The sequence below is a fragment of the Lytechinus variegatus genome, chromosome 14 (assembly GCF_018143015.1).
Source record: "Lytechinus variegatus isolate NC3 chromosome 14, Lvar_3.0, whole genome shotgun sequence".
NCBI classification, from domain to species: Eukaryota; Metazoa; Echinodermata; class Echinoidea; order Temnopleuroida; family Toxopneustidae; genus Lytechinus; species Lytechinus variegatus.
In genome coordinates this window covers 8,650,218-8,776,144 of record NC_054753.1, presented here as the reverse complement: position 1 = coordinate 8,776,144, position 125,927 = coordinate 8,650,218, and the positions used below count along the sequence as shown (strand labels likewise).

At 37.1% G+C, this 125,927-nt stretch overlaps 3 protein-coding genes across 3 annotated transcripts; 2 read left to right on the top strand and 1 right to left on the bottom strand.

Moving 5' to 3' along the window:
- The first annotated feature begins 6,040 nt into the window (after positions 1-6,040).
- Positions 6,041-17,039, top strand: LOC121427431. Its single transcript, XM_041623823.1, has 6 exons — positions 6,041-6,177; positions 8,657-8,944; positions 9,789-9,974; positions 11,008-11,220; positions 11,927-12,022; positions 12,819-17,039. The coding sequence occupies exons 2-6, from the start codon at positions 8,767-8,769 to the stop codon at positions 15,089-15,091; spliced, it is 2,946 nt and encodes a 981-aa protein (XP_041479757.1). The 5' UTR covers positions 6,041-6,177; positions 8,657-8,766; the 3' UTR covers positions 15,092-17,039.
- Positions 17,040-21,933: 4,894 nt separating this feature from the next.
- Positions 21,934-37,454, top strand: LOC121427378 (NADH dehydrogenase [ubiquinone] 1 beta subcomplex subunit 5, mitochondrial-like). Its single transcript, XM_041623740.1, has 6 exons — positions 21,934-22,070; positions 29,684-29,781; positions 31,257-31,323; positions 32,838-32,899; positions 34,091-34,197; positions 35,696-37,454. The coding sequence occupies exons 1-6, from the start codon at positions 21,959-21,961 to the stop codon at positions 35,808-35,810; spliced, it is 561 nt and encodes a 186-aa protein (XP_041479674.1). The 5' UTR covers positions 21,934-21,958; the 3' UTR covers positions 35,811-37,454.
- Positions 37,455-49,080: 11,626 nt separating this feature from the next.
- Positions 49,081-121,244, bottom strand: LOC121427257 (retinal rod rhodopsin-sensitive cGMP 3',5'-cyclic phosphodiesterase subunit delta-like). The gene is made up of 5 exons (XM_041623582.1): positions 120,668-121,244; positions 91,096-91,158; positions 90,568-90,719; positions 75,321-75,426; positions 49,081-49,516 (listed from the first exon to the last, which is right to left on the bottom strand). Exons 1-5 carry the CDS (start codon positions 120,706-120,708, stop codon positions 49,435-49,437), a joined length of 444 nt encoding a protein of 147 aa, XP_041479516.1. The 5' UTR covers positions 120,709-121,244; the 3' UTR covers positions 49,081-49,434.
- Between the last annotated feature and the right edge of the window lie 4,683 nt (positions 121,245-125,927).

The window sequence follows — 125,927 nt, the reverse complement described above, 5'->3', positions numbered from 1 at the left end:
GTTGGTTTTTTTTTCTCTAATAGTCAAGAAGTTATATTTATATCATTTGTTTTGGGGGTGTAACTATTTAAGGTGGGAGTGATCTAAACTTGATCTGATTGGTCTACAGTTCACTGTCTATCGAACTTTCTCTGGTATAAGGGGTGTGGTGATGCTCTGTGCAAGTGACTGGGGCTGGAGTGTGAGTCATACTTCTTCCATGAAGTTAGCTGACGTCACTGAGGGTTGGTCTTTTTATGGTCAAGGCTTAGCAGTTAAATGGTATTGGGGGTTTTGGGATTCTAAGATGACATTGGGGGAGTTTGTAAACAAGTGAGGGTGAATGACTGAAAGGATAACAGGAAGTTAAATTCATACTACATAACATCCCCTTTCTTTGGAAAATGAGGCTCCTCTCCTCATTTGGGAAAATGTATACAAATACATTACAAAGGATATTTTGAAAAGTGAGTGAAACCAAAGTAGTGTATCTCAATTGTCCACTGTACTTTCACTCTCTCTCTCACATGTACTATTTATACTAAGAGGATTAAACTTATTCTACATGTACTTAACTAATTCCAACTTAAACTATAATATAAATAACACATCGAATGTATTCACTAAATATATTGAAATAAAGTAACACACAAGTAAATCAATCAACTGATCAACCAATAATGATACTATATACATTAACTCGTGCAGACTTATGCACTTTGAAACAACTGAAATTGAAAACTAAACTAGTTCAAGTAATAACAGTAATAACAAGAAAAAATTGTATGCGATATAAATCTTAGCATCTGATCAACATGTTAATTAGTGGAAAGTTAACAGGTGCGCTCTAGAATTGACAGTTCTCTATGTTAGGAAGGCCAGTATGTACTTCATTCAAATGAAGCAATCAACATAGAATTCAATCATTACCATCATTCCTATCCTGTTGGAGAATATCTTTCCTTATTCATGTTATAAAAGAACAAAATAAACAAGTACTTTCAAACTTGATAGATATCATCATATGACAAGTATAAATTCAAACTTATCTTGGTAATCAACCTTGCGATGATAAATATTTGTTCAATGAAATATATACTGTTCTAAACTTAATTAAACACATTGTCAACAATTACTACTAAGTTCTAATTCAATCACATACATATCATACATTTAGCAAAACATTAAACATTAAGCAATTACTTATACATTATACATCAAATACAATTGTCTGAAAAGTTGGTCAGTAGGTCACAGTAAACTTTAGTGGTCTCGATGGAATTTAAAGGTCATAGGGCAATTCTCAGTAATGGTCATTTATGTCATTAATGTCATTGTACCTGTCAGCTAGTCTGAATATTATAATAGAACAGGTGGATTGGGGTACAGCTTGCCTTGTGTTGAGAATAAGGGCATATTCACACTTGTAAGATTCCAGAAAATAGTGATGTCACCAAAGTAGTTTCTATACACTCCGCAACAATATTATATAAATCAATCAATTTGTGAGCGGTGGGCGTCCTCATCATAGGGAAATGTGCTTCTATTTTCACTTCAAATTCCGAAGTATATTTATGTCATAGGATTACGCACCAAATCTTCTATATGAGTTTCACTCCTAATTTGCTCTGATGTCTTATAGGTCATTTTCAAGTACATTCAAACTTGACAAGTTTCATGTTATACACAAAGCGGCGAAATACTAAAAGAAAATAATAAAAACCAAAATAAAATTGTATTTTTTGACACATTAGGCCTTTGTGTAATCCAGTATCATTCATCACTGGAAAATGCTTTGCTTTACATGTTAATGTTAACCAAATACAACATCATCATGATTTTGATTGAAATATAAAACATTCTCGCCTCGTAATATCATCTTCCTTGATCACATCACATCCAAATGTTGTTTGAGAAATAATGAAATATCACATGTTACATAAACTTAGTTAATCCTTATCTAGTTCGGTATTCTTTGGAATTGTCAATGTCAATAACTTCGTCTTAAGTCATAAATGGGGTTTAATTTTCATCATGGTCAATTTTAAATCAGAATTAAGAATCTGGTTAGAGTCAGTGTTTGTCAAATATTGCTATTTCCAATGTCAAATCAAAAGGATAAAGATAATATTATTATACATATTAATGAAACTGTGTACACTGAAAATACAATTATGTGCATGTAATGGACATTAAATTAAATAAAGCCTCTCGCACTCTCTCATATGCCAGTGGAACAATAAAGAAAATGGTTTCACTTACCGATTAGAGATAAAGAAGATAACTCAAAAGAATGATTAAAATGTAGTCTTAGCACAATTAAAGTAATGTCCGGTGTTTGATATATTCGGGGGAAGAGTCAAAGTCATTCATTCTATAGTTCAAGATTTATGTTGTTGTAGTGGTGATCTGCGTCTTTGGCGTTGACGATGGCGTCTTGTCATGTTTCCAGTTAGATTCATTGTTATCTGTGTTGTCATCGATGTCCTTGTCCTACTGTTCCTCCGTCTGCTCTTCCGTCTGTATCTTCCGTCTGTTCATCCGTCTTTGTCTTCCGTCTGTGTGTTTCTGTAGTGTGGTAATTGTAGTCGTTGATTTTTGTCATCCAGTGTAGCTCAGGTTCTAACATTGGATCATGCTGGTGCTAACACTCGTAGGATGAATGATATCTTAACTGTCTTTTTATGAGAGCAATTCTCAGTCTTTTCTCGAAGCACATATCCATGATGAAAATTGAGTGTTTCTCGATTAGAAAACCGGGTTCTCCGCCATGTCGTGTTGGGATCGGTAATTAGGGAAGCGTAATGAAGAAACTTTGCAGAAAGTTGTACAGTTCAAATCACAAAGTATTTAATCGTCAGTTGCAGTTGACAGTTCACAATTTGAAGTACATGAAGATTCAGATATACCAGGAGACGATGAATATAATAGTTTCGAAGTATAAGATTCGGAGTGAAGTTAATATAATATTCGATGGACGTCTAAGTCTTGAAGTCAGTCAGTCTATCTGGATGAGTGTGGGTCTAGTATTCTATCGTTGGTTTTTTTTTCTCTAATAGTCAAGAAGTTATATTTATATCATTTGTTTTGGGGGTGTAACTATTTAAGGTGGGAGTGATCTAAACTTGATCTGATTGGTCTACAGTTAACTGTCTATCGAACTTTCTCTGGTATATGGGGTGTGGTGATGCTCTGTGCAAGTGACTGGGGCTGGAGTGTGAGTCATACTTCTTCCATGAAGTTAGCTGACGTCACTGAGGGTTGGTCTTTTTATGGTCAAGGCTTAGCAGTTAAATGGCATTGGGGGTTTTGGGATTCTAAGATGACATTGGGGGAGTTTGTAAACAAGTAAGGGTGAATGACTGAAAGGATAACAGGAAGTTAAATTCATACTACATAACAGTAGATGCATTTTTAAGCCGGGAGGGGGGTGCAAAATCCTGAACGTTGCGGCGCTCGATCGAACAAAATATATATATAATACAACTATTAAAGCAGTTTATCTTTTCAAAATCCATATAATTATGTGGCATCTCTTACACCAATTCCAGAATGGGTTTATGTTGAGCTTGATCAGTTGACTTTTACTTTTTTGTGGGGTGGCAGAAATAAGATTAACAAGAGAACGATTTAGATTACCATCAAGGTGGCTTGAAAATTTTCAATGAAGTTAATCAAAGGCACATAGAGTTATCAAAAGACTAAAAGAAAATAATGCTATGAAATGGATACAATTTCAATTATGCCACAAAACATCTGGGAGGAATATATTTTCATGTGATTACTTGCTTGGATTGTTGGAGATAGCATTGCCGCAATTTTATATAGATTTGTTAGAAGAATGGATAGAGACGAAGGATTTTCGTTTAAAATCTGAAACATTTAAAGGAAATGAGATATTTTTTAACAATAAATTTGTACGAATTGAAGGGAAATGCATATTTAACCAAAAAATATATGAAAAAAATATTTACAGATTGAAACATATTATGGATTATGATGGAAATTTAAGGCCATTTTCGTACTTCCAAAGACAGGGTTTAAACATAAATGATTTTCATTTGATAGAGTCAATTTATAAAACTTTTCCAGTCAGCTGGAAACGAAATATGAAAATAGATAGCAAAGAGGCTTCTCTTAGGGAAGAAATATCATTTATATCTGGAAAAAGAATCATCTGTCAATAGAGGAGTTAGTATCTAAAAACGTTTATGCAAATTTTATGAAATGCAACTTCTCAATATATGTTTTCGAAAGGTTAAAAAACAAATATAGAGCTCTTATGAAAAGATTGAACAGATTTTTATGAGACCAAGACAATGTACTCTGAACAGTAGATTAAGAGAATTTCAGTTTAAAATGTTGCACGGCATTGCTTATACAAATCATCACTTGTTCCGTTTTAAAATCTCACAAAATAACCTTTGTCATGTTTGTTGTTAGTGTAAAAAAGAGGAAGAAACATATCGCCATCTTTTTTCGGAATGTGAATGCTTGTCTGGTTTGGGATAATTATAAGGAGATGTCTGGTTTTATTTCTACGGGTAATTTAAGCTGGGAGGAAATTCTGGTAGGGGTAGAATTAAAGGACGAAGGAAAAGAACGCTTAATCAATCACTTTTTAATTGTTAAATTTTTAATCTTCAAAGGGAGGGAAAAGGGTGCACTTATAACTATGGATGAAATTAAAAGGAAATTCAAAAAAGAGGAATGGGAAGAAAGAAGGCTGGCGCTAGGTATAGAGGCAAGATGTCTCTTCATTTAAGGAAATGGGAAAATCTTAATTAAAAGAATAAATAGGGAGAGTGAGGCAAAGGTATACATATACGAGAGACAAAGCCACAAAACAAAATAAATAAAAACACAGAAAAAAACAATACGGAGAATTGGAGTCCCTTCCATGTAGAGTATATAGGCATAAAGGGGAGAATGCTCCTAACCTGGAGACGGATGGGAGGGGGGGGGGGGGTGGGAGGTGGAACAACATTTTTTATCTTTTTTTATCTCTTATCATGTCATATATTTTGTTAATATTTTATTTTGTAATTGCTGAAACGCATTAGTATTAATTTCTATATTTGATGTATAATTAGTATAATTACATTGTAATGGATTTATTGTATAATTTATAATTATGTTTCAAATGGTTTGTACAAATTGTTTATAGAATCTGATTGTGTATTTTGACTTGAGAGAATAATTAAATAAATAATTAAAGGGTATATAGCTCTGGGGAACCTTGATTTAAGCTACTACCTTGATTTAAGCTAAGAACAAAAGTGGTATAGGCGTAGCTTAAGTTCCCCAGAGCTATCTATACCCTTTGGAAAAATTGGTGATGCCGAAAAAATGAATGTCTCTGCCGGGAATCGAACCCGGGCCCCCAGCTTTGAACGCCGGTGCCTTTAACTTACACTAGACCACAGAGACGGGTTAATGGCTAGGGCGAACCCAATCCGATTGACCGTCAGATAGACAGATTTTCGACACTTATACCAATTATAATTTCCTTTGGCGGGTGAAGGTGCGCCTTCAGTAGAACATGACAAGCCGCCGTGCCTCAGCTGGATCAAAGCTATTGCTTCGATACAGTACATAATTATATGGGAGAAGAAATACAACTGCGTATAGTTGGCAAGTATTATATAGCTCTAGGGAACCTTGATTTAACACACGCCTACTATTGTTCTCTTCATCCATTTCTTTACAATATGTGTGTATATATATATATATATATATGCCTCTTTGTGTGTGTGGGCGGGGTGTTTTGTACGATCGAGCGGGTATAAAATACCGAACCATGGGGGGGGGGGCGGGGGACGGGGGCCGGGCGTTTAATGATGAGAAGTGATGACGCCCGAGTCCGAGACCATGAATCTCAAGGCCGGCAGTGGACGATTTCAAAGGCTGGAAGGGAACTTTGTAATGTTTTATCAAACAATTTTTGACAACTCAAAATTAAAGGTCCGCGTTAAGGATGACGTGCATATAGGCCTAAAATTGTGGACCCAAGAAAACATTGCCAAGTAATAATCGGCGAGACCACTGTCACAACAGGTCGAATTGTATAGAGGCGAAAATAATCATCACGAGATGTCTCGTTTCCTAACCTTTGAACCCATTCCCATCATGCAACGATATCTGCGATGGCGTTATGTTGCCACGGAAGTCAATCCGAAAATTATCCCAGTATCACAGGTAAAATGTTCATGCTTTCGATACTAACCTCCTATTTGTTATGATTATACGTCTATTCAAATAATGAAAAAAAGTGATTTACACGATATATTTATGTGAGTGTTAAAATCAGAGTTAAAATAAGCCATGTTTAATTATGATAACTGTAGTTTTACCGCGAGAGTCACTCAGAGTAGCAACGGCAACCACAGGAGGAGCTGCCCCGAAAGATCCGGCTTAGCTCACTCGAGAGGCTCCGCAGTGAAGACGCGTACGCCGCCGGGCCGAGACGACGCGATGCTTGGTGCCGGTGGCGATTAGCCAGGAGGCGTTCTGGGGTAAAAATCATAGTACTATTCGTACCTTTTACCCCCTAACGCCAGGCGCTTGCAGGTATAGGGCCGCACGTCGGAAAGGAAAATGCAACTATACAAATGCACCAAACAGCGCCTTATAATTTGAATCTGACGTTAACACTTCTGTACATGGGTATAAATATCGGTTAGGAAAGTTTGGTATGTTTGGTAATGAAAGGGAACAAAAATCGCAGAAATGGGATGAAGAAATAAAAGTAGAAGAGAGTTTCCTACTCACATTTGTTGTCTTCGCCATCTTGGATCCATTGTTAATGCAACCTAGTTACGTGACGCTTATAGAGGGCGGCAAAATCAAGTGCTAAAATGTCCCGCTTCAACCACTGAACCAGGGGGGTGTTTCATCAATATTGTCGCGCGACAACTATCAGCGCTGACAGTTGTCGCGTGACAATATTGATGAAACACCCCCCTGGTTCAGTGGTTGAAGCGGGACATTTTAGCACTTGATTTTGCCGCCCTCTATAAGCGTCACGTAACTAGGTTGCATTAACAATGGATCCAAGATGGCGAAGACAACAAATGTGAGTAGGAAACTCTCTTCTACTTTTATTTCTTCATCCCATTTCTGCGATTTTTGTTCCCTTTCATTACCAAACATACCAAACTTTCCTAACCGATATTTATACCCATGTACAGAAGTGTTAACGTCAGATTCAAATTATAAGGCGCTGTTTGGTGCATTTGTATAGTTGCATTTTCCTTTCCGACGTGCGGCCCTATACCTGCAAGCGCCTGGCGTTAGGGGGTAAAAGGTACGAATAGTACTATGATTTTTACCCCAGAACGCCTCCTGGCTAGTGGCGATCGAGTTCGGCTTGCCTTTATTTTGTATTAATGGCACCTGGAAATCTGCACTTCTGTTGGGAACAAAAAAAAAATAGGCCTAGGCCTACCGTCTAAAGTTTTGATGAAACTTGGAAGAAAGAAAGAGGAGAGGAAAAAATAAGAAAATTGAATTTGAAACATGTGCTGAAGTGAAAGAGCGAAAATGGAATAAACAATTTCAAATTCACCCTTTTCTGAACATTTTGGAAAGGAAAATGTATAAATGTCTGAGAGTGAGACTGAGCTGAGTGAGGCTGAGCATGCGTGGCTTCCGCATTATGCATTTACGCTCGCAAATTCAATCCAGCTGAGTTGGTTTTTTATTTGTCGTTTGAGATCGATACAGTCCTAAATTACTTGCGAGTAAGTTTGCAAACTCAGAAACCAAAATGTAGATTTCCTCATTTCAGTCACTGACTAATTGATGGCAAATAAAAGCTTGCTTTTTCATATTATGGCACCGTACTTTAAATAAAAATGTTTGAAACATGAAATATTGCAGTCTTGAATATCTGGACAAAAACTTTTCCAGAAAACAATTATGTATCCTTTTAAGATAGATGTAATCTAGTTTAAGAAAAAGAACAAGAATAACCAAGTGAATTGTTCATGTACCCTAAGATAATCGACAGGAGCATATAATATATTTGACAGTTCTTTAACTTGGCACTTGAACCTGCAACACCAAGTGTTTACTGAGGAAACGTCTTGGGCAGGTGTAAACATAAAGAAATTACAAAATTTCTCACAAAATCAGTGTTTACTGCAACTTCTTTCATTTATTCAATATCAACACAACCTGCAAAGAGTCTTATACTTTGGATTGTTTGGAATTTGAATATATTAATTAAAATAATATGATTATGTTGGCAAATTGCTTAAAAATCCATTTCCCAGTGATTTGTGAATTTTTAGTCCCTTTGTTGTAACCCTAATGGCTTGCAATATCATGGAAAGCGCTTAGAAAAAAAATCAAGTTCTATTTGATTGTAACCATGCAGTTAAACTCTTCTCTGCCATAAAACGGTTTGCTGTAGCAGCGGCCAAGACTTGGAATGCTATCCCTCTTTCAATAAGAAATGCTTCCAGTGTTCTTGGCTTCAAATCTTCCCTTGAGACATACCTTTTTCTTCAATAATAAATATTTCCCTTTTTATCTTGAATATTGTAGTTATTATTGCAAATGTTAAATTGTTATGCCTACTTTGTACGTGCTATGGTACTTTTTGTTTTTAGTGCCTCTATACCCATTATTATTATTATTATGCTGTTTCAAACCCTTCAATTGTGTTTTCTAGGACCTTGGTAGTATGAGAGACATTAAGACATGATCCACCATCACAACAAAGCAGAACATGCGGTAGCTTGGTATATGTAGCATGACGTGATCGCCGAGTATCTTCCAGCAATGGAGGCAGACACCAAACTGCACGAGGCTGTCCACTTTGGGGATACTAACCTAGTGGAGAGCGCACTGGAAGATGGCGCCAATCCCAACTCCATCGGTCTCTACGGCTGGAGTCCAATGCACGAGGCTGCTTCCAATGGAGATACCGAAGTCCTGGATCTTCTCATTCAGTTCAAAGGTTAGTTTGACATTTATTTTATTTTTATTCCAAAAGAAATATTTGATCCTTTGGGCCTGATGTTGGCATTATAATATTAAAAGTGACCCATATTTTCCGAATCACAAACCATAATTAAAATAAATGAATAAAAATGACTTACAACAAACTTTTTGAATTAATATGAATTAACACTCTATTAAATATGTTCATGTTGGGAACTAAAGGAAATGTGTTAGCAGGAAGTGAGTTCCACAGCCTAGTTGTCTGTTATTATTATTATTTTATTCGGCATTTCAACAAAAAAAGTTTACAATCAATTTACAGGAGAATATACAATTACAAAGTGAAAAGGGATGTTTGCAGAACAAGTCCAGGTTGCCTGGAAAAGGAAAAAGTTAAATAAATAACTGTAGCCCGCAGGCTATCCTTCCCGACCTGGACTTGTATGTAAACACCCCAAGAATAAAAACATGTATATAGATTATTATATTAATACAAACAATAATTCATATAGAAAAAGCATATTGAAATTGATATGTATGATATGTATAAGAACATAGGAAGGTACATAGTACGAAGATAGACACCTGGCAGCCGTCTGCTTTGAGGAGTTATTAAACATAAAAAATATTTCTCCTTGTACAAAGAGGGCTCATGAACATGCACCTGCCATTAGGGGGTTTGCATTGCCAAACCCCCCTCCCCCGATGGGGATCTTTGATTTTTCACTTTATTCTAAATAATTACATTAAAAGAACTAGATCCCTGTAAAGTATTTTCCGTCTTGACCTCAAAAGCACAAAAACAGGAAAAATAAGTTGATTAAATGTTCCTGACCAATCTTTGTCCTTGCTCTTGTCAGGTGATCCCAACTGCAGTGATGATCTCGAAGGCTGTACACCTGTCCACTATGCTGCCAGAGAGGGCCACACCGACTGTCTCAGGGCTCTGCTCAAAGCTGGAGGACACCATGACACAGAAAACAATGGGGGGAAGTCACCGCTGGATGAGGCTTCAGAAGAATGCCGGCCAATTTTGGATAAAGAAAGTAAGTTTTCTAGTCGGTGTATTGTAAAGTAAAGTAGGGATTGATTGCGATTTCCTGACTCTATACCATGTAAAAAAATGAGAAATTCATGAAATATAGCTACAGGATCACTTTTCTGGAAACAGTACTATATTTGTACCAATATCTTGAAGCTCTTGGTCAGGACTCCTGTTACCTGTAATTTAGTCACTAGTCTTTAATATGAATATAAAAATTTGCTTAAAGGGGAATCCAACCCAAATAAAAACTTGTTCTTAGGGGAATAAGAAAAATCAGACAAGTTGATAGGTGAAAGTTTGAACACTATCTGACAAATAATAAGAAAGTTATGATTTTTTTAAAGTTGTGAATATTGGTAATCCCTAGATACATTGAGACTGCAAATTGGCCACATATGTGATGTCACAGTGATGTAAGGCAAGGACTACTCTTCCATGTACTCCAATACATAAAATGGCTAATATGTCATTTTTTTTTCAAATTTTTTACTTCAAATTTTATTTTGCTTTCATGAGGACATAAAACAATATACTACCAGGGTTATATTTAGATTACTGCCCCAGGGGAATGGGCAGTTAGGAGAAAACCACAAATCCCTGATAATTAAGTACATGGCCTATGGGAAAGTTGTCCTTGCCTCTTGTCATAATTTACTTACCCAGTTGCCAATTTGAAATCTACATAATCATAGGGATTTCAATTTTAAAGCAGCCATAACTTTCTTATTGCTGGTCCGATTTCTTTCAAACTTTCACCATTCTGTTTTATCTATTTTTCTCCTTTCTAACACTACATTTTATGACCAAGGCTGGATTCCCCTTTAAGGCAACCTCCTCTCTCAAAATAATTGTTGAAGCAATTTCTGAACCATATTTTGCAAAGCTTGTGTTATTTACTGCTTCTTAATCAAGTTTTGGCTAAACCAAACAGATTCCTTAGAGACTTGACTATACTAGGTATAATTTAGTAGTTTCTTGTGGATTGGTGTGCTGAGGAATTAATGGGAATCTCTTTTGTGTGTGTGCTTCATTAGGGACAAAGAGCCTTCTGAACATGACACTTGACGCAGCTCGAATCACTGTCTCCAAGTCGAAACCAGTTGGATCAGAAGGTCAAAGGTCAGAGGTCGTGACCTCTAAGGTTGCAGGTAGCACACAGGATGATAGTGGGAGGATCAAATCACCAAGAGCTTGGGATTCCATCAAGGTCTCAGAGACGAAGAAGAAATCACCTGGAAAAACATCAAGTGAGTTACACAGAGCTGCCAAGTAGTACGGATTTTCAATATTTAGTACTGAAAAATAAGAAGAATACTGATGGTTTCATGCAAAATACTGATTTTTAAAGTTTCCGTTTTATGTGTTGTCTTATGGTATTTCATTGAAAATACTGATGTCATCATCAGAATACTGATTTTCAGCTTTGAAAATACTGAAATGTTCTTTTCAGGTTGGCAGCTCTGGTTACATGTTCTGATGATTGTGAAAATGAAATTAATTATAAAAAAAATCTAAGTCCAAATTAGAAAATCAAATTCAAAACAGTGATGACAATGATGATGATAAACACAGTAATGATAATGACTATGAAAAGTGACGAATATTAAAAATTCATTTACAATGATGCCTACAATTACAAGGAGTAATTACTTGGAATAAATTTTTGGGGTTTCTGATATTTTTGTACAGTGATCTTTCTAGATGTTATGAATTGAGGGCAATGCAATTACTTGTGTAGAGAAACCTTTTTTTTATTTAAAATTTTAATCCATTATTTTTATTTCACTTTTTATTTTCATATTCATCACTCATGTGATAATTGTCTAGCATAGTTGTATCTCATCAATTATTATTTTTTTTTAATCAGTGCTGAAATACAAAGTGGCCTCAATACTAGAATTTACCATGACATGAATACAGCAAGTAATGTTTACTATTTGCATTTATTTCCAGTGACGGGATCTTTGCAGCTGTCCTTTGAATACAACTCTAAGACCAAGACGTTCAAGATTAGAGTGTGGGCTCTACAGGACATTCTACTACCTCCAGGTAGGAGAGTGTTTCGTGAAATGTCTTTTCAGTGATCGATCTCTGATAAATTTGCTCTGAGCCAATCAGATGCAAGGATTTCAGTAGCTTATAACAAGAAGCCAGTGAAAGTCACTGGCCATTTGTTATATGAAACTGTTCATGACATTTTCTAACTCTAGGTAAACAATGAGAGTGTTACACAAAACTTCTCCCTAGTGATTTTCACTGACAAACTCTCTCCGAGCCAGTTAGATGATTTCAGTAGTTCATTACAAATAGACAGTGAAAAATCACAAAATATTTGTTTTATGAAATATTCCCTTTAAGTTTGATCTGAGAGGTTTGAAATTGAGTCTCTTAATTACAATTACTCAGTATTCGTTGTATTATTCCTTGTTAACTGTTTAAATCCTTTGTCTAATCTTGGTAAATCTGAAAATGATTCATTTTCAAAATGTGAATTCATAGGCAGTTAAAAAGAAAGATTGTGTCATGAAAACACATTTTCTGTACAAGATGCTATCCAAAATATGGAAAACAGATTAAATCAAAGTGTCTAATTTAAAGTTGGATCCACAGGTTTTTACTCCTTTGTCAGGATGCAATCATTGTATATAATATTCTGATAGACAATAACAAAGTCTTTCAAGATAGAGTTTTTGAAGGTCTGCCGACTGAGGTATCACGACTCTTAAATACAGGAGATTGAGGAGAGTGGTTGGTTGAAAGGGTCTTTCTATCCAATTGTTTAATTGGAAATCCTGATTTTATGATTTTTTTTAAACAGAATTTTTTTCTGTTTACTATCATGCAGCTGAGTTTTCCAACCTCTCTCGGATCTACATCCGAGGTCATCTCCTACCGGACAAAAAGGGTGAATCCAAACGCAAGACGGATGAGATCAGAATCGACGATCCGGCCAAAATGATGAACAGTTTGGTGACCCTCAAACGCAAGGGTAGCCGGGACAGCTTCAAAGCCGTGTTCCTTCCTTCGACATTCAAGTTCAGCAAGGCTCTTGAGTACCAGAACGTCTCCCAGGAAATGGTAGACTCTAAGACAGTTCACGTGGCTGTCTGTGTCAGGCAGCGATACAGTACCAAGACCATCCCGGTGGCAATCATCCAATTGCCGATGAAGGAAGCGGTTCGGAAACTCCTGAAGGAGAAATACCAGCTCCATTCCTGCATCAACTATTCCATGCCAACTAACATCCATGCATACAATCCTCATGACATTGTGGTGATCTCAGAAGGCATGTATAACAACATGACAACGAGCCATCCAACCCTGAGGACTAAGTCCAGGCAGAGCCTTGATGTTGATGAGAACAATGCTCGTGCTAGCAGTGACATCAATCTTCAAGCAGTTCGTTGCCACTCGGTCGAAAGTGTGCCATCCGCAACGGTTGATATTGACTCTGTGCAGAAGGAGACTGCTTTGGATGATCTCCTGGAGGTTTCCATCAGACGCGATGATCCTGGAGACACTAAAGCAAATAAAAAGGTGACTGTTGTGGACGTTCATGAGCTACCCAGCAGCCCACCAGCAACACCCTTACCAGGTAACATAGAGGATGGGGAGCTGACGGATGTCAGCGTTGTTTCGTCGTCACGGCAAAGTCCTGATAGCGCCACCATCGACATGGAAGGTCTGGAGACCATAAATCTTGACAGGGAACCAATGCAAGCATCGTCAACACCGATGAAGAGTCGGCATGCTAAAATCAAACATGGCTTTGATAATCCTCACGTAACAATCGTGGATGATGGGGAAGATGAAGATTTTGAAGTGTCCATTGATAAAAAGAGCCATAGAAAATGGACAAGAGACAAAGATGCAATAATCGATATAGGAGTAGGGGATCATGGTGATGATAAAAAGAAGGGGATTAAGGGACACCTCTTTAAGAAAAGAGGCAAACACAAGAAGAACTCGAAAGGGGATGGAATAGATAATCCAGGGTATGTCGTTGATATGAGAACAGGGAAGAGAAGTTTGTTAGGGGATTTCAGCCACAGTGATGGTCAGTATAGGCCGGGAGAACTGGAAATGCTTGAAATTTTATCTGATGAGGAAGCAGATTTGAGGTTTTCCAGTAAGAACAGCAATCAATATTCCGGAAGAACTTCAGGACATGCCAACCATCTGCAGGAGACGGTAATAGATGTTGGGTTGCCATCAGTTACTGGTATGCCAGGGAGAAAATCTAAGGCATATGATGTGAGAGGTGCAATGAAAAAGGAGGACCTTGAAGTTACCAACACACGGAGGAAGCATCCCGAGAATACACCTACTAGGAAAGATGTTGGAAAGACTGAAGAACTGATAGGTGACACAGTACCTTCTAGAGAATTGAACAGTCCTATACCTGTTATTCACGTCGAATGCGTGGATGAGGTGGAAAGATCAACGTCTCCCGGAAGTAAATCACCACGATCACCACGTTCACCCCGCCAAGCACGGAGAGTCAGTCCCGTTGGCAATGTTTCTGCTTCCGGACACTTGTCCACCCAGCAAGAGTTTCCTCCACCTGTTACCAAAGGATTGCCTCACACAGACTTAACCAATGTGCGAAATGAACATGGTGTTGATTCCAAGCACAAGGGCACCTCGGAAAACATTCAAAAGCCAAAGCTTCCTTTGGACTTCCAGTTCATCTCCGAAATCGATAAAGTTGTGGATAATTCTACACTTGCGAAGACACCAGCTCGAGAAAAGGAAAGAAAAACCAGGAGCAAGTCACCAGGGCATAGACACAAAAAGAGTCCACAGCAAGAGGAGGGAGAGTTTGAGATGCTGACGCTCTGGAAAGATGAGGAGTGGCGTAAAAAACTTGGCACGCCCAATTTCAAACTTCAGATGTTCCAGCGCACCAGCGATGATCCTCACCCATCCTCTCCCCTTCTCAAGAAGTATCACACTGCTGATCCATCACGAGGGGTTATCCACAATCCTGCTTATGTCCCTGAAACCCCTCCAAACCAGACAGACATGGACACACCAACTCGAGAAATGAATGGAGCCAAGGTGAAGCGTAAACTGCATAACAGTGTTGCAGAATCTACACGGAACTCAGAACTCTGAGGGTGATTTGATATTAGGAATAGTATGCACTCCAAGTATAACAAGATAGCCAAAGTTGGCTAAGAGAAACTTTATCTCAGGTATTTTGGTACTAGTTTCATTGTAGTACTTATGTGTGTGCGTTAGTTTTTTAGAATCTTTTATCATCATTCTAGGACATCATTTTAGAACTCTGTTTATGTTTTCCCCTAATATTTTATCTATTCCTGACTTTATTATAATCTCATGCTGGAGTTTAAACAATCTTTTTTATACGCAAGTAGAGTAGTCCCGTAAGAACACTATTTGTTATCAGGTTCCTCAAAATAATTCTGTTAAGAATCATTTTGAAATCAAATATTCTTATATTTAATGATGTATAAACAAAGACATTTAATGTTCCTAATCCACTTCACGAAGAGCATGATGTCCAATGAAATGATACCTTGATCTAAGAAAGGAGGTCTTAGTCCAACCTTGGTATTAAAGAAAATGATTTGTGTGCAACTGCAAGTAGAAAAATGAAAGCAGAATAGTGGAAGTTTCTCAACACTCAACAATGAATAGTAAAAATAGTAAAATTATTATTGTTTGAGAATGTAATCACTGAGACAATTTAAATACCAAGTTGGCATTTATTGAGTAGATTGTGACAAGCAGAAGGGATAACTCTCCTCGTTATGTTTTTTAATCATCAGGATTGTGTTTCTTTGCTGAGCACCTTTTCCTTTTGGGGCAAAGCCGCAGTAATCAAATTATAACATATGTAAATTGAAGGAAAAAATATAACATATTTTCATGTTTTAACAATACAATAATGTTTTGAGTAAAACTATCGAAGAGGACATTTTAAATAACTTCTGACCAATGCACAACTGGACACAGAAGCTATGTGGTATACCATCATGTTTGGTCCTGAAAATGACCACCCAGACTTGATGTTCGGAAGATATTTTTTGGGGGAGTCATTTTATATATTGGAACATGTGGAGAAAGTTTTCCTACCCCACATACCTAAACCATTAAGTTTGCAACCAACTTGAACTTTTATTAAAAAATATGGTGATTACAACGTTGTTGAATCTTCCACCTATCTTATGCTTAATTTTCTCTCAATACAACTTGCTGTTGGGGTGGGGTTCCCCATTTAAATTTTGCAGTCCATACAAGCTCTCTGTGTAATGAAGAAAAGGAGACAAAAGGTGGATTAGAATACATTCTATGAAGGTATTATCCAATTGTTCTTAAATTTGGTACGCCTATTGGACACATCCTGTTCTTTCATGATATCATCCAAGAACTAATATGTGTTTTGAATTTATGGAGGATTAAAGTGAGCAAGAGTTCAAATTTGGGCAATTCCTTAACATATGCACGTCCAACCCCCTATATGTGGGACCTTCACGTCATTTTCTGTCTTTGATTTCTTGTTCTTTTGACAGTCTGTATATGTTCTTAAAGGACCGTGACTTGGTCATTGTATGAAGTGAGGTAAGACTTGGGAAAAATGGGGGTCAGACATACTAAAAGGTTGATCATTTTATGGAATTGCCCATTTATAAAATGTCAACAAAGATTGAGATAGAATCACACTTAGAAAGATATGTACTCCCTTTCAGAAAATATACATTTGTACATCTATATAAACTTTGAATATGAGCTCTGACAGAAAATCCCACTGGATTTTTTTATTGTTTTGGTTTGTAACTGTTGCATTCTAGATTGATTCTTTGTTAGTTTAGGCTTTGAATTGCTGGAGATACCATCATAAGAGGTCTGGGGGCTAATGACATGTTGACTTGACCTTGTTTTTAGGTATTCATGTCAACAAACTCTGAAGGAGAAGAAAGAGTGATTGTTGATCAATTGGGTGTCCAATTAAAAAGTATGTTTCTCCAGTATGTTCTAAGATTTTAATTTCTTTATAAATTCATATATTTTAAAAATTGTAGTCAAACTACGGTTACTTTCCTCTGACCTGTCAGTGAATTTATTTGTATATATTATTTAATGACTTATTATCCATTCAATATTTTCAATAAGACATTGATATTTTTATTTTACTTTACCTTTTTTTTACCTTTGGTGTGGTCTAGTACCATCTGCCTTTGTGATACTGACATTCAATTCAATATTTATTTGTTGAGTAATACAAATATCTTTTATCTCTCACAAAAAGCATTTGAATGATATTACAAAGTGTAAAAGATTCAACATCATCAGAAAAATTGACATTTTCTTCAAATACCTCATTTGGCAATTTTATTTGGTTGAGAGACATCATTCTTCAATATCCATGCGACTCAGGCAAGGTTATTTTACCAATATCTAGCAATAAAATGTGAGTTTTTTTCTTTAGGAATGTTGAAACAATCTTACCAAACAATGATTAATCTTCTCTAACAGTCAAAGGAGAATTATTGATCTTGATTTATGGTAGTCACATTAAACAACGAGTATTTGTTTAGTGTTAGATCAGAGTTTGGTGTCGCTTGTGCATGACATGTTACGTTTAGACTTTTTATCAATACTTTTATTGTGTTTGAATTAGCTCTGTATATTTTGTGATACATTTCAGGCTCAGAATCTTTTGAAAGTGATTGCAGTTGTAGTAAGTTACACCAGGGCCCCATCTCACTAAGAGTTGCGATTGATCTGATCAATTGCAACTATGGAAGGCCAGCAAAGTCAACATATAAAGTGCATGTTTGTTAAAAAAAATGTCTCGATATGAGTGTATGTATCCATAAATTCATTGATTTCTTAACAATTTGGTGTGTTCTCCTTTGTATACAAAGGGCATTTCACAAATTTCCTGTATAAAATATATGACACTGATGAATTTCCATAGAGTTACGATTGATTGGATCAGTCGTAACTCTTTGTAAGACAGGGCCCTGGTGTGTGTATTTCCTTCAATATCATGCTCTATTCAGCACCCCCCCCAAAAAAAAAATGGCTGTTTTCACTTCATGGATATAGAAAGTTTCTCATATTCTGCCATTTTATTAGATTTTTCATTGCTATTGTTTGGCATATCAAAAACTTGCCTCACTCTGGCTAATGTCTTTTCTTACCATCTTTTTGATGTTTTAGCATAAAATTCATTTTTTTGTTTATTGTTTTAATTCAGATATTTTTGAAATAATGTTTTATATATTCGGACAAGTGCCCTTAAAAGGTATTAATGATGACTATCATCTGTTGGTGGTAAGTTTGTTGCACAGTGTCTTGCGTTTTTCGACTTGTTCCTCCTGTTTTCATTTCTTTCAAATAATATTTTCTATCCTATTTATTATCAAGTAAACATTCTGTCATCATGTCATGATGCTTTATGTGGTTAAAAATGTCATTTATGGAAGTAGTTGATAACATTTGTTTTAAATATATAATATATTGCAACGGTATTATCTCACATTCCAACTCATATTTTGCAAATTTTTATATAAAAGTGTATTCATATGTACACATGAAACTATAAGTAGTAAATTTATGGAATACTAGGCTAAGATATTTATTTATTTCTGTATTCTTAATTGTACATAAGACAAATGTATCAATTATTTAAAAATGGGCAATTTCTAGTTTGGTGTTAAGAGTTGGTGTTGGGCTGATTCTGACACCTGTCCCAGCACCAAACATGATATGATTCTGGTGCTATGCCTGGCCTCATAAGTTGAGCTATCACAATGAAATCATGCTGCAACTTTTTAAGTGTTAGTGTCTACTCTGCAGAGTGCTCAAGGTGTTAAGCCTATATTTGGTGTTAAGTTGTAAGTAGGTCACTCTTATTCTTCATATCAACACCAACAGAAACACTGAACTTTAAGATACCCAATGTACCGTAAGTGGACTTTAAAACAAATGAATAGAGTAGATAGATATTCCTGTATATATTTATAGAGCCGTACATAGTAGATACATGCTTTTCTGTGTTTCTGCTGCGACAACAATTCTTGCTTTAATTCTTTTTTTCTCTAAAAAGGGAATAGTTTTATACATAATATTATGTAATTGTAATTCATAAGAATTTTCTTGAGGTTTGCATCTTCTTCATATGTAAATTTTATTATCTTCATTTTAAGCAACTTTTTTTTTTACATTTGACTTGTGAAATTAAGATTTTCATTGAGCCTTTAATTTGATATTCTATTGTGCCTTTTATTTTCAAGATATTATTCTTGAACTATGGTAAATGCATTTCAGAAATTCAGTTTCAGTGTGTCCAGAGGTATTTCCAATTTGTGCCTTTTGCAAACAATGATAATTTCTATGTGTTTCCTTTGGCATTTTTTTATACTGTCAATTATGAGTATTTGTTATGTATGAGCAAAGTGATACATATACTTGGTATATGAAATGAGCAAATGTATACATCCACCTGGAATTCGTAAAACAAGCAAATTGTTTACGGTAAATGCCCACTAAAAATGCTAGGCGTCCCATCTTATTCTTCCTATATGTACTCACCAATCTATTTGGAATGCACAATGTAAAGATATATATACATATTATAAATATATTATATGCATACATCCTACGTAAGGGCGAAGTCTATGAATGATTTCTTCTGTTATAATACACATTTAGACGTTAAGATGCATTGCGAACATTCAATGACTTATCTTTCTACATCTGCATTTAAGGCGAATTTTTTTTGTCTTCTTTCAATGTTCGAAATGCACCTTAACGTATTCTACCTTCGTCTTAACATCTAAATGTGTATTATAACGGAATCCTTACGTAGGATGTATGCATATATATGTATATATGTAATGCATTCAACTTTATTTAATGTATCGTTAAATGATCTTTGAAGGTTTTCATGGTGGAGAGTATTATGGAAGTTTGTGGTAAGCACCATGTATTCAGATCAACCTGAAAAGGACTATTTGTTTATGTGGCTGTTTGATAGTTCTCACAAGAACTTTTTGTCTAATGATCGTTGCTGAAATCTTATTCCCTCCACTTTTATGTGCCATCCATTTTCTTGTGTATTATTCATGTATATTGCAATCTTCCGTCTGTGAACAGTTATACAGAGATGCAATACGATCTATATTTTTAGGTATATATATTATGTATTTTTATTGTTCTTAGATAACTTATATTTTTAGAATGTATTATTGCTTAATATATATTGCAAAATGATGTCAATTTTAGGGGGACAACATCAAGTAATTTTTTAAAAGAGAGTGAGAAAAACTTACATTAATAATTTTGCAGCTGGAAAGAAAAATCATTTTGGTATCAGTCTGTTGACGGTTGATTCAAGAGATGATTTGTACAACTGTGGTATTCCAGGCCCAGTATTAACGTGTAATGTTTGATTGTAGCCTGATTTTTATGATCGATTACATTGGTCATTATGTGCCATCAATCTTTCAAATCATATGTACGATCGATCGTGTCACAGCCCTCAGGTTTCAACATCTCCAATACACAGCTTCTTCATCAAGTAGATTTTCATCCTTTTCTAATTTTGATATAAAAACCATGTTTGTCTTTATTTTAATCAACATTTAGTTGTTTTAAGATATTAAAAATAGTATAGTAATACACTGTACTACTATGCATACTTTTTTGTTTTTTTCCCCTTCGATTATAGTATTTCTTGTTCAGTTGCTCTTACAGACGACTAGATCTCAGACATTATTTTTGGAGAGGTTGTTCTCACAAAACAGTGTTTTGTACTGTGCAAACTTATGAATCCATTCTCCTGTGATGCCTGTAATAGTAACTGTAAAAAATACTGAAAGGTTTTAATTTAATAGCTATTGACACTTATGTTCATTTGAAAAAATACAAAATATGTAAAATGTTGCAAAATCAATGACTATGATTTACACTTGGTGATTATGATGTAATCCTACGGCTTCTTCACTGAAAGCTTTGACCCGTGCTAAAATCTTCCAAATGTTTTTACCCCCCCCCCTTTTAACAATGTTAATAATCTTCATATAAAACAGTAAAAACCAGGCACCCCAACTTCATGGGCTTTAGAATTTGAATTCATAGTGTTACAGGTTTCATGGTTGCTCTTCAGGTACTTCATTTTTACTGTTTCTGTTATTTTTTTATATCATGTGACCAATCCAAATTTGCTGTATTATATTTCAAATTATTTAATCAGAATAATGAAAGAATAAGTTATAAATGAATGACAATCTTCTGAAAGTTGAGTTTTGGTGTAGTTTATTATGCATTTCGTGTATGGCTTTATGGTCATTTTGACTGGTTTTTCAGTTAGAGATGAAATAAGAAAGATGAATAGTGAGAAAGAGAGAGAGAGTGAGAGCTAGGAGCTCGAGGGGGGGGGGGTCGAGCAAGCAAGAAAGAAAGGGGGATGGAGAGAGAAAGAATAAAGGGGTATGGGTAAATCGATAGAAGGAAAAAGCAATGAGCTAGAGGGAGGCAAGTAGTAGTAAGGGGTGGGGCCCGCGGGGAGGGGGATGGGGATGTTTCCACAAAGTTCTTGAATTGAAATACTTGAGAGTTTTTAGGAAAGTTCTACTTTTTTCTGAGAAAGTTTTGAAATGATTGATGCAGGGGAATTTCAGGAAATAACCTAATATAAATAATACCAAATGAATATGCCCTAGATAATTGGGGTTACATGATGTAATTGATCCTTGCATTTATAACGTTTAAAGTCATAATTTCTAACAAAATTTAAAATCACTTTTTTCATTTCGATTGTTTTCACTGCTTGATTATTCCAAAATGAATCCGTCAGATTTTTAGTCCCATGTACACCTGGAAGAGGAAGACAGATGAGAATTTTCTTGCATAGGCCTAGATGGAAAAATAATATAATCACTCGAGGCGGGGGGGGGGGGGGGGGGGGGGACTTTGATGAACGGCGCCTGTCCTGTTGGACTCGGCAAAATGGCGTTCGTCGGATCCAGAGTGCTCTGCAGGAGTTTGCAGGTTGTGCGGCTTAATTCACCACTGTTAAGAGGGGCAGTGCGGGCAGAATGTGTCCAAAAACACAATCAAGGTAAAATGTGATGTTATGCTTCTTTTCGTGTTTTGAAGTAATGAATTAGAGCTATATTTTGATTGCAACTTCATTTAATTCTAGTAAGATTTCGATTTATGGTGGTGTGCGTGTCCCATACATTGGTATTCGTGTTTGCTTTTGTCGTGATGTTGCTGACTTGCTGTGAGCTGCGCTGCGTAGCCTACCTAAAATTAGGCCTACGGCAATAACGACATATTATCCCCCACATAGCAAGTTCCTCAATCACAGTTCAACTTACCCACTGCTTTTCAGAATATTGCGATCGGGAACGGCTGTATTTTGGCTTCGAATTTGACAACATCGTTTGAATCCGACCGACCGAAGTGAGGATTTGAACAATTACAATGTCAATGACGTCGATCAGTGATGAGATCGAAGCCGAAATAAAGCCGTGGCGGTTCCCGATCATGATATTTGGAAAAGAAGTGGTGAGCATATTGTTTATTGACCTCAGATTTGACTTAGAGACTTTTCATGACATTTGTGAACGATTTGTGGTGGGGAAACTTACTCAATGTCACCCAGTTTGAAAGTGCATTTGGAATGAAAAAAAAATCAGTTCATTCTCTTTCTTACATTCTTGGGATCAAGAGTACATTTGCCAAAAATCTTGTTAAATTCTCAACCGTGGCCTGCCTTTTTCTGTTGAAAAAATAGTGATGCCCCCAATCATTTAATTTATTTTCCATGCTCATGGCTGTATGCAGTGGGGGGGGGGCAGTTGCCCCTCAAGAAATTTTGAAAACGTAAATTTTTTTAAAAACTTTTCATGAAATTCGTGGCTTTTGCTCTTTTTCAATTTACAAAATGTAAAAGTGTCCCATACCCTTTTTAGACAGGCTAAAATTTCCTTAACCCCGTACTATTGGTGGGGCTAAATGGCAATTTAGCCCCACCTATAGTACGGGGTTAAGCTTAGCCCACTTTCGTTTTACACAGCGTTTTTGCAAAGTGGGCTAACCCCACCTATAGTACGGGATTATTTGGCCCTGCAAAAAAGCAGGGTTATCCCACCAATTGCGGTGCTAAGAGCAATAGTACGGGGTTAAGATCGCATGTGTAAAACGAAAGTGGGCTAAGCTTAAATAGTACGGGGTTAAGGAAATTGCGAGTGAAGCACTTGTACTACGAATGATCGACAAAAACCACTAGTCCGGTGTTAGCGAGTTTCGTGTGTAAAAAGCAAGCATTCCTTATCCGGGGTTAGCAATAACAATTTGGCATGTGTGAAAAGGAAAAAAAAATAGTACGGGGTTAAGGATAGTACGGGGTTAGCGATAGTCCGGGGTTAAGAAAATCCTGTGTAAAAAGGGCACTAATGACAAGCTCAGTCACTTTGTGCCCTTGCTTTTGATTTTTTCAAAAAATTATATGCATCCCGCCCCCAGCAAAAAAAGATTCGGCGTACGGCCATGGCTTTGTTCACAGTGGGATTGTGATGAGGGACACTGCATTTTAATAGAATGTTGCATTAAAATGTTGAAAAATTAAATGACTTAAAGGCAATTTTTTGTCTCACCTGGATAGCAGAATATATACAGAAAAGCGGCGCCTTTAGTCTCATGAGACTAAAGTCGCCGCTTTTCTCCCGGGGGGGGGGGGCACTTCCATTCACGAGTGGATACCATGCGCGACCATGGGGTCTCGAAAAGCACACTAAACACGTAATTTCGATATTCTGAAAATGCACCCCTTAACCACTCCTAGTACCAATGAGGTCCAAACATTACATGTATGGACCTCATAGGCGACATCAGTGCTAAAATTGGGTTAGAGATTTATGTGGATCTAAATTTATTGTAATTTCAACAAAAGTACTAGCTAAATTTGAGGCTTTTGTTGAAATTTTGCTTTAATGAAACATTTATGCTTGAATAAGTAACAAAAAACTGAAAGAAATGAAGGGGAACTTACATTTTGACGACTTTTTCCTGATTTTCTTGGCAGTTGTCCTTCACTTCTGACTCGCGATCGGACCTGATATGCAGATCACGTATACGCGTTCTCGTCAGGTGATCGGTCGGTTATTCTTTTCGCCAGATGTTGATAATTATATATTTCATAACGCAGCGTTCATCGCAAATTTAGCTGAAAGAGATTGGAGTTGAACAGCGCAAGCTTTAATTTATTCAGAAATAACGTTTGATTGCACAAGTTTCGCCTCGGACATTTAGGATCATTTGGTCCCATATTGGCGTAACTACGGGGGGGGGGGGGGGGTGTCCCTACCACCGTCCACACCGGGCGTCCACAAGCCAGCAATTATCTTTTTTCTCTCTTTTTTTAACCAAAATGCTTCCCCCCAGAAAAAAAAGAACCAGGGTTAAAGAGAAAGACAATTATGATAGAGGAACACAAAATACTTTATTTTTTCAGCTTTTAATGCATCGACTTATAATCAAATATTAAATGGGGCTTAGAACATTTTTTTAAAAAGTCAATTAATAAAAATATTCCGCTCTTCGGGATTTGAGCTTTCATGAAATATCAATCTTTTTCATGATTACCGAAAATACTTCAAATGTCCAAAAAAAATTATCGGTGTATTAGCTGATACCTTGCGCCCGCCTTAATTATTTTAATGTTGAGATACTTTGCTTTAATTTAATGAATTCCTAAAAGCATTAATTCTCAGATCATTTGTCGCAATCGAATGATTCGATTGGTAAGCTAGTTGTATAATTATTATGATTCATGAATTGTTTAAAATGTGTCTCTCTATCAGTTTTGAATATTTAAAAAAATGTCAGCTCGTGCTTTTTGCTCGCAATATTTTGATTAGTAAGAAATTCTTGTGTATGCGAGTTTGATACATAAATAACTAGAGAGAGAGAGGGGGGGGGGGGGTGTCCCTCAGCTACTTGTCCTTGCTTATTCCATATTTTTTTATTATGCTCGTGTTGTGAGTATTTCAAAGTCTTTTCTTTTTCTCACCCTTTTTATTGTCTCGGAGCTTCCCTCTATTTCTTTGCTACGATGTATAGCCCATCTTACTTGTTTCATTTTTTTATGTTCTCATTTCATTGAAAACATAATTATTAAACTGACGTAGAAGACTTTACAACAAAATTTTGATATTGTTTTTTCTTGTTTGTTTGGCTTTCTTTTTTCTTCTCCTCAGTCCTTTTTCTAATTAGTTTCCCTTTCCTTATTTTATATTATTTCATTTCATGAGGCATCCGCCAACTTATATACAACAACAAACGTTAGAGGCGGATATCCAGTAAGGGGGCGTGGTGGTGTGCCCTCTAAAAAGAGGAAAATAGGAAGGAAAAAAAGCAGGAAGGAGAAAAAATAAGAAAAAAAGACGATGATGGCAATGATGATAATGATGATGAAAATTATCTTGGTGAAGATGATAGTGGTGGTGATGGTGGCGGTGATGATGATGATGATGATGATAATAATGATGGTGGTAGTGGTGATAAAGATGAGAATGAAGTTGGTGACGATGATATGATGATGATGTAATTTTGTCTTTAAAAAAATAATAGTGCAAAGGCGAAATCATTTAAAGTTTATTATGAAAATAGCAGAAAAAAATAATTTGAAAAATTGTACGTATGCGTATGGAAAATCCATCCCCCACCAAAAAAGAAAAAAAGTGAGATTTTGTTTTGTTATTTGTGACGGCGTAGGCCTATGCGAGCAGCTGTGTGATATAATTATGGTAAAAAAAGTAAATGAAATGCCAAGAAATACATGATAATGCCTTTTATTGTACATTCAGTATATCAGTAGATAAATTCATACTCGTTCCAAAAAAGAAGAAAGTGGGTATATTATGGACCATTAAAAATGGGCAGTTGCTCTATATATTATATTACATAGAATATATAGAGCAACTGCTCGTGTGTAGCGGTAAATTATTCACCTGATCTACATAATTCATGCGGCGCACGGCGCGTGCGCAATGTTTAATAATATTATTATTGCTGTGAATACAATGAATGTCATCAAAAACATAATCTCACAGATCAAATAGTGCCAGCTCGACGCGCAAAATGAGAAAAAAATATATATTTTCTGCCCTGATAATTTGATAACCCTAACCTAACCCAATTTCTAAGTATTTTTATCATAAACAGGATAACTATATACAATGATTGAAATTAAATTTATATTCTTTTGCGAACAAAATGAATATGAAAGACAGCTTTTTGATAAAAAACACAGTTTTAGAGCGTTAGAGCGCGATTTATACCTACAACCGCTAACATAGGCGGATCCAGGGGGGCCGAGGGGCCCGGGCCCCCCTATTGGCGGAGCAAAAAAAGAAAAAAAAAGAAAGGAAAAAAGAAAAGGAAGGGAAAAGAGAGGAAAAAAGAAGAAAGGCAAACATAAGAGGAGGAACATGATTAAATGAAATAACATTAGGGGAAGACTCTGAAAATAATTTTTTTTTTAAATCTATTTGTTAGGATAAAAAATTTTCGCTCGCGCTTCGCGCCTTATTGTCTTTTAGGGTATTTGCATATCTTGCTCAATATGGAGCTTGAAAAATCAAACTTTGAAGTCATTATACAAAACATATTTCAGCTGGGAAATTGAACTTTCATTATTTTGTTTCATTTACAAATTGATTTTTAAAAAGTGCTCTGTAAAAATGTCTGTGTTATCGTCTGAACATTATCATTTTCTGCTTGCGCTGCGCGCTCGCAAAATTTGAATTTTCAGGTACGTATTATTTTCCTGTATTCCATAAAGTTCTCAAAAAGTTCCCTATTCAGGTCAGATTGTTAAAACGTATCAGCTAGCGCCGCACGCTATAGCATTTGGATTAGTCGGTTATGTATATCCCAATATTAATTCTAAATCAAACTAATTTGATGACAGTTTATCAAAAAATTCGACTCGCGATTTCTGCTCGCATTGATAGATATATAATGCCTCTTATGCATAATTACAAAGTGCTTTAAATGTCCAGTTTTCAGGCCATAATATTAACACATTTCGCGCTCCCATGCGAGAGAAATAGGAAGATGGTCATCATTTTCATATGATGACATAATGCCCTCATAGCATGTTCCGGTCCTATGTAAAAACTCAAAGTAATAAAAATAAAATACATCAGCTCTTTTTTAACTGTGATCCATCACAATTCACAATTTTCCCACAAAGTGTTTGCATTACAGAGCTTAAATTCACCCTTTGTTATATCATATATTTTTAGCTCGCGCTTTGCGCTCTCTTTATTGATTTTCATGATAAGAAAGTTACTTAGAATACCCAAATTCTAGGTCGAAATCTAAAACACACGTTAATTCAGATACGCAGATTGTTCTCTATTTAAATCATTATCCAGTTTCAGATCACAATATCAAAAAGTGTCTGCTCGCGGATAAATAACTTATCCTTTTCATGATAAAACATGAATAGTGCGTCCAGAATTTATCCCCATAATTTTGTTTACCCATCACATTTCTCCCTATTTTCTCCTCCCTTTTATTTTCCATTAATTTTTCTTTCGTTCACTTTTTTTCTGTCCTCTTTTCCCATAATTTATTTTACCCATCACATTTCTCCCTATTTTCTCTTCCCTTTTATTTTCCATTAATTTTTCTTTCGTTCACTTTTTTTCTGTCGCCTTTTCCCTTCTAAGTTCAATTTTTTTTCTCGTCTCACCGCTTTTCCTCATCCCCAGCCCTCGATCGACGCCCGTGCAGATTCGCAAACAATATCAAGAGTATGTCTACTTGCAAGGGCGGAAATCTCTCCCCAAAGGTAGGGGGACCAGGGGCTGGAAAATTTGACAAGCAAAAAACAAACAAAAAAAGAAGGTTTATCACCCTCTAAAGAAGGTCATCTTGACCAAAAGAAATTTGACAAGCAAACAAGCAAAAAAAAGGGGGCATGCCAAAAGTAAGATCGTCTCTTCCAAAATACATTTCGATTTTGAACGAAATGACCAAAAATAGTAGGGGGACATTTCATAATGTGCCCATGTGCCCCCTACTATTTTAGGTGAGGGGACATGTCCCCCGGCCTTGGGGTTTGCGCCCATGTGGGTGGGGGTGTTGCGCCTCCCTATCGGGATCATATCACAGCGAGTATACACTCTTCCATATGGAAGAGTGTTTACTCGCTGAGATTTCGATCTCACACATAATTTTATAAAAAAATAGAACAGCTACGCCTTGAACACAGGCCAAAATGCCTAACGATTTCTCCGCGGCATTAACAACTCTCGTAAAGGGCGCTCCATTTATAAATAAAGTTGCATGAACAGCTCTCTATGGCGACAAAATTTAACGCGGAATTGTAGCCAGCAGCGTGGGAAATTGGCAGAAAATTCAAGAAGAGAACCGGTGAGTACCGATTTAACAGTATTCATGTATTAATTAATATTTATTTAATCATAAGAATAATTTTTTTTACGGAAAGAAAGCTTAGTTCTAAGCTAGGGCGGCCCAAATGCGCGTGAGTGGAGTCCCAGTTTCTTAACACGGGTAAGTATTGCGGTGTCGCCTAGAGTGCCCCTTAACAAGTATTGGCTTGTGAAACCCTACCCTTAACAATTATTGGAAACCAAACCATACTCTTTGCAAATATTCCCTGAAATGAACCCCTAAACAAGTACAGGAACGTTTTATTGTTACGGGTCTTTCGGTCGTCGGTTTTACCTTATTTGGTTTAGTACGACCCCACCTTCTACACCTCTCGCAAATCGGACTCTAAACACAAAGTGTTGGGGTAAAAAGGACATCCTTTATAAAACATTTTTTGTTTTATCATCCCCGCAAATTCGACCCTAAACACGGAATTTTCCTAGTGAAATAGATACTCTTTTTTCATTATTTTTGTGTTTTTGACACCCTTATCACGTTACGTAGGTAACGTGCCCTATCGTGAAAAGGACATCCTTTTTAGATATTTTTTTGGTTGCGCATGGTATCCACTCGTCAATGTAAGTGGCCCCCCCCCGGGGCATTTCTGTACAAAAAATCAATTCCAATTGTAACACTGGAAATCTTAAAAATGAAGTATAATGAACCAAAGTAGTTCATCAAATGGGATTAAGCCAGAGCAGCCCGACCAGTATCATTTTAGAAAAAAAAACTCAGTCTGAGGCTTACATGATTTTAGTCATTATTTGCTGGGGCCTCTTGCATAAAAGTTACTATTATGGTATCTTTGCCATCCAACAGTTACTTCTATAAAATTCAGGATTTCGATTATGCAACGGGCCCAGGTCCTTTTTTTTCTAGCAAAGAATAGCATTGATTGCGAGTTAATCCCATAGAATGCAAAGTTTGTATTCAATTTAAGACTAGTTATATTTTGATTGATGTGTACAAGGAGCATCAAGCAACATGACGCCTTGCTGGAGGGCTTCGCGAGGCTGCTCACAACAGATGAAATATCCATTGGTGTTAACAAACATAATTAAATGCCCTCTCTTTCTTTATTCCTCCCCCCTCCCCCTTCTCCCTTTCTTTCTTACCCTCGTCTCCATCCTCTATCTCTGTTTCTCTGTCTCATTCTATTCACCTCTCTCTTGTTATCCCTCTCCCTCACCTCGTCACTCTTTCTCTCCCGCCCTCCTTCACCCCTCTTTCTCCATCTCTTTCCCCTCTCTCTCCGTACAGCTGGAGCCCTGATAGCTCGAGGGATGGCCGGTGGAGGCGGAGGAAAGATGTTTATCAAAGCTTCCAGGTACACGGATCTTAGGTTTCTCCGAGCTCTGGTGAGTCTTGGTCAAGATTATTTCCTTTTGTATCCAGTGTTAGGCAACTTGTCAAAAGTCTGCAGTTTCTTTTAGCAGGAATTCTTCTAAGAAAGCACTATGTATTCCTTTGTTATTTTGTTTGCTCCCCAATCACGTGTGTGTCTTGAGCATCTCTAATGAGATGGACATGGTGCCTTATAAGATGAATTTATTATTATTATTATTAGAAAAAAGTTACATGACATGTATCTGTGAATATAATAATGTGTATGTACATGCATAGGAGGTGACACAACGTTTGCTCTTGCGACAATTGCGCCAGGCTTAATTTCGTCTAAGATTTAGGGTTAAGATTGCAATAGCAGAGCTGCCAAGTAGTACTGATTTTCCATATTTATTACTGGAAATAGAGAAGAATACTGATGGTTTCATGCAAAATACTGATTTCTAAAGTTTCAGTTTATGTGTTGTCCTATGGTTTTCCTGTGAAAATACTAATTTCATCACCAAAATACTGATTTACAGCCTTGAAAATACTTGTGCAATAGGGTTTTATGTTTTATGTTACGTTTAGAGTAGGGTATAGTTGGGTTCAACCCAGGGTTGAAGTAGGTCATTCGATTAGTGTGTGGAATTTTGAGTGGAGCAATTGTTGCTGTGGAGCAAACGTCAAGGAACCGCATATGAAACTTCAATATTACATCTTGATCGGTTACACTTCGTAATTCCGAAGGTTTGTAATTCTGAAACACGTAAATTGCCTATACCTCGATGTTCGTTAATCCGAAAACGTAAAAGGTTTGTTAATTCGAACATTTGTGGCGTTATTCCGAAGGTTCGATAATTACGTTTTCGGACTAATGAACCTTCGGAATTACGAACCTCATTTCGTTTTTGGGATTAACAAACCTTCGTTATTACGAACCTCATTTTATTTTCGGACTAACGAACCATCGAAAATACGAACCTTCGGAATATCCGAACCTTACGAATGTATTACGAATTGGCAGTTACGAATGTATGCGATCTTGATCTACCCTCACATGCCATATTATATTATTATTATTATTTTATTTGGCATTCAAAAGACAAAGAATACAAACAGATCAAAGACAAGATCAATCAAACTTGTACATGATAGAGAAAATAAGACCTGGATGAGAGTTGGAGAGCCTTTTTTAATTTTTATGTTGCCTTTTTTAAAAAGTATCGGTGAGTTAATAAACATCCATTGTTGCATTTTATTCTGAATCATTCATATGTGGCCATAATTTTGGTATAAGAGGCAGGTGGAAACGGTCCACTATCTCAAATGATCCACCATGAAGTCAACAAAAACTAACTTCTTTCCATGTCATAAAAATGGTGTTCATGGATATGGCATGTCAAGTGAGGGAATTTTTTTTCTATCTCTGCCATCATCCTCTCTCTTGCTTCCTATGTGTGAACCAACTCTTATCATTTAATATTTTACTTTATTATTTTTATTTCAGAGATACTACTTCTTACTCACTGGTGTACCTTTAGCCATTGTTGTTACCTTTGTCAATGTATTTATAGGTAAGTATTCTGATGATGGTTTATGAAAGCTATAATTCATTCAGATACATAATTTGAAACTTATTTTTAGCAGTAATAATTATACTTGCTTATATAGCGCTTAATACTTATTTGTCAGAAGTCTCTAAGCGCTCTACAGTATATGCAGCATAATTACCCTTGCTTTAGCAGTGCAGCTGTTACGCGCGCTGCGTTTCAAGGAATTAGTTCCTGCCAGGTACCCATTTACCTCACCTGGGTTGAGTGCAGCACATTGTGGATCAATTTCTTGCTGAAGGAAGTTACGCCATGGTTGGGATTCTAACCCACGACCCTCTAGCAGTAGTTCCATATACGGTATATATTGAATCTTAGAACAGAAGATGAAATTGATTTTTCACTAAATATAATCATAATTTTAAGAAAATTTTGGGGATCAATTCTTAAATAATTTATTTGAAGCTTGAATTTTCTGTTGGCAATGAATATTCTGTCAAAAGAAATCTGAGAAAAGGTTAAATTTTGCTGTTTAAAATGTCTCTGCTGATACCAGTTGGCACCTCATTAAAGTGCTATTGCCCGAGGTATTTAAGGAGAATCCTACCTTGTTCATTTATATGTGAAATGATTAAATGAAGTGTGAGAGATGAGAAAAAAAGCAAAACAGAAAAGTGAAAATTTGAAAGAAAGTGATAAGCAATAAGGAAGTATTGTTATTTTAAAACTGAGATCCCTATGACTATGTAAAATTTTCATTGATAACCAGGTAAGTTATGGAAAGTGGAATTGACAACTTTCCCATATGCTATGCATTTAATTATAAGTGGTTTTATTTGTGGTTTTCTCCTAAGTACCTATTCCCCTGGAGCAGTAATAAAAAATTAACCTAGGTAGCATGTATTGTTTTATGTCCTCTTGAAAGGAAAATATAATTTAAATTTAAACTAAATTTTTTGAATAAAGTGACATTTTAGCCATCTTATGTCTTGGAGTACATGTAAGTGGAGAAGACATTAGTCATTCCATTTACATCACTATGACATCACCTATGTGTTCAATGGATATAGTGATTACAGTACCAAGTTTTACAACTTTTGAAAATTCATAACTTTCTCATTGTTTGTCCTTTATTTTCAAACTTTCACCTAACTACATGTCTATTTTTTTCTTTTTTCCTTTATATACAATGTTTTGTTTGGGTAGGATTCTCCTTTGAATTCATAACCAGAACTTTGATACGAGTGTCTAGCTTTAAGACAGAATGTTCCATTCATTTTTATATGACCTAATATAGCTTGGCATGAGTTTGAACCTGTGCCCTTTCATCAATTAGTGGATATTCTAATTGACTGAACCAACGTACCCAATTATCAAATACCAAAGTCACAATCAGTATATTCAAATGCAAATGAAGCCTACTGCAACATATGTTTATCATTGTCTTTGCCAATCATGCTGACATTCTCTATTGTTTCCTTCTCTGATTTGATCTCATTCTCCTTATTCCATCATTCTTTGTATGTTTTTTTTTGTAGGAGAGGCAGAGTATGCAGAGATTCCTGAGGATTATGTACCAAAACATTGGGAATATTACAAGGTGTTTGTTATTTTTTGTGCCTTTGAGCTTATTTCTTTAGATTTTCAATGCATATGATTTGAAAGGGCAACTCCAGGCTGAAAATAATGTGATTTGAGCAGATCAGAGGAACAAAACACTGGATTTTTTTTATCAAAATCGGACAAGGAATAGACATTTTAAAGATTTGCATTATACTGGTGAAACAGTTCTGTGCATGTCATGAATATTCAATGGGCAAACTGATGATGTCATTTCCCCACTCGTTTTGTATTTTGTTACGTGAAATGACTTTTATTCATTTTTTTCCCCAACGAACAAAAAAAAGGTGGATGGACAACTGATTAGATTAGTTGTATTAGATATTCATTGCTGCAACTTATTTTATCATAAGGGGGACACACATCATTCACACTTAAAAAAAAATGAAATAATTGTGATTCATGAAGTACCGTACCATAAGAAAAAGGAAAGTGGGGATGTGACATCATCAGCCCACCTAATGAATATTTATGACAACGTATGTATAACTGTTTTCATAAAATATGGCTAAACTTTAAAATTCAATAACTTTGTTATTTGCTATCCTTTTTTAGTGAAATTTTTAGTATTTTGCTCAGTGAATTTTACTTTATTTAATTAAATATAAATGTTTTCATCCTGGAGTACCCCTTTATGTCCAATACAAACATGACTTCATCTTCCCCTACAGCTCCTGCTTAGGATTATTATCATTATCTCATATTCCATTTATCTTTTATGTTGATTATTCATATTGAATTTAATTGAAGGAAAGCATATTATTCTCATTATGTATGTCAATATCCCTATATAATACAAATAAAAACATACGAATGAAAATATGCAAATAACAATACACTTGCACATCTAGCATCGATGCAAGACATTGAAAATCATTTTATAGAATGACAAAATAGATTCAAAGAATTCAAATAAAAAGTTGCCACAAAAAGCCTCAAAGATTTGAATAAGGGAACCACTAAATATGTTTCACAGTCTTGATAGTGATATCAATTTTCTTCAGAGTTGTTTAGGTATAACCTTGAAAATCCATTGATTTTGATAAGAATTTGCTCAAAATTCCAGTGGCTTAGGTCCTATTAGATAGTTCATGAGTCATATTATTAAGCACTCATTCTATCACTGTGACCTTGACAATTTGCAATGACCTTGTATTTGTCCTTCACACAGCATCCAATCACAAGATGGCTTTCAAGAAACTTCATAGCCAGTCCACAGCAGGAGTATGAGAAGATGGCCCACTACATGGAGATTGAAGGAGAGAAGATCAAGGCCAGGTAAACCTTAGGCAAACCCATAGGCGGCGGAAGCGGGGGGGGGGGGGGACAGGTACCCCCTAAACTTGAGGTGGGGGATGGTCCCCCCTTAAATTCTTTGTTGATAACCTTTTTTTTCCTTGTCAAATTTGTTACCCGTGTCCATCACGAAATTTCAGGTGGACCCCCTAAATTTTTTTGGCTTTTGCCGCCAGTGGCAAACCTCACTATTTATACATAAGTATGAGATTGGATTTTCTGAAGTACAAGAACAAATACCAAAGTATAACAATGCTCAGAAAATGCAATTTTGAACCTCTGTTCACTATATGTGGTTGCCTTAGGCATTGGGTGATATTCTGGTAGCCATGGTTTATCAAATCCTGGATTAACTAGACCACACTTTTATGAAATGCCAGTTGTCAAATAATTCACCAATTAAATATTCTTATCCTGCTTCAAGAAGTTGTAAAAAGTACAAAAATAGATAATGGAGTCATGAAATGGGAAAGATATGAAAATACAAACGTAATATGATTCTTTTATGACTTGATACATTATAATTGCTTCGATTATGGAATAAATATGAAGTCCAGCATTCCGTAGAAGTGTGGTTTAAAATCCTAGTTTAAACCAGGGTTAATCTCAGGTTTAATTATGAGAGTACCACCCATTGGCCCTAATTCACAAAGGTGCTTTTGAACACCCATGGTTGAGTCCATGTCATATGCAAATTTCTTTTATAAATTACGCTCATTAAAAAATATTAAATGCTGATGCGCACTTTTGTCACAATGCGCCAAATTGACGCCTGTTGCTGTGGTTATCCACGCTATTTTATTCATGAGTCCCTGTTTTGAATTAATGAGTCCACTCTTCAAACAGTGGACTCATGAATAGAATAACATATCTAACGATGGTAATAGGTTTCAATTTGGCGCACTGTGACAAAAGCGCACATTAGCATTGGAAATTTTTATACACGAGCTAAATTAAGCACAATTTGTACAGGAAATCTGCATAAACCATGGGTTTTCAAAAGCACCTATGTGAATTTAAGCGAATTATGTTTTGACGTTCATTAGTTGGTCTGTCCATCCTATGAGTTTTCCTGATCTGGGGGTGTTTCACAAAGATTTAAGTATGACTTAGAGTCCCTCTAAAATGCCTAGGTGCTTGCAGTAGAAAAGACATAACCACATTGGTCAGATCATGCAAAGAGGATGCGCACTACTGCATATTGATCAATTAGATGCGCGTTACATTTCAGATATGCGTCGGCATTTAAGTGCGATTTAAGTCATACTTAAATCTTTGTGAAACAACCCCCTGAATAGTTTGGGGGTATCAAGTGAGTGTAATTTTCCCTCCTCAGACCCTACATAGAGCAGTAGGCCTTGACAACAGGCTGAGATTATCGCTGTCGAAAATCACTGAAGTAATTAGCCATTGATTGTTTACATACAAAGCCATCGTACTGAACTTTCTCTTTTGTATATCTCTTTTATCTTTCATGTAGGAGCGAAGAAAAAGAGGTCAGACGTCTGATGAGGTCAAGGGGCGAAGGTCACTGGTATTACTACCCCGTAGCGACCCCACCCAACTGGAAATCACAAGAAGAGATGAAGGAATAGAGCTTGCAATTATTTCACAACATGGGCAATTCCATAGAATGTGTTCATCTTGCCTTATTTGTGGATGCTCCTATGTCTTTATTTTCTAGGTCTACAAAATCTCTTATGTGCTCTAATAACTTGGCTTGATCGGTTCCTGGTGGGTGTTTTCAAAAGCTGTTTTTAAGTTACAAGTGACTTTACAAATGATGACTGGTGATCCTTTCTTGAGGTAAACTATGTCACCAATTTTCATTGATGTTGATTTGGCTCCCAAAGGATCACCAGTTTGTAAAGTGGCTCGTATCTTATGAATTGCTTTATGAAACACCCGCCTGAAAGGATGTGAGAGTTGCAAAAAAATGTGGGTCGGATGTACAAAAAGGTTTATTACCTAATGGAATTGCCCATGTCTTAAATTGAAAGTCAATAAATTGTAAATAGGATGTTTTATGAGTGAGGAGGGGTTATATTCATGACTTCAAAGCATGGTCAGAAGAAAAGTTGTGAAATGCATAGATGCTTAGGAAGGGGGTTCATAGGTCGAATCAAGGATCCCCTATGAGTTGGACCTCCTGTGGCACAACTTTTTCTCTCAACTAGCTATGGTACTCTGTATCTGGTACAAGTATTTGGTTTCTGTTCAAAGAAAGTGACCAAAGACATAGGCAACTTGTCCAAAGTCTATGCTTCGTCTTTTAGCGGAATCCCACTATGAGAATGCTACAGTGTATGTATCTTTCGATTGCAGCTGTTGTGCAGTCCAAGTTGTTTTGTATGTTGACTGATATTCTAGAAAGAGTTTTGGAAACTCATGATGGACAGTTTATATTATTATGGTCAGAATATTAGGTTGTGGGGAAGAAAATGGACTTGTGGTCTAGAAAAAAAATCAAAATTCATATAACTGAAAACTTTCCTTGAGGGTAATGATATTTTCTGCAGGGACTTGCTATTCAAATTAGGTTACTTGGATACAGTGTGAAATCTGAAACAGCTCTGACTAGTAGAACATGTTGAATTAATGTGCTTTAGAAAACAGGAAATGCATGTATGAGAAATTGAAACACAAGTCAAACCTGGATTGTAATTGCAATGTTTTAGTATGAAAGCCAATTTTGCAGCATTGCACAACACTAGATTGGAAATATGATGTTTGCACTCTGTCACGTTTAATTTATGCAAATTTATAATCACATGGTTTATAAGTACTTTGGTGGGTACTTATCCAGATGACAGATATTGTTATATTGTGTTCTCTAATTCAACAACAGAGACTACCAAATAGCAGCCCCACCCACATTGTTTCTTGCTGTTTTCTCCATAGATGACCATTCCAATAGTTTCATTAAAACCAGTGCTGAGAGACTGGTCTTTCCATTCTAGTTCTTGGTTTACAAAAAAAAACACGACAATTAATTGGTTTTGAAAGGACAGATCAAAGGAGCATTTGTCATGTCGTATCCTAACTGTACCAAGTTGGATATCATCTCTGAACTCATGGTGCTGAGTAAAAGAGTACCCTCTATTGGTGAAAGTTTGTCATGTTTATCTGTTGTCAGTCAGCAGTGTACTCTTTGAAGATGGTGGTTCAGATTTTGGAGTGAGACTGGTCATGAATATTATCCTTTATAACTATTGATAATAAACTTTGATGAAAATGCCTATTGAAATGTCAAAATGTCTTTGTTCATCTTTGTATCTTCTGCCTCCGAATCCTTAATACCCCATTACTTTAGTATATATTTCATATATATTTTCTCTTTATGTAATCTATCATAAGATCAAGCATTCATTTCTTTATGAGAGACTGTAAAACACGTTTTGCAACATTATATCATGGATGAATTTTTTGACATATTAGAATGAACAAAAAGATGTTTTGGGGTATATTTTCAGTGTCAAAAAGGGGAGAGTTGTACATGTGTGACATCACACTTCTTGTTCACATTGCCAATAGGAGGATCCCCATAGCACTAGTGTTCTCAACATTCAAATGTTTAGAATTTTTTTGTTCATCCTATTCTACTCAACTTTTGTTGATATTCTTTAATATTTCTGCTCTCACACAATAATAATAATAAACGTTTTATTTACCCAGGGTAGCCACTTCAGTTAGGAAACTGCTCTACCAGCGGGCCCTGCATAACATAACATGTTATGCAGGCTTACTTGTTCACCAGGTTTCAAATAAGAACTGTAATGTGCTGTCCAAATTTCAACTCTTGTATTTAGAAAAAAAAACACTTTGCCATGTCAAAATGGGGTTTGTTCATATTAGACATGGTCCATATTCTGAACTTGATGTTAATTTAAAGTTATAAACCATGGAGAGCCAGATATCACACAAATTTAAAGTGACCTTCCATTGACAAATCATGGGGAAATCAAGGCTAATCTCAGAACAGAAAAGGGATTCAAGTCTTTCACTCGGCTGCATGCCTGGTGGTGTTGTGTAACAGATGCCGGCATTTCTGGGAGGTCTGTTACATGAGAGCAATAGTTAGTAGACTAACCAACCAGAAGTAAACTGTGTGTTTTCACTTTGAAACATGTAACTTTACAGAGGTTATTTATTTTGGTTTAGCAATCAGGAGACCTGCTATGAGTCTAGGAATCGGTTATGTTGGAAACTAGAACTGCGACGACCTGAAATAAATAACCATGAGTTTGGTTAAATTTGTTCTGTCCGAACAGGCCGAACTTTTATCGCATTAGTCAGACAGGCACTCGTGACGAACAGATTATTTTATGCATGTCAATTAGCCTTTTGCAATTTGATTCAATTTTCCCCATGATTTGTCCATTGCAGGGTACTTAAACATTGCAGGCTAAATTAATCAGCCCATGTAACACTCAAATTAGACATAACTGTCCAACACCAACACCAGCATCAAACTTTATATCACCCGCACAATGTCATAGCAGACTTGTATTTTCAATTTTGGCTCTCCAGAGCATTCAATATTCTTGAGATAATGTGTTTGTCACCCAACCAGCGATAAATCACACAAGACATGGAGAAACAGAACAAAGACATTCATAAATTATGGAATTTAAAGCAATTTATTTGAATCATTCATAATCATGGCCGTATAAGTAGTCCTACCTGTACATATGTAGCTTAATACAGGCCTACATATAAATGCCATTCTCGGTTCACATCCTTCATTACAGGAATTTGAGAAAAAAAAAGAAACAACAGATGTATTTTAATCTAAGTTACAAGGAAACTAGACCACGGAGGATAGAAAAGATGCTGCTTAGATATGGAACCATATTAATGGGGCAGGTTTCACAAAGACAATGGCTGAATGAAATTGCATTTAACTATGACAAGCCATCTAAGCCACCGTGTGCTTTTAACTGTCCTTCTGTGAAAGGCTGTGCGTCACAGAAATATGGAAATGTACATTTCATGTTTTCTACAACAATCAACGGGAGAATAAACTCAATGCTATTTCATCCTTGATCTATAAATACATGACAAACATATAACCCAGGAAATAAAGAATCTGTACAAGGGCTATTTCGTACAATTAGTGGACGAACTGTTCCTACAGCCCCATTTCGGTTCCATGCTGATACATTCCTTGAGGTGGCAACTGAGAAAAAAACTGGCGTCAATGGCCTACCATAGAAACATGCTATTTGTGTCATCTTTTAAAGCATTTGTGAAACACTGCAAAGTTACAGGATCACAGCTTGGCTATTGGTATTCAAGACCTTGTAACACAAAGTCTAGTAATTAATCGCTAATTTGAAAGAACAATTTTGATTGGCACTAAGTCTACTGAGCAAAGTTCACATGCAACAATGATATCGATGGGCCATTTCATTTAGCAATTGACAGCTAACTTTTGTGTTAAGGGCCCAGAACTTGTATCTCAAATTTTAGGAAAGAAATCACTGTTTTGGTTTAATTATGGGAGAAAAAAAACAAGTGATGTCCTGTATTCCAATCCCAGCTTTCAAACCTTAAGACATCACATATTGTCCAAGGGGAAGGAATTTTCATTCTAGAAATTGCCATGGCCGCCATGTTTTGTTGTTCCCCTGAACATTCAACTAATTTGAGATGCAATGTTCTGTCGCCGCCTCCATAGCACATCACAAAAGCTTTACAAGACAGTTTTATGATATCCGGAGGTGGGCGCACTATTTCAACACACTGCGTCGATGCCCCTACAGCTAAGAAAAACAAATGATTCATTTTACGATCACTTGGTAAAGGATCAAATGATTACCAGGTTATGAAAGTGACATTCATTTTCAAAATAACTATCAATTACACCTTACAGCAATCAGATGCTTCAGTAATAGTATACAAGGATTTTTCACACAATTTTCATTTATACATACATGTATTGTATAGAAATGAAGGCATACACTATTAACAAAGTTACCTTGCTTTGTTTCGAATGCAGAAATATGTAAGATGAAAATAAGAACATTATCTTCTACTCTCGCACATATATAAAAAATAAAAATAATAATTTTGGCAGCAAAAATCACCCCGTACTTAAGATCGTCATACTGCAAACATGACATTAGCTTTTCTATACATACACCCAACATGTTCAATGCAGTGTCTGGTCAAATTACTGCAAGATAAATTCAATTCATGTCTATATTGGGGCATGGAAACTCTAAACTTTCTGAATTCATGCATGTTTTACAGCATTTTATCCTATACTGTTTTAACGATAATCCTGTACATGGTATAAAGGATTAGATACTTAATTCAATAATTCGTTAACAATTTTTCCATTTTTGTAAAATTCACACTCTAAACCTCTATTTAATACATCCGTATACAAAATGGTAGTATACTATGTATCCCAAACAAATTAGTACTTTGGAATGACAATGAACACACAACACTAGCATCTCAATACTTTGATAATAATGCATTTCTAAAGATAACACGCTTCACATAAATGATACTTAATACCAAAAGTTAAATGACTGATGTTAAACAACAAGTTCCTTTATCAATTTCTTTACAAAATATAATAGAAAAAATGGATTAACAGAGAAAATAAGACGGTTATTCATTAAAGAAAATAGATGATAATTCTGGACTTCACACACAAATGACTAAAACATTTACAAACAATGATCAAGGGAATAAAATAATATACAATTAATGCACATTTATGAGTGTGTTATGACGATGCAGCACACTCGAGGGTATTTACAATTATGCGAAAGCAAGAGGCGCTTGCGCCGAGTGCTTTTGCATAATATTGTGAATGCCCGAGAGTTGCTCGCATCGTCACTAACATCACGAATCTTAAAATGTGCATTAATTGTTTTATAAAACGGGTCGGCAAAATGATTTTTTTCATGGAAATCTTGTTCAAATCCCTCCAACTTGTGTACGATCGCACAGACGAAGAGATCACAAGACTGTCAATTATGACATCACAGGCGTATCTACTATGCGCGCCTAAGTAAGCGCATCAAAATCCTAGCCAGCCTCTTTTACTGAACGCGTATCAGTTTTTACGCGCTACTGGAACTAATGCTGCACAAAAATTGCACGGTGTTGCACAAAAAATGCACAGTGCTGCACGAAAAATGCACGACTGGAAGGTTGCGCATAATTAAAGCATGAACACGTGACTTGAATACGCACTCACCATTGGCTACATCCTTGAACCCGTTTTATAATCTGGATTAATGTACATGTTAGTTGTCCCTTCAGCTACATGTATACATATATGTGCAGTTCCTGTGTATGGTAACGCTTATAGAAAGGTTTCTAATTTTAACAGAACGTTTACACTTTTAGAAATTTTAATCAAAATTATTAGAAAATTAATGAAATGTACACAAATTGAAAGTTTTTACAGTACATTTCATTAATAATTAACAAAAAAAAAACCTTTTGGGCACATCTACCCTTGCTTTCTGCACAAAGCCTGAATTCACAAAAAGGAGCAAACTTACAGCGATCGAGGCTGGTGTTAAGAGACTTTCCAAACAGTGCTACAGTATAAATTCTAGCAAAAAAATACTCGGCCAGAGTGTCAGTGAGGTATTTTTCTAATTCTGCTTTTAATTCTAAAATCAGCAAGAGTAAAGCAATCTTGCAAAAAGTCACATGACCTTGAATATGTAATTTAATTATGATCATACAATTTACAGATTCAAAGAGGGCAGCCTACAGAATTACATGTGTAGTGACTATCAAAAAGCTTTTTGCACACATTAATTCTCTAATGATAAAGAATGGGACAAAATGAACCATGGAAATTCCATCACAGATGAAAAAAGTTAACAAACTAAAATGCAGAGTAAGCACGTATAAATGTGCCTAATATGACGTGTATGTACTCAAAAGATAAACAATGCCTAAACCGTCACTATGGTTAGAGGAACAAAGTCAGGCAAACAAACATGTGGATGTGTGGCTCAGGCATTTACTACACTGTTGGCCAATGGCATGGGAATTCTATTCATTTTCATTACTCATTCTCTACTTGTTTTCAGAATTCGAACTTGATAGTACCATTACATGAATTCTGAATATACAAAGATTAAAGTGAATTTCCTAACTATGAAAGAATATAAACAAATGAAGAGATCTATATATGAGCACAAACTAACAGATTGGTTGAATTACAAACTGACAAGACTATCTCGGATGTATTTTAGAATAAACATGTAATTAACACGCCTGTATACAAACTGATTTCATATTCATATATATATTTCATTGAAATCCTTCTTGAAAATCTATAAGGTGTACCTGACATAGCAATCATCAATGTACAATTACATTTAATGCAGATTGATTTCAAACAATTGCAAATCATGAATTATTCATAATAATAATATCAATATTTATTGTATCATATTGAATGTAAATACATCTTGGGGGTGGGGGACATCAGTTTTAATGGCTTTGATATTAAAACCGGTCTTATTCTTATCATTTATAGTATTTGCAAAAGGAAAAAAATACACCTAAAACACCCAAAGCCATAAGATTAAAGGTCTTTACAGCTACATGTAGTAGAACATGGATTGCAAGCTTACATACATTAAGCAGAGTAATACAGGCAGATTTCATCGACATGAAGTGTTTGATAATTTCAACTCCTCTGTTTAAAAAGCACGTGATTACTTCAAATGAAATATTTGCTAGCATATTCACAAAACGTGCCATCGCCGCACACTGCTGATTAAGAAACCGCTTTTGCTTTATTACCCACGCACAGCTGCACACAGCAACACACGCAAGAGAAATTAAACACTCATCTGACACATATTTCTACATCACATCAACTAGCTAACTAACCATGATTAATACAACTGATAATGAGCATTCAGTGTGAATGTGAACACATTTCTGTTCACACACACACACACACAAAATCACAATATACATATACAGGCACTTATAGAATCTGATTTGATATATTTACAAAGTTAACACATACAACCTCTACTTTACATATGGAATAGAAAAAAGAGGAGAAAATTTAAACTGGACAGCGTAAAATGTCAGCGCAACAAAATGGAATCTGCATTTTTACTGCCTAATTTGTGTAAGATCATCACTTTTCAGATGAATGCTGCACTTGTATAAAGGAAACACACAATACAAGAAAACAGTTTACAACACTGCAGAGTTATGTCGATCGTCTATCAACTGTCACTTTGAGACTTCACCGCTCATCTTTTTTTTTCAGAAAAAAAATCTATAAATTTGCTTTTTAAATTCAACAAGCAACTAATAGTGTGTTAATATCGTTTACACTTTTTAAAACTGACATCCACTGGGTTTGAGCAATTGAGACGGGGAATCAACACTTTCAATTATCATTGCTTGTGAGCAAATAAGATGATATATGGCAGCATTTTTATAAGTTAATTGATGGATGTAAAGTACATGTAAATCTTTATGAGACCAACAATAACACATGTATACCTTTCTATCACCATCAGAACTTATACCCTTTTCATAAACCTATCCTCCAATTAGCCACCTAAGAGTAATGCGGATAATTCAATAAAAATTGCGTTCACAAACTCCGAAAATAAGCCGCATTATTTTACGAGCGCCCGTCCTGAAAAAGGCGGATAATCATCATGACAACTGGACACGCCCTCTCCGATGCGGTTGTGTTGGAAAAGGGTGACCTTGTGACCGCACCATGGCAATTATCCGCATTATTTGGAAATGCGTTCATAAACTCAAAATCTTGTCCCAATGCTGCTATTATGCGGATAATAGCAGCATCAAAATAATGCGGATAACTCTTGTCCTCCTCCAATTTTACGACCAAATTATGCTGCTATTAGCCGCATAACTGGGTTTATGAAAGGGATATTAAACTCTTGAGAGTCTTTCATTTCACATGAATGAGAAAACTTGTACTTCAAACACAAAAGAATCCATTAGATTTTCTCCTTTCATTAAACAAAGATATCAAACAGAAAAGTTGTGCCTGGTGTTTTAGTCTCTAGCTGTCAACAAACAATTATACATAAAATATCACATTTATTGAAATCAAAACAATGTAGGACCAATTATAAAGACAATCGCTTTGGGGTTTAGTTCTCAGCAAATATGAGAAAGCGAAAACAAATTTTTTTTTCTAATGCTTCATAAGGAGGCTGTGCATGTACATTTAACAAAAGTAGCCAGTCATCGGGAGAACGCATGGAATGAGAAAAATGGTAAGCAGAGATCAAAAGCACACCACTATATCATCATAAATGAGGGAGGACGTGAAACGGGGGAAAACAGCCCGAGAGATAGGGCAATAAACTAGTAGCCGATAATGGGAGACCTTTTGCAGATGCAACCCTTTGAACGTAAATAACCTTTTCAACGCTTTGCTAAGGTAACTACATGTACCTTGGTCATGTGACCAACATGGGGCGGGTGGTGTTGGATGGTATAGATTTTTGGTTTAGGTTAATTACATAATTCTTGTTTTCAGCTAAAAGCTTGAAATACCTATGAGTGTTGTACCAATATATCAAAAGCTGGATGTACATGGAGAGAAAATTAGGTCAGTTATACACAAATAAAGGTAAAATAACTCAAACAAGGAATTTGTCCTAATATCCTTTATACATGTAGCTCTAATGCTATTCTTGTTAAGTCTGTAATAACAGGTCATGTCTTTTGTAGAGCAATTTTTACATATCTTTTCTGTAATTAACTATATCATAACAGTAAAAGGTGAGATACATGTACTTTAACATGAGAGAGTAGATCGGGTATATCGTTGCGTCATGTACCTTCTCTCCCAATTCCCAAGCTATTAAAGTATGCCACATAAACCAATACCTGAGCCATGGATCTTAAATGCAAATCCCAACATGAGCGAACCGATGACGTCATATTTCACCCCGTGCTTACCATGGATTCCATTTACTCATTAATGCAGCCTCTATCCCTCATGACATTTTAGAAACAAACAAACGTGTAGGAATGAGCTCTGGAAAGCAGATTAAAGCGGATCTTGAGGTAAAAATATACCTTGTGCAATCACTGGGGGAGCTTTTCATGAAACAAATGATTTTCACTGTCTTTGTTACAAGCTACTGAAATCCTTGCATATGATTGGCTGAGAGATAACTAGTCAATGAAAATCCCTGATAAATCATTTCACGAAACCGTACCAGGAGAGCATTATATGAAACGTGAAATCAGTGATTTTTCACCGACAATTTTGATCTGAGTCAATCAGATGCAAGGATTTCAGTAGCTTGTAACAGTCAGTGAAAGCCCTGGCTATTTAAATGATGAAAAGCTCCCCAGGTTTATGAGATGAGACCCAATCGGGCATAAATGCCTTGGCAAACAACTGGCTTCCGAGATAACAATATGATAGACGTGACTAACTCTTCCAATCGCTTTCAAACAGGATGAAAAGCAACATCGAAAAGAGTGTACAGGTAATTTTCAACTCCTCTGCACTCGGCAATATTAAAACGACAAATACATGTAGCAGTCATTTTGATCGAAGAAAGTGTGAAATTTGGACAAGTTTTCTTGTGTAAGATTTGTATTTCTCCATCTTAATTTACTTTACCACTATGCAGTTGTAGTTTCTGCTTAAAAAGGCCATGTGAATCATTAGGGTTTGACTTGTTACTGTTCAATAAACTTGAAAGGAAACTGTTGAGGAATTACATATTGTGTATGGGGGGTAATTTCTCCACTCTTGTCCAAGTTGAAATAACATTTTGCACTGAATCTAAAAGAAATTTATGAGGCTTTCCTTCAAAATTTCTAAGAAAATGTTTAAATATTATGGGAATATGGGAAGGGGGGATATCAATCTCCCCCCCCCCCCTTTAAAGGAGGTGGGACTGATCTGTTGGTTCAAAGTTCATTGAGTGTGTGTGAAGGCATATTTGCATTATTATGTTAATAATTCTACAATATATATTGGATATGCATGTTTTCTTTCCATCAAATTGGACAGGGGGGACGGGGGGGGGGGGGATTAGTAAGGCATAGAGAAGGAATGGGTGTACTTTCACTTAATACCCAGTATGCAAAGTTCCTCTTGTGGGCCTATTTTCACTCAAAATCTAAAATAAGAAAAAATAGTGAAGATGACTGTTATGTCACAATGCTATCTCATGGGCCCAAGGACTCCATTTAACCTGAATTTGGATCAAATGTTCTTTTGAATACTTCTGAATGTTGGCCATGTTCAAGAATGCAGTCATGATCCATGCATGCACATGAATCCTGCTGATGATAATGGGCAAGTAATAAAATCCCACCAGAGAATGAGTGATCTGTATAATACACACCCAAAACACGCCGCCACTTTAGATAATTGAAGCTAGAAAGGTCAGGTCATGTGACTAGTTTTTTCACAATGCCAGGCATGATATAGGATCCCTCCAAATATGATGAAAAATGATACGGTCTTGTAATATCGACGAGCATAAATAATTGAATAACCAATTACTGTTATGAAACGATTTAAGAGTACGCCATTTTATTACATGAATCATAATTTACACTCAAATTTATTTCGTTGAGCCTTTCGGTAGAAGTAGGTCCCATTTGTATTCATAATATACAAGTAAATATGGTAGAAAATGATTATCTGATATTATATTAAACTGATATCAAATTGACAATAAAAAAATAATTATGTAATTGATTTATAAGGCAGCACATAATTTCTCAACACAAAATATGTCTTACTTTCCTTTTTGTTAATATATTTTTGATAAACTAGCAAAACACCCTTTAACTTTAAGTTTTGACAAATATTTATGATGAGCAACAAGAAAACATGGTATGGATTCATCACATAGCATTGCCCACACACAAGGCAATAAAATGTGGAAGCCGGAAGTTCTGTTGAGATTAATGTTCCAAACACACTATAGGTGGTTTCAAACTGCCTCGATCACAAGAATCCCTGTTCAATTACAAGAACTTTTTTTAGGCTGAAAAATCCCCATTAATTATTCCTGCATTCACACCACCCTGAAAAATACCCCTTCGGGATAAGTTCCTGAAGTTACGAACATGCGCAGTATGGTCTGATAAGCAGGCAAGGCTCGAGATTCAAAATCACTAGCCCAGCAACCACCCACGGCGCCACACCCAACGACACGCTGGGCTAAAAGTTCCCGTAATTTGCTTTCACATCGCCAAAATACCGGCGACCTTGGAAAAATCCCGCGAAAGTTCTCGTAATTTCTCCAAGTATCTACTATTTAGCGGGTATTTTCTTTCGGGGATATTACACGTAGTTTGCTTTCACATTACCAAAATACCGGCGACTATACCTGGTATTTTCTGATCAGGGTAAATTTCCCGATCAGAGAATACCTGGAACTGACGAACTTTGAGGCGGTCTGAAACCACCTACTGATTTTCATCACATTATATCATACTGATATAATAATCATACTATGTGCACCTAGTGAATAATATATGGCTTGCTTCATCATGTTTATGTCATGTTGAGGTACAGTATGGGGAAGAAGACAAAATGTTTGAATGTTATTTTTATCTTTTTATCTGTGACAGGGAGACTATCCCATGCCTGCCAGAGTAAAAGTGATCAAGATATACTACATGTATGTCTCAATCAAATTTCAATTATCAGAATTAAAAATTACACATACATCTGATGAATGCTTTATGTCCAAAACCTGTTTGCTCCGGCGGATTTTCACCAGCAATTTCCTATTCAAAGTACAATTGAGAATTAAAAAGAAATTCATTTTGCAATACCCTTGTTTGACACAGACCCACATGTACAGTTTAGGCTAAACTCTTTCTCAAAATTGCAATTAGGATATAAGGGAAGCAATGCTTTTGTTATAATGCCCCTTTGATTTATAAATAATTTATGCAAATAGAGGTATACTGTAAAGATCTTTCCACATACATCACATAATAACTATTTTTAATTAGTGGGTATTCTCTAAACTCTCATACCATAATGAATGAAAACCAACATCTCATCTAACAGTGAATTATTGCAGATTAGATTCATGTAAATGAAGATTGATGTTGATAAATCAAACTAAATGTTGCATTGCAAAGACATTTTTTTTTCAATGGCAGTTTGTGTCAGCAAAGGTAAGGTACCCTAGTTGTCGATAGGAGACTGTTTTCCACATTCACACTTCATTGTGCATCACAGAACTTCTTACTTGTTTGGATGATATACACAGCACATGTACAAGACAAGTTAGAAACAATGAAAATATAAAAGGCCAGAAACACAGGCTTTTAAAGGTAAAGTCCACCCCAGAAAAATGTTGATTTGAATAAATAGAGAAAAATCAAACTAGCATAACGCTGAAAATTTCATCAAATTCCGATGTAAAATAAGTTATGGCATTTTAAAGTTTCGCTTATTTTTCACAAAAAAAAAATTATATGCACAACTCAGTGACATACAAATGAAGACAGTCGATGATGCCCATCACTCACTATTTCTTTTGTTTTTTATTGTTTGATTTATACAATATTTCATCTTTTACAGATTTGACAACTTGACTGCCCCATATAGTATTAAACAGTGCTAATTCCACATCTTCAGGGAGGAATTACTATTTGTTTCACTTGACAATGAGGAAAAAATTAGAATATTTCAAATTTCATTCAATAAGATACAAAAGAAATAGCGAGTGGATGACGTCATCAGTCTCCTCGTTTAGATATCGAACAGGATGTGCATATAACTATTTTGTGAAAATCAAGCGAAACTTTTGTCATAACTTTCTGATTTTATGTATGATTTTGATGATATTTTCAGTGTTATGTTTGTCAGTGTTATGTTTGTGGGATTTTTCTATTTTTATTCAAATCAACTTTTAATTGGGGTGTACTTGTCCTTTAAACCAAAGCACATATCTCATTTCCTACTGTCATATGTCTCTTTCATTTAACATGTAATCAACAAAGCCACATTTAATACAAAAAGGACAAACAGAAAAAAATATTCATACATCATAACGAAGAGAGAATGTAAAAGCATTACTCTTGTCAATAGTTATTTTTTTCAAGGTATTAATATATATATTTACAATCAAATGTGAAAATATTTAATTACATAGGTTTGATAATGTCATGTCTCTTCGTTCGCGGTGTTGATGATGCGGCGAGCGTCTGAGCTTGGACAAAATGTCAGACGTAGTATAGCCTTACTCTGGATGTACTTACGAGGAGTTCTTCGTCGTAGAATTTTGTTTCGATTACAACGTTGCCACTGTATGCATGAAGAAAGAAATAAAAGGGAGAAAATGTACAAAAACATCAATGTTTGAATTATCATTCAAACTACATGCTTGGGTGTTTTACTTTCAAAGAGACTCCTGGGGGGAAGAAAATGTATAACATGACTAAGGGTGTGTTTATGCTTTCATTGCGAGGACAGAATTGGCGTTTTCAAACGTAGATTCAAAACGATGATTGTAAATGTGGTTCTGGAAATGCTGTTTATGCTTAACTTTTCAGAGGCGAAATCACGATCTCCAGCTGGCTTCGCATCATAATTTTCATTGAACAGGAAAGCGAGGTCGAATTGGGTGCGCCTTTTTTTCAAAAGTTTTTTTTACGAGTGTTATTATGTGGAGATAACATGGAGCAATGTGACTGTATTTGCCCGCGGATTTTCATCTCACCGAAAGCATGTACCAAATGACGTAATTTAAACACGTTTACGATCATGGTTCTCTTTATGCTTCCCCAGTATGCCTGATTCTGGTCAAACGAAGTTTACAAACGCACCTTTTTGTGAGCTTACGATCTGCGTTTTGAAACAGCGTTTAAATGAAAGTAAGAATAGACGCAACCATGTTTTGGACTAATCACATATGGAAACGCTGATTCTGGCCTGAAAAATGGAAGCATAAACATGGCCTTAAAGGGGAATCCAGCCTTGGCCATAAAATGTTGTGTTGGGAAGGAGAAAAATAAATTAAACAGAATGGTGAAAGATTGAAAGAAATTGGACAAGCAATAAGAAAGTTATAGCTGCTTTAAAATTGAGATCACTAATACTATGTAGATTTCAAATTGGCAACTGGGTAAGTAAATTATGACAAGGGGCAAGGACAACTTTCCCATAGGCCATGTACTTTATTATCAGGGATTTGTGGTTTTCTCCTAAGTACCCATTCCCCTGGGGCAGTAATCTAAATATAACCCATGTAGTATATTGTTTTATGTCCTCATGAAAGAAAAATATAATTTGAAATATAACTTTTGGGAAAAATTACATTTTAGCCATAATATGTATTGGAGTACATGGAAGAGTAGTCCTTGCCTTACATCACTATGACATCCCATATGCGGCCAATTTGAAATCTCCATGGGTATAGTGATTACCAATATTTACAACTTTTAAAAATTCATATCTTTCTTTTTGTTTGTCCAATATTGTTCAAACTTCACCTATCAACTTGTCTGATTTTTCTTTTTCTTATAAAAACAAGTTTTTATTTGGGTTGGATTCCCCTTTAAGCATTGTGGTCCAATGAATGAGCCTCTGCATGTGTAATTCATAGGGTGCCATTAAAACATAGGGTGCCTCCAGTTCTATGATATTTGCTTCGGTGACAACTGCTCCACTCTGAATTTCACACACTAATGGAATGGTCAACCTCAACCCTGGGTTTAGAATTATATCTTACCTTAATCCTCACATAAAACTCTATTGCAACCCTAAACCTAATCCTACATCTCAGACGAAATTAAGCCCAGAGCAATTGTCGGTCACCCCTACGTCACACTCATCAATCAATGATCCCACTGTTTTGTAAATTAATTCACATAGACAGCGGACTCATTAATTTTAAACGGCGGGCTGATAAGTGTGGAAACCATGGTAACAAGTATGAATTTCACGTTCGGTGAAAAAACGACACATTCATCTCTTGAGGCATGAAATCTGCATAAACTGAGGTTTCAGACTCCAGATTAAAAGCCATCTTTTTCATCCGGGCTCTCTTCAGACTATCTCTAACCAGTGGCGTACCTAGGATTTTCCACAGGGGGGGGGGGGCAAAACCGTCCACTGAAAAATTTGACAAGCAAAAAAAAGGGTCTTCAATCATAAATAAAGGATTTCGTACCAGAAAAAAATTCACAAGCAAAAAATAAAAGAAAAGAAAAAAAGGTCTTCAAGCTATGTCATGGGGCAGGGGGGGGGGGCAAAATAGGTATTCAAGCTCGTCAGGAGGGGGGGGGGCAAAATAGGTTTTCAAGCTCGTCAGGGGGGGGGAAGGGATACGTCCTTTGCATGGGTTGTGACTCGTCAGGGAGGGTGGAAGTTATGCTAGTGTCTCTAACGCAACTCCAAAGATTATGTCTGCAATTCCCCAGTTCCACTCTTTTTTATACCCATCGATTGCTACTACATGTAGCTCTTCCTTCATCTGTGATTTTATTTCCTAACTGCCTCACTCTATCTTCTCTATTCACTCCTCTTTTTAACAATCTATCCTTTATCCTTCCTTATCTTTCTCCTCTCCCTCCCTCCATCTCCCTATTAATCTCTATTCACTACTTGCTCTTAAACATATCAATTTCCCATTTTTTAAATTGATAACACACCCATGCGGTAAATTCATCCTAAAGATTCCATATTAATAATCTACCTTTTTGTACAGCCAAATCCCCATTTTCCCCCCAACCTTACTTCACTTCATGAGCTGCTGAAGCCGTGATGATGATTTGAGAGTATTGCAACCTTTCATAATTATGAACTAATGATCTACACGAAACAGGGAAATCCACTTGCAGAAAGTCCCACTCATGAGGGGCCGCACGTATGTACTTAAAGGTAAAAAATAGTAGTTGCAGCAAACAATTATTTAATAGAAAAACTCTTCAAAATCAAGGTTAATTTCCACAATACTATCATAGATCTAGATCTGGTACATTGTAATACATTATCAACTTATCTTTGTGAAATCATTAAATTTTAGCCGAAAACCGATAATTCTGATGATCACAACACTGGAAAACATATGTGCATTAATATTGCTCGAAAAAATACCCGACATTTGACGGAATTCCATGCTTATTTCTCAGCAATCACGCATTTTCTTCCAGAATTACTTGGCACATATTTTCATTCATACGTACAAACACTTTTGGTGGTAAATTCACTGAATTCTGTTCAAACTCATTTTGAGATTGTTACCAAAACTGGTATTTATCTTAAATGGAATTGCCCAAGATTCTTTCTCCATCTCTGCCTTCTCCAATTTTCCAATTGGCATTAAAGGGGAATGAGACCTTTGGAACAAATAGCCTTGTGTCGGAACAGAAAATTCAAAGAATGAGAACAAAGAAAGTTTGAGAAAATTCTGAAAAATGATGAGTTTTGAGCATTTGAATATTGCAAGCACTAATGCTATCGAGATCTCTGCCTTCTCCAATTTTCCAATTGGCATTAAAGGGGAATGAGACCTTTGGAACAAATAGCCTTGTGTCGGAACAGAAAATTCAAAGAATGAGAACAAAGAAAGTTTGAGAAAATTCTGAAAAATGATGAGTTTTGAGCATTTGAATATTGCAATCACTAATGCTATGGAGATCCTCCTATTGGCAATGCGACAAGGATGTGTGATGTCACATGTGAACAACTTTCCCTTTGATGGACTATAAAATACCTTCAACATGTCTCTTTTTGCTTTTCCTTATGGTGATACAAACTCTTTATCTATGATGTATTCTTTAAAAATCTGTATTAAATGCCTTCCTATATTAGAAAGAACACATGATCTATTGATAGATGTGATAAGAGGCAATTTAAGTGATAGAGTTGTTCACAAGTGACATCACAAATCTTTATCGCATTGCCAATTGGAGGATCTCCATAGCATTAGTGATCGCAATATTCAAATGCTCATAACTTTCACATTATATGTCCGATTTTTCTCAAACTTTTGTTGATCTGTTTCGTTGATTTTTTCGTTTTCACACAAGCTATCTTGTTCCAAATGTTTCATTCTCTTTAAGGACAGAATGTGATCGAATCATTCCAAAGTATCGATGATTGCTTCCCTTCACCTCCATCCTCACCTGCCCTTCTTTCTACCCTCTCCACCCCCCTTTCTTGCTTCCTTCAGCCCCCCCCCCCTCCCTGGGTTGAACCTTCCAAACTTGTGTATCCTTTCATATTCTCCATCATGCACAGAGGCAATGTGATGACATTCATCCCCCAGACGTGACTTGGATTTGTCTCAGACTCGCGTTTGATAATTACCAAAGGTAAAAATCCTCCACTTCTCTTGACATTCACACCTCCTCTCACCCTATAACACTCCTTCGCTTCATTGGTAAGTCATTCATCCCTGTTTACCACTCTCTACCCAGGTTTGAATCCTTGGGGTGGGCTTTGCACAGGGAGGGGAGGAGGGGTAAGGAGGAGGGGGTGCAGATGATGGAAAGGAGGAAAGGAATGGTGAATAGGTGAGCGGTGATGGACAGACAGAATCTTCTTATATTATTAAAAAGACAAAAATCAATGAAAAAATGTAATTCAATATTATGAGCTACACGGTTGAATATCTATAAAAAAATAGGCCCTATAACATCACAAAATGCAATGGTCCCACTCCATATTGGATATTGTACTATTTATTCACATGGCATCAAATGCTTCATTCCATCACATACATTATCTAAAAATTTGTTTCCATCTGCTGAAAGGTAGAGTTTGTGAAAAAGATCCCAACATTTTGTTTCCACATGATTATTTGCAACTAAATGAAAAGAGAAAGAGGGAGGCGAATAGATACTTCATACAATCTGAATAGTCTCGTAACACCTCTATGTCGACATTTGGCTCAAGAAATAAAATACCATTGTTCAGCAGAATGTATGATAGGAGGAAAATTCCTCATCAGGTAGAGGTTGTCCAGTCTAAAATACCAATTTAGAGGAAGAAAAAGAAATAAGAAAAAAAACTACAATGATGTCACACAGACATTCAATGAGTATTTGTCAATGAATAAGAACATAAAAGAAAAGTCAAAGTCACAATTTTCAAACGGATTTGTTGATATCCTTCTAGCCTATTAATACTTTATCACCCCAACCTATGCATTGAATTAATGGGGGGGGGGGGGTCAAATTAAGTGTTAAACTTTCGGATTCAAATCAGAACCACTCTAAGCCATATATTTTAAGGAGTCGTATTATCCCAGTTTCAGGAAAGGTCAGTATCATTTTATTTCAAATACACTGAATAATATATATAAAAATAATTGAAAATGGAGTATCATATTGCTTTACCAAACTCTATCATCATTATACACTGATAGACAGGTATTGTGTCTCTGTCAGTAATGAATAAATAATGCAATAATGAGATTCATTACAAAACACTAATGTAAAAAACATGAATGACAGTCCTAGGTATTAATAAAGAACAGTATTAGAAACTGATCAGGAAGGAAAATGCCTTAAATTCACTGTAAATAATGAGAAATGTCATTATACCAAATACTGTACATAAGAACATGGAGGACATGTTGATATGACTGCCATGGAAACACAGTCACAATACAGTGATTACCCTCTGATGAAACTAGTCTGCAGTTAGAGGCATTTTTCTATCAGAGTAGAGGAGGAAGAAGGGAAAAGACAGGAAAGGGGGGGGGGAGGGGGCAGAGAGGGGGAGAGGAGGGGAAGAGGAGGGGAAGCAGGGAATAAGAGAGATGAGAAGGGATGAGAAGAGTGGGAGGGGAGAGAGAGGGAGTCGGAGGGGAAGAGATAGGAGGGGGGAGGGCAGAAGGGGAGGGAGGGGAAAGGAGGGGGAGAGGAAGGGAACCCAGGTAGAGAAAAGGAACGGTCAGATTTTTATTTAAAAATTAGATTCATTTTGCAAAGTTTTTTTACTAATATTGCACTTTTAAAATTAATATTAATTTTACTAATATTTCGTCTTCCATGAGGTATCTCCAGGATTTAAATAAAGTGGCTGGTAAAACCATCTATGGTCAAATAAAGAAAAGCCAACTACCAACTGATCTTATCAGTGGAAAGTATGAAAAAAGCCTGCACTTTCATTCTAGAGAAGTAGTAGATGCGGATCCTTGGCCCCATCTTGAAACCCAAGACTAAATCTGCATACATGACATGATTGGACAGATATGGATTTGGGAGTCTCAGGTTTCACAGGTTTAAAATGGAACAGCTGGGCAATGGAAGGTACAGAGTAACTCCAAGTGGCGCAAAGGTGGGCAAAGGAGCATGGATAGATCAAAAGAACATGACATGTGTCATACGACACGCCATTACAAACCACTTTTCATCACATTTGAAATTGTCAGGGGAACACGAGCCAAAATCGGGCTTAATCAATGCGTTTCCATGGAGGAAGATTTGTGAAAGGCAGGTACGACCACGTACTCCTGCTTTAAGTTTCATATCCTTGGACAAGTGCAAAATTTCACCAAGACTGGTGAATATATCTGAGCAAAAACAATCTTATTTATAAAATCTACATAATCATTATCTTGGACAAATTAGCTCACCAATGAAACCTGTGATTTTGAGAATGTCAAGCATGGATAGGTCAGACATGTATCTTTATTATTTGAGAGATTCGTAAAAATTTTTAGACCATATTACTTTTGCTATGTACTAATATTGTATGTATTTCAAAATGTCGATTCTATTTGCTGCATTTCTTTAAATAACTGAACTGAATCAACTATTGAATTGAATTAAATGGAATGTATCTTAAGTTAAAATTGTTATTTTCTACAAAATGGAAATGAGGTTAGCATTATTACATAAGGAGGGTGTTCAAATATGAAACAGTTTAATTCACAAAGTAGTATTCATAACCATGGAGACAGGGCTCAGCAGCCAATCACATTCAAGATTTCCAATACATATTTTTGTAACAGGTCCCAGGTCCCTCTGCAATATTACTGTCCATGTGCTTCTTGCATTATTTGTGAAACCAGGGCGAATCATATGAAAATGTTACAAGTGTGAATGGACGCTCAGAACACCCCAGGTCTAACTAAACCCCCTCCCAAAGGGTGGAATGACGGATCATTCGATACTTTAGCTTTTATCCCTGATGACAGATAAACATAGGGACTAAAATTTGACATCCAGCAAATCCTCCTTCCAAAGAAACAAGTGGAAAAAAATGTTGCTCTTTGGAGTTGCATGCTCAGGGGGGAGATTTAGCCAAGCATGAAGGTAAAATCATTGCCATGGTTACATGTACAGCTATTAAAGTTACATGTTTCTTGCATTATATGTGAGAATAAACTCCCATACAGATTAGTCTGCAGACACAGACCTTCGCTTTTTGCATAGTGCATAATGCAGAGTCTGAGTAGTGAGACTAGATTCACAGAGAACTTATACCCCTTTCATACTTGCTTCTTCCTTTTTACCCGCGAACTTCTCCGGCACACTTTCCTTGCTTCCACGGCAAAGAGAACATGTGCCCTTTCGCACTGTTATCTCTTCCTTCCCCAGCGAAGTCAATGGGCAATTTGCTCGGGCAAAATTAAGTACAGACCGGGGTCAGTTAAGCTTTTTTTCAAATTTTCCAATATTGCCTCATGATATGTTCACCGTTTAATAGCCCTAGCTGAACAAGCTAGGAATGTGCAAATCGTAAACATTATTTATTCTCCATTACAGAAGGTGTCAAAAAGTTTAAATAACGTATTTTAGAAAGATTATAAGCAACAAGTGGAATGCCTCTGGCCGTCTCACCTGCATCACGCGGTTCAATATAGCAGCAGTGCTGACTTTGAATACTACTCTAACTTACACAAGATGTTCAGTGATACATGGTTACTCTTATGTCCACTTTTTATGAACTAGACCAATAAACTTACAGAGATATGACGGTTATTCAACAAAAAACCCAAACATGGCCGAATTTCATTGACCCTACATGACCTTTGACCTTGATCATGTGACCTGAAACTCGAACGGGATGTTCAGTGATACTTGATTACTCTTATGTACAAGTTTCATGAATCAGATCCATAAACTTTCAAAGTTAGGATGGTAATTCAACAGATACACCCAATTCGGCCAAAGTTCATTGACCTTTGACCTTGGTATGTGACCTGAAACGCGCACAGGATGTTCAGTGATACTTGATTACTCTAATGTCCAAGTTTAATGAACTAGACCAATAAACTTTCAAAGTTATGATGGTAATTCAACAGATACCCCCGATTCGGCCAAAGTTCATTGACCCTAAATGACCTTTGACCTTAATCATGAGACCTGAAACTTGCACAAAATGTTCAGTGATGCTTGATTACTATTATGTCCAAGTTTCATGAATCAGATCCATAAACTTTCAAAGTTATGATGGGAATTCAACAGATATCCCCAATTCGGCCAAAGTTCATTGACCCTAAATGACCTTTGACCTTGGTCATGTGACGTGAAACTCATGCAGGATGTTCAGTGATACTTGATTAACCTTATGTCCAAGTTTCATGAACTAGGTCCATATGTTTTCTAAGTTATGATGACATTTCAAAAACTTAACCTCAGGTTAAGATTTTGATGTTGATTCCTCCAACATGGTCTAAGTTCATTGACCCTAAATGACCTTTGACCTTGGTCATGTGACATGAAACTCTAATAGGATGTTCAGTAATACTTGATTAACCTTATGGCCAAGTTTTATTAACTAGGTCCATATACTTTCTAAGTTATGACGTCATTTCAAAAACTTAACCTCAGGTTAAGATTTGATGTTGACGCCGCCGCCGCCGCCGCCGTCGGAAAAGCGGCGCCTATAGTCTCACTTTGCTTCGCAGGTGAGACAAAAACAAAACAATCAGAGTATTTCAATATTTTCATTGCATTTTTAGCATTCAAAGGGCACTTTCAAGCTTTATAATAAATACATTGGTAAACAAAAACTGAATGTTCGATGGTATTTAACTCTATGGATTGATCGGCCATCTGCTTTATTCAGCGCGCGGAATCTCGGTTCAAGGGATTTCGGGGATATGAAATTTGACCTCTGATGTCATAAAAGCAGAGAAATTCTCCGGCAAGGTTTCATATTGGCCTTTTCACCAATGAACTTTGCCAGGGAAACTTTTTTGTGGGTAAGTTCTCCACCTTTCAGGTGGAGATGTTCGCCATGGAAATTTTCCTGTATACCTTTCATACTGGACAGTTTCCCCTACGCTGGTGAATGTCACCGGTGAAGTTCAGCAAAGAAAAGCGCAGTATGAAAGGGGTATTAGTCTACACTCTGGACATGGTATAATTTGTTAGTCAAATTTGAGCTATACTTGCCGGCTAGGTCACTAGGGCCTACTAGATGTTGCGATACCTGTAAAAAGGGGATTATTTTCATTCAAACTGGAAAATTCAAAAGGGGGATGGGGTGATGATATCAGTGCTAAGAAATGAAATATTTCACAAATTCTAATAATTCAAAACTAAATCATCATCCTCTCTGTTCCTTTATAGATGTTAATGAGCCATGCTGAAAGCAGAATAGAATAAAACTTTGAATAATGTGTCGTCATCGGAAACTCCCATGGCAACAAAGAACTTTAATGGCTATTAAGCAAATTGCGCCTTAATACATTTCCAAAAACATATATATATGATTGTTTAGCAGGAAAAATTATTTAAACGATCAAACTCCATAAAAAAAATGCTGAAAGAGGAAATGAACACTTCTATCATAGTAATTACCATTTGTGACTGACACCTTCAATAGTGAGCAGTGTATTGTTGGAATATTTTGCTCACGTCACAAAAGAATAACTTAGCAACAACTTGCCTTGCTGCCAATTTATCTTTTGTAATTCTATGTTTCCATCTCTTTAATTTAGGTAAGATTAACTCTAAATTAAAGTACACCATGCAAAGAATTTCAAAACACTGTCATACAAAAAAAAATCATGTATACAGGGAACTAGATCCAGTTTAATAGCTCAGTCACAAAGCCATGCAAGAGCTGATTTATTGATGGGAGCCTAAATTAATGCGTTCAGACATCATGTCATGAAATATTCATCAATCACCTCATCAGCGACCTATTACAAAAATTATGGACCTGGGGAGTATTAGAGAACTCCATATATTTTGATTGAATTTTACATCACATCAGATTCTAGATTAATCCCTAAAAGCTTTCCAGCCCCTACTATCTCATCCTCTACTATCATTACTAAAGGCGCTTAAATGTTAGAGACAAAATGTCGCTTCTTTTCACGCTCAAGTTGACTTGCAAAATGTCAGCATCTTTGTGGAATTTCTCTCTTACATTTTCCGAGGCTCCAAAAGTAGGTCTTTTCCCCATCGCTCTACATCTTTTTGCACAATGAGCAAATTGCTGTTGACGTCAAATCTCAGAGATCACCGCGTCTAGTCCCGGCCATAATTTGTTTTCGCGGCCAATGGTCTCTGAAGATCGGTAATCCAATAGCCCAATTCTATACTTTCATTAATCATTGATCACCCTATTCCCAGAGGATGTAATTAATATAAATTCTTGATTTTTTGTTCCATCCACCAGACTCATCCAATGTGCTTTGAGTTAAGATCCTCGTAAAAAAAGTTCTTTTTAAAAAGAATCTTATCAAATCAGAAGGATTGGTAATCTAATAGTTTGCACTTAGTTGTTGGATGGATACGTCAGTAAACAATGAGGTAAGTAAGAACGACATTTGGATGAAAAAACAACTAAAAAAAGTTGGCCCTGTTGTTCTGTTCTGACATCTTGAATTGAAGGTCTGCAATTGCAAAATTAATATTAAAGGTCAAGTCCACCTCAGAAAAATGTTGATTTAAATCAATAGAGAAAAATCAGACAAGCACAATGCTGAAAATTTCATCAAAATCGGATGTAAAATAAGAAAGTTATGACATTTTAAAGTTTTGCTTATTTTCAATAAAATAGTTAGATGAACAAGCCAGTTACATCCAAATGAGAGAGTCGATGATGTCACTCACTCACAATTTTTGTTTTTTATTGTTTGAATTATACAATATTTCAATTTTTACGAATTTGATGATTAGGACCTCATTGCCTGAAGCACAAAATGTTGAAATAATGGAATTTCGTGTGTTCAGGGAGGAATGAAACTTCATTTCACATGATAATGACGAGAAAATAAGAATATTTCATATTTTATATGATAAAATACAAAAGAAATAGTGAGTGAGTGATGTCATCAACTCTCTCATTTGGATGTAACTGGCTCGTTCATATAACTATTTTGTTGAAAATAAGCAAAACTTTAAAATGCCAGAACTTTTTTTATTTTACATCTGATTTTGATGAAATTTTCAGTGTTATGCTTATTGAATTTTTCTCTTTTCATTCAAATCAAGTTTTTGTTGGGGTGGACTTGTCCTTTAATCACACTACATGAGAAATCATATGGTCACTTCTATTGCTGTCCATAAAGTTTGTGAATGACTCCAAATTAATCGACTATCAACTCGTTGTTGCTGTTGTCTTCAATATTACCTCTTTTCTGGGGACAACTTCCAGTTTTCCATAACAAGCTGTTTTGACATCGAGTGGTTTAAAAGTGACTCAGCATGCCAATCCTAAAGTAAACCCCACTTCAAAATATTTTGCTGGAAATCGATATTTTCCAAGACGTCAATAGAATCGCCTCCAAGAATCTCGAAGACCCACTGGGATACATTCAATACTGATTTCAACCAAAAAGCCTTTAATGCTATACCTGCGACCCCACAAATCAAATTTAACTGTTGTTTGATGGTATTGTGAGGGCTCAGAGATAAAATTGTGAATGGGAATTACACAAGGGCTCAAATTCCTCGTCTCCTGGGCCCCAGTCTTACAAAGAGTTCCAAACATCTCAACTATATGAAAATCCTTCCATACCACATTTTTTTTTTCTGCAGAAAACTTGCACAATCTCCTCAGTTAACACTGAGAATCGCACCAAATCTTCAAGAGAACGATGAATGTATAAAAAATATACATCATATCTGGAAAATATTTTGAACAAACATGCATTTTAGATGTTGGCATTACTGGCTGTCCATGAAGTGATTGATCAGATCTATTACAACTCTTCGTAAGACGGGACCCAGGATTAATATCATTCACAACTTTCCAAACAGCATCCATTATCATGGCACAAACGCTCAGGCGGAAAGCCATAATAGATAGTCCACAGGGGGAGTGGAGTTGTGCTGGACGCTGAAAGCACGATAAAACCCCATGAAATACGAGCAGAGAACAGATTTCACCAACTCCCAAAGGCACGTGGAACTGGTGTCTTGACTTTGATGGAAGGTGGACAGCAATATCCAATCCTAGGAAAAACTCCTAAATGAAACTCGCAGTGGACATTGCAATCCAATGGGGGAGGGATTTTTGAAAAGGAAACAAAAGTGAGAATCAGGCCTAATCATCATCCATTGATCAGGTGACTAATACAAGAATTAGGCATTCAGTTTGCAGTAGAAATCAATGGAATTTTCTTTTTTACTATCCATCTTGAGCCACGGGGTAGCCAAAAACCTCTCTGCAGTAGCTGGTGTAAAGTTTGGTAAAAATTCAAAGACATGAAATATTCTTGAGTACATCTAACTTTCAAATCTTCTTGCAAAGTGACAATAAGTTTCAGGGAGGGTATCTAACAAAGTTTTCTTTTTCCATTGTTGTTTTTCATAATTTTTGTTTATGTCAAATATCTTGCTTGGAATTAGCAATACTATTTTCTTTTTGCCATGTACAGTTATATTTTGTTATGTATGCTCTAGACCCCAGAGAAGAACAGCATTGTTATATTAACAAAGCTGAGTGGGCTTATCTAGCCATTTCACTATACCTTTCATTTTTATTATGGACATACATTTACCTTGTACTGTATTTTAAATGTTGTGATATGGAAATTGAATACCAATATATCATTGATTTTTCACCAGATGAAATAATTCAAAATTTTGACCATTCAATCATATCTATCACTTCCTCATTGGAGTTAATATTCCCCTAAGACACATGTAGGCATTTTAAACATTATCTTTTTATGAGGTAAAAATTGATTTTTAATTTTTTGGGGCTACTTTTCACAACTGATCGCCTAAATCTGAAACATCACGTAACCTTTGACCTTGTAGTGAATGGAAATAGGGGGGGGGCTTTTGTTATTTTTCCAGGGCTCTTTTAGTTTTAAGCATTATGTGGGTGCGATCGCCCGAGTCCCTATAATTTTTTCCTGCTTTTGATACACATCTCTATTTAAAGGCAGCAATACAGTCGTATCTGACGATCCATTCATCACTTGGTAATATACACACTTCTGGGAGTTACAGCATCTCGGGAGAAGCAGCCTTTGTCTCCGATTGCTTTCAAATAAATGAATCACCATGAAGAATTGTGATTTCTAATGCAAACTTTCATGTAAAGGATACTACTCAGGAGGGCTGGTGACGTGAAGTTATTGACCTACTTCAGCCATTATGGATGTAGGTTGATTTCAAGCAATGTTTTATGTCGGCCCAGAATCGGGGTCTTGGAAGATGCTTTAATTGCATTCATGTAATAATTATGATAATCAGCATTCGCAGGATGTAGGAATGCTAAAATATGAAGGAACTCCCTTAATTTAAAAGTAAAAATATTTTGCATAAAGTATACCCCTTCATATTCCTGTAATTCATAAATTCAGTCACAACTAACTTTTCTAATAGCCTCTGATGGTTTATTTTCACATCCATGGACAACTTGGCATCTTTTATAAAGGAAAGTACAAGCCAAAATATTGTAAATTCTCACATTTACACTTTCGCACCTTATGCTCTACCAATTTGCCAAATTGAGGTATTTGGAAGGTGCCAATTTTTAAATCGGTGGATGTCGAGGAAATAATTTCAAATTTCTTGTCAACATTTTTCCATATCCCGGGAAGAAATGATGATGCTTTCCAATAGGAGCTGGATTTCCAGGTCAAAAGAAAATGTTGATTTTTACCATTTCAAGTATTTTTGACATTTGCATTATTTCTCATTAACTCTCTTCTACAGGGGGAGGGGAGGACTTAACCCAATGCCTTATTTTAGTCTGGCAAGGTCAATCGATTCATGGCTTAGTAGCTGCTCTGCTTGCATTTGACTTCCTGTACACTTTCTTCTTTGGTATCCAAAATAAATGAATAACTAACCAACTGTGGTATTGCATTAAGCACATCTGAGAGCATCCTCATATTTGAGATACTTGGGGTGCGTTTATTCGACACTTTTTTACCCTAGAATCATGATTAGAATCATGATTCAAATCACGATTCAGCAGAATCACGATTGCGTTTAGTCGAAAGTGGAAATAAACGTCTTTCAAATCACAAACATGAAACACGGAAAAAGGGGCGTTTTGAAAGACGTTTCTGTAGAATCATGAACGAAAAGGTCGTATGAATGATATCGTGATTTGAATCATGATTCTATGACGTCATTGTGTCGTGCTTCTTCTGGGTTCGACTCAAAGGCGCGCGCTGTGTTTCGTGCAGGTTAATTTTCGTGGAGCAGTATTGCCAGTGTAGTACCGGTATATGCCAATTGTCACGTGCATTTAGGAATTATCATTCTGTGTATTGTACCCCCGGGGTTGTACTGTAGCATCATTTGTATATTTCATTGTTTTCATCAATCTTGTCTTCAAGTGGCTCTTCAAGTTCCAAAGGCAACTATACTTCCTGTGTCAAACTGCGCACTGTGATGCGCACTGGATCGGCCCGAATTCAGGGAGAAACAGCGTTAGAAAGATGGTCGTATAAATGCTGATTCTGTCGGATCGTGATTCATGTTGCTGTTTTGAATCATGATTCAAATCATGATTCTGGGTTGAGGTGGCCTAAACGCAGCCTTGGAAGAAGGAGAAAAAAGGAGAGATAGATACCAGGGGATTAAGTTGACATGTTAAACCACAGATTGTGGGTTCAAGTCCACCACAAGCAGATGAGGAAAGCGTACATGGTTTGTTAAAGGGGTACTCCAGGTTGAAAACAATTAATAAGAGTTAATACACCTATCAATTGTAAGACGCACCCCTTGACCCCCGGGGATGGTGCGTCACTTGTCAGATGTGAGTCGGATTTTCATGTACCATGACGCACCTGTGTGTCTCGACTGTGACGGACCTTTTCTTACGATGACTGTGCCTGGACGAAAAAATATGACGCACCAGTGCTGGATTTTGACTGACCATCGACTGTCTCTATGACGCACTCCGTCAAGTAAATCTCCGCGGGCGCGGCACGAACGTGCCGCTGTACTGTACGTACATCTCTCGCGAAGGAACCTTGCAAAGTACTATGGAATAATACCCATTCAGGGGGCGAATGCACGAGAGGGTCTTTGAAAGGACTGTCTTTGGTATCGCATTTTAATCATGAACTACCGTATTTGCCGGCGTCTATAGTATAGGCAGCACTATTTTTTGATGAGAAAAAGAAGCAAAGTCGGGGTGCGGCCTATACGTGACGATAGTCAAAAGCCGTGTCCCGCGAACGCTGAATACCGTGATGTTGCCAGTACTAGGTCCGAGCTGAATAAAATCCCCAAATGGCACTCGAAAAATCCCCAAATTGGAACCTAAATCCCCAAATTATTTAAATCACAATAATTTATGAAAAAGTGAGGATATTTATCATGGTTGTTGCCCCAAATTAGTTGATGTGTTCATACAACACACAGCAGATTTTTTTTCTTTTTTTTAGGTTTCGATTCAAAGTAGATTGGCAACCCCACCATTTACCGCATATTTTCAACCAATGAAGTTCAATGTAAAATGAATTCATCGGTTGAATTGCGGATGATCTACATATTTTAGCATAAGAGTGATATATCTCATGTATTTTAGCATCATATTACTGAAAAATAACGAATCGGTGCTTTTCATCAAAACCTTCAAAAATACCCTAAATTGCATGAAAAATCACCAAATTTCTTTTAATCCCAAATAATTTTTTTTCATCCCCAAAGGCTTCTCAAAATCCCCAAATATTGAAAATTTGGGGATGGAGATTGATGGCAACACTGAATACGTGGTCAAAACAGCACGTATGCGTACGTTTGGGACTACAGTGACGCTTCCATTGTAATGGTAGTTAAAACAGCGCGTTTATAGGATGAAATAGTAAAAAGCATGACTTAACTAAGAAAACATTTCAGTACCGGTACGTGATAACTTACTTTTCAAATTAAATTCTATTTAGGTCTAAATTTGTTTCCATATAACGTAGCAGAGCTCAGAGACCGTGCAACTCAAGCGATCTGACTCTGTCTGGGGGTCTGGGGCCGGCATTCCCCGGCAATAGCATGTGTAATAGTACGTTTGCAATATGTATTGGTAGACTTATGACAACAACCCATCTAATTGAAATGAATGTCATTACTATTTATGAAATTATGTGGAACATTGATTTAACATGTTATCATTTTTATCTTCCTTGCAGGAGCCAGGAAGATTAGCAGCACCTCGTTCTACATTTTTAAATTTATTTTTACATCGTCATCGATCGTAATGGAAAATAAAATGAAAATATTTACCTTTTGATCTTTTCTTTTGTTTTGCATCTCCAAGTCTCATCGGCCAATAAATAATAATAAAAACCTACCTTGCGATGTGTGCTGTGGTCTGCTGCGGGAAATGGCGGTAGTGGTGATGATTGGCTGGTTGGTTGTGAATACAAATATTTTGGATGAATTATGTGATGATAATGCAAATGGTGACAATGATATTGTGTCAACGAATTGCCATAAAATGATAATTAAAGTTACAACATTGAGATGAGTGATTTAGATTTTTACTGGTTAGGCATTATGGATTATTATGATGGCGACGAAGATGATGATGATAGAGCACGTTTATGTTGACAATAGTAAATGATGATAGTATACACGATTTTTTTGCGACGATAAAGATGACACGGTGATACACGAAGTTTGCATGCAATTTAATATTCTATTGCAGGTGGAAAAATAGCGTAAGTATAAAAAAGAATCATGCCGCCTTCAATATTTTCCCGCTGAAAGAGACCGAGGGAACATGACAAGGTATGTCAATTACAATTGCTTTGTGCGTGAATTAATAACGGTCTTTTTCAAGGCCACGTAAACTTCCAAGAAAGAATCAGTGTTCATCTCCGGGGGGGGGGGGCACTTCCATTCATGAGTTGATACCATGCGCGACCATGGGGTTTCGAAAGCACCCTAAACACCGTAATTTCCATATTCTGAAAATGCACCCCTTCTCTGTTAGCTCCATGGTGAAACCCTACCCTTAACAAGTATTGGAAACAAACGATACTCTTGGCAAATATTCCCTGAAATGAACCCTTAAACAATTAAGTACAGGAATGTTTTATTGTTACGGGTTCTTTGGTCGTCGGCTTTACCTAATGTACGACCCCACCTCCTACACCTCGCGCAAATCAGACTCTATCTAAACACGAAGTGTTGGGGCAAAAAGGATATCCTTTACAAAGCATTTTAATTTTGTTTTATCATCCCCGCAAATTCGACCCTAAACACGTATTTTTCCTAGCGAAATAGATACCCTTTTTCCTTATTTTTGTGTTTTTGACACCCTTATCACGTTACGTACGTAACGTGCCCTATCGTGAAAAAGACATCCTTTTTACGTTTTTTTTTTTGGTCGCGCATGGTATCCACTCGTCAATGTAAGTGGCCCCCGGGGTTCATCTTTTTTATTCATAGGCGGGGGGCAGGTCCCCAAAAAAATTGAGATGGGGGACGATCCCCCTAAATTTTTAGTTCATAACTTTTTTTTGCTTGTCAATTTTGTTTCCTGCATCCCCCTCCCTAAATTCTGGTGGACCCCTAAAATGTCTCTTGTCCTCCCCCCCCTAAAATTTAGGTTGATGACCTTTTTTTTTGCTTGTGAAATTATTTTACTTACATTTGTCCATCACTAAGGTAGACCCCCTCTAATTCTTTGGGCTTCCGCCGCCAATGTCTTTATTTCACTTGGTCTTTACCTCTCTCTCACTCGTTATTTATTCAATTCAATTCAATTCTGGTTTTATTGTGAAAATGGTACATGACAAAAGTCCGAAGACTCATATTATCATATTTACAAAGTAAAGATGTACATGTATATTATTAAAAGATTACATCACAATTCTAGTGCTTGACAAATAATCAACAAATAAAGCCAGAGAAAATAATTTGGACAATCTCAAAAAAAGATTATTGATTGAAATTATAACATTGTAAAACTATCATCGTCAAAATCACATCAGCAAAGTTGCAAGTATTAAAAGCATATATAAATTAAGTTACACTTTTAAAATATCATATTTAAAACAAGAAAAATATGTACATGATATAAAAAATTGTAAATAGCAAGACAAATTAAATAATATATAAGTCCTATAAAAATATAAACCAAATCAATGTTGTGAATAATTGCAATTTCCAATTAGTTTGAGCCTTGTATGACAGTCATAAAACAAAAGCGAAATAAATACGATGTTACAATAAATTGGTATGAACTTCTGGAATTAACCATGTGATATGCTGTAGATAGTACACCACCAGTCACAATCCCTTGACCACCCGTTTACCATGTTTACCTGCCTAAACCAGAGAACAGCAAATTCAGTGCAATGAATCCAATGTTCTCCGGCCGAAACAGGCAAATAGGTAGTCAAAGAAATGTGACTGGTACAGTATATGCTTTATAGTAAAAAATAAATAAATAAATGAACCAAAAAATCATTGAAGTTGGGCAGAATTACATATCGAATAGTCGTATTACATGTAAGTGGAACTCAAGTAAGTAAAAAAAAGAACATTGGAATAAAAAGGTGACAAACATAAAATAAAATCAATAAGATTAAAGATAAACAAAGTGGAGTACAAAAAGTGTTACAGTTGCTAAAAAAATAAAGCTGCATATAAAATTACATTATATTACAGAGTTCAACAATTGCACAAAGTGGGGGATTGGCGACTGTTGGTATCTTTTTGTTCTAGTCTGAGGAATCTCAAGATGATGTGCATTTCTTATGGAAAGACCAGTTCTAACCCTACGGGTTTCAGGCAAGAAGTGGTGATGTCGTTTCGATTTTAGCAACGAGCGTGCAAATCCTTCAAGAAGCTCACTCCGTCTGTCTTTAAGAGATGACACATTCATACTTTGTAGAAGTTCAATGTATGTCAAGACATTTGGCCAGGCAATGATACGCAGAGCCCTCTTCTGAACCCACTCAATGCTAGCGGATTGTTGGCAGGTAATGCTAAATGCCCAAACAGGCACGGCAAACTCAATCAATGGCATGTCAGTACATCTTGTAGATTATTTATCTCATGTGACATCACCGACTTCAATAAAAAAAAAACATTGAAACACTGCCCGTGCTTGCGTATTTATTTAAAGGACAAGTCCACCCCCCAAAAAAAACTTTGATTTGAATAAAAAGAGAAAAATTCAACAAGCATAACACTGAAAATTTCATCAAAATCGGATGTAAAATAAGAAAGTTAATATGACATTTCAAAGTTTCGCTTCATTTCACAAAAAAGATATATGAACAGCCAGCTACATCCAAATGAGAGAGTCCATGATGTTATTCACTCACTATTTCTTTTGTTTTTTATTGTTTGAAATATGAAATATTTTTATTTTCTCGTCATTGTCATGTGAAATGAAGTTTCATTCCTCCCCGAACACGTGGAATTCCATTATTTTAACATTTTGTGTTTCAGGCAAGGAAGTCCTAATCGTCAAATTCGTAAAAATTGAAATATTGTATAATTCAAACAATACAAAACAAAAGAAATAATGAGTGAGTGACATCATCAACTCTCTCATTTGGATGTAACTGGCTCATTCATATATTATAACTGTTTTGTTAAAAATAAGCGAAACTTTGAAATGTCATAACTTTCTTATTTTACATCCAATTTTGATGAAATCTTCAGCATTGTGCTTGTCTGATTTTTCTCAATTGATTCAAATCAACATTTTCTGAGGTGGACTTGACCTTCAACTTTATTTGTATGAAAAGAAGACGTTAATTGAAAGAAATAAAATATATTCGCCGAGCTTGTTTACTGTCGCAGCGCTTGTTTATCTCCGCCACTCTTGTTTACCTCCGCAGCGCTTGTTTACCTCCGCAGCTCTTGTTTTCATCCGCAGCGCTTGATTACCTCGATCGGCCGTTTCTTCACGTCGATGGTGGATTATTTTCCTTGCGTCGATCGCCTTCCGAAAAAGATGAAACAGTAAGAAGAATTACAGCATGCGTGTTTATTATTTCCCATTCCGCGGCGATTGTTGAACAATTTTCCAACCAAGATTTTTTCCGACTTCGCCGGGTATTCTGTCATGCATTTTTTTTTCAAAGATGATTCGCAAAAATGGGGGTGGGGCCTTTACGCCGGCAAATACGGTATTATTAAGCAACGGTTTTTGTTCACCAACAAATGAATAAAATATGTTGGCAGGCATTAAAAAAAAAACCAATGTCCTACGGCGCATCATAAATCCGCAACACGAAAGACGTCCTTTGCAAAGAACACCCCCCCCCCCCCCAAGATAATCAGTTTTTGATCTGAGAGGAACGACGTACGAGACGCGCGCTGCAAGAAAAACTTGTTTTTCATCCTAAGCCATCGTGCGGGCTTGCGGGCTGGATATATAAAAATGGATCTAAAGAAAAGTGAAATAACTTCTTATGCAAGGTGACAGAAAATTCAAGACAAGATTTTAATCCAAGGATGAGCATCCCGATGAGCATGCAGGGTTTAAATACAAACGCCCGACGACGTGAGTAAAGTGCGTGGACAGAGCCGTTCGTACCATGCTGAGGCTTTATGACGCACCCCGGTAAAATGACTGACTATGACGCACCTATTCTCCATGCTCTGACTGACCAATTGCCTCCATGACGGTACCCTGAGTCACTAATTTGTTGGTAAATGACCCACCCATGACGCACCATTCCCGGGGGTCAAGGGGTGCGTCTTACAATTGATAGGTGTATAATTTCATTCAATAAAAAGAGTAAATTTTATTCCATGTGCAAGCTGCTGAAAATTTCTTCAAATTCTGATAAAAATGATAAAGTTATTGAATTTAAAAAGTTCAGTCGATCAATGATACTTGAATATGGAATACATGGGTTGATGATGCCATGTCCCCACCTATTATTTCATTTTTCATACATGTGTGTACAACCTATCTCTTTTGTAACAAAGAAAGTCAGTAATATGTAGAACACCATTGGAGGACAAAATTTGAATAATCATGATTTCATATAATAAAATACAAAAGTATCAGTGGGGATAATGACATCAGCAGGCTCATTTCACATTCATGCAAATGATGTAAAACTTTTTATTGCCATAGCTTGTCCAATTTTGATGACATTTTCAGTACCTCGTTGGTCTGATTACTGCTTTAATAAAAAAAACTTGTCAGCCAAGAAAACTGCGTTAACATGAACCTGTCTGGTTTCAGAGACAAAGACTATGTTACAGTGGAAAATATTAAAATAACTGCATGTTCTTTATATTAAAAAAAGTAAAATAGTAGAATTTCGATGAAAATGTAAGAAAAATAAGAAACTTACAGCACTATTAACAATGTTTCATGAAACAGATCTTGCTTTTCGTAAACACACAAGGCTATCACCTGCAGTTTCCTAGGGACATTTTAAACAAGTGCATCACTTTCCCAATTTCATTTAACCTGGGCCAGTGACTAAAGGGGAAGTTCATCCTGAAGAAAACTTTGTTGTAAAAATAGCAGAAAAATAGTAAAAAATATTGGTGAAGGTTTGAGGAAAATCCGCTAAGGGGTAAGAAAGTTATTAGAGTTCAAAATTTAGGATTTGTGACGTCATAAACGAGCAGCTGCCCCATGTGTTATGTAATATAAAATGTATGAATTACAAATTTTGTATGGTTCCTGATAACTTAATTTTGTTTTCTTTTCATGATCGGGTGTGAAATAATTTGTCTATTGACATACAAAAGTTACAGTGAAAACCATTTTCAATTTTCTGAGAAAATGACATTTCATTGATTTTTTACCATTCGCTATGTAGGAATGCTGCTCGCATATGACGTCACAAATCAAATAATTGAAATTCTAATAACTTTTTAATTATTTGATGAATTTTTTCTCAAACCTTCGGCAATATTTTTTATTATTTTTTCTGCTATTTTTTACAATAAACTTTTTGTCAGGGTGAACTTCCCCTTTAAAAGACATCGCTATACCAGGGCTTCACCACCTCTCAAAAAAGTACAAAGAAATGAATGAAACATGATCAAAACAACCTTTGAAAGAAGAGCCAACAAGCATGGCATTAAATGGGGCCAAAGTTTCTAGGATAGTGAGAGTTGCCGCAATTTGGCCAGCGCAAAACGGCTTAAGGTACGACTCCTGAATTTCAGTTTGATAATCTAGCCCTGAGCCTCGGCCTGATTTCATCCAGAGATGTTTTCAGAAATGGAAGATTTAACCCCATATTTCAAATGTGAAACCTAAGCAATTTTGCTTGAAATGTCATCTAACTACTGTCCATCAAATATGCACTAGGAAGAAAAGCCCAGGTCACTGTAAAAAACCTGACAAGATTCCATCAATAATGCATTACCATAGATTTCCTGTCCATTCACCAGCTAGATTTATTGCTGCTCATCGACAGTTTTTAAATGGACAGCGTGTAATAATAGACAAAACCTTTCGTTATTAAGACAAGCGGTGAATCACCTTTCAAAAATGCATAAAATTCAAATGCAGGTTTGAATCTGGAAGCACTTCACCCCTTCCAGGAATAATCGCTTGGTTTCCACGATGTTGTAAAATTGCGAGTGAATAAAATGGTCGTGCCAAATCATCTGTTAGTTCAGTACTGCTTTCAGAAGCACAAGGCACAGGGCAGGCCTGGACCAAACATAGACAAGAGAAACACTATAAAAGGGAGCATTGCTAAATCTGGGTCCAAATTCCTTGTATGGTCAAAGGAGAGGGTCACTTGTTGAGTACAGGCCATACCGAGTTTTTGTCCATACTTTCTGTGGGCCTGATATTTAGGCATGTGCAGTTTAGCCTGATAACCCTCCACTGGAGTTAAGGGTCTGAATGTGTAGCCTATGATGTCTTGTGTACTGAAGGAAAAGCAAGTTTTATATGTGATAGTCTTTGTGTGGAGACCCACATGTAATATAAAATGCATGAATTTCAAATTTTGCATGGTTCCTGATGACTTAATTTTGTTTTCTATTCATGATTGGATGTGAAATGATTTGTCTATTGATATACAAAAGGTACAGTGAAAACCATTTTCAATTTTCTGAGAAAATGACATTTCATTGATTTTTTACCATTCGCTATGTAGGAATGCTGCTCGCATATGACGTCACAAATCAAATAATTGAAATTCTAATAACTTTTTAATTACTTGATGAATTTTTCTCAAACCTTCGGCAATATTTTTTATTATTTTTCTGCTATTTTTACAATAAAGTTTTTGTCAGGGTGAACTTCCCCTTTAAGCTTAGCCCACTTTCTTTTTACACAGCATTTTTGCAAAGTGGGCTAACCCCACCTTTAGTACGGGATTATTTGGCCCTGCAAAAAAGCAGGGTTATCCCAGCAATTGCGGTGCTAAGAACGATAGTATGGGGTTAAGATCGCTAGTGTTAAACGAAAGTGGGCTAACCTTAACCCCGTACTATAGGTGGGGATAAATGGCAATTTAGCCCCACCTATAGTACGGGGTTAAGGAAATTTTAGCGTGTGTAAAAAGTGTACGAGTTAAGTACTTGTACTAAGAATGATCGACAAATGTATCTAAAGCATGAGCTACCACTAGTCCGGGGTTAGCGAGTTTCGTGTGTAAAAAGCAAGCATTCCTTATCCGGGTTAGCAATAACCATTTGGCATGTGTGAAAAGGAAAAAAAATAGCACGGGGTCAAGGATAGTACGGGGTTAGCGATAGTCCGGGGTTAAGAAAATCCTGTGTAAAAAGGGTAAAAGGGTCCTCACAAAAGTGCAATTTTCTGTGAAATAAGGAAAGAAAATTTCACCGATTGATGTAGAATACTACAGTGTGGAGAAGAGGAAGAATTAGAGAAGGGGTAATAATATCGTCGCACGCACCACGAACCGTCCTCTCTACGCACTTCGATGCGAAAGTTACTTATGCAGAAAACGCATTTAAAGAAGTTTTTTTTAACCAGCAATAAGTGCACCTACAAGGAGAGCAAATTATTTACCAGTGTCTTCGTTAAAAAGTTCAAGTTCCAAAGTTTCATCCCGTATCTTTATATTTTCTTGAATTTAGTTATTTACGCCACAGTGGGCAACGTAACAGAGAGGACGGTTCGTGGAATAGATACAGCGCGCTTAACTTTCGCATCGAAGTGCGCAGAGAGGACGGTTCGTGGTGCGTGCGACGATATGTTTAATGTGGCTTGCATGGAACAAGATTATCATCTTGATATAATCTATACTAATCATATTTGGGGTTTCATTAGGAGCTTAAGAATGTCTAAATCTTTCTATTTATTAGTATTTGTGCTGCATTTGTTATACTGCACTTTAGCACAAACTTGTGCAGACATTTTACCATAATGAGTATACAAATGTCATGTGTGCATGAAACAGGACACAATTTTTTTAAATTAGGCACTGACCGATGCACAGGCATAGTCCTACATGTACAAGCATCATGGATTTTGAAGTCAAGTAGAAGTATTAGTTCATATCATAGTACACCTTATGATATCAGGGTGCCGTTTCATAAAGCTGTTTGTAAGTCAAAAGCGAATGGTGATACTTTCTTGTGGTAAATAAGTTAATTGGTGATAACTGAGCGCATAAGAAATGTTCGCCAGTCGTTCTTAAGGTCGCTCTTAACTTACGAACAGCATTATGAAACACCCACTTGTGCTCGTTTCTTTCATTTTTTTGTTGTTGAAAAATCTGAACAGTCCTCCTGAAAGTTTTTCTTTACTCCCCCACACTTCAATCAATCTTAATCGATTGGAAAACTGATACACACCAGGTCTTTCTCCCACCACTCCATCCATAATTCAGATATTTCTTATTTTGTTGCATCGTCCTTTCCCTTCCCGACCAACTTGAAGATTTATACAGCTACAGCTAATTTATACAGCAACACCCCATTCAGAAGAGTACAGTACGTCAGAATCACCCCCCCCTCCCGAAATGGAGGAACAGAAACAGTCAAATCCTCAACAATCTATTTTTGTCTTCTTGAATTGTTTTCTATCAAGCTTTTCTCTACTTTCTATATACTGCGTGCTCATTCGAAACCTATCAATTTTGGTAAAAAAAAAATTGATTTTGAGATTTTTTTTACAGAAATTGAAAGTAAAAGTCCAATTCTAACCATACTTAAATTTCTAGGCAGCAATTTATTTTAGTTTGCGAGATATGAGGGGATTTTCATGGCGATGCCCCAAAAATTGTTGATAAAATGTGGAAATTCCATAGGAAACGTGTACTGTAACAAAGCAAAAAAAGGCTGTGCACACTTATTATGCAAATGTGCAGTCAGTCAAACCGTCATATCGGCACTGTATTGACTTTGCATGTGAAAAAGCGATACATTTTGACTGATCGGGCACATTGAAATCACGGTCAGGGTTGTTGTATCCCATATGGCATTTTTGTACAGGGAAAATCTAAAACCGCTCAACCGAAATCACAAACATGTAGCTCTTAATAGCGATATTTTCTCTGATTCTTAGTTTTGTGTAAAAATAAATATCAATGTCAAGCAATTGTCTTGGTCTTTCCAACCATGTATTTCTCCAGCCATGAATGTATTGTAAGGCAGGGGAACTAAGTGTGAAAATTACAGTAAACTTTGAAGTCGATTTTTTCTAAAATGGGTTTGGACTTTCACATGTGTGATACGACACTTCGGATGACCGCTGATGATATGACCATATTAAATGGCACTTCCCATTCAACTTCCCATTTATGTGATTTTCTTCAATCACAATCACAGGATCAAAACATCTTTTTTCTTTCTCATACCTGAGTACTGAGGCAGGCATCATTTGTCCTTCTGCTGCGGCTTCAATCGTCGACTGCCATGTGTTTGTTGAGTTCGGTATTACAAAGCCAAATTCAAAATACCATTCTGCATGAAAGAAAATGGAAATAAAAGATAAAAGAAACGTTTTATAATGAATATGCTGTATGTAACATTTTATGAGCGTTGCTGAAAAAAAATAATAGAGAAATGCAAACTTTCCCTGGTTTATTGCAATATCCTGAGAACGTCACCATGGCAACGCAGTTTCAGAAATATATAAGAATGCACAGAAAGTGTTGCACTTTTACATCTGAAGACCGTTCCCATTATAAAAAATGTACGAGGATTGTCGTGAAAATAAGACAGAACAAGGATATGCAATTATTTCCACTGATTCATTGCATAACTAGATGTATACTCTAAAGTATGGCAATACCATTCCTCTACTAGCACAAATACATGTATTTAACATTGAATAATTACTTGAAAATAAGGATTAATTAAAAAAAAATCATGGAACAAATTGACTGCCCACTTGATTAGCAATGTGTGATTCCTTATATCCATGTATGCTTTGAGCATTATCATGGTATAGTCGGTGCCTCATGAATATGTTAGTGTTTGCTATTGCTGTTTCTGGCAACTCCCTTAGGAACTCGGTAGAACAACTTTTTGCTGGTAAATGCCAAGCTGGTATACAGTATAACCAATTACCTAGGAAACATTTTACATCTAGGTTAATCAGTCATAGCAAAGGAAATCTCCTTGGTCATACAGGCCTTTCTCATTACGCTTTCTGAAACTAGTTTTACTGGGAACCGATTCAGGAAACCAGTTTGGAAGATCGCTTTGCTAGCGTTCCCACTTGATCACACGACAGTGGTTTTCAAAATCACTTCACGTAAAGCAATCTTGTTGCTATAGAAACGCTCTTAGTGGGGTGACATGTTTCGCGCGAAATTCAAAACCGCAGCGTAGGCATTCTACACCCGTCATGTGGAGTAGTGTGCTCAAAGTGTGCGAAGATTTCTTCCTGAAGAACCGTTGTTTCCTCACCTGTGCTAAAACCAGTTTACCAAGGCAAAGTGATCTTGAGAACTACATCACAAGGTGGTTTTCTGAACTGGTTTGGACGATCGCTTTGACTGTTCTCACTAAAACATTAAACTAGTTTTAGGAAGGTAGTGAGAATGGTGATATAGTGGCTGACCTTATAGACAGCGGATATCACTCTCGGGCCTTTTTATCAAATTGGAGATAAATGCATTGTTGGGATTGGAACTTACGACTAAGCTTTCTCACAAGGTTGTGATTCTGAGTCCAATGCCTTAACCACTAGACTATACTACCCGTGTGGCCTAAATAAAATTTATTATGACTATTATATTATATATATACACTCTTCAGACTTTTGTGATGGTACAATGTATGTCTTTACAAAATTCAAGTACATGTATCTCGAATGTCAATTTCTACTGTTTTTATCAATCATTGTCAGTAAAAACATTTATAAGCCATATTGCAGTACAGCATATTGTCATCTCTTGGACAATTGCCATATCAACTTTCAACCATACAAACAAGTCTCTTTTACCTTAGGCCATTAAAAAATGGAAGCTTCCTGGTAAAATCTTTCTTTATGCTACAGAGATAGGGAATGAATTCACTTCAATTTAATCAATTCATTGGAAAGTAAATATGCCGAGTAGGAAGGATACAAACAAGTTTTACACATTTTCATATCAGACAGAGATAATCAATGAAACGTGTATACGTAGTGCCCTTTATAAAACAAACCTTTATCACATTTCCATCAATTTTCCTAAAAGTCTCCCTCCTATCTTTCTATAATTTCAAATTTTATTTGCACATGAAAGACACCCTCCTATATATCCCAATGCAAAGGGAGAAAGAAAAGGCAACCACCTGAAACAAATAAGAGAAAAATGGGAGGGAATTGATGCATGGAATCAGGTACATCCATAAGCGCTTAATCGAATCACCCCCCGCTCCAGGGAATATCACTTGCTTCCTAATTTGTTTCTGAGCTCGAACTCTAATACGATTACATCGCATTCGCAAAGATTGACGCAGTAGTTTCGAATCAGTCTTCAAGTTTCCAGCGAGTTGTGATTTCTAATAACAGCATTTCTGAGAACGGAGCCAGGTACTTGTACATCAAATTAACCATAAATTTAGGATAAAAGCTTAGCTACATATACTCAGTCCAAAAGCAATACGGAAAGAAAAAAAGGGTATATTAAACATTTTATTGTTCATTTTAAAAGATTTGAATGTTACCATAAACATCCAAGTACTATTGAACATTCACCAAGACCACAGAAAAGCTTCAAGGGTCTATCTCTGGAGCAGCAAATGCCTATATCTGCTGAAATTAAAGGACAAGTCCACCCCAACAAAAACTTGATTTGAATAGAAAGATAAAAATTAAACAAGCATAACACTGAAAATTTCATAAAAATCGGATGTAAAATAAGAAAGTTATGACAGTTTAATGTTTCGCTTATTTTCAACAAAATAGTTATATGAACGAGCCAGTTACATCTAAATGAGAGAGTTGATGACATCACACACTCACTATTTCTTTTGTAATTTATTATATGAAATATTTTCATTTTCTCATCATTGTTATGTGGATTGAAGTTTCATTCCTCCCTGAACACATGGAATTCCATAATTCTAACATTTTCATGTGCTTCAGGCAAGGAGGTCCTAATCGTCAAATTCATAAAAATTGAAATATTGTATAATTCAAACAATAAAAAACAAAAGAAATAGTGAGTGAGTGACATCATTGACTCTCTCATTTGGATGTAACTGGCTCGTTCATATAACTATTTTGTTGAAAATAAGCGAAACTTTGAAATGTCATAACTTTATTTTACATCCGATTTTGATGAAATTTTCAGCATTGTGCTTGTCTGATTTTTCTCTATTGATTCAAATCAACATTGTTCTGGGGTGGACTTGACCTTTAAGGCCCGTATTCTGAAGTCGGGTTTAAATTAAACTCTGGTTTAAAGTTGTGGTTTAAGTATGGAAAGCCAATTAGAGCATAAATCCCTAACAGTAAACATTCAGTTTATTAACTCATATGACACCCAATTTGTTCATAATTGTCTGGGAATGATAACTGAAGTATTTTCTTAATTATATAAGCAAAACGAAACTAAATACTACACATAAGTAATATAAAATATAAACTTATTTTTGAATTCTTGGCTTCCCATAATTTTAGTACAGAGTTAGACTGTGGTCTAAGTTAAACCTGACTTCAGAATACGGGCCTATGAGTTTAACACAAGATTACACAACCATACTAACAGAATAATGATAGGTGGCAATGAATCAACACTATTTGCTTTGAAATGCGAGAAAATTCATCAGGACCAGAAAACTAAAAATCTTGGACCCCTCTTCCTTAACTCACTGAATATTGATTCCCATAGACACTACACAGGAGCAACTCAATTCAGGTAGTCAATGAGTTAGCAAATTACCAGGCCAATTGAACGTATGTGGGAAAACATGCACAAAAATTTTCTCTTTGATGCAACAATAATATATCCATGGCAAAAATTAATGATTTTTGAATTGCACTAAGTTTTAAGGATACTTTGAACACAATTCATTAAAAAGTAAGTTAGATCTGATAGAGTGAAAGGAAGATATTAGAACCCTCATCCCCCCTAAAGAAATCTGTCCCAACATGATCACCCCTCCCCCTCTGAGTGATTCCTCTAAAATCCTGCTCTTTCTCTCTCTCTCTGTTCACCGATTTGAGTGATAGCTCAATAGAACTAATCTTATCTTGTTATACCAAACCGATGCGATTGGTATTTTAATCAGATGTAATACACATTATTTTCTTGACTGAATCTAATCATTAATGTGCCCTCATTTGTAAAACGTCAGAGAGATTGTATTTTATTGGTACATGAATGTATAAATTTGCTTTTAATATGGAGGCAGAAGGGCGTGAAAAACAACATCATATGCCATTATTGCTCTCAATAACTAACAGTTTCTCAATAAAAAAAAATAGATGTGCAATACAATGACAGCAATGTATTATGCCTAATCACAGAACACAGAATAACCGCAAGTAAAATAAGAAATTTTACATTCATTTTATGCTGTCAATGAAGACTATTCGTTGATGAAGACTATGTACATTTTCACTCAGAAAATGTGAGGAATATTGTGTTACACAACATGTATAGCCTCTTTTAATAACTACTGACTGTTAAACTAGTATGCACTGTTTTCAAGTGAGTCGCCAATCAAATTCGACATAATTGTCAATAAATCCTGCCAATGAATTCACTGTAAAAACGGCGGTGTTAAAACTGACAACAATTAGTGTTAATAGAGGACCACACCCTGAGGTGTTACAATTACACCCTAGAGATTAAATATAATACTCAAGAGTGTAAATGTAACAACAAAAGGTGTTGTAATAACACCTATAGGTGTAAAACTAACACCACCAATTTAACACCAGTGTAAAATAACTGGTGTGGTCCTCTATGTACACCGGTAATAACACCACAATTTTTGTTGTGTGTAGATCGCAAATATGCACAAATAAAGAGCTGGTGCTCATCTACAAGAACTTGAAGAAAAACTTCCCTATGGAGCTGAGAGAAAATACCATGTAATTCAATCTTTTTCATCTCACTTGGTCAAGATGGAGAAAAATTATACTTTTGTACACTAAAAAGAAATATTATCCGACAGTTTGTAGAATGGATCAATTGCTAAACCTAGAAGTAATTCAAGGACAAATTTGTCTTTCTTTTAAAAAAATTCTCACAATCTTGATGATAATCTGGAACTTCATTTCTTAGTACTGAACACGCTTGCTATTATTCTACATGTACATCACATCACCTGCATATGATGCAAGGTGACGAGACCGAAACGCGACACCGCTCAAAGATAATAATCGTGATGTCTAATTCTGATGGCATTGCTAATTCAGCAGGTATGTACATCCACATGTACAAGCATACTAATCTAAGGCGGCATCTCTTCACCCCCCCCCCCCCCATCGCTTGCTTTAGGGGAAATGAGACTACCAAAAGTTGATGCACTCTGTAAAAATGCTTTCTTTATTAAAATCTTAAGCACATTGATAAAGCCTGACATTCTAACAACTACTGTTTACATTTTTGAACAAGTTTTTTTTTTTGCTTTTAAACAGGTTGTTGAAAAATTTAAACAATTGTTTATGAGTTTAATCATTCAATTCAGAGTAACAGGCTTAGACATGCTTGAAATTTTAAGCAGCATTTTTACCATATTGTTTAACTTAAAATTGTATATCCAGGGCAACCTATGGAAGTCAATTGATGCATCAAGACTGCCTGATCTAGTTCCCTTTTCAGAAATAAATGAGAGGCATCCACACCTTTTATTTCTACCTTCATGATGGAAGTGAAAAGTGAATTTTGCCCTGATGAAATGCCCCCCAAAACTAGAAAAGAGTCCTGGAAATTCACATAGGATCCAATGTAGATTGTGACAAAGTGTAATAACTTTTGACTTGTGAGCCCCCCAAAAGTAGCCCTGGAAAATGGTTCAATATAGCCATTACCACATTTTTAATCAACAGTTTATGTAGTTTTTGAACCTTGCCACAAAATACAATATAGACTTGAATACAGCTGTACATGTACCCTTAATTCATTATCAGTGATTTTATGAACCAGCTGAAAACTTGGCAGGTCTCCAAAACATGTTTAGGAGACAATCACATTCAAAGTTTAGATGTTGTTCCAGATGCTCATAACTTTGCACTTTGAAAGAAACAAGATTTATTTATACCAAATCTTTTATAATATGCAAAAATATTTTCCTCAATTCATATTTATTTTTCCAATATTGAAATGAAGCGCATTTCAGAAGCTGCTCTTTATCCAGAACAGGAGGTTCTAGTCACTTTGTAAAATCATGCCCACTGTTTTTCTAAGCGGCACAAACCATGGTTTGAGCCAGATCATAAAATCATTTATGCCTTGCGCATGTTTTTAAAAAACGCAAAACCACAAACGAGCAGTATCTAGGTCAGGTCTTTGACCTGTGCACACCATTCCAGCGACTTTATATATTACACAAAAAAATAGTTTGAGCCAGTTCATAAAATCAAAAGAGGGAGTTGAGCCGGTTTGGAAAAAAACAACAAATCAATATGCTCTTATACCCTTTTCATAAACCCAATAAAAATAAGCCGCCTAAGAGTAATGCGGATAATTCAATAAAAATTGCGTTCATAAACTCCGAAAATAAGCCGCATTATTTTTACGAGCGCCCGTCCTGAAAAAGGCGGATAATCGCCATGACAACTGGACACGCCCCCTCCGATGCGGTTGTGTTGGAAAAGGGTGACCTTGTGACCGCACCATGGCAATTATCCGCATTATTTGGAAATGCGTTCATAAACTCAAAATCTTATCCCGATGCCGCTATTATGCGGCTAATAGCAGCATCAGAGTAATGCGGATAACTCTTGTCCTCCTCCAATTTTACGACCAAATTATGCTGCTATTAGCCGCCTAATTCATTTTTATTGGGTTTATGAAAGGGGTATTATTTTTGAAAATAATACAAATTTTGATCTAAAATTTGGCAAATCAAAAGAGTGAATAATGAGCTTTCAGAAAATGCAAAAAAAAAAAAAGGAGAAAACGTGACCTAAAATTAGGTTTGAGCCGGTTTGTAAAATCAGTGCATTTGTTTCATTAAAGCGGGGAATGTTCACATTTCAATTATGGGCTCCAGTCCAAGTACATTTTTTTTTTAAAACCTGTTCATCTGTCTTTTTGCACAGAACTCTATTCCTCTTTGTATCCTCTTCCTCAATGACTCCCATCTCTACAAAACTCTTTTCCATAAAAATCCTAGCCCCATATGTTTTGCTCATCAGTACTTGAAATTGTGATCTATGAAACCGATCTTGACCACAATTACGGCTCATAAACTTCTAGACAGTTCTGGTTTCAACAATGCTTCATCTACATGTATGTACATGAAATCCTACCCCCCCCCTCCCCCCCCGATCCAAAAAGGACTATCCTCAAATCCTGAAGGGGGCAGGGAACTAGTTTTACTGAATATAAAGTTTAGACAGACAAGCTTTGATGGAAGCTGTACATGGACAGATCTCTTCATCTTCAAAGACTTGCCTAATCCATTTCAAATGAGTCTGCCATGTTCTTTATAAACATGTAATCGATAACAGCCAATATCAATCTGTGACTTCCAGTGAATGGTTCAAAGTGATAATCTTACAAAAAAATCATAAAATGTTTGTGTGAAACCAGGCCGAGGACATTTTAGAAATGGTGAGTTCATATCTACATAAGATAAGGGAGGGGTAGTTTCACAAACTGGGATCAAATACTACAGCCAACAACTAATATGAAACAAAACAGTCTTGAAAATTCATACTGATTTAAAAATTGACTTTTTAATTGACAATTCATTTTCATGTTGTCAGTGATTCGGCCTGGGAAAAAACCAAACATAATTGCATAGATCTTCTTTTTTATTTTACTTTTAAAATGATCACACATAATACACTTCGTGGAGCAGTCTCCAAATTTATCTTGTTTGGAGGCCATAAAGCTTGAACCCTCCTACAGTACATGTAACATCAAAACTAAAACCAAATACCACATTGACACATTTGTATATCTTGTACCAGAAAGTAATTAATTAGTTCTTATATTAGTATCCCAATATAGGCTTTTATCATCTCTTTTTGCTGAAGATGTACATGTAGTAAAACCATCAACCGCTGCTGCAGATTTCTATTGAACAAGTTCTAAATACTGTATATGATAGTCAAGTAGTTAGTAACATACATGTATAAAGTTACTCTAATAATTGCATCACAGTACTGTACAAAAAAGACAAGTCTGTCAGGTGGCACATGTAGGTCTTTATATTTTATCTGTGTATGCAGCTGATTCAACTTTATGAGCAAATCCTATAAAGTTTGGCAAAGCTAGTACTCAAGTCAAGAATAACACTTCACTTTATCCATCGGTAAACATACAGGGGTGTATACAAGTAATTTGTGCATTTTAAATTACGCCCTGCATAGAACCTGACTTACTTGCATGATAAATAGCACAGGATGACAATAACATAAACAAAATTTAGTAATTTAGATAATTCACCACTATTTTGCAGCATTATACAGCTCAATTCACTTCACTTTCCGCGACGTCATTGTGGTTTCTTATAAAATACATGTATACACAAGTACACTACCCTTTACTTGAACTTTACAACAATACATGACATGGAGAACACTTGAAAACACTCCTTGCCAGGCACGATCCTCAACACATCATACATGCCCCACTCAAAACAATGCAAACAATGTGAAGATATATCCGAGACAGCAAACAATTATCAATCAATCTCTCTCAACAACGTGCAAAGGTCACCCAAGCAACCCCTACAAACAGGGGACGGCCCAAGGCTGGTCCCTCCCACCTCCTAATACGGCACTCGAAACGGGTAATTCACATTAGGAGAGCATAAAACATGAAACACATAGTCACTGATTACATTGTTACAAGCTACTGAAATCCTTGCATCTGATTGGCTCAGAATGAATCAGCAAGTGATGATCTTTGCTTTGTGACACTCTCCCCTGATGACACAAGGGAGAGCCCCATTAGGAGAAAAGGAGAACACGGAAATGAAGAGCTCTTGCACCACATGTCGTTTCCGTTATGAGAAAAGGTCATTATGTTGGTCACCAAATTACACTTTTTGTCCAATTTGGAGGGAAAAAAGGATGGAAGCAAAGAGCAAGTACAATCCAGGCTAGTTTCATATCTAACCCTGAAAGCAGTATAATAGAAGTATATCAAAATTTAATACATGAAAAGTAAGAAATGGGACATTCATGACTTTCCACTCATTTGTTTTAATTTGAAAGGATGCTTGCCTCTACATTAACCATCGAAAATATGAATGATAGTTGTGTTCAAATGATTTTCTTTTTGTCAAGTTTCTGACTGTTTTGCGATTTCCAAAACGAAAGTGATCCACATCCATTCACAGGTGATCATGTATTTTTTTTTCTTTCTTTCTTTCCTTTTTTTTCCATGTTCATAACAAATAGGTCTATTTACAAAGTGTAGCTACATCATACATGGGCAAAAATGCATTCAAGGAATAAATACTAATGGCAACCCACTTACCTAACCTAGGTCAAGTGCAGCCAATATGGATAAATTTCTTGCTTAATTTAAATACATGTTTGGGCCAGTCAAATGATCAGCAAGGTGAAAAATTATAATAATAAGCATTTGTATATCACCATATATCTAGAAACAAAATCTATTCCAAAGTTAATACCATTATTACTCTGGCCTTAACTCGAGCTGCCTTTCAACGCTCATGCATTAAAGGAATTAGTTCTGCCAGGTACTAGTACCCATTCACCTCACCTGGGTCGAGTGCAGCAGTGTGAATAAATTTCATGCTGAAGAAAAACACACCATGGCTAGGATCCGAACCCATGACCCTCTGTTTGAAAGGAGAGAGCCAGAACCACTAGACCAAGACGCGCCCACATTATGAATACACAAAGATTCCATGAGCAAAACATGCTTGACGTGCAACCAAACAGCTTTCAAAACCTGATCCCAGACAAAAAAAAAAAAAAAAAAAACCCACAAAAATAGTTGCTTGGATGCAGCAATAGGGTGCGACATGTAGCTTCACCAAGGTTGTCTAAATAATGGAAACAATGAATACTCATTATAAAAGAAAAAAAGGTCACCAGCAAATAGCCGGGATAATTGGGAAGAAATTTCCGGGAGTACAGTGAGTGACCTTGCTCTTGTTAATTACGGCCCGGGGGGGGGGGGGGGAGGTTCAAATGCGTACTCAACGGGGAGAAATGGGTGAAATTAATGTGATTCTATTTGCAGGAATAATGATACATGTAGAAAGAGAAGCAGTATAAAACATCATCCATGAGGGAAAAAAGGAGTGGTAGTAAAGAGAAAGAGAGAGTAAGACACCAACAGGGACAGAATGTCTGTATCGTTCATTTGCCATTATTTGCATTAAATCTCCCACTTTGCAGTATCGAGTGCAATTAAAATAATTACTATCGGTTCAGCGGGACGCTTTCAGGAAAGAAAAACACATGCTTTTTGAACAGTTGGTAGCGAAATGAGACATTTCAGGACAATTATTCTTCACGAGAGAAATTACATGTACATGTAGGTGGTATATCAGCAATTTCAAACAAAACCATAAAAAAATCAATAAATATCTAATTAATAAAATAGCCAGTGGTCTTGATAAAATATACCCCTTTTTCCCTTCTATTGGAATCCTCCCCTTCAAAAGAAAAAAGGAAAGTTAGCGACCCAATGTTATACAGTACTGGTCAGTAATGCATTCCTATTCCTAAGCTACAATTTTCACTAAAATATTCATGATACTGTTATTTTCAAGCGGCTACTCCACGACCTAATCCGTGTCTGATCTGTCTACTCTGAACAGCTCCCTGGTTGCTTTAAATCATATTACTGTCTGATACTATAATTGATGGATTACTTGTGTAGGATTGAAGTTCAAATGGGGAAACTTTGAAAATGAGCCTGATTAACTTACATTCAAAATATCATGTGGGACTACACATAGATATCACAAGAAATTTGGTCTCCGTTTTACCAAATTGACCCAATTCTTAGAAATTATCTGATGTTAACAATTTTCAAAAAATAAAATGGATCTTAAATTTGTGAAAAATACATTGTCATGAAAAGTAAATGTACAATATCTTTCCACTCTCTGATTCCTCTATAACTGTCATCAAATATGATGCTAGTGGTTTGTTAATGTTCATCAAATTGATATTTTTCTGCCTAAGTGCCTAATTTACAGCCATTTGGTAGATGAAAAATCGAAATAAATACTCTTCTAAAATGAACACTTAAAAACAACTTCCCCATGTCTGTATGGCGAGCCAAGCATTCTCTTTAATTCAAGACTGTCTGCCTGTTTGTTTAAAAAATCACCCCTAATGTTCTTGTCTGGGGCATTTTTCCTGCTTCATGTTGATTTATAGCCACGCTCTTCATCAATATCCTACTTGAACCATATAGATGGGGGCATTAAAGAGGAGCATTTTCAATTCTCGGTATCAATTGAGATAGATTATAAAACCCTCAAACATCCATATCAATCCATTTAGATGTTAAATTCAACTTGACCTCGCAACATCTATTTTGATTCCATCACAAGGTTCAATGGCACAGAAGAGGGCCTGGTAATCACAAAGGTTTGCAAGGGATTGTACCTATGAAAGAGCAGATCTGATTGGTTCATAATCAGTGTTTTGAAAAACGTATGCATGCAAGATTGGTCTTGATTGGCTATTGATATTTTGTGATTACATTCAAACCCTTTGTGTTACAGAGCCTAGTAGTTAAGAGAAAAAGCAGAGGTCATGTAAAAGTAATAAAGTTGCTAATTATTCTGAATATTATGCCTACATGCGTTTGTTAAAAATTTCCATTAAATTTCAGATATGTCTTTAATAATTTTCTAATTTTCCAATAGAAAGTCACTTCATACCAATCAACACGAAATTTGGATTATGAAAAAAAGAAGATTATTTTATGCCAACATCGCGTGTGTTCCTCATGAATGTCTGTTCAGCAACTGCGAATGAAAAAAAGTTGAAAATCACTACATACATGCCAGAAACCCTTTTTGAAGTCAGTCAATTTTCATTACGTTCATAATACTTGAAGCTATGGTCAAAATAAAGATTTTACTTTGTTGATTTAATTTTCTTTCTTTAATCTACTAGTCGAGGTATTGTGCGAGAACATTAAAAAGAAAACAGCATTTTTCAATAACTCCCTCAAATGTCACTTATTCAGTGAAATAAGCATCTATTATGAAAGACCTACATGTAGATTTAAATGTACCTGTATAGTTCACTTTCCTACAATTTATTTTTATTGGCTTTATATTGGCTTCTTTATTGAAATATCAAAAAATAGAATGGTCATGAAAGTTATTTCTGACTACAGTAGAAGATCTTAGAGTTGACTTTTACTTTAATAAAGGGGAAGTTCACCCTGACAAAAGTTTATTGTAAAAATAGCTGAAAAAATAATAAAAATATTGCTGAAGGTTTGAGAAATATCCTTCAAAGAATAAAAAAGTTATTAGAATGTTGATTATTTGATTTGTGGCATTATATGCGAGCAGCTTTCCTCAATATTGTATGGTAAAATATCAAAGAAATTTTCTCATAACATTGAAAATAGTTTCTCTGTACTTTCAGTAATAATATACAAATCTACACCCGTTCCTATAAAGAAAACAAAAACCCGTTTTATCATGAACCATTAAAATTGTTTTTATCATGAACCATTAAAAATTTGAAATAAATGCATTTTATGTTACATAACATATGGGGCAGCTGCTCGTTTATGACATCACAAATCCAAAACTGAAAATTCTAAAAACTTTCTTAATCATTAATGGATTTTCAACAAACCTTCACCAATATATTTGATCATTTTTTTCTACCATTTTTACAACAAACTTTTCTTCAGGGTGAACTTCCCTTTAACGTACAGGTACATGTATGTGGTGTTTCATATTAAGGCTGTTCTTAAATATGCAAGACTTACTTTAGTCCCAACTGGTGGCATGTTATAGTGTTAAATTACTTAGTGAGAATTACTCTCTCGTATCACTCATCAAATCTTGACAAATGATACAAATTTTGCATTCAGATACTTATAAAATAGTGACAGCTGGATATAGCACTTTTGCCTGAAGATAAATACCAGTAGAAGTATTGATCGAAAAATGAGTTCAAACAGAATCCAATAAAATAACCAATCAAGTGTTTGTATGTATAAATAAAAATATACAGTGCCAAGTGGCTCTGGAAGAAAATAGATTTTATTGCGGAGAAATGAGCAAAATAAGCATGGAATTCCATCAAATGTCGGGTATTTCTCCAGGCAATGTTAAGACTGTCCCACGTATGTTTTCTGGGTTAGTTATCATCGGAATTAACGGTTTTGAGCTAAGATTTCATGATTTCACAAAGATAAGTTTACATCAATGTGCTAAATAATATGTGCTAGATAATATGGTGACAATTAACCTTGATTTAAAAGACTTCCTCATTAAATAATTGTTTGCTACAACTACTTTCTTTTACCTTTAATCCTGCCAAGTACCCATTCCTTAGATCATTGAAGCAGGTTTGACTGTCCATAAAAATATGCAAAGGTTCAGGACTGTAGAATGCCTTTTAAAATATGGTATTTATGCTCCGTGCTATAATCATGTATGAAGTAGAGCTTTGCTACTTTGGTAGCATGTATATTGGTATTGAGTGGCTTCCAATAATTATAACAGACATTGATGCAAGGAGTGAGCAGGCACTCACGACTATTCATACCCCTAAATTAAAATGAGAAGTGACGGCTATTTTTACAGTGCTCACGAGATTGAATGGTGTATATTGGGGCTTTCACACTTGGCCGGCCTACAATGTACAGGATTGCAGACATGTACTTGAAATCCTGTGGTATTGTACACAACAAGTGTGTACTGTAATTGCACATAACACACATGTAGATTCTTTAACCCACTGATTGCTAGAACCGGGTGATCCTTGTACAAAACCTTTATGAGGATCATAACAGAATAGTAGTCAACAGCTTAACACATTTGTAGGATGTGTCTAACGTGTTCATTTGCTGGCATGTTTACAGTTCTCTCATACATGACCTGGACAGTCTGAGAGCAGACAAGAAAAAAGCAATTCGCATTTCTTAAACAGAAAGGAACATTTGGTGTAAATTTACATGTACATATATTTGCATCTAGACTCGCATAAATTTGCATCCATCGTGCATATGCACCCCACTTCGCATTCATGAAGCTTGTACTGTCTGTATAAATAGGCATCTATAGAAGACTCAGTGGCGTACACTATACAACTCTACATATACGCTGATTGGGAATTCAATCTTATATTCAGCCTAAAGCACCCTTTTAATGAGTCATTTTAAGGTCTGAACATTTACACACAGAACAGTTTTGAAAAAGACCCCCCCCCCTTCCACGGCCCCTATTTAAAATAAGTGAAGGACATTGATGTATCTTCCTTTATTGCCAGTCTTTCCAATGTCTGCTTTGTAATATAGATGAATAATCGAAACCAAATTAAAACTAGTATCTTTTGATTGTACAATGTGAACACCTTTATTCATGTATAGGCCCTTGGTAAGGGATGGCACTAAATAAACAATGGCAATCGGAAAAGCAATTCAGTCTAAATAATGGATAATACTGGATCCTTGACCAACTTTTGCCATCCTCTGAATAGCTGGTATCTGCTTAATAGAGTATTGATGAATATGCTTCATGAATAGGGAAGATGCACTTAGAGAATAGCATCCATAGAAGTGGTTTCAATTAATCTAAACAAGCTAGGATGATCTCCATTCAACATGTTGCACTACAGAAGGATCAAGCACGAGCAAAATTTTACCATATTGAAGCTAGATGTGTTTCCATTATTGCATCATGAAAACCAGTGCCTATGGCAATTGTTTCACTTGAAAGTAAAACCTATCAGGCTCAGCTGTGATTTTTCAGGAATCAATTTCTTGAGAAAATGGGAAGGTGGAATACTGTGGGGTTTTTTTGTTAACAATTTATATATGTGTACTGTAGTAAGTACCGAATACTACCCCAGAACTTGGGAGGAAAACTGCTAGAAAAAGTAAGGATTTATCTCTACAAGTCTCTTAAGATTTGTTGAAGACTCGCCTGTACCCAGAAGGCTTAAGTCTATGATTAGCCAAAACAAGAGTTTTGTTTCTCAGCTTTGTGTATATATGCCTGCTGCGTTAACCCAGCAATATAAATGTATCCTGGGAATGCCATGACATGACCTGAAAAGCAGCAAAAAACCCCCCTAGATTCCCATATGTTCTGTACAATATAAAGCCTCAAAAAAGCCTGGAGTGTATAGCTGATTTTGGCTAACATAACAACAGGTAGCTTACAACGCAAAGATGAGAGCCATACTTTACATTTTGACACAGAAGAATATATTCACATCTGAGCTATTAAAATTTCTCAAAGATTATTACATTTACGCAAATTTATTCAGAACTAGTATACATTTAGACGAACCTTCTAAGCAGCGTCCTTTAAATAGTACTCTCTGTTCTAGGCGGAATTGATGCATGGGCTCCATGGAGGAGAAGTTGACTTCACGTGAGATGGCTTTGCATTTCAAGATCTTCTTAGGCACTCTGGCTTCGTGCTCACCATCTGGCGCTGATCTGAAAGTTTTTTTTTTAAAGGAAATAAAAAGAAATTTATTTAAAGTTTTAGTATCTTAGCAGCTAGAATCTAAAGGAAATGAGGAGTTATTAGTAGTGTTTTAAGTAGGGGTTCTTCATTAGGGGTTCTTTGGAAGTGCCACATTTGTTACTTGGAAATTTGTATTGCGTTACTATCAAATGTGCATAGCGAATATCAAACTGAGTCAAACATATCATATTATCATAAATAATCACATTCAAATACTTTTCTCTATCATTTTTTTTAACCAACCTATTGTTCGAGATGACTTCCCCTTTAAAGGTTTTGGAACTTCATGTAAAGGATATGATATGAACAACAGACAATATGAAATTTAATGCAAGATATACTTACAAATCATCATGACCTTGCCACATGATTTTGCCTGAATCTGCATCTCGAAGGTTCATCCAATTTCTGTAAGAAAGATTGGCTGGTCAAGGAAGATGTCAAAAGAACTTTTACATGAAAAAATGCCATTAGCCTTCAACCTATAAAAGCAGGACCAATTCCAAACTACCCCATTCACATTTAAAGACTAGTAGATGAGTTTTTCTCTGCATGCAGTTGGAAGTTATGCCTTCACCATTGCCAGAACAAACTTCTATAATAAAGTTTGAATAATGACCTGTGTGATCTTTGACCCTGGGACCAAACACCCCCCACATCTAATATTCATAATGCATGAGACAGCTCTTCCAGTTTGGAGTTGGGCCTCATCAAATTCTTTATAATGAAAATGTGATATTTTCAGGTAATGCCATACATACAGTATACAAAGATTACATCATTGGTCATTGCTATTTTGTGATTGGTTGAATGTGAGGATCTCCTTTAGATGTGAACTTGGTATTGACAAGATCATTCAAAAAGGCAAAAAAAAAAATCTTTCATGTCAGTCAATTTTTCACAAACATGAAAATGTCAAACAAGGATGGATATTAGATAAGATGGAATACACAATGATGGAGAGCAAATATTTGTTACTATCAAACATAATTGTCACATTTGGTTCTGGGCCCTCTAACACTAAGCACAGTATTAACTGAACTTAAGAATTCTTTTAAAATTGATTGCCTTGATAACCATGTGCAATCATTCATACATATCAACTGTACGATCAATTGCTAAGTTTTGAGTTACCGGTTCCTGGTAAAGTATGCCCAATACTTGATTTGATGGGTAAGGGAGTCCAGACACTTCTGATCCTCGAAGCTGCAGGCCGGCAGCACTTGAAGTTTTTAATTTTCCAAGGCAAACTTAGCGTTTTCAAATGGCAATCAAAAACTCAGGGTGAATGCAGTTAGAGAGAGTACAATATTCACTATAATATTGGCTTGAGAGTAGAATAGGCCAGCTTTTGTCAAGTAAAAAAAATAAAAATTCATAAATGCAGATCTCTTAACATTGAGATGGAATCCACAAGACTTTGCTTTAATAGGGAAGATGAAATGTGTTTCATACATGTAGGCAAAATGAGCATTTTCAAATGGCCATCAAAAACTCAGAGTGAAAGTGATTTATAGAGAGAGTGCAATATTAAAAATATTGGCTTGATAGTGGAATAAGCCAGCTTTTGTCAAGTAAACAAATATGAAAATACTTACCTGATTTTCTTATTTACGAGATAACTCATACATCTACTTGATTTGCTAGTTCAGCCCTCTGGACTGCCATACCCGAATAGAACTCCCAAGGATTTAAAAAGCGCGAGCGCGCCCTCTCCCGTTCAGGCTTACTACCCATGATCACCGCGCAACTAGCGTCCATCTTCCTCACCTTTCGCAAGCCCATACGTTGAAACATGTTGCTACGCAAGGCGGAGGGTCGGTGGGAGGGTATCAAGTAGATGTATGAGTTATCTCGTAAATAAGAAAATCAGGTAAGTATTTTCATAATTTACTTCAATAACTCCATACATCTACTTGATTTGCTAGACCAGCACGGACTCAAACCGTAGGGAGGCATGTTTTCAATTGTAAGCCTAAGAAAATTTAAAAGAAAAAAACAAAAACAACGAAATTTAGGGAGAGGGGGAAAAAGCCGCAGCTGCTTTAAGCGCCGAAGCAGCAAATCTCGCCTCGCTGGACGGAATGTCCTTCAAGTAGAAAGAAGTGAAGGAGTTAGTTGAGCGCCAAAAGGCGGCCCTCAAAAATGTCCTCGAGAGGAATGCCCTGTATACTCAGGAATACTAAGTATCATGGGCCCTCGGCCTAGTGTCAGGAGAACAACATCACCTGCTGACTAGAGCGTAAGAATCGAAATTTGTTGAAAATTTCAACAAGAATCGTGATCGGAAAACTGAAGCTTTTAAGGCTCAGTAAGTGATCAATCGACCAATCTGAGAAGGCGAGATATCTCAGAACCCCTACCGAAATTTAAGCGTGCCGCTTGCTAGTAACTAGCATGCGACTAGCAGGGCACTCGCTTAATAAGCGAGTGCATGCTAGCGAACAGTCCCTGCTCGCTAAAAGATCGCTTAACTATTACTCTGCACGCATATCACACGCTTATTAAGCTAACCGCATGCTAGTTACTAGCATGCCGCAAGCTTGCGCAAGCTAGTCGCACGCTTCCCGCAAGCTTGGAATTTTTGTAGGGGAAGCCTCCGCGTGGGAGAAAGCGCCCAGAATTCGATATCTGTCTCAAATGCGTGAGGGCAGAAATCTGCAGAATTCTGATAGAGAGCTGTGGTAAAAAGTTACTAGCGGTCCGAAGGGGACCAGGAACGACGGAGAGTAGGGATTTAGGAAGAAAACCACTCGTAAGGCAGACAAGGGTCGAGAAAGCGACTGAGTGCCATCCTGTTAAAAAGGAATGCCGCGGACATGTTGCCTATGTAGAATAGAGCAGTCTGGTCAAAACAGCTCAACCGGGCGTGTCAGGGATACAGCGCGGTACACATCACGACAAAAGTGTGTTAGACCGAGTGATCGAGAGAGAACTCAGGATCCCCTTTCTCCCATACTGATTGAAGCACCCAACTGAAGGTGCAGTGCCCGCGGTGGAAGAGGTGGCTTGGCTCAAGCCACCATCGCCGAGAGAGCCCGTGAGGCTAGGCTGCGATGGCTGTCCGCTGGGCGGGGGAATCCCTAGCAGCAGCAAGTGTACGCCAGAGGGAGCTGGCGAAAAAAAAAAAATCTGTCACGATATTACGTGTAAACGACCATCAAGAGATGCTCTAAACGAACAGACATCGCCAGATATGATACCTCAACCGTTACATTCCCAACGGAATCGAATGAGGTAGCAACGGCCCTGTCCTATCAAGTTAGGGACGGAAACTGGCTAAGAGTGTCGAAGTCCTCGCTTGAAGAAACAAGCGAAGGAGACTTGAGGAAGTAATCACAAAATTTCCATCAGTCTGCGGTGAGAACCAGTTGTTTATGAAAACAGTCACAAGGCCTGTTTCTCAGGTGATCGTAAGAGCGAGCACCGCCGGCGCCGGTTGCGGCAGCGTGGAACAGTCCGATATCGGTAAGATAAGGAGCTCCAAAAAGCTGCGGGGGGCGGCAAAAATGACGCCCTAAGCAGCGGGGGATGAGAATCTAAATTTCTAAAAGAAGAACTCCAGTGAAGTAAATCACTTACATGGAGAGGCTCATCCACAGTCGGCCCGAGAGAAGGCGGGTCGTAGTGATCGTGGTTAGGAAGGCATAAGCATACATCCATCCACTGTTACATCATCCTCGGTCGTGCGGTGACCCTGGCCACATGCCTTGCATGGAAGGAGGATGAAAGCAGCATGCGGGGCGACTCGAGTGTGCCGTGAAAAAATTTCTAAGAAAGAAGCCGATTCGACTAACGGGCACGGTAAAGACATCCACCGTAGACCACTCCGCACAAGGAGGGAGCGGCGGAGACGCCCGCAAGATTGACCCACATAGAGGGCAGTCTATAAGATAGACAGTTAGAGCTCGACCGATGGTCTGGCGGTGTACAGTTTGGTGTGAACTCGCCGACCCGGTGCGGTGGGTGTGCCCAGAAAGTAGGCATAGAATGCCGACAGAGAATCCTGGGGCTTTAAACAAGTTTGAACGCGCGTACATAGCCAACAATCTCATGAGATGTACGGCGGTTACTTTCCTCCGAGATGATGTTTACCCAACCGGGAAAGACTCGGGGAACAGCTGTGAATGTCAACAGGAGGGATATCTAGCATATGAGAAGCTGATTCCTTCCACGTATTCGGTGCGGGTGCTGCCGGCGGTGTCCGGGGGGGACGACCGGTGATGGCAGCTCGGGCAGGGTTCGTACGAGCCGCCCGAATACGAGACAAATAGGTTAACATAACCATAATGCACCGGGTGGTGAAGGCATAGCGATTATTAAGCACAGGAGAACTTTTAATCGCCGTGACATTCAGATCCGATATACATACTCATAAGCTCGGAGAGCTATGAGATAGTGAGACATACCGCTGAGCGGTGATGGTGCTCATATCAGAGTCGCCCTCTCTTCAGCGGCGATCGCTGGAGAACGGGTGTCTGTACTAGCCCTGACTCTGGCGTTGCAAGGGTAGGAGCTAAGTAAGACAGGGCACCCTTACTTTCGAATAGAAAGTGAGGTTCAGGCCAGAAAAGCGACGGTCCCGTCGTCTGGGCGGACGGTCCGCGGACGTGATAGGTTGTCCTCTCAAAGCAGCCAAACATTCTCACGAGAGAAGTGCGGCATGCGGTATGTAAGAGATTCATACCTCCAATCTACGGGCCCGCTTAGGGGGAAGAATGGAGAGAGTTACCGCTGAAGGAGTCGTCGCCGTATGTGAGCTTGACGTAGAGGGCGAATTCGGGAGAACCTGCATAATAATCGCCCCCCCCCTTGCCTCTGCCTTCTCGCTAGCCTCGAGAGGCTTGAAAATTTCGAGACGGCGGCGCCGGAGCCTGGCGCTTCCGGGCAGCAGCAGAGCGGGAGTGGGTTTACACCCACGGAGCTGGCGGCTTCCTCGTCGTAGGAGCCGCCTCGTCTAGAGCGACCCCGTCACTCTCCGAGACCCCCAATTCGGCCGATTGAGCTCGGAGCGCCTGAAGAGGCGGGGCGAGAAAATATGGACTCCCTTGCTTCATCAATACCCCCACTCGGAGGGTAGATGTGAGGTAGATACTTGTCAAGCAGCGCCTGAGCGCTTACTGAAAAGTCGACCGCGGGATAGGGGTTGTCCTCGTAAAGGGAGTCTCGCTCTATGGACTGAACCGGGGGGTTGTCCAGTAAGCGCCGGGGTGGCCCCGCGTGTCGGCTGGGACACGTGCTCTGAGATCGACGAAAATGCTGGAAAGCACACGCGATCTTGGGGCACCCGGTTAGTCGGTGCACTGGCTGGCGATTTAACAGAATCGCTCGAGGATTTCCCGGGTGTCTGGTGGTTATTGCCCACTTGTCTCGCTTGATGCTCAGGGGCATCAGCGGGGTGAGTAGACGTCGAGGGTGGGGTGAACCCGCACTACTCGAAAGCAGAATGTAGCAGCATGAATAGCTGTAACATCTGACCACCGACACAAGGGTCTGAAGGAGGGACGCCCATGGCAACAGGGCTGGCCGACCTCACCTTCGACCACTTCTTCTTCGCGGCCTCCGCCGGTGTGGCCGGGGCAGAAGAAGGCACAAGAGGCACGGGTGATTTCTTACGATTTGCCGCCCCTGGCAGGGCGGCCGTCAACAACGAAACTTCACCCGAATCTGACGGGGTCAGATTGTGGTCACAGTCTGATGTGTGACGCCTCTCGCGGTAGCAGAATGTAGCAGCATGAATAGCTGTAACATCTGACCACCGACACAAGGGTCTGAAGGAGGAACGCCCATGGCAGCAGGGCTGGCCAACCTCTCCTTCGACCTCTTCTTCTTCTTCTCTTTCTGCGGGCTCCGCCGGCGTGGCCGGGGCAGAAGAAGGCATGAGAGGCACGGGTGATTTCTTACGATTTGCCGCCCCTGGCAGGGCGGCCGCCGACAATGAAAATTCACCCGAATCTGACGGGGTCAGATTGTGGTCACAGCCCGATGTGTGACGCCTCTCGCGGTAGCAGAATATAGCAGCATAACATGTATGACTGTAACATCTGGCCACCGATAAGAGGGTCTGAAGGAGGAATGCCCATGGCAACAGGGCTGGCCGACCTCTCCTTCGACCTCTTCTTCTTCTTCTTATTTTGCGGGCTCCGCCGGCGTGGCCGGAGCAGAAGAAGGCACAAGAGGCACGGGTGATCTCTTACGATTTGCCGCCCCTGGCAGGGCGGCCGCCAACAACGAAACTTCACCCGAATCTGACGGGGTCAGATTGTGGTCACGATCAGATTGTGGTTACAGTCTGTGTGACGCCTCTCGCGGTCAGGGGCTGGGCGATCTCTCCCGATGCTGTCAACGGAGGACGACTTATACGGCAGAGATCCTGACCTGTGCCGGGGGGAGAGAACCGCACTCTCCCTCCGGACTTCTGGTGACCCGGTAGCCGGTGGGTCGCATAGCCCTATGGGTGCTGCGGCGGCAGGACCTAGTTTAGGCTTGGAAGCCTTGGCTACCACTTTTTCCTTTGTCCGAGACCGTGGCACCACAGTCTCGGCCTTCCTTCTCTTAGCATCCGACCGCAAATTCGGAATGCTGATCGACGCACCCTCATACTCACCGCCGCTGGGCGCTCACCGCGGCGTCCTTCCTGCTCGCCTGGAGGCGGCCGACTTCTGTAACTTGCAATCGGGACGGTCCCCGTGGAGGGCACCAGGTCCTCTGGGGCTGTGATAGTCCCATTCAAAGATACCTCTCTCTACCCTGAAAAAGGAAAAACAAGAATTTTTCTTTTTCTTTTTTTTTTTTTTACAAAGATCTCGTTTAGATTAAAGGTGGAGACCGGAGTGGTCTTTCCCTCCTCCTAAAAGGAGTTTGTTTGAGCAAACAGAACAAAACAAGAGGGGAGGGGTAGGGAGGAAGAAGAAACTAAGAATAGTTAGGTATCTGCCTGTAAGAAAATAAAAAGGAGGTCGGAGACTTTGAAAAAAGAAACTCCTACAAGGTTCCCCTACTATATTCTCTTTTTTGTGCCCGAAGGAAAAATTCGAAACAAAAATTCAAAATTGAATGCAAGTTCAGAAGAGAACGAACTTTCCACCTGCGAAGAAACACAAAAACAAGCATTTCAGAGCAGGAAGAAAAGGGATTGAGAGACAAATAATTCCAGATAAGAGAAATTTTACGATAATTTCCAAGAGGAAAAAAAAAAAATAACCTCCTGTGGAAAGGTAAAGAAATTCAGAACAGGAGGAAGGAGGAACGTCTCTAGTAACGATTCCAAGAGGAAGAACGACACAGTAAATCCTCAAAGGGAATCGTAGAGCCCGCCTGTCGAAATAAAAAAATATATAAGACTAGGAGGGAAGAGGGAATTGAACGAAGGAAACAATTCCGGGACAGGTCAAAAAAATTTCTAACAGGAAGGAGACCCCACCTGTAAAGAACAAAAAATTTTTTTTTTTTTTTTTTTAGGGGGGATTGAATAACCAAACAATCATCAGGTATAATTGCGTAAGCCGAATTAAACAATCCCCGAAGCGTCTGTGAATAAAATATTAATCAAGAAATTTATTCAGAACAGAAGGAAAAGGAATTGAGCTTTAAGATCCGCCTGTGAATAAAATATCAATCAAGAAATTTATTCAGAACAGAAGGAAAACCGAATTGAGCTTTAAGATCCGCCTGTGAATAAAATATCAATTAAGAAATTTATTCAGAACAGAAAGGAAAGAGAATTGAAGAATTAATCAATCAATAATCAATCGAAAATCTTAATAAATCAATTCCAGGAAGCAAGGAAGGAACAGAGTTGAAGATCCCAACCTGCAAAAAGAAATAACAATAACACCCTCGACAACAAAGTGTAGAGGCTGTCTAGAAATTAATTCAAAAACGGCACCAAAAGCCACCACGCTTTGAACGTGAAGAACAATAACCATGACAGGTGGTGAAGGCTTGCTGCCACGTAGGCAGGCCAAGCCCGGTGCCTCGCGAACGCGCTAGCGATGCGGCGCGACGAGAACTCAAACGTTAGAAAAACAATTTAAGTGTCACCAAAAACACGTCTAAAAAGTCACGCCAAGTGTAAATTCTGAACACAATCTTACACACAAATGGAAAGATTGAAATTAAAAGGGAGAATGCACCTCAGATAAGCGAAAATAATATACCAAAGCTCAAAAAGATTTGAGCTCTTAGGAGACTTATCTGAGCACGTCTTGACAGGTGGCTTGCCGAAAGCAAAAGAGGAAGATGGACGCTAGTTGCGCGGTGATCATGGGTAGTAAGCCTGAACGGGAGAGGGCGCGCTCGCGCTTTTTAAATCCTTGGGAGTTCTATTCGGGTATGGCAGTCCAGAGGGCTGAACTAGCAAATCAAGTAGATGTATGGAGTTATTGAAGTAAATATAAAAATTCATAAATGCAGATCCGCTAACATCGGGATGGAATCCAGGAGACTTGCTTAGGGAAGATGAAATGTGACTTGTACATATTGTATTGATCATGCTTCCAAAGAAAATTTCTTTGTTTTCATGGACACAACTACATGTAGATCTCAAACAGCCATGTTGCCCATTCAGATTGAGTTTTCTAGTTGAGCTTTTACACAAAAAGGAGGAAAAAAAACCAACATATTTTTCAACACTGCATTTCATCAACATTTGACATCTGACAAGTTGTCGGATCTGACAACATCCCATAGTATTCAACTATTGATTGGATGAAACAGCCCCTTATAATACTTCAAATACATTTAAAAATCCCCTTTCCAAAAATAAAGTTTGAGCATAAAGTACATGTACCTGATGTTAATTACCTGAAGTGCATATTCATGGTCTAATAAAGTCCAAGTTGTGGACCAGTTGTGGAAACGACCTCAAAATGAGTTTGAACAGAATCCAATGAAACTACCACCAAGTGTTTGCAAAAAAAAATATCTTCCAAATACATGAAGCTCAAAAAATTGCTGAGAAATTAGCAAAATAAGCATGGAATTCCATCAAATATCAGGTATTTTTCGAAGCAATATCAATACACTGTCCCCCATATATGCTTTTTCTTTGTTAGTGATCATCAGAATTATCAATTTCATGATTTTACAAAGATAAATTTAAATTTAATAATGTACCATATCTAGACGAATAATATTTTGACGATTAACCTTGATTTTAACGACTTTCTCATGAAATAATTGTTTACTGCGACTACTGTCTTTTCCCTTTAATCTCTAACTTATATGCTAGTAAAATGCAGTTACATGCAGGTTTTATCATTCATAAGCTCTTTAATAAAAGTCAATGACACAGTGTTTGCTCCTGATTTCAAGAGCGGAGTTCACAGATCACCGTTTGAAAATGACCACCACGTTTGAGCATTAACGACACCGACACTCCATGATCCACCAATACCTGTACCACTAACTAATATGGTATGACCACACATGTCAGCTTTTTATACATGAAAGATACCGCATCCAAACCCAGAAATTTTTTCACGGTTTACATCGAGTGGGTGCTGACCGATTAGCCAATGCCATGAAATATGATGAGGTACACTGTATTTTAAAATAGTTTCAATGAGGTAACTCGGGCCCGTTGCAGAAAGAGTTGCGTTTAAACGCAATTCAAAAAATCAATCGCAAGTCCCAAATGCACGCTTTTGATTGGTTGAAAATCAAGTTGCGCATGATTTTTAGAGTTGCAATTGATTGCAACTCTTTCTGCGACGGGCCCCAGATTGCTTTCACGCTTCATAGTCATTAAGATGATGATCACAAAGACGGCTTCTGGGTCGAAAGAATTTGCTAGGCATGAGGTTAATATAATTGAGCATGCACCCAATGATGCCTGGACACAATGCAGGTGGACTGGGTATGAAGTGCAATTGAAACAAAAGCATGTTTCTTTCAAGAGATTTGATATTATGTGTATTATTCAAACACTCAAGCAACTATTTTGTCAGATTTAGAATACATATTAATATGTTTTGAAAATTTGAACCAAATTGAAAGATTTAAAATAATTCTTGAGTGGCTGTGAATAGTGACCAGCTAAACATAAGATTTAGATTTGAATCATGCAGATTTAAAGCTTAAGCTAAAGATTTCAATTCAAATTCTTGAAGATTTGGAAAGTAAATCTTTTGAGATTTGAAAAGTAAATCCTTTGAGATTTAACAATAAATCCTTTGCATTAAAGATAATTCTGATGTTAGGCTGGTCATACATGTATTTCAAATCTTTGACAAATAAAATTTAGAGCAAAGTACTGAAGAGGGAAATGCTTGGAAAATGTGGCAGGCTATTCTGAGCCTTTGTGTAGAATGAAAATATGATGAATTCTTGAAAGTAACTAGCGCAAGAACAAAGCAACGCGAAAACCAACTTTAAGATGCTTCAAAATCACTAAAGCCCCCATCACACTTATTGTGAATCAAGCAGAATTGGCTGGAATGAAAGGACTATTGATCAACCACCAGTTTTTTATTTAAATCTACTTCGAACACCGTTCAAAAATACCCCTCAAATATTTTTAACACGACCAAAACCGTCGGGACGGCCAAAATGACAAAAATATTTAAAATGCACTCAGAATGCAGTCAGAAGATTTAGAATGCACCTAGAATATCTAAGAATGTAGCACGAATTATCAATCTGAATCCATTGCAGTTCATTTTGACTAGTGCATGATGATTTTACCTGGTCAATTTACTGAATTTCAACTCCAGTTTGGTGGATTCATATGTCCCTCCCAAAAATTTCTGGATTTTTAAAATATTTTTTTTCATTCCAGCTTCTGCTTGATTCCTGCTGATTCCCAATAAGTGTGATGGGGGCATAAGACACAGAAGTTAAAAGGATTTGGTCAGTGTAAGATTATGAAAGGCATGAGGCATAACATGCGGTTTCATTCACAATACTCCATCAATAAAGTCTACTTCAGTTCAACCTTTGGTCTATGCTGAAAACTATCAAGGGGGCAGTTGATCCATCATTTTCAGAGTCAGAGTCAAATATTAGATTAATGTCAAGAGCATATATGATCAAGAAGAAGTCTCGGTCGTCATTAAATTTCATTAGACTGTACTGCTGAAACACTAGGTTCACGATGCCCATGGTCCGTTGCCTAGCAACAATTTACATCGAATGGACTATCTCACAAAGAAATGTATCTGATTTCTGTCCATGGAGAAATGTAGACAATACATCTATGTACAGTGGTGGGTAGTTGAGACTCAAAATACCGTAGATAAAAGTTGGCACTCCTGTAGCATGACAGATAGAATTTTTTTATTTGCAGGATATTTGTTCAACAGATTTAAGAATTTGAACCTGCATTGAAAATGGGGCCAATGAATGTAAATATATAGCTTGGACTGGGTTCCGTCACACAAAGTTTAGCAATCAATTGTACGATTGATTGTACATTGTAGTCAATGGAATGGATCGTAGAAAAACGTTCTACGGTCATTGCTTAACTTTGAGTTACGGGCCCCAGTTCGGGAAACAGATGTGAAGTTATTACCGGTATTAAACACTGCAGTATGATTTCCATTCTGAAAGCAAATAATAGAAAAAATTTCAACCATTTACATTATTCTATCACATTTCTGTGTGTCACAAATGTATGTCATATATTTTGCTAGCCCTGATTTTAGAAATATTTTATACATGTCGGTGGAGGAGGTATATAAGTGATAAAGCTCAAAACAGGAACTGTACAGTATGTAGCCGAGCCACAAAACAGGCGCCAAGGCCTTCAAGGACGAAATGCTACCAGGGTACCCATTGACTTCGCCTGGGTCGAGTGTAGCACAGTGTGGAAACATTCCTTGCTGAAGGAAAAAACCCAATGGCTAGGATTCAAACCCACAACCCTCCATACTAAGTTCAGAGTCAAACCCACTGGGCCACAACAGTCCACATTCAAAACATGGAAGCTACAAGGTACAAAATGTTGTGGCATGAATGTCTAAAGTAGAAGAAAAAAAAACATTCAGCTGGTCTTGATTGTATGTCTACAAGGTCAAACTGATGCGTTCTTGGTACGGTGCCAGGAACTTCTTTTTAGGAGCTCAATACCTGAGCTGATGCCATTCAAAGTTGCTGCATAGCATAATGGCTTTCACTTTTGTGAAGTTTTTTTTAAATCATTCACAAAAAGGTGCAGTGGAGTGGTTGCTATCGCATGTACTGTATGTGTATGTATGAACTATTAAAGGAAAATGATTCTTTTTTAAATGAAATTCACCTCGTACATGTACAGAGACGTATTGATCTGGTCACCAGATATGTGTTTACATCAAGTATTTGATATTCCTCACATTCACATAAAGACTGCCCGCCCTTTCCTTGACATGTGAATCATTCTGTTTTACACTAAAGGACAACACTGATGCAATAATTCAGAAAATAATTTCCTATGAGATTCTCCTGGAAGGCACTTTGGTTCCAGTGGAACACTCTTGATGACGTATTAGCACTTTCGACATTCCCTTCCCCTCTAAGTTCATAGCAAACGACCATCATCAAAGCTCTTGAATATTCCATAATTCTGGCTCAAATCGCATGCAAGATTGTGTGACAGGTCATAGAGGTTCTTGACCTGTTCCTCCTAAACTTGTTCCTTCAAGTTTTGTTTTCTTTTTTTTTCTGAATTTACTTGGACTTCTACAGTTGTGAAAACAACACTTTTTCTTTGAAACCCCTAATTCCATTTTGAACACTGAAAAGTACAAGCAGATAAAGAACACCTTTAATTTAATTAAGGTCAACGCAATTGGTTTTTCAATCAGATGCAAAACACGAGTGATATACCTCTCCTTTTTTAGTCAATTTTCTCCTAGTGAAGTGAAATGGATATCTGAATTTCTAAGAGATTTATATAAACAAGTGGAACGCCTCTGGCAGTCTCGCCTGCATTACGCAATTTAATATAGCAGCAGAGCTAACTTTGAAAACTGCTGTAAAATAATCACTCACAAAAACACCATTCATATAATGGCATACCATGTTCATTGACCATAAATGACATTTGAGCTGTGACTTAAGACTTGTCAACTACATTGCACACCCATGTCCACATTTCCTTCACTCTATCCATAAACTTTCAAAGTTATGATGGCAATTCAACAATTACCCCGACATGGCCAAAGTTTATTGACCTTGGTTTCGTGACCTGAAACTCGCATGGGATGTTCAGTGATACTTGATTACTCTTAAATCCCAAGTTTTATAAACTAGATCCATAAACTTTCAGAGTTAGGATGGTAATTTAACATTTAACAAATACCCCCAACACGGCCAAAGTTCTTTGACCTGAAATAATCATTGACCATGGTCATGTGACCTGAAACTCGCATACATGTAGGATATTCAGTGGTACTTGATTAACTTAATGTCCAAGTTTCATGAACTAGATCCATAAATTTTCAAAGTTATGATGGTAATTCAACAAATACCCCCAAATTGGCCAAAGTTCATTGACCCTAAATGACCTTTGACCCTGGTAATGTGACCTGAAACGTGGGCAGGATGTTCCCTAATTCTTGATTAACTTGTCCAAGTTTCATCAACTAGATCCATAAATTTTCAAAGTCATGATAGTAATTCAACAAATACCCCAACTTGACCAAAGTTCATTGACCCTAAATGACCTTTGACCTTGGTCATGTGACCTGAAACTCGAGCAGGATATTCACTAATACTTGATCAAAATTACCCAAAGTTACATGAACTAGGTCCATATACTTTCTTAGTTATGATGTCATTTCAAACTTAACCTTCGGTTAAGATTTTGAAAATAATTCTCCCAACATGGACCAAGTTCATTGACACTAAATGACCTTTGACCTTGGTCGTGTGACCAATACTTGATTAACTTTATGTTTAGGTTTCATGAACTACGTCCATATACTTTCTAAGTTATGATGTCATTTCAAAAACTTAACCTTAGGTTAAGATTTGATGTTGACGCAGCCTCCGCCATCGGAAAAGCGGCGCCTATAGTCTCGCTCTGCTATGCAGGCGAGACAAAAAGTAACCTGTAGCTGTAGGCCGACAATTCCACATCAACATGGACATACATGTACAGTATGAGATGAAGCTCATGGAAGAACATCACACATGAAACCAATGGCTACAAGAATGCATTCATATGCATTTGCAAGCCTGGAGCTCCAAAGAGAAGAACACCAGCTAACAATGTTCCTTTCACCTCTCATCAACTCCATCACTCCTCATCATGGCCTCATTTTGTACATTATCTCAGCCTATCCACTACCTCAGGCTATACGACATTTGCACTTCACATGTATATTTTCAGGCACATCCAAAGGTGAAAACAATCATCCTAAAAACATGAGACATTATTCAACACTATTCCCAGCTATTAGTTAGTCATAAACAAGTTCAGATTATCATTATTCTATGTTTCCCCCTTCCCCTTGTTTTGTGTAAATACCAGTTGGGAACCTACATTTTCAGGCAAGTCCAAAGGTGAAAGCAATAACTTCTTACATCATTCAAAGCTATTACAGTTTTTATAATGTAGTCACAAACAGAAGAAAACAAACTCTATTTATTTAACTTAAAATGCAATTACCCCCCCCCCCCTTCTACCAGTTCATTTCCAATTTGTCTAATGCCAGTTCGTCCAATTGCCACCTCGTCTACTACCATTTGGTCTATCATCAGTTCGTCTACTCACCACATGGTCTACTTTCATTTAGTCTAGTGTCATTCCATCTAATAACCAGTTGGTCCAATCACCATTCAGGCCTTATACCATTTGGTCTAATTAAACTAAAGTGTAATAATTGTGCAAAATGAATGAAAAGAAAATGGGTATCAGACCAACTGGTTATTAGACGAAATGGTGATTAGACGAAGTGAAGATTGGACCAAACGGTTGTTAGACAAAATGTTGATTGACTGGATGGCATTAGACTAAATGAAGGTAGACCATGTGGTGAGTCGACGAGTTGGCGGTAGACGAAATGGCAATTTACCCTTCCACCAGCTGACCTGCAAGGCAGGCAAGATGCAACTAAGTGTGATAGAATGGTGCATTCCGCTGTCTACTAAAAGCTTGCTGAAGGGAGAGGAAAAGACCTGAGGAGGATACATAATTCTCATTGATTGAAAACGCTTGCAAGTGCTACACTCTGCATGAAAGAACATACACCTCCATGAGCCAAAAGCTGACTCGAACATTTGCAACAATGTTCATGCAAATTTGCCCAGGGAAAAATCTTCCATGAAATTCATCACCTCTATTTGGTAACTACCACATGTACATCCAAAAGAACACTCTTTTTAAAATCAAAGACGGATCATCATATTTGAAACTCTATTTCTTTCTCCTTTTATTTCTGGACAATAAATCATGACCATCGTGACCACATCTTTATTCTGAAATATTAATGTACATGTAAGTCATCTTCAAATGTTATGACATTTAATATTAGATCAAATGCATGTAGACCTATACATCTACAACATGTATGTTTAATGCACACCTGTTTTCTAATAAACATGAAGTTGTGTTCCCAGACACATTCACCATTAACTGGAGAATATTTCTCATTAATTATTGTATATAACAGCAAAATATTGCAATATATACCACATGTACATATTCAGGTTTGAAAGAGTGTAAAAACAACTTTCATGGTGACTGACAGATCAATAACTTTCTCAATCATCATCAAATAATGAGTATATATTGTGTCATGGTTAATGACATGATTGACAGATTGACAGAGTAAAAAGAAAAAATTCTCACAGAAGAGATCACTGGACATTCTGTGCCATGGATCGATTGCAATATCCGGTAAGATTCCTCTTGAAAAGGGTGCACAATTCTGGATCAATATACTTTTACACTTACCACCAGCACTGGTTTAAATTTAAAATCATAAAACTGTATCAAATGTAACCAGGGCAAGGAGGTAATAGGAGAGTGTTAGAATTGGATAGGGAGGAGAAAGAAAAATGGAAAGTGAGAGAGAGAGGTAGAAAGGAAGAGAAGAAAGAACGAGAAGGGAGAGAGCAAGGAAAGAGAGTAGGGGAGAGGAGGAGGAGAACAGAGGGGGAGGGGAGGAAGGGAACAGGGGGGGGGGGGGGTTGAGAGGGGGAGGAGGTGGAAAAGAGGGAGAAAGTTATTCTAGAATAGAATGAGATGGGGAATGGAATAAAGATGAATGAGAAAGGAGTATAAATACACACACAAACACACAAAATTGGTTTAAAATACAGAAAAAACAATAATTTGCACATTACATGTATATAAAATATGAACTTGAGATACAAGATGAGCATAAATGCGGTGTTATACTCTTGAACTTTATCTGATGAATACCTGTGATCTTTAGTGAAGCTATCAGAAGATCAGCAGACATGGTTAGCGCACATCTCGATTACGAGAGATTAGAAGATGGTGTGCGGTAATCGGATCATAAGTTGGACTCCTAATATCTGACTCTGACCCCGTTCCTATCGATGTCCTTAATGAGTTTTGTGGAAAAACCAGTTTAAAGTGTAATGGGAATGCTCGAAGCTGTCTTGGAAGTGATCTTAAGTGCACTTTGTAAGACGGAGCCCTGGCATTTTTCTCCCATTGGGAAATTTACTCTTATCAATCTTTTTATCCAAAATATCATGGGCAGTATTCTGAATAAGGTCCTTCCTCAATATCTTATCTTTTCTCACGAAATCTCATAGATATGATAAAAGCTGTATTCTGGTGGATGTCCAAACTTTGGTCCTAACTTCTGTCTTTCCTCTTTAGAGCACAAAATAAGCAATTTTATTAACGCTCTTGATCCCATTCCTTATAGGAAAAAAGTTAAGATAGGGTCTAGCAGTCATAAGTTTTGTCATTTATGTAAGTTAGTACCATAATGTCCTGATGCCATAGCAACTTCACATATATAGATTCTACGTATATATTGTATCTAAACTTTCACTTCATATCACCAATTACTACACTGTATTGTAGTGTAAAAATATCCTTTCATGCTACAAGAATCTACATGTACAGTACAGTAGGCCCTACATAAAATTTTTTTTTTTTCCTGTGTCGTTCATCTTTTGTTCCTCTCTCTTTCAAAAATATTTCTCCGCTCTCTGTCACTGGTAATATCGGTATTAAAAGCACATGCAATTGTGCAAAGCCAGCTCTGTGTGTTTAGTCTTACTATTGTCTTGCCATTTTAATGAGTGCACCTCACCTAATGCTTGCCAAACCAGACCCGCCATGCCATGCATTGGAAAAATCGCCTAACGTACGGTACAGGCACATTATACTGTATAATGAAACCTTTGAAACAAGATAGCTTGTGTGAAAACAGAAAAATCAAAGAAACAGATCAATTGAGGTTTGAGAAAAATCAGACAAATAATGAGAAAGTTATGAGCATTTGAATATTGCGATCACTAATGCTATGGAGATTACTTTTATATTTCACTTAAATTGCCTCTTTTATCACATCTATCAGTTGTTCATGTGTTCTTTCTAGAGGAGGGCATGTAATACAGATTTTAAAGTATATGGATAAAGAGTTTGTATCACAATAAGAAAAAGCAAAAAGAGACATTTTGAGGGTATTTTATGGTCCATCAAAGGGAAAGTTGTTCACATGTGACATCACACATCCTTGTTGCATTGCCAATGGGAGGATCTCCACAGCATTAGTGATTGCAATATTCAAATGCTCAAAACTTTCTTATTATTTGTCTGATATTTCTCAAACTTTCTTTGTTCTTATTCTTTGAGTTTCTGTTTCGAAACACGCCTACTTGTTCCAAAGGTTTCATTCCCCTTTAATTGCAAAATTCAGACCCACATTGGTACAGGGCAATGGCCTACATTATCCAGAGTTGTGATAAAGGGTCTGCTTTTATAACATGAGCAAAATGCATTAGGGGCAAGGGGGTTTCCCCTATAATTGGACATTCTTATACAAGTACGCCTACATGAACATACACTGGAAAACTTCATACAAACAGTAGGTATATCAGGGACTGATCATCTTCAATACAATTGTCAAATCAATATGGAATATCAATTCCAAAAATGTTAATGAACAAGAAGCTTCTGAAAATTAATTCATATAATACTGTAGGCCTACAAATTTATAAAGATGCATTCTTTTCCAGGTGATGCCTAATTTTAGAATTTGCAGGTGGTAGTAGTACAAATTAGTCTGCTGTACAAACCCTTCATTTGGGTAAAGTCTGAATATACAGTGTAGGGTCCCTGACTTGTGTACAGAAAAGGCACCTCTTGCTTAGTCTGCAGGCTAAGCAAGAGGATCAACAAGTGTGCCTCCAAGCAAAGACTAGCACATACATGTACAGACCCTTAAAGGGAAGTTCACCCTGACAAAAAGTTTATTGTAAAAATAGTAGAAAAAATAATAACAAATACTGCTGAAAGTTTGAGAAAAATTCATCAAAGAATTAAAAAGTAATTAGAATTTCAATTACTTGATTTGTGACGTCTTATGCCAGCCAAATTCCTACATAGGGAATGGTAAAAAATAAATGAAATGTCATTTTCTCAGAAAATTGAAAATGGTTTTCACTGTACCTTTTGTATATCAAAAGACAAATCATTTCACAACCGATCATGAATAGAAAACAAAATTAAGTCATAAGGATCCATACAAATTTGAAATTCATGCATTTTATATTACATAACATACATGTACATGTACATGTATGGGGCAGCTGCTCGTTTATGACGTCACAAATACAAAACTTTGAACTCTAATATAAATTTTCTTTATCTTTAACAGATTTTCCTCAAACCTTCACCAATATTTTTATTATTTTTTCTGCTATTTTTACAACAAAGTTTTCTTCAGGGTGAACTTCCGCTTTAACTCGAGTTAAGGGTTTGCCCAGCAGACCACCTCTTGCTCAGGCTGAAATCAAAACGACATGTGTGTGCGTATGTAATTGAGTTTTTCAGACATGTATCGATCAGATATGATTATCAACAGTCTGGGACCGCCTTTTAATGCCACTGATCCCAATCCGAAAGACATGGTCAAGCAGGGCTCGAACCTCTGCATCAACTTGTAAATTTTCGATGTGTTTTTTGGATTACAGGCACATGCCATAATGCCCAGTTGTATTTGTGCTAGTCTTGTATGAAGACCCGCATGTTAAATGATCAATGTTTCAATCAGGGTCTGCGCCGGCAGACTATCCTTCTACCTACAAAGCAGGCAAGGCAATCAACCGGATGGAAATAATCATTACATGTATGATGAGATTATCAAAGCAGTTCACATAGAGAGAAAAAAAGATGAAAACAAAAATATTGATTCCATGCACCTGCACACAGAAGAGAAAAGGCAAGATACATGTACATGTACATGTATCCTACATGTACTTACATACATGTAGGCATATTCATTCAGACCACCTCAAATTTCAATATTTTTTCCTGATCTTCCCCGATCACTAGATACTAGGTACAGTGTATTATTGCCAATGTGAAAGCAAAATATTGGTGATATTCCTGAAAGAAAATACCCACTATTAAATACATGTAGTAGGCACTTGTCAATATTACGAGAACTTTTGCCTGAATAAAAAAATATACCGAGGTTTTAAATCAACTACAACTGGATCAAATGTTATATCGAGGTTTTTTACCTGACTGCTAAGAAAGCAGGAATGCCTATGAGCAAGCAACCAGTGGACCAATGGCTTAAGGTCCTCTCTGAGGGACCTGGTAATGAGGATAAATGCCTTATTAAAGGGCACTAGCGTACCATTTGGGAATCGAACCCGGATCACCGGAATCCGAAACCCCTGCGCTATCGCGCCTCTATGAACAGCATTGATTTTTCATTATTCACATACACTGTATGTCAATGTAATATCCAGTTGCAGGAGTTTCAATTGAAATATTGACAATGAAAATTCAAGATACTGTATTGTACATGTACGTGTATGGTATGTCTGCGGTCACAGACCCTGATTGAAACTTTGATCAAAAAGAAGGTCTTAACACAAGACTACAGTATAGCACTGAGAAAGAGATCCTTTATAATACACCTCATTGTAGGCTGCATATTCAGACCAAAAACTCAAGTGGAGGGTCGCCACAGCATATTAAAGGGGAAGTTCACCCTGAAGAAAACTTTCTTGTAAAAATAGCAGAAAAAATAGTAAAAAATATTGGTGAAGGTTTGAGGAAAATCCGTTAAAGAGTAAGAAAGTTATTAGAGTTCAAAGTTTTGGATTTGTGACGTCATAAACGAGCAGCTGCCCCATGTGTTATGTAATATAAAATGCATAAATTTCAAATTTTGTATGGTTCCTGATGACTTAATTTTGTTTTCTTTTCATGATCGGGTGTGAAACGATTTGTCTATTGATATACAAAAGTTACAGTGAAAACCATTTTCAATTTTCTGAGAAAATGACATTTCATTGATTTTTTACCATTCGCTATGTAGGAATGCTGCTTGCATATGACGTCACAAATCAAATAATTGAAATTCTACTAACTTTTTAATTATTTGATGAATTTTTCTCAAACCTTCGACAATATTTTTCATTAATTTTTCTGCTATTTTTACAATAAACTTTTTGTCAGGGTGAACTTCCCCTTTAAATACGATGTAGGCTTTACATGCATTGGCAGTTATATACAATGTACATGTAGCAAAGTACTGGCATGTAATTTGAATACCTGCTAAGTCAAACAGTGTGTACATATACTCTGGCTGCCATGGAAACCAACAGCTACTGCCATGATAGAAATTGGTCATATACACCCTATGGTGGTGTCTACATTGTATTTACATGTACATATACATGTATATGTATGTACCCCCCCAAAAAAAAAAAATCACAATCATCACCCCCAGCCCCCCCCCCCCCACCCTTTGCTTATAAAAATGAGAATTTGAATAACACTACTGATTATTACAACCAATATTGCTTGAAATCATTAAATATGTAGAGCTGTGTGAAGAAACCTTATTTTCATTTCCCCCCTTGTTTCCACATACAATTTACGTACATGTCAATGATTCAAATGAGGGCTTCATGTAAAGGAGTAGAATTTGAGCTTGATAAATGTTTACACTTGCTAGCCCCACTATAACATGTACTTGCAAACACAATGTACATACAGGTACTAGGGCATGGGTTATTCAAACAAGATTTATCAAACTTGATTTACAGTTGATCTTTAGTTCATGTAGGCCTACACTGTAGTTTACTGTAGGCAAGTCATCTCCATGGTGTCTATATCATGAGCTACACTTGTATGAACACTTCCAACATTGTTTTTTAAATAAATATAATGTGTACAGTGGTATCAGTCTTTCACATTTATAATTTTGTGGAGTTCAATAAATCGCTCTCCTTATTTTTTTGAGGAGCTCAATATTCAATTCAATACATGTCTGATAAATCATAGATTTTTCTTAACATCGTAGCTGTGTAGCTACATGTATTTATCAATCTGTGGTGAAACTAAGTCTGGGTCAATACGTTTACAAAATATCGTGCTCCTGCTGAAAAAAAATTGCTAAAATTTCACATTTTACATCTTTAAATCCATGAAATGGCCATCTATTTTCCATAATTCCTTGAAAATATTTAGATTTAGTTACAAACTATCAGAAAAATGAAGAATATTCACCTCTTTCCCGACTCTGATTTGAACTTACTGTCGGTAAATATTTTAGTCCCACATGTAGACTTCAATGGTGTAGCCATGAAAATCTACATATGGGACTACATGTACAATATTTACCGAGTTTAAATTCAAATCAGAGTCAGGAAAGAGGTGAATATTGTTCATTTTTCTGATAGTTTTCAACTAACTTCAAATAATTTCAAGAAATTATGGAAAATAGATGGCCATTTCATGGATTTTTAAAGATGTAAAATGTGAAATTTTAGCAATTTTCTTTTCTTTTCCAGAGTGTGACTTTTTTCCTCCTTATTTTATTAAGGAGGATGGTAGGAGTGCCGGCACGATCGCGCTCCTCAAAAATGAAGGTCTGTACTATTTTACTATCCATATACTAGTAATCATAATCACCATCTCTTTAAGAATGAGATTTTGAGGATCATACATGGATCCGAAATGTACATGTCAGTGGGTCGATCAAAAGCACTCGAGATAGGGAAATCAAACTTTGCCCCCAAAACTTCCATGCTTGGGCAAATAATGAACTGATTCAAATGGGATAGCATCAAAGCAGACATGAACTTCATTCATAAATAGGGTGCATCACGGTCTAGTGGTTCTGACTCTAATCTTTCAAACAGCAGTTCATGGGTTTTGAATCCAAGCCATGGCATGTTTTCCTGCAGTAACAGATTTATCCACTTTGTGCTGTACTTAACCCAGGTGAGGTGACTGGGTACCTGCTAGGATTTATTGCTTGAATGCACTGAGCACTGCTGATAAAGCGGTAGCTCGAGGTAAAGCAGGAGTAATAATAGTAAAGGTTTGCATCAAGGCAAGCTACATGTATGCCTGTAATTATCATTAGCGATTTTAAAAGGCGTGAGTGCAATGGTACAGTACAAGACTTTGCATGAAACAAAGACCCCGTTCTCAGTAGGTGGTTTCAGACCGCCTCGAAGTTCGTCAGTTCCAGGTATTCTCTGATCGGGAAATTTACCCCGATCAGAAAATACCAGGTATTTTGGTAATGTGAAAGCAAACTACGCGTAATCTCCCCCGAAAGAAAATACCCGCTAAATAGTACGTACATGTACTTGGCGAAATTACGAGAACTTTCGCGGGGATTTTTCCAAGGTCGCAGGTATTTTGGCGATGTGAAAGCAAATTACGGGAACTTTTAGCCCAGCGTGTTGTTGGGCGTCGTTGGGCGCGGGAGCTGTGGGTGGCTGCTGGGCTAGTGATTTTGAATCTCGCGCCTTGCCTGCTTATCAGACCATACTATGCGCATGCTCGTAACTTCAGGAACTTATCCCGAAGGGTATGTTTCGGGGCGGTGTGAATGCAGGAATAATTAATGGGTATTTTTTAGCCGAAAACAGTTCCCGTAATTTAATGGGGATTCTTGTGATTGAGGCGGTTTGAAACCACCTAGTATGTACTTTCAACAAGTGGAATGCCTCTGGCCGTCTCACCTGCATCACGCAATACAATATAGCAGCAGTGCTGACTTTGAAAACTGCTATAACTTGCAAAAGATGTTCAGTGATAATTGGTTACCCTTATTTCCAAGTATTATGAACTAGGTCCATATATTTTTCTAAGTTATGATTTAAAAAAAAATTAAACTTAGGTTAAGATTTTGATGTTGATTCCCCCAACATGGTCCAAGTTCATTGACCCTAAATGACCATTGACCTTGGTCATGTGACATGAAACTCAGGCAGGATATTCAGTAATACTCGATTAACCTTATGGCCGAGTCCATATACTTTCATTTCAAAAACTTAACCTTCGGTTAAGATTTGGTGTTGACGCTGCCGCTGCCGCCGTCAACGCCGGAAAAGTGGCGCCTATAGTCTCACTCTGCTATGCAGGTGGGACAAAAACTTGTTTGGTGAAAATGGTTCACCGAACCAGTAGATTGCTATGCTAGCATTTTCATCTAATCACCCAAAAGTAGTTTTCAAAAGCACTTCATCTAACATGGTCTTGTTGCTAAGGAACGGTCTCAGAGAGGTGACTTGTTTCACGTGAAATGCGAAACCACATTGTGGAAATTCTACTCAAAGTGTGGATAGTAGTGCGCCAAACATTGTGCAAAGATCACTTCCCCAAAACAGTTGTGTCCTCACCTGTTGACGCTTAAAGGTATTTTTTTTTAATTTGAAAAATTCTCAAACCAAGATGAAACATGTGTACAAGTGCATGAATTACAACTAATAAACCCTGAAAACAACCATTATTAGGTGGTTTCAGACCGCCTCGAAGTTCGCCAGTTCCAGGTATTCTCTGATCGGGAAATTTACCCCGATCAGAAAATACCAGGTATTTTGGTAATGTGAAAGCAAACTACGCGTAATTTCCCCGAAAGAAAATACCCGCTAAATAGTAGGTACTTGGCGAAATTACGAGAACTTTCGTGGGGATTTTTCCAAGGTCGTAGGTATTTTGGCGATGTGAAAGCAAATTACGGGAACTTTTAGCCCAGCATGTCGTTGGGCGCGGCGGCGTGGGTGGCTGCTGGGCTAGTGATTTTGAATCTCCCGCCTTGCCTGCTTATCAGACCACACTGCGCATGCTCGTAACTTCGGGAACTTGTCCCGAAGGATGTGTTTCGGGGCGGTCTGAATGCAGGAATAATTAACGGGTATTTTTTAGCCTTAAAAAGTTCTCGTAATTTAACGGGGATTCTTGTGATCGAGGCGGTTTGAAACCGCCTATTGAGAATGAAAAGCTAAAACTACAAGGCAAACCCCGATTATGTGAATAGGCATCTTATAGACACCTTAATAGTACACATACATGTAAGTGTATGGGATGAAATTAAGATGGTGTTTCTGGTCACTTTATATTTCAATTTTTGAAGCACTAAATAATTATTTTCGAACACAATTTTTTCTGGGCTTCATTTTTGTAACATATATCGCAGACACAGGTGACAAGTGTGATCTTCTAGCTCAGATTTTTTAAAAGTCAAAGCAATGTTAACCAATCACTTTAAACTAGTTTAACAAGGCAAATCCATCTTAAAAACCTCACTGCAAGGTGGTTTTCCAAATTGGTTTGAAAGATGGCTTCCAAGACTGCCTTGAGTGTTCCCATTACACAATAAAACAAATTTCCACTACAATAGTTTAGGACTTTAATGAGAATGGGGTCAAAGATGCTGAACCATGGACCTAGTATGTACATCAACATGTAGAGTCAACATGGTATAGTTCAACATATAGTCCAACAGAGCCTCTCTTATAGTTCCATGACATTTGCCTTCCCCCCAGACAATTGCTCTGCTATAAACACACTAATTGAAATACTAACTTCAACCCTGGATTTAACACTATACCCTTCCCTAAACCTAACATAAAACTCTAAACCTAGAACATGAAACCGTATTGCAACCCTAACTCTATATCTTAGACAAAATAAAGCCTGTATGCCGGAGGAATTGTCGCAGGAAAAAATGTTGTGTCACACCCCTCTTTCATCAAATTTCATACAATTAGATGAATACGGAATAGGCATATTCACTACATGTATAGGCTACAGTCAACCTGTCTATTCAAGCCACCCAATAAAACAAGAGTGTTGCTAAGGCGAGCGCATATTATGCCCATTTGTAACACGGAAAATGGAGTTATTGGTCAAGCAAGAAAAGTGGAAGGTGATGACTTCACCTTTGACCTTCTGACCTCAAAATCAATAGAATTCCTGAGATCATATACATACTACACACCAAATTACATATATATGAGCCTAGGTAAGTTAAACTTAAGTTATCGTTAAACAAGGACTTCAGAAGGGTAAGATGAAAACATGTCACTGTGATCTTGACCTTTGAACTTTTGACCTCAACATCAATAGGCTTCTTAGGATTCATGCATGTACACTAAAGTATATGAGCCTAGGTTAAGTTAAACTAAAGTTATCGCGTTTACAAGGACTGCAGAAGAGTAAGATGAAAACATGTCATTGTGATCTACACCTTTGACCTTTTGACCTCAGGCTTCCTGGGATCCATGAGCTAGTATCATACACACCAAGTTATATGAGCCTAGGTTAAAGTGGAAGTTCACCCGGAAGAAAACTTTGTTGTAAAAATAGCAGAAAAAATAGCAAAAATACTGGTGAAGGTTTGAGGAAAAAGAGTAAGAAAGTTTATCTTAGAGTTCAAAGTTTTGGATTTGTGATGAGCAGCTGCCCCATTATATAATGCATGAATTTCAAATTTTGTATGGTTCCTGATGACTTAATTTTGTTTTCTATTCATGATCGGGTGTGAAATGATTTGTCTATTGATAATGATATACAAAAGGTACAGTGAAAACCATTTTCAATTTTCTGAGAAAATTACATTTCATTGATTTTTTACCATTCGCTATGTAGGAATGCTGCTCGCATATGACGTCACAAATCAAATAATTGAAATTCTAATAACTTTTTAATTATTTGATGAATTTTTCTCAAACCTTCAGCAATATTTTTATTATTTTTTCTGCTATTTTTACAATAAAATTTTCGTCAGGGTCATCTTCCCCTTTAAGTTAAACTGAAGTTACTGCATTTACAAGGACTGCAGAAGGGTAAGATGAAAACATGTCACTGTGACCTTGACCTTTTGAACTCAAAATCAATACGCTTCCTGGGATCCATGCTAGTATTATACACACCAATTTATATGAGCCTAGTTCATTAAACTGAAGTTGTCGTGTTTACAAGGACTACAGAAGGGTAAGATGAAAACATGTCAGTGTGACCTTGACCTTTGACCTCAAAATCAATAGGCTTCCTGGGATCCATGCTAGTATCATAGCATATCAGAAATGTTTGTCGTTGTGCATCATGGGGTATTTGTAAAATAGGGAAGTTAAGAAAGTATCTTGATAAATCATCTACTGAACGTATAGTTGGATACATGTATGCCTTTGTATCATCCCATTTAGATTATTGTGTAATGCTTTACTTGCTGGTTTACCACAATCTAGTATAGCCCCCTTCAAAGAATTCAAAATACTGCAGCTACAATGTAGATTGGTAACCCTCACAAAGAAATTTGAACATATCAACCCTATTCTCTACTCTCTCCATTGGCTTCAGGTTCGTAGTAGAATTATTTTCAATCTCCTCCTCCTTGTCTATAAAATCATTCATGGTCTCACCCCATCCTACCTTCAAAATCTTATCTCTCTCTGTCCCTCATCCTCTGCAACTCAACGTCTCCAACCTCTTCTACTGCTCACCTATGACTATCTCTAGCCTAGGACCCCGCACTTTTACCCGTTATGGCGATCATGCTTTTTCTGCTCTTGCCCCTATGCTCTGGAACAATCTCCTCATCTCAATCCGTAATGCATCCACTGTTGAATCTTTCAAAACACTCCTCAAATCTTTCCTCATTAAGCAGTCCTCTTAATTCCATATCCCGTTCTCTCTCACGGTATTTTGCTACTTCTTTTTTTTCTTTCCAATGCGCTTTATAGAAACTGAACATTGTATTAAGCGCAATATACTGGAAATGTTAATTATTATTATTATTTATTATCATACACACCAAATTATAACCAGGGAGGGATGTGAGATGGAGGTTAAACTAAAGTTATCGCGTTTGCAAGGACTGCAGAAGGGTAAGAAGAATACATGTCACAGTGACCTTGACCTTTAACCTTTTGACCCCAAAATCAATAGGCTTCCTGGGATCTAAGCTACATGTAGAATCATACACACCTAATTATATGAGCCTGGGTTCAGTTAAACTGAAGTTATCGCATTTACGAAAAAAAGTTGACAGACGGACAGACAGATGGACACTAAGCATGATACCATTCTACGTCCCTTAGGACGGGCGTATAAAAAGTGATCACTACATGTATAAACAGATGGCCATTATAGGTAGGTTCGTTCAAAAAAAATCAGAAAGTCAGTTAATCTGTTGGCCACTAAAAGACGGATGACCACAGATGTGACTGTACATTGTACCATATTGTAAAATGTTTCTGAAGAATGATCAATTATTTTTTTCTCCTTTTTCCTACATTCCATGAATATGAGCAAACAAAAAATGCAAGCCAACACTTAAATCCCTGAGAAGCATGCCTAGCAGGACTCGATTCAAGCGCGTATTCTGCAGTGCCCAGTAGTGGCAATGAACCAGTACTGAGGCCTTCGCATGTGGCACATTTCAATATTTAGGCCAACACGTATAAGGGCAAAAGTAAGAAGGGCACAGAGACCTCCAAGGCCAATAAGGCCAATCAGTAAAGCACCCAAGGTGGCCTTTGATTAAAAAGCCCTGAGTAAAATGTAATGGTACATGCAGATGTACTTAGATGACCCCACTGTTAACTGCCCCTTGCCTGCTACAACTTGAGGTGTGGTTTGACACAGAGCCTCCATGTAGACAGTATCCTGTATCAGTATCAAAGTAACTCATCTACATGTAGAAGCTACATGTATGCCTTTCAAGAATTTTATTTGGCAGAACGACATAATTTAATTTTCTGCTTTTATTTTTCATAAAGTTTACACGTACATCAAAATAAAAGTGCTTAAACTATCACTAGCTGAATCTAACTAATCCAAGAAGAAAGTTGTCTTTATAATAGCAGAGAAATTCATGACATCCAATTCCTTTGCAAGCGCATATTGACGTTAGGTGCCATACAAGAACTGTGTATTATTACTACAGGACATGTAGCCTACTGTATGTCCAGCTCATCCTGAACTGAAAATATATTTTTGTGTGAACTACTTTACATGTATAGGCCTACCATGATGTACAACCCACTCCCACTAGTGCGAGGTTAGATAGTACATGTATACTAGCCTCGCACACAGAACTGCAATTGGTAGTGGATTTTTAACTAGTGGGTCACGCGTGCTGCGACGCCACTTCTGGCGTCCACATCACACAACTTCTATGGCTTGATTTTTCTTTGCGCGACGGCATGTAATGAATCCTTGAGTGGTACAACCATATTCTCGTACAAGGCCAGGGTATAATTTTGATTTAAGGACTGTTTTATGTTTTTTTTTTAGATTGCGGCTATTCCTATTGCTCAGTTCAAGGCAGATTCTTATTACCTTATTACCGGATGTACTGTAAAAAAGCAGTTAAAGCTGCAGCCAAGTTTCAGGTCTAGCTTTCATCCAAGCTCAATCTTCTTCTACAAGTATATGTATGACATTGTCAGTGTTGTCAATTTCGAGGATAACCGGAGGATGGACATGAAGTGAAATACGGGTGAAGGGTAGGAAATTAAGCTATTTTACTTTCTCGTTCTATTTTTTTTCTATAATTTTTACAATAAAGAACGTTTCCATCCAACCTTTGTCACTCAGAATATCTGATCGAGTTCACCGTCCCGAAGTTCGGGTAGGTGGAGCGTAGACCGTAGTGTAGCTGTAGTGAAGTGGAGTGGAGCCTGCAAAAACTTCGCCCAAGGGTAAATCTACCCTATTCTACGCAAGACTTGGACATGTTGGAACAAAATACATGAATAGATCTCCCGGGGGGGCCACTTCCATTTACGAGTGGATACCATGCGCGACCATGGGGTCTCGAAAAGCACCCTAAACACGTAATTTCCATATTCTGAAAATGCACCCCTTAACAAGTATTGGCGTGTGAAGCCTTACCCTTTACAAGTATTGGAAACAAAACGATATTCTTGGCAAATATTCCCTGAAATGGACCCCTAAACAAGTACAGGAATGTTTTATTGTTACGGGTCCTTCGGTCGTCGGCTTTACCTTATTTGGTTTAGTACGAACCCACCTTCTACACCTCGCGCAAATAGGATTCTAAACACGTAGTGTTGGGGCAAAAAGGACATCCTTTATAAAACATTTTAATTTTGTTTTATCATCCCCGCAAATTCGACCCTAAACACGTAATTTTTCTAGCGAAATTGATACCCTTTTTTCATTATTTTTGTGATTTTGATACCCTTATCACGTTACGTACGTAACGTGCCCTATCGCGAAAAGGACATCCTTTTTACGTGTTTTTTGGTCGCGCATGGTATCCACTCGTCAATGTAAGTGGCCCCCCCCCCGGGATAGATCTACACTACAAGTCTAGAAATACTCACCTAATAAAGACTCTGAAATGGTTTAACTGTAGTACTGAACGATAAAAAGTTTTAAAATTAATAGGAAAAATCCCCCCCCCACCCAATCTGATTCTGAGTCTGACTGATCCGAGTGATCGAGCCAAATTTAATTTTAAACTTGTCTTTGTTCGTGAAATTTTGAAAAGGATACACTTTGAAACCTTTTAAAATATCTTCTGCTCTACTAGGCATTTTGACTCGGGTTCGTTGCAACTTATCTCAAACTGAAAATAACATTCAAGATCCAAAAATACGTCTTCCAAATTCCGCAATAGGATGTCAATGGGCCGGTGAATTCGGGCCACCACACAGGCGCAGGCTCGGCAGACGGCACAGCCACAGGTCGGGTCGAAGCTCAATCCACGGGGCACGGGGGTCCTCTCGATCAGGCAACGAAAACTTAAAGTAACGACGTAGATCTATGCAAGTATTTTCTTCAATTGGTATCAACACTGTTTTTCTGTATTCCAAAAAGCACAGTTTTTTATTCACAGTGGCCCATATCCTTGTAGTTGTACCAAATTGAATAAAACGTAGACTTGATATTGATGGTGGTCGACCGGTCGATGCTCTCCTCCATCCCTTATTTCATTGCATACTATATTTTGGCTCGCTTCTACACAGGTAAAACACTCTGTAACTTTAATCCATTACTTTGTACACAAGTCTACGTATTTCGGGATTCAGATTGTATGAAGTTAGCAGCTAGCTTTCTGCAGCGTTAATGTCACCCGGTAACAGCCGCATCACTCTAAACTATATCATTCCGCTTGGATCGTTTTCGTATTATTTATAATTTTCCCAATTATGAGGTAAACATTTTTGAGAAAATGATCGTCAGATATTTTTTTAATTGAATAAAGTCCAAGGTAATTTCTAAATACATGGGAATTTAGTATCCGAACCTGCTACATGGGATTATGTTTCTATGTGTAAACAGGGTGAACTGATATTTAAAATTGCGCCAGTAGATGTCGCTCGTTCTAAATACTAAAAAAAAATATGGAGTGGGTCGTGTATGGTATTTCTGTGGTTGTAACTGGGGCATCTTCCTCCTCCTACTCCTCCTCCTCCTCCTCCTCCTCCCCCTCTTCGGGGGGGGGGGGGGGAGGGGGCAGTCAAATGCTGCTGTATACATGCATGACCAAAAAAAATTCGTATAAAGGTTTTTTTTCAGTTTTGGACACGGGCCGCCTGTGCAGTCGTGATTTGGTAGTGAAGTCCTTTTTTTTTTTTTGTCAAAATTTCCTGTACATAATGCCCCCTGCAGGCTTTCGGGAAATGATGGATCCGTACCTGATACCAGGGGCCGCGGTTTTAAAGTGGAGGGGGAGGGGGCTGACCATGCAAAAAAAAATCGTAATCAGATTGTACACGAATTTGGAAAAAAGTGCTGAAGCCCCCCCCCCCCCCCCCCCCCTCTCCCCGTTTCCGAGGCCCCTGTATACAGCGCGTCCCAGAAAAAAAGGAAACCGTGATTCAGTTTAAAGTTGTTCCTATCATGATCATAAAACTGCCTCATAAAATGAATGGAAATATTATGCTTCTCTTCTTTGTTCAGACCCATCATAATGTTCATATTATAATGCTCGCATGAATGTGTTAGAACAATAAAGTGATGCTATACCACATTTTCATTTGCTCGAGCAGATTACGATTTTGGGTGAATTTTTCTGTCTCTTACTGCTACCTATCCGCAAATATCCACCTTTTCCTCTTTCATAAGGAGACCGTATACGTAGAATATGAATGATGCATGGCCGAGAAAATTTGCATGAATTCGACCGATCGTTGCAAAAACAAGCATTTCGTTTTCCCATCAAAGCAGAAGACAATATAGGCTAACGGTGAATACTGTTTGGGCCATAGCAGAAAGGATACTCTCTTTATTGTTGCTGACTGGAGTTTATGGCTATGGGATTTCAATGTTACAATCGCAATAATTTTCATATTTTCTGTCTTAAACTTCCCCAGTCGTTTAATTCGTTGCTACATTTCACAGGGGCGGCAGACATAGTTATTTGACAAGAGAAAAGGGTTATCATAGAAAAATGTAAGGACATTTCGTCCAACAAAAAAAGTTGATAAGCAAAAGAAAAAAAAAGTTTTTTTCTATAACAAAATTTTCAAAAAGACCACAAATAATAGGAGGGACATTTAGTATTGTGCGCCCCCTTTCCAAATGGTAGGGGGAAGCGCCCCCCTGTGCCCCCTGGGATTTCCGCCCATGTGCAGCACAACTCTAGCTCTATGATGCAGAAAGCTTGACATTAAAACAGAGTGACATATGGAAAAGATATTGCAAGAAACTTGATCAATTGCAATGTCTTGCAATTAATTGCAAATTAGTGATTGATTGCTAATCTGCTCCTCGAAACAAGAAGTTTAATCTGATTTGCTACAGCTAACGTTGATCTATCAATTGAATATTTGCAATTGATCGCAAATATTTTCTTGCAACACCCCCTTAGTCATTTGAGCTGCGCCATTTTATGATGTGTTATAGCGCCACCTTGTGACGCTAGCTAGCTTGTTGGTAACCAAAATATTATTTCTCGCCCCTTTTTCGTGTTGTAAAGACAATGGTTTCCTCAATAAATAGCAGGCCCAAATGTAATTATTGTGATCGTTGTGTCATCCTTACTGTCACTGTGGGTCTGTCTGGCGCAGAATGCTTCAGGTCAGGCAGAGAGAAGATAATAATAATATAACGAAAATGATGATAATGATAATAGTGATGATACTATACTAATGATGATGATAATGATAATAATGATGAGGATAATACTACTACTACTACTACTAGTAATAATAATGATAATAATAATGATACTACAACAACTACTACTACTACTACTACTACTACTACTACTGCTATATACTACTACTACTACACTCTAAAAAATGAAGTGCTAATTTAGCTCTTAAAGAGCGTGTATAGTGACTGCACTTCGGAGTGCTGATTTGTCTAGTTCAAATTTTTTTTTGAACTAGACTACTACTGTACTACTATGATAGTGTACTACTATGATCCATTCAATGGGGGATTTTACTCACTGAGGTTTTTTTTATTTATTTATTTATTTTCTACTTTTTTTTTAACTTTTCTTTTGTTGTTTATTTTGGCCGTTTTTCTTAATAGTTTAATGGGATATAGGCCTATCCTTTTTGTAACAAAAATATTGCAATTTTCTAATAATGTTGCAGCCGAATATTGGATTCACCTTCATTCCCAAGGATTGACATTTTTTCAAAAGATTTAAATTTATAACCACAGTTTTAAATCTCAAGCTAATTTCGGCCGGTCACTATTCCATCTGGATTTTATTTCTAATTCTTACATGCATATATGGTGGCTCTGTCTTCTCAATGCATGTGATATTTTAGATTCATCATCAGTTATAAGGACACACGACATTTTCTCCTGCTAAAATGATTGCTCCAGTCTTATTATCTCAGAGGGCATACAGAGTTAGGATTGTATTAGAGTTTTTGGTTCAGAATAATGTAAAAAAAAATAAGGATTAGGGTTTATTTAGTTTAGTTAAGGATTAGGGTTTATTAAGTTACTACTACTACTACTACTACTACTACTACTACTACTACTACTACTACTACTACTACTACTACTACTACTACTACTACTACTACTACTACTACTACTACTACTACTACTACTACTACTACTACTACTACTACTACTATACTACTACTACTACTACTACTACTACTACTACTACTACTACTACTACTACTACTACTACTACTACTACTACTACAACTACTACTACTACTACTAAACATCTACTACTACTACTACTATACTACTACTACGAAAATGATTGCTCCAGTCTTATTATCTCAGAGGGCTTATAGAGTTAGGATTGTATTAGAGTTTTTGGTTCAGAATAATGTAAAAAAAAATAAGGATTAGGGTTTATTTAGTTATATTAAGGATTAGGGTTTATTAAGTTACTACTACTACTACTACTACTACTACTACTACTACTACTACTACTACTACTACTACTACTACTACTAATACTATACTACTACTACTACTATACAACAACAACTACTACTACTACTACTACTATACTACTACTACTATACAACAACAACTACTACTATACTACTACTACTACAACAACTACTACTACTACTACTACTACTATACAACTACTACTACTACTATACTACTACTACGAAAATGATTGCTCCAGTCTTATTATCTCAGAGGGCATATAGAGTTAGGATTTTATTAGAGTTTTTGGTTCAGAATAATGTAAAAAAAATAAGGATTAGGGTTTATTTAGTTATGTTAAGGATTAGGGTTTATTAAGTTACTACTACTACTACTACTACTACTACTACTACTACTACTACTACTACTACTACTACTACTACTACTACTACTACTACTACTAATACTATACTACTACTACTACTATACAACAACAACTACTACTATACTACTACTACTACAACTACTACTACTACTACTACTATACAACTACTACTACTACTACTACTACTACTATACAACTACTACGAAAATGATTGCTCCAGTCTTACTACCTCAGAGGGCATATAGAGTTAGGATTGTATTAGAGTTCTTGGTTCAGAATAATGTAAAAAAAAAATAAGGATTAGGGTTTATTTAGTTATGTTAAGGATTAGGGTTTATTAAGTTACTACTACTACTACTACTACTACTATACTACTACTACTACTTCTACTACTACTACTATACTACTACTACTACTACTACTACTACTAATACTACTACTACGAAAATGATTGCTCCAGTCTTATTATCTCAGAGGGCTTATAGAGTTAGGATTGTATTAGAGTTTTTGGTTCAGAATAATGTTTAAAAAATAAGGATTAGGGTTTATTTAGTCTAGTTAAGGATTAGGGTTTATTTAGTTACTACTACTACTACTACTACTACTACTACTACTACTACTACTACTACTACTACTACTACTTCTACTACTACTACTACTACTACTATACTACTACTACTACTACTACTACTACTACTACTACTACTACTACTACTACTACTACTACTACTACTATACTACTACTACTACTACTACTACTACTACTACTACTACTACTACTACTACTACTACTACTACTACTACTACTAGAACTACTACTACTACTACTACTACTACTACTACTGCTGCTATACTACTACTACTACTACTACTACTACTACTACTGCTTCTACTACTACTACTACTACTACTGCTGCTGCTACTACTACTACTACTTCTACTTCTACTACTACTACTACTACTACTACTACTACTACTACTACTACTATACTACTACTACGAAAATGATTGCTCCAGTCTTATTATCTCAGAGGGCATATAGAGTTAGGATTGTATTAGAGT

Excerpts from the sequence above, each read along its gene's own strand:
- LOC121427378 (XM_041623740.1), top strand. The coding sequence starts at position 21,959 with ATGGCGTTCGTCGGATCCAGAGTGCTCTGCAGGAGTTTGCAGGTTGTG. Across the intron at positions 31,324-32,837 it reads CTTTGTCAATGTATTTATAG|GAGAGGCAGAGTATGCAGAG; the intron begins GTAAGTATTCTG and ends TTTTTTTTGTAG. Across the intron at positions 32,900-34,090 it reads AACATTGGGAATATTACAAG|CATCCAATCACAAGATGGCT; the intron begins GTGTTTGTTATT and ends TCCTTCACACAG.
- LOC121427257 (XM_041623582.1), bottom strand. The coding sequence starts at position 120,708 with ATGCCTAGTAGAGCAGAAGATATTTTAAAAGGTTTCAAAGT. Across the intron at positions 91,159-120,667 it reads ATTTTAAAAGGTTTCAAAGT|AAATTGGATGAACCTTCGAG; the intron begins GTATCCTTTTCA and ends TCTTTCTTACAG. Across the intron at positions 75,427-90,567 it reads TAAAGGACGCTGCTTAGAAG|AATGGTATTTTGAATTTGGC; the intron begins GTTCGTCTAAAT and ends TCTTTCATGCAG.
- LOC121427431 (XM_041623823.1), top strand. The coding sequence starts at position 8,767 with ATGGAGGCAGACACCAAACTGCACGAGGCTGTCCACTTTGGGGATACT. Across the intron at positions 8,945-9,788 it reads TCTTCTCATTCAGTTCAAAG|GTGATCCCAACTGCAGTGAT; the intron begins GTTAGTTTGACA and ends TGCTCTTGTCAG. Across the intron at positions 9,975-11,007 it reads GCCAATTTTGGATAAAGAAA|GGACAAAGAGCCTTCTGAAC; the intron begins GTAAGTTTTCTA and ends GTGCTTCATTAG.